Source organism: Schistocerca nitens, chromosome 6, assembly GCF_023898315.1.
Source record: "Schistocerca nitens isolate TAMUIC-IGC-003100 chromosome 6, iqSchNite1.1, whole genome shotgun sequence".
Classification (NCBI taxonomy): Eukaryota; Metazoa; Arthropoda; class Insecta; order Orthoptera; family Acrididae; genus Schistocerca; species Schistocerca nitens.
In genome coordinates, this window is record NC_064619.1 from 638,143,177 (window position 1) to 638,287,355 (window position 144,179).

Here is a 144,179-nt window from a genome sequence, read left to right on the forward strand (position 1 = left end):
AGAAAAACTTCCAGTTCCAAACCAGATGCCCTGCAGCATGCATGCCTCTGAGCCCAAACCGTCGTCATCTGCGACTTCAGTGGTGTCAAGTGAGAGCTCGTTGAAGTGCAGAATGGTGGTCTGTTGTGTTTCCTGTTGAAAGGTGGTTCCACCTTGGTGCCGGTTACCGCCGTGTATTGGTTACAAGAAGAACTTTTTGGGAGGGCCTACACTCATCCTGTTAACGTTCTACACACACTGGACCTGCATCTGGATTTGTGGTCTAGGGTGGGATTTCGTACAATAGAGGAGCACATTTGTGGTTATCCAACGCACTCTGATAGCAAATTTTTATGTCAGTCTGGTAATTCGACTATTTTGCTGTCATTGATGAACTGCATTCCAAACACTGTTTTCCAAGAAGATGACGCTCGCCCACGTACTCTTGTTGTAACCCAACATGCTCTACAATGTGTCCGACACGTTTTCCCCGGATGCTTGGTCACGAGATTTGCTTCCAATCGAGTAAATATCGGATATCATCGGATGACAACAGGAGCTTCATCCAGTAACAGCATTAACCGGCCCTGTACTGACGGACCAAGAGGAACATGCATGGAAATCTACCTCACAAACTCGATTGCGTGTTTCTGGTAAGCATGACGCAGCATGTTAACTGAGATGGAGAGTAATCAACAGCTTTAGGGATAACTTGAGGCATGTCCCGGACAAGTGTGTTGGGACTCTTCCGGTTGATATTATACATCAATGACCTTTGCGGAAATATTAACAGCAAAGTTTTGCTGATGATGCAGCTGGTTATAGTGAAATACTGTCTGCAAGAAGCAACACAAAAATTCAGACGTATCTTGAAAAGATTTCAGAGCGGTACAGCATAGCGACTGGCTTCATTGTTGTAGAATGTAAAACTGTGCACTTCACAAACCGAATAAGCATAGTATCCTTTGAATACAATGTCAGCGAGCCATTACTGTAATCTGTCAACTTACCCGGACACCTCGCTCTAACAGTCTGTAGGAATATGAAGTGGAAGGATGACATACAAGTGCAGTCTAATTACGAGGGTCGTTCAATAAGTAATGTCCCACATAAAAAAAAAAAAAAAAACGCTGTTAAAGTACATAGACAAACGTCCTTGTCGGTGTTTCACATTTGATGTTCGTTACGTGCGCCGGTAAGGTTTCGAGCCGTTCTGGTAGATATAAGAGCCGTAGTACAGCGTCAAAGTGGCGTCTACGTACGACTAGAGTAACAATCAGGTGCTGTTATTGAATTCTTGTGTGCAGAAAAAGAAATCATGGTGAACATCCATAAACGTTTGTGTGCGGTGTTTGGCGATGCGTGAAGACTCTGAATAAACTTAATAACCTTTACCGACGTGTTCGATCGGGCAATAATCCAGCACAAATCTTGCTCCAACACGATAATGCACGTCCACACACAGGTCTCAGAACCCGGGAACACATCGCCACACTGGGTGGATATCATTGTCTCATCCATCTTACAGTCCAGACCTGGCACCCTCCATCTATTTGGGCCACTTAAAGATTCTCTAAAGGGAATACACTTAGAAAATGACGAGAGTGTCAGTCATGCAATGAAAACATGGCTACGCTTATAGGACAAGAGCTTTTAGCAGCAGGGGATACATACTCCTCCACAACGTTGACGTACGGGTATAGATCATGATGGAGACTACATAGAAAAATGGGTCATGGACAAGACATGTTGATAATATTCTTGTCGGGTGTGCTGCCGGATCATAATGTCATCTGGACACAACATTTCCACGGTCCAGCCGGCCGAAGTGGCCGCGCGGTTCTGGCGCTGCAGTCTGGAACCGCGAGACCGCTACGGTCGCAGGTTCGAATCCTGCTTCGGGCATGGATGTGTGTGATGTCCTTAGGTTAGTTAGGTTTAACTAGTTCTAAGTTCTAGGGGACTAATGACCTCAGCAGTTGAGTCCCATAGTGCTCAGAGCCATTTGAACCATTCCACGGTCCAACTGGTCGCCATGTTCTGGTGAGAGTGCTGGTACACGATCTCGCCGGAACAGACTTCTCAGCGCAAGCGGCGGCCCCCATATAGGCCGCAGAAGGCCCACAACGCGTGCGCGAGAAGGTGCCGTAACTGCCCTCTACCGCAAGTAAACATACTGCGCCGCCAGTGATGGAAAAAAGCGAAATCGAGATATCGCTATCAAAAATTACAAATTATTCCGACGATCGAAACACAGGCCGTTGTTTTTTAATGTCTGATAACACCAAGTCTTACTTAAAAGATAACCCTGGTCTCTATTGATAAGATTATCAGATAAAAGAATCTCTATGCATTATTTTAAAATAGTCCCAATAGCGAGATGCATGGACAACCATTTGTGTCTCACCATACAGCATTCTATGTCCCTCGGTGAGACAGTGCTCCGCCACTGCAGATTTCTCAGGCTGAAGCAGCCGTGTGTGTCGCTGGTGCTCAACACGTCGGTCCTGAATGGTCCGGATTGTCTGACCAACATAAGACTTCCCACAGTGGCAAGGGATCTTCTACACACCGGGCTTCCTCAAACCCAAGTCAGCCTTAACTGAGCCAAGAATCTTGGTTGGCAGACTAAAAGTACTTTTGATATGATATCTTTTTAGAATTCTTCCTATTTTCGAGGAAATGCTCCCAGCAAAAGGTAGAAAAGCCACCGACTTGCAGGTATCTTCTGATGGTTCAGGCGAAGGTACAAACTGGAAAGCACGACGGATCAGTTTATCTGTATAGCCATTCTGCTGGAACACAAGCTTAAGGTGGTCCACTTCTTGTGTCAAGCTTTCTCCGTCTGAAATGGCATAAGCTCTTCTCGCCAACGTCCGCAGCACTCCCGTACGTTGGAACGGTGGATGACTGTTAGAAGCCTGAAGGTAACGGTCCGTGTGCGTAGACTTTCGATAAACACAATGTCCAATGCCCCATCATCCTTTCTGTACACTAGAACATCTAGAAACGGAAGCTTTCCATCACTTTCTACCTTCATGGTAAACTTGATGCTAGGATGCAGGGAATTAAATTGATCTGGGAGGTGGTCAAGAGCTTCTTTCCCATGGGGCCACACCATAAATGTATAGTCGACGTACCTCCAGAAACAGGTTGGTTTTAAAGACGCCTGTTGAAAGTTGGTTCCACCTTGGTGCTAGTTACCGCCGTGTATTAGTTGGTAGGAGGTGTTTTTGGGAGGGCCTGCACTCAGCTTGTTTACGTTCTAGACACACTGGAGCTACATCTGGAGTTGTGGTCTGGGGTGCGATTTCGTACAACAGAGGGAGAAAATTTGTGGTCATCCAACGCACTCTGATTGCAAATTTGTACGTCAGTCTGGTAATTCGACTATTGTTCTGCCATTCATGAACTGCATTCCAGTGATTGTTTTCCAAGAAGATGACTCTCGCCCACACACTCTTGTTCTAACTCAACTTTACAGAGTGTCGACACGTTGTCTTGGTGTGCTTGGTCACCAGATCTGTTTCTAATCGAGTGAATGTCGGATATCATCGGATGACAACTCCAGCTTCATCCAGAAACAGCATTAACCGGCCCTGTACTGACTGACCAATAGCAACAGGCATGGAACTCCATCCTACAAACTGGCTTCCTGTAACTGTACAACGCAATGCATGTAATGTGTCGGCAGAAGTGCCAACACCGTGTTGTTTGAGGAAGCCGAAATGCACGCTATAAGCTCACGCAGGATGGCGTGAGGTCTGAAACAGGATACTTAATGAATGGTATAAAGAAAAGTACGTAGCTGCTGGAATACTTAACTTTAATCAACAATTGGTGAACACTGGTCTTGTTACTGTACATGCTTCATTAGATACATAGCAAAGGATAAATGACGCCTTGCTAGGTCGTAGCAATTGACTAAGCTGAAGGCTATGCTATCGTCTCGGCTAATGAGAGCGTAATTCTCAGTGAACCTTTCCTAGCAACGTCGGCTGTACAACTGGGGCGAGTGCTAGTAAGTCTCTCTAGACCTGCCGTGTGGCGGCGCTCGGTCTGCAATTACTGACAGTGGCGACACGCGGGTCCGACGTATACTAATGGACCGCGGCCGATTTAAAAGCTACCACCTAGCAAGTGTGGTGTCTGGAGGTGAAACCACAGCATGCACGTCTGCATGCTTGCATCCATCATTCTGGTGGCTACACCTGTTATTAATGTACCAGCGTTTCACATTTGCATGGCTTATCTCGCTTTTACATTACCCTGTGATCTTGCAATGTTAATCATATAAATAAGATACCTAGATAAATGAATTATCGCAATTTCATTGCTGTACATGAATTATTATTTGGTCTTGCGTTTTTATCAATTTCGGAAAAGCGTTTTACTCAGCACCACATCTGCGCATACTGCAGAAAGATACTATAGTGAATCAAGCAAAATTTGTAACTCGATTGCGTGTTTTTGGTAAGCATGACGCAGCATGTTATCTGAGATGGAGAGTCATCAAGAGCTGCAGTGATAACTTGAGGGATGCATCGGACAAGTGTGTTGGGACTCTTCCTGTTGATATGATACATCAATGACCTTTGAGGAAATATTAACAGCAAAGTTTTGCTGGTGATGCAGCTGGTTGTAGTGAAATACTGTCTGCGAAAAGCTGCACAAAAATTCAGTCGGATCTTGAAAAGATTTCAGAGCGGTGCAGCATAGCGACTTGCTTCATTGTTGCAGAATGTAAAACTGTGCACTTCACAAACCGAATAAAAGTTGTATCCTTTGAGTACAGAGTCAGCGAGCCATTAATGTAATCGGTCAACTGACACGAACACAAGTTTGTAACAGTGTGTTGGAATATGAAGTAGAACAATGACGTATACGAGGGTCGTTCAATAAGTAATGGCCCATTTTATTTTAAAAGTCATTAATGTACATAGGCAAACGTCCTAGTTGGTGTTACACATTTGATGTTTGTTCTGTGCGCCGGTAAGGTTTCGAATCGTTCTGGCAGATTGCAGAGCCGTATTACAGCGTCAAAGTGGCGTCTACATACGACTCACGTAACAATAAGGTGCTGTTATTGAATTCTTGTGTGCAGAAAAAGAATCCGTAGTGAACAACCATTAATGTTTGAGTGTAGTGTATGGCGATGCTGCAGTTGATAGGGCGATGAGTAAAGTAAGTTACAGCCTCAGGAAATGCAGAAACAGGGCTCCACCATCAGCCACGCTCGGGGCGTCCTGTCACAGCCACTCTTCCAGACATTGTGAATAGTGTGGATGCCATTATTCGTGCAGCCCGGCGCATCAAAACTCGACAGTGGTCTCTACAGTTGTCGATGAGCATGTAAGTGCGTCTGCAATGGCTGAGACTCGAATAATCAAAGAGGTGCTCACGATGGGATCGACGAATGCTCACAGCGGCTCACAAGAGTCAAAGAAAGACCATTTCATCTGAACTGTTAGAGCATTTTGAGACCGAGGGGGAGGCCTTTCTGTCACGGATCGTTACGGGGGACGAAAGGCTGGTTCACCACTTTGCGCCGGAAAAGAAGGCAGTCCTTGGAGTGGCATCATCCTCATTAACAACAAAAGAAGAAATTCAAGGCAACTCCCTCTGCTGGAAAATTCATGGTGAGAATCTTCTGGGATAGTGATGGTGTCATTCTCGTTGATGTGATGCTAAGAGGGTCAACCATCAATTCAGACAAATACGTGAAGAGTCTGAATAAACTCAGTAACCGTTTACAATGTATTCGATCGGACAAGAATCCAGCACAACACTTGCTCCAACACAATAATGCACGGCCACACACAGGTCTGAGAACTCGAAAACACATCGTCAAATTGGGTGGAAATCATTGCCTCATCCATGTTACAGTCCAGACGTAGCACTTTAGGACTTCCATGTCTTTGGGCCACTTAAAGTTTATCTACAGGGAATACACTAAGAAAATGACGAGAGTGTCAGTCACGGAATAAAACATGGCTACGTCTATAGGACAAGAGCTTTTACCAGCAGGGAATACATGCTCCTCGACACAGTTGGCGTAAGGTCATAGATCGTGATGGCGACTACGTAGAAAAATAGGATATGGACAAGACATGTTGATGTATATTTTCACAAAATTCTGACTCTTAAAAACTGTTAAAAAATGTGGCGCATTATTTATTGAACGACCCTCGTATATGAATGCGTCTTGACACAGATGAAACCCATTCATATAAATACAATAAAGAAAATTTTGCCCAAGCCGGTTTCCAGAACTCCTGAAGACAGACGTTGACTGTAGTCTGTGTATTACAGACACAGTCCCTTTGACTGTTCAGAGACGTCACTAAAAGCACTCAAAAATGTAAATAACCGTCCATGAGCAGCGCCTATTAGACAGAGAGGGTCCAACAGCCGATCACTTCCAGTCATTCCATCAGGTAGGAAGTAAATACTGCGGTTCGACCGCGTACGCATTGTTACTTTGTGCCAGGAAGGGCTCTCAACAAGGGAAGTGGCCAGGCGTTTCAGAGTGAACCACATCGATGTTTTTCCGGACATGGAGGAGATACAGAGAGACAGGAACTGTCGATGTCATGCCTCGCTTAGGCAGCCCAAGGGCTACTACAGCAGTGGATTACCGCTACATAAGGATTATGGCTCGGAGGAACACTAACAGCAACGCCACCACGTTGAAGAACGCTTTTTGTGCAGCCACAGGGCATAGTGTTACGACCTAAACTGTGGGCAGTAGGCTGCATGATGCACAGCTTCACTCCTGACATCCATGGCGAGGTTCAATTTTTCAACCACGTCACCATGCAGCGTGGTATAGTTGGGCCCAACAACATGCCGAATGGACCGCAAAGGATTGGCATCACGTTCTCTTCACCGATAAGTTTCGAATATGCCTTCAGCCACATAATCGTCAGAGACGTGTTTGGAGGCACCCTGGTCAGAATGAACGATTTAGACACAATGTCGAGTGAGTGTAGCAAGATGGAGATTCCCTGCTGTTTTGGGGTGACATTATGTGCGGCCAACGTATGCCGCTGGTGGTCATGGAAGGAGACGTAACGGTTGTTCTTTTAGTGTTCAACCCTGAGGTTGGTTTGCAGCAGAGCGCCATTCCTCTCTTCTGACTGCCTTCCTCTTCACTTCCGTGTATGTGTTACATCCAACGTCATTCGTGACCTGTTGCATGTATGATACCCTTGGTCGCCCCCGCCGATTCCGTCCCTCAATAGCTCCTATTGTTCCAATGATGTTGTTTTGTCGTAGGATGTACCCTACAAGTTTGTCTCTTCTTCCAGAATGAGATTTTCACTCTGCAGCGGAGAGTGCGCTGATATAAAACTTCCTGGCACATTAAAACTGTGTGCCCGACCCAGACTCGAACTCGGGACCTTTGCCTTTCGCGGGCAAGTGCTCTACCAACTGAGCTACCGAAGCACGACTCACGCCCGGTACTCACAGCTTTACTTCTGCCAGTACCTCGTCTCCTACCTTCCAAACTTTACAGAAACTCTACTGCGAACCTAGCAGAACTAGCACTCCTGAAAGAAAGGATATTGCGGAGACATGTCTCTTCTTGTTTGGATGTGCCTCCTCAATCTGGTTTCCTGTACTCTTCTAAGCACCTCTTCAGTTGTTACTTTGTCTCTCCAACTGATCTTCATCATCCTTCTATAGCACCAAATCTCCAGGGCCTCTAGCCGTCTTCTCTCTTCTCTTCCTATTGTCCAAATTTCACATCCGTAGTGGGCCTCACTCCAAACGAAACATTTCATAATACGTTTCCTTATTTTCAGACTGATGTTGTTGCTGGTAAGTTCCTTCTACGATGAAATGGAATTTTGGCCTTTTGTATTGTGCTATTTCTTTCCGGCTTCTACCATCCCTTCTGATTTTGCTTACCAGGTACAGAGTTTCATATTCTGCTCCTGTACTGCATACCATCCCTTTAGTCTTTTTCTTGTTTATTCTCATTCCATACTGATTGCATAGACATTTTTTCCATTGTTCTGAGGGCTTCCTTTAGATCTTCTTTTGTCTCCGTGACTATAGCAATATCGTCTGCATAACGTAGCATGTCTATCTTGTGCCCATTAATTTTGATCCCCACCTCTGTAGTTTCTGGAACTTGGTCTATAGCTTCCTGGATGTAAGCATTGAATATAAGAGGAGAAAGAGCACATCCTTGTGTTACCCCTTTTATAATATTTGTTTCTTGTTCCTGGAGACAGTTCCTAATCACTGCGACCTCATTCTTATAGAAACTGAGTATCACCCGTATGTCCTTGTATTTTATTCCACTTTTCCTCAGCACTCTGAACATCTCTTGCCAGATAACTTTATCAAATGTCTTTTCCATGTCTATAAAGACAATATAAGTTGGTTTATTTTTCTGTAATTGCTTTTCGATAACGTGTCTCAGTGCCAGAATCGCCTCTCTTGTTCCCAATCCCTTCTAAAACTAACTGATCTTCACTCAGCATATCCTCCACCTTCTCTTCAATTCTCTTCAGAACTATTTTTATGAGGATTTTTGATGCATGTGATATTAGGCATAGACTTCGATACTGTTCACATTTTGTATCTGCTGCCTTTCTTTGTTATAGTAAAAATGATACGTTTCTGGAAGTCTGTCTGTATCTCTCCTGAGTTACAGATGGACCTAATAAGTTTAAGCAACATCATTTTCGTGCTGTCACCAGCATTATTTATTAGTTCTGCGGGCATTTCATCAATACCCGTTGCTTTGTTGTCCCGTAGTCCTTTTAGAGCTCTGTCAAATTCTTATTGCCGAATGTCATCTCCCAAATCATCTTCGTCTACTTGCTACTTCCTAAAGAGGTGTTCCGGCATACAACTCCTCTATGTACTCTTTCCATCTCTTCATGCTGTTCGATACCTGAATGCCATCCTCCGACTAACAGAGCAACCATAAAAGCAGCATATAGGCGAGGAATTCGTCTTCATGGACGACAATTCACGCCCCCATCGAGCACATCTTGTGAATGACTTCTTTCAGGATAACGACATCGCTCAACTAGAGTGGCCAGCATGTTCTCCAGACATGAACCCTATCGAACATGCCTGGGATAGACTGAAAAGGGCTGTTTGTGGACGAGGTGACCACCCAACCACTCTGAGGGATCTACTCCGAATCGCCGTTGAGGAGTGGGACAATCTGGACCAACAGTGCCTTGATGAACTTGTGGATACTATGCCACGACGAATACAGGCATGCGTCAATGCAAGAGGACGTGCTACTCGGTATTAGACGTAGCGTTATTTACAGCAATCTGGACCACCATCTCTGAATGTCTCGCTGCATGGCAGTACAACAAGCAATGTGTGGTTTCATGTGCAAAGAAACGGGTGGAAATGATGTTATGCTGATCTCTGTTCCATTTTTCTGTACGGTTTCCGGAACTCTCGGAAACGAGGTAATGAAAAACTTTTTTGGATGTGTGTAATTTGATACGCCCACCTGGGGGATGGATCACCTTCTTCACTGTGGGGGCACAAATGCGTTCAGTCTCCTGTGGGAATCTCAGAGTAGCGAACAGTCAGTCAATGGACAGGGACTGCGCATAGGTGGCGACCGGTAGGAATGTGGATCAGCCGTGAGGCATACCGATATAGACCCTGCAATTTCGATAACGCTGAATGGGGCAGTGCTCGCGTTCGAAGCCCAGTCTGGAACACATTTTCTCACGTTACCGCCGATTCCGTCTAATGTTCTGCTCCAGCTGACAGCAGTTATCCCCCCAAATTTACATATGACGTAGGGCCTGTTGTTCGTAAAACAATGGACAGCTTCGGTTTATTGTTAGAATAATGAAATGAAATGCAATCAGTTGACACGGTAGATTGGTTGGTTCAATTGTCTCTGAGCGCTATAGGACATAACTTCTGAGGTCATCAGTCCCCTAGAACTTAGAACTACTTAAACCTAACTAACCTAAGGACATCACACACATCCATGCCCGAGGCAGGATTCTAACCTGCGACCGAAGCGGTCGCGCAAAGTAGATTGCTTAGAAAAGACTCGTCCAAGCAATCCTAGAATATAGAGTAAATTTGTGGGTCCAGTACCAAACTGCGCTAACAGAGGACACTAAACGTATACAGTTACGAGTAGCACCGGCGGTCACAGATTTGTTTGACCCGTGGAATGGTGACACGGAGATGTTAGAGAACCCGAACGGATAGGCACTAGATGATAGACGCAAAGTATTGTGAGAAATCGTACTCAGGTTGAAGAACCAGTTTCATGTGATGCAGCTAGGCTTCATGTGATCAAGCTAACAATACGTTGTACTAATATTATAGTGCGCACACAGACGTTCTGCGCTCCATACGTGCGTTGAACTGGGGTGTAGACGTAAGAAATTTCTCAGTGGGGTTCACCCCCTGCGACGCACTTCTCAACGATTTGAACACTATGGATGCAGACGCAGTTGTAGAGTTATAGTAGCCAACAAAATTGGTTTTAAGGTTTTAAGTCAGTTATAGAGGACTTACTCATGTAGCTGTGTGACTGGCAGGACACGTTTTGTACAGCTCTTGTCACGAATTCACGTTTGTAACTGTTTTTCGGTTGGTACGGTGCGGAATCTTATGCATATTCCACCACATGTGCCATTTGCTGATCCACAGATATGGATCACAGTTTTCTTTATATTAATGTGCGCTTTGTCATGTACAAAGGATACGATAATTGAAAGACGAGGTTCGTAATTCTGTTCTTATGTTTTCTATTGTAGTTTCTGATGATGGCGTCGTAAGTAAAGCAAATTGTTACCTCATATGACAGAAAGTAAAATAAATTTCGAACACTTCTGATCGCAAAATTTTTACCATTATAAGTCTTGTCAGAGTGCTTTCAATTTTCTTCATCAGTACATCATGTAAGACCATCGTCTGTTTTAGCTGGCGAGGAAGTTGCAGATTTCGAATGAGGGTCCTTTCCTGGGAGCAAATTTCACTGGACACATTTTTCAGAATACCGTCTGCACCTAGTGTTCGATAAGGAGTTGCATAGGATTACCTGTTCCCTGATTTTTACATTTTGCTGACATTTAAGAACGACAGAAGGTCATATAAGACACTTATGTTTGATACATGTGCACGTGTAATTCCTAAGTGCTGTTGTGTGCGAAATCTTTTAATGGTTGAATTACGTTATTAGAAAAGATTTGCTTTAGGCTTCGTGAACAGCTCATATCTTTAGCAATAGATATAGATTCCATACTTGGAAACGTGAAAGTTTAGTTTGGTTACTTGTGACACTGATGAACAATCTTATGATCCCTTTACTCTCATCAAGTGCAGAACACCATCACACTACGAGAACTCTCTCCAAACACTCGTTAAAGAATGTCAAGTTGGTTTAGCCGTCTTTAACTACAGTATAATATACTGTAGAAAATTTGAACAAAAAACTGTACCCAACTGGAACAAATCACTGGTCACATACGACTACAATAGAGATGGCTGAAGTGATCCACAAAATTACCATCCGGTATATTTTATTTCCATCTCTTGCGAAATTTTAGAACATATTCTGAACTGATGAGGTATCACGGAGAGAACGACGTTGTCCATGACAATCGACATCTTGCAGCTCCCTATAGAGAAATATTTTACAGAAAAGGCCACACGTTCATCCAGTCACATCCAAAATAGAATGGCAGCTTCCTGTAAATGAACAGAAATGTAATATTATGTACTTTCCTAATCGAAAATGATAGCGTCGTATGAGTATTATATCATAAAGCCAAGTATGGAATCTGGCATATAAATACACACGTTCCCATTTATGTAACTATCACACAGGCAAAACTCCATGTAAAACTTGTTTGAGACTTCGTTTCTTTGATAAGGTACAGTGAAAATGCAATCAGTTTACAAAGCAGAAAGTTAACATATCATTCGGTTGAAACATCCTACAACATTGTTCATACTAAATAGACCGACACCGCTTTTTAAAAGTACATAATGAACGCCAGATGGTGGCAGGTTTATTATCATAAACGTTGAAACAATGACGATTTGGAAATGGAAAACGCCTGAAGTTTGACGGGAAGTATCCTGCAAAAGCCCATTCATGTAGTTTGAAGAAACAACTCTAAATAACGAATCTAGGAGTATACTACTGCTACTTACGCAATCGATCCTGTAGGCATTTAAATGATAAGATTATAAACTATTTGCAGAAAGCATAGAGGCATTTGAGCATTTTTCCCATTCTCTATACGCAGCGGGAACGGCGAGAACGGGAAGCAACCCTAATGTTAATATCTCAGAATGTACCTATTGCCGTGAACCTCAATGTGGTTTCGTGGAGTATCGACACATAAATTGCTTGCTTTGTACTTTGGCCGAATAACAGAAACATTTACAAACTAACTGAAGTGCTGTATGCCACTACGGATGTAGTGGAGGATATAAAATGTGAATAGCCGAAGATGTCCTTCGGCCTGCTAACGGAAAATATTACAAGGTATTGAGGAGGGTACATGAAATGAGTATACAGTATATAACTCAATATGGACTGGAAGTGTATGTATTAAATCTTATGGGACTTAACTGCTAAGGCCATCGGTCCCGAAGTTTACACACTACTTAACCTAAATTATCCTAAGGACAAACACACACACCTATGCCTGAGGGAGGACTCGAACCTCCGCCGGGACCAGCCGCACAGTCCATGACTGCAGCGCCCTAGACCGCCCGGCTTATCCCTCGCGGCATGGACTGGAAGTAAGACACTGCAGACAGTAAGGAAGAGATCGTCATAAGGAAAACTGACGAGACGTAGTTGAATATCTTATGCTTCTATGATGCGAAACTATCTACAAGAAGTGTAGCCAAAACGACCCATAAAACTACTGTCCATTATATTTGACCTCCATATGCCGTACAGTCTTCCAGCATACCTCATTGTTAATGGGACAGGATGATAATGATGTTTGGTTTGTGGGGCGCTCAACTTCGTGGTCATCAGCGCCTGTACAAAGTCCCAATCACTACACTGTCCAATGTTTTACTCAGTCTACATCTACATCTACATTTATACTCCACAAGCCACCCAACGGTGTTTGGCGGAGGGCACTTTACGTGCCACTGTCATTACCTCCCTTTTCTGTTCCAGTCGCGTATGGTTCGCGGAAAGAACGACTGTCTGAAAGCCTCCGTGCGCGCTCGAATCTCTCTAATTTTACATTCGTGATCTCTTCGGGAGGTATAAGTAGGGGGAAGCAATATATTCGATACCTCATCAAGAAACGCACCCTCTCGAAACCTGGCGAGCAAGCTACACCGCGATGCAGAGCGCCTCTCTTGCAGGGTCTGCACTTGAGTTTGCTAAACCTCTCCGTAACGCTATCACAGTTACCAAATAACCCTGTGACGAAACGCGCCGCTGTACTTTGGATCTTCTCTATCTCCTCCGTCAACCCGATCTGGTACGGATCCCACACTGTTGAGCAATACTTAAGTATAGGTCGAACGGGTGTTTTGTAAGCCACCTCCTTTGTTGATGGAGTAAATTTTCTAAGGACTCTCCCAATGAATCTCAACCTGGTACCCCCCTTACCAACAATTAATTTTATATGATGATTCCACTCCAAATCGTTCCGCACGCATACTCCCAGATATTTTACAGAAGTAACTGCTACAAGTGTTTGTTCCCCTATCATGTAATCATACAATAAAGGATCCTTCTTTCTATGTATTCGCAATACATTACATTTGTCTATGTTATGGGTCAGTTGCCACTCCCGGCACCAAGTGCCTATCCGCTGCACATCTTCCGGCATTTCGCTACAATTTTCTAATGCTGCAACTTCTCTGTATACTACAGCATCATCCGCGAAAAGCCGCATGGAACTTCCGACACTATCTACTAGGTCATTTATATATATTGTGAAAAGCAATGGTCCCATAACACTCCCCTGTCGCACGCCAGAGGTTACTTTAACGTCTGTAGACGTCTCTCCATTGATAACAACATGCTGTGTTCTGTTTGCTAAAAACTCTTCAATCCAGCCACACAGCAGGTCTGATATTCCGTAGGCTCTTACTTTGTTTACCAGGCGACAGAGCGGAACTGTATCGAAAGCCATCCGGAAGTCAAGGAAAATAGCGTCTATGTGGGAGCCTTTATCTAATATTTTCTGGGTCTCATGAACAAATAAAGCGAGTTGGGTCTCACACGATCGCTGTTTCCGGAATCCATGCTGATTCCTACAGAGTAGATTCTGGGTTTCCAAAAACAACATGATACCCGAGCAAAAAACATGTTCTAAAATTCTACAACAGATCGACGTCAGAGATATACGTCTATAGTTTTGCGCATCTGCTCGACGACCCTTCTTGAGGACTGGGACTATCTGTGCTCTTTTCCAATCATTTGGAACCTTCCTCTAGAGACTTGCGGTACACAGCTATCAGAAGGGGGGGAAGTTCTTTCGCATACTCTGTGTAGAAACGAATTGGTGTCCCGCCAGGTCCAGTGGATTTTCCTCTGTTGAGTGATTCCAGTTGCTTTTCTATTCCTTGGACACTTATTTCGATGTCAGCCATTTTTTCGTTTGTGCGAGGATTTAGAGAAGGAACTGCAATGCGGTCTTCCTCTGTGAAACAGCTTTGGAAAAAGGTGTTTAGTATTTCAGCATTACGCGTGTCATCCTCTGTTTCAATGCCATCATCATCCCGGAGTGTCTGGATATGATGTTTCGAGCCACTTACTGATTTAACGTAAGACCAGAACTTCCTAGGATTTTCTGTTAAGTCGGTACATAGAATTTTACTTTCTAATCCAGCCAATGCCACGAATGGTGATGATGATGAAATGAAGAGGACAACACAAACAACCAGTCCCCAGGCAGAGAAAATCCCCAACCCGGCCGGAAATCGAACCCAGGACCCCGTTATCCAGTGGCAGCAAATCTAGCCAGTAGACCAAGATCTGCAGACAATGGAACACGAAGAAATCTTGTTGTGGGATAGGATGCATCCATGGCTGTACACTTCATTGTGGTTTTGCAAAGTACAGATATAAATGTAGATGTATAATTTGTATTGCTTCATTATTACAATGGATAACAGAAATAGCAGCCTAATTTACACTGGGAACAAAGCGAATACTATTAAACTAAATCCTTGTTCAGGTTGAAAAACGTTATTTGTAAGGTGATTGGCACTGTCAACATCCATGATTCCATGTGATGTCATCTTGGGTTCACAGGTACTGATTTGCAGCAGGTAAGTAGGCATGTATGAACACATCGGCTGCCCTTAAAAATAACCATTGCCTAGCTGTCATAACTGCATGGCATTACATTAAATATTATTATCAGTTGCAGAATAGTAAGCCTAAATTTTGTGATGATTGTGTTTCAGGTGGATGGTCACGTGCCTGGTGCTTCGGGATATAGTCGCTTGGGTCAGCAATATGGTGGTCTGGGATTTCACAGTCAGGACTCTTTTAACCTGGGACACAGTGCTTTGGGGTACGATGGCCAGGACTATGTTAGTCCAGTATATGATGGCCTGGGATATGGTCAACAGCAGTTTGGTGGTCTAGGATATCGTAGTCCAGGATATGGTTCTCCAGGTTATGGTAGCCAGGACCATGTTAGTCCAGTATATGATGGCCTGGGATATGGTCAACAGCAGTTTGGTGGTGTAGGACACCGTAGTCCAGGATATGGTTCTCCAGGTTATGGTGGCATGGGCCTTTCTAATGATGTCGGGATCAACATTCCGGCATATGAGCCGTATGGGACTTTGCCTCTGCAGTATCGCCAGTTTGGTGATATCGGATTTGGTGGGGTAGGATATGGCGGCACGGGCCTTCCTGCTGTTAACGTCGAGATTAACGATCCAGCATATGACGCACGTGGGCAGTTGTTAACAGTGAACGAAGCTGCAGTTCCTCTGGAGTATGGCCAATATAACCTACCTTCCACATACGCTGCACCTCTTCCCACTTCATATCAAGGAGGTAAGAAAAGACATCAGAGTGTTTTTACTGTTAAAACTGTAACAAGGTAGCCATTAGAAAGTCCAACCCCTCCTTTGAAAACATTTTTTGGGTCAAAATTGCTTAGTAGTTTTATAAGTGTGATAAGGAACAACACAAAAACAGGTACATCTTATAAGACACTTTGTTTCTTTGACAGAATTTCCAATCATTTCCTGAAACACTTTAAAACAAGTATTTCTATAAATAACCACCTCCCCATTTCGTTTACTTTTGTTTCTGTCGAACCAAACACTCATTTAAATTTTGGAAGATATCATTTTGTACTCCATGTGGAAGAATATGAAGGGCAGCAACTCAATTGTGCAACATACCACTGTGTTTATTTTTATTTTTAATGCGTATCACACTGTGACCATGCTAAAGCTATAAAATGTGTGTTTCGCTGTGCACTCCACAATCACTAATCATTCCTTAAATAAACATCTTGTCCAATCATATATCGGCATACACATGACATAGAGAACGCATAACGGAAATACTGACTTTAATGCAGTTTATTTACTGTCCAGCTTCAGTATAGGGCCATTTTCACGGCACTGTACGAAAACAAACCAAAGAAGCATTAAGTTACTGTGAACAACATGTAATTACGATAACAACATTCATTAGACGATACGTGAAATATGCAGTTATGAAATCGACATTACATACCATCGATTTTTCGAAATTCTAGGTACATACTTGCATTCAAGCAGAACAGTTCTAAAAACAATAACTGTGTGAAATGCAGGTACTAATTACTACAAATGAAGACATTAAACCGGCTAAGGATAGTCAAAAAAGAGTAACATATGAACACAGTGCCATGGTCAAGATGTTTGGAGTACAAAGTTAACACAGCATGAAACATACACGGAGACATCACTGATCACAACATCAAATTGTAAAAGACATATGCATAAAAAACTATACAAAATACTATAATGTATCTTATGTAAAACATGTAATAGACTAAAACAGACTCCAGGATTTTTAGGAGTTAGGGGAGTGTGAGTTTGTGGATTGGGCAGTATACTGATAATTAAGAACATGGGTAAAGTAAGCTCAAAAGAGTACAGCGTGTGCGTCGTTCATCCCCATATATGGCGAGACAGTAGAAAATATGGTAAGAAAAGTGTTAAGTAAGGAAGAAAATGAGCTATAAAGCCAGCAACAATTTTATAACAATATCTAAAGAGTGTGATATGGTTGTAATTATTACACCAAAAATCAAGCACTGTATGTCATTGCACAACATGGCAAGCAGAAAATACGAGCTGTAATCTTCTAGAGATAAGAAGGTATGCCAATGAAACGCCCTGCCAAACCCGTAGGACTGGACAAGTTGTAGGAATTGTGGAAGGGAGCCAGATGGAGTGGCTGTCAGTTACACTCGAAACAAAACATTTTATTTAGTTGTCCAAACAAAACATTTTATTTAGTTGTCCAAACATTACAGCGTAACTACTAAGTTTGACTATCGACAGAAATGACTATTTCTAAAACAGCTGAAGGTCCTTTTGAGACAGATGGCTCTAAGCTTTAACCTTAAACAGTATTTCATGTCAAGCGATGTAAGACTTGACTAGTCAGATAGATTAAGTATCTTTAATGTGGCTAAAGGCCGATAAATTTAAAACAACATAACTACAATAACTTTTCAATAGGCAGAAGGCCGAAGCTATATGACCACTAAGAAACCTTACACCACAAAGGCTAAAGGCCTTTGTCAAAAAAAGCTGCAATAAATTTTCCAAGGCAGAAGGCCCAAAGCTTTTAACCTTAAATAGTATTTAAGCCCAAAATTATGTAAGACTTGATAAGTAAGAATCCAAAATTTTGAAGTGGCTGAAGGCCCATCATTTTAAGAAAAATACAGTGACGATAAATTTTCAACAGGCAGAAGGCCCACAGCTTTATCTTTAAATTATGTAATACCTGACAAGTAAGAACCTTAAAACTTAAAGCTGCTGAGGGCGCATGCTTTTAAAACACAATACAGCTACAATAAATTTTCAACGATCAGAAAGCCCACAGCTTTATCTTCCAAAAGGTAATACCTGATAAGTAAGATTCTTAAAACTTAAAGTGGCCGAAGACCGATGCTTTAAAATCATACAATAAATTTTCAACAGGCAGAGGGCCCAAGCTTTATCTTCAGACAACATAAGACTTCCCAATTTAGAAAAACCTACTTTTAAAACGGATGAAGGCCTTTGATTTTAAAATCACAATTACAAACATACAAATTCCAACCATAGACTATGAGCCACTAAAAAAACACAAACGCCAACAAGAAAGACAGTACAGGCAACGGCTCTCAGATGTTTCCAGGCGGCTCGGTCTGCCCTTGAAGTCTTAATACTGCTTAGGTGAGACAAAAAATCGGCTCAACTATACTCGATCTGCCAGCAACACAACCAAAAGACAGTCAGGGACCCACTGACAAGACAACTTGCTAACCACCAACCAGTATAAGAGAGTTCCAATGCAAAACGTTACAGACATAGCCACACACAACCAAAAATATATTTAGCTGTCAAAACCTACAGACTAAGTTGGACAGCGACAACAGGTGCGGAAAGGATACTGAATGAATTTATGTCAGCAACGAGGGCAGGTAACCGGAACACCAACGGCCATAAGGCAGAAAATTCCGCTGGTGCACGTGAATTTCAAACCGACAAATATACTTATTACCACCACATGGCGGCTAAATTTTAACCAACTCGAACACTCTCTGTCGCTCCCAGGAATACAACCAACAGCGAACCACAACCAACAGGACAACGGGGCTTCATTAATGAAATCAGCACTCAACTTCCATTTCCTGGGTCGGTGAGGCACGAACCTCACAGCGCTTTGAACAGCCCCCTCATGCTCTGACACTGCGTAGAGGCCGCCAGTGGGTCCGGCAGACTGCTCCACACAGAAACTTGCTTGCTGTTCCACTCCCACCGACCGACTCGCTGCCCACCGTCAAGCCGGCATTTCAAACACCAGACCAAGGATGGTAGACAGTGCTAAGATCTATGCACACCACTGCTTCCACACTTAGAAAGAGGAAGAACCGCTGCATAATGGCTGTAACCTCAGGAAACCAAATGCAGAGTAACAGCCAAGTTTTAAAGCAACGCTTAAACTGGGGTCATCACGACTCAATCTCCCCTCCTCAAACTTAACCCAAGGAGTGGGTAATCCAAACGCTGAGCTACTTGAACTTAACCTGACTAAGGTGAACCAGATATTGCTCACCTGAACTGTTCTCTTTGACCAACAGATTTATCAGGCCTAATATACACATGAAACGAGGAGTACCCAAGAGACGAGGAGTACATTTACCAAGATTCCCACCGTGCACCTGCCTCCCTTGTAAACTGCGGACTTTAACCTGGTACCCCGGCCTGCCCTTAGAGGTTTCCCGATTACGATGATAACGCTCCGTTGGCTGGAATAGGATATTGTATTCCCCACAAGTTCGAAAGAGGGTAATTAACTGGGTAGGAAAAGATCAAGAATTCAGGCGTAGCTCGCAAGGCTTCATGACTGGCGGTATTAAAGGCAAAACTAAGCCAGAGAAGACCCATTTACTGGACGTTTTCTGATGATAAATAATCAGAGAAGACGTAAGATTCCAATTAACTCTGTCCACAAAGGACCCCTGGGGATAATAGAGGATGGTGGTGACATGCTTGACACTGCTCTGAAAACAGAAGGCCTTGAAAGGGCCCGAAAGAAAGGCAGGACCGTTATCGCCAGCTGCTTGTGTAGCTGACAATCGCTGAAGATACTAGTTAAGTGATTGATGGTGGTGTTAGCGGTAACGCTACTTCTCGCAAGGAGTCAAGTAAATCTAAAGAACCCATCGATTACAAATAGTAAATATCAATGCCCTCTTTTAGTACGAGGTAAAGGCCCCAAGCCGGCCGAAGTGGCCGTGCGGTTAAAGGCGCTGCAGTCTGGAACCGCAAGACCGCTACGGTCGCAGGTTCGAATCCTGCTTCGGGCATGGATGTTTGTGGTGTCCTTAGGTTAGTGAGGTTTAACTAGTTCTAAGTTCTAGGGGACTAATGACCTCAGCAGTTGAGTCCCATAGTGCTCAGAGCCATTTGAACCATTTTTAAAGGCCCCAAATAATCAATATGGACCTTGTGCATGGGAGAGATATCTCGTTCAGAACGCAACCAACCTTGTTGAAGAGTATTGCTGGGTTTGGCTACATTACACAAGCGGCTTTGGGATACCATTTGTCTCACATCCTGCTCCATGGAGGGCCAAGTTAAAGGCTCCATGATTGTTCTGGAGAGTGTTAAAGTCCCTAAATGGCCACCCAGCAACGAATTATGAAAATAGCAAATGACCAGACGTACCAACGTTACAGGCAAACAGACTGCTTAGCATTGCCGACCTTCCTGCAAAGAATACCCCTCTTGACCTCATACTCGTCCTAGGGCTCTCCTACCAACACACGTTGCTTAATACCGGCCCAAACATTGTCCTGATTCTGATGCTAAGCAATGTCTTCGAACAAAAGGGGAATTTCACCCAACATCATGCAATTAAGATTGTCGCGCTCCACCTGCTCCCTTCTCTCACTAACCGTAGCTTCGGTAAACATCCAGCTGAGTACATCGGCAAGGACATTTTCAGCGCCTTTCACATGTTCGACTTCGAACTGAAATGCCGAAATACGCACTGCCCACCTGGCAATACGGCTAGTTTTATGCGGCCTGGCCAATACCCAGCTCAACGCTTCATTGTCAGTTTACAATTGGAAAACCCGATGTTCAAGGTGGAAGCGGTACTTCTCTAAGGCAAATAAAACAACCAAGGCCTCGCACTCATAGACAGAGCATTTACGCGCGGCATTTGTTAACCGACGAAACTTGTAAGCTAATGATTGTCTTTGCCCCTCAAACTCCTGGACTAGAACAGCTGAAATCCTCGCATTAGACGCGTCAGTCTGCACAATAAACCTTTTATTAAAATCGGGTACCACAAGAACCGGAGGGTTACCTATCGGTGTCTTAATGTGCTCACAGGCAGCTTCCTGGGCGGATCCCCATTCAAAACTCACACCCTTTCGGTGCAACTGATTTAAGGGTGCTGCCAACTGAGCAAAATTAGGAACAAAGCGTCTAAAGTAATTTCCCATGCCTATAAATTTAGCAGTTCCCCACTTGTCAGTAGGAGGAGGCAATGCCCGCAGGGCTTTCGTTTGCTCTTGGTCAATGCGAATACTCTGACGCGACACAATATGGCCTAAGAAAGTCACCTCCTGCTTATCTAGCGTGATTTTACTAGGTTTAACAGTTAGACCGGCTCCCTGTAACCTCTAGAGAACTTGCCGGATATGACTCAAATGATCCTCAAACGAACGACGTCCAAGTAATTATAGACACAGACTAACTTCAAGTCACCAAGGATATTATCCTACAAACGAGTGAGTACCGCCGCTTTGGTAGCTAGTCCAAAAGGAAATCTGTTAAACTCGAACAAGTTCCAATCGATACAAAAGGTAGTAACATGTTTACATTCCTGAGGCAAAGGAATTTGATAATGGGCCTGATTCAAATCAAGGACCATAAACCAATTAGCGCCGGGAAACCAAGTAAAAGAATAATGCTCATCTGGCAGGGGTACTAATTCAAGTAGAACCTTAGCGTTCAAATGGCGGTAGTGAACCACTGGTCTGTAACCGCGCCCCTGATCTTTATGTACCAAAAATATTGGATAAGCAAAAGCCAAAGTAGAGGGTCTAATCACTACTTGTAGGAGCATCTGAGTGATCTTAGCCCTGAGTATCTTCGCCTTCGGGGGTGAGTGGCGATATGGAGACTGCCTAACTAGAATATTATCGGAAAGACGGATATGCTATTTGAGAATGCTAGTGACACCAAGGTTATCCCTAAGGAGTTGGGGAGGTCTGATTGGGCAAGAGATGGGCCAAATCTAATTCATAAGCTGCAACCTCCAAGGCGAAGCCCTTGGCAGTCTGCCGTACACTAGGTTTAGCACACTCGCAAAGGCCAAACCTCTCGCTAGGAGAAAACTTAAAGGAAAAGGTGTGTCGGGAATAATCAAAGATCAACCCGGTTTTATGGATGAAATCACATCCCAATATTAGATTAACAGGCAGTTCTTTAACGAAGGCTAAAGATATAGGCCAGGAAAAATCGACAACCGATATACTCCCCGGACCCAACCCTGCAGAGGTAACCCCTGGTCTTTGGCCACCCGACATCACTGCACCGGTTAAGGGACCGAACGAGATTTGGTAAGATGCCCAAATTCCAAAAACCACTCAAAACTCAATAACGAAAAGAAACTACCAGAATTGAAGAGCGCGGAAACGGGTTCGCAACCTACCCCAGAACAAACACATGGCAAAAGGGGTGATGAGGATGTGACCACCCGGGTAGGCCTAGGCCTAAAGGTTCGAACCCGGCGTCATCTATTGGCTCTAGGAGCACGAGGCTGAATACAAGAGCGTACCAAATGAGCTGTACTGCCGCATTTGAAACAGTGCCGCAGTTTCCTTTTGATAACTTGAACGGATACAGATAATCCGGAATCGGCGCCTATGTCGCTCTCCTTACCCTCCTGAGGTACGTGGCTCTCAAGGGATAATGCGGATGCTGTTATAACCGCATCACGGAGCTCTACCCAGGTTTCAGGCTGCTTACAGAAAACAAAATGCGACCTATCCACCACACACATTCCCTTAAGAACGATAGAGACTAATTCTTGTTCAGGTAAATCAATCAATAAGGTTAAAGAGGCTGTCTGGACTCTATTGACTGCTCTTGACCCCGCTGCACTTCCCAAGTGTAACGACACTCGAGTTGTTTCCGAACCCCTGGGGTCAACCTTTGGCTAATTACAAGATCCATTAATTGCCGCAAGGAAAGCCCTATGCCATGGCACTTGAGAGGAGGTTCTGCAACTAGCCTCTAACTAACGGGTACAAAAATGACAAAATTACTTGGTGCGAAACGCGAAAGGCGGCCACGTGCTGGTATAGACGAATCAGCAACTACAACAATTTCTCCACCTGATCAAGTCGCTCTACAACCAATTCAGTAATATCCCGAAAGAAATAATCCAGAGAATTAGGCAACTTAGCAAACACAGCATCTAACTTAAAACGGAACAGTGCCACCGACGAACTGGCACTCATGCTCTCGCTGATAGCGCACATCGCTATCTACAAACTTCCTCTCATCCAACTCAAAACATGTAAGCTTAAACTGTAATGCACTTACCAGGTTCCCCAACTCAACGGTCAATTTTTTTCTGTTGATCCCCCAAATATAGCATACTTAAATCGGCTACCCGATTAGTTAAATACATCATCTTTGCCCGCACTCGATCCAGCTGACTGTCACTAGCATGGTTTCCCTCTAGGAGACAAATAGTGTCCTCAAGGTCCTTAATAGCCTCAAACACAAATTTAATCGCCGCTCCTGTCTCACTGACCACCGCCGACGTGACGTCAACTGGCTGCAGCACGGCAGCGCGCAAACGGCCACCAATTCCGGAACACTTCCCTCAATCGATTGGCACCTTATTGCCAACTAGTAGACAATGTGGTCTTTCCTGAACAGACCGATCCCCAGACACTGCCTGACTGCCATTTTGACAAGCACCTGAAACATGTCAAACCGAGAGTAATAGGGTACCATCAAATACAAACGGAAACAAGAGTGTAACTAACAGCAACTAGAATGGCAAGCACTAGCGCAACCACGCTCTGCTACCAGTGAAATGCCCTACCACTCTCGCAAAACAGGACAAGTAGTAGGAATTGTGGAATGGGGCCAGAAAGAGCGGCTGTCAGTTACACTCCAAACATTACATTTTATTTAGCTGTTCAAACATTACAGCGCAACCTCTAAGCTTAACTATTGACAGAAAGTCTGTAATTCTAAAACGGCTAACGGTCCATGAATTAAATACAACTGCTATAAATACCTTTTTTGAGACATGTAGCTCTAGGCATTAACCTTAAATAGTATTTAAGGCATAGCGATGTAAGATTTGACTAGTCAGATACATTAAGTTTTTTTAAAGCGGCTGAAGGCAGATAAATTTAAAACATAAAAAACTATAATAACCTTTCAATACGCAGAAGGCCCAAGCTCTGTGACCAATAAGAAACCTTAAACCAAAACTGCTGAAGGCCTTTGTTAAAAAAAACGAATCAATTTTCCAAGGCAGAAGGCCGAACGCTTTTAGCTATAATTATATTTAAGCCGAAGTGATGTAAGACTTGAAAAGTAAGAACGGAAATTTTAAAGTGGCTGAAGGCCCATCGTTTTATGAACAATACAAAGACAATAAATTTTCAACAGGCTGAAGACCCACAGCTTTATCTTGGAGGAATGTAATACTTGATAAGTAAGGAACTTAACACTTAAAGCAGGTGAGGGCCCATGCTTTTAAATAACAATACAGCTACAATAAATTTTCAGTGGGCAGTGAGCCCACAGGTTTATCTTCCAAAAGGTAATACCTAATAAGTAAGATCCTTAAAAATTAAACCGGCTGAATGTCGATGCTTCAAAACAATACAATAAATTTTCAACAGGCAGAGGGCCCAAGCTTTATCTTCAGACAATGTAAAACTTTCCCATTTTAGAAAAACTTACTTTTCAAAGAGCTGAAGGCCTTTGATTTTATAAACGCAATTACAAGCATACAAATTCCAACCATCGGCTATGAGCCATTAAAAATACACAATTAAATGCCAACAAAAAAGGCAGTAAAGGCAATGGCGCTCAGAAGTTTCCAGGGGGCTCGGTCTGCCCTTAGGTGAGACAAGAAATCGGCCGAACTATACTCGATCCGCTGGCAACACAACCAAGAGAGAGCCAGGGACCTACCGACAAGATGACTTGCTAACTACCGACCAGTATACGAGAATTCCAAAGCCAAAACTTTACAGACATATCCGCCCACAACCAAAAATACATTAAGCTGTCGAAACCTACAGACCATGTTGGACAGCAACAACAGGTGAGGAAAGGACACTGCCTGAATTTACGTCAGTGACCAGAGCAGGTAGCCACAACACTAACGGCCAAAAGGCAGATGAATTTCAAACTGACAAGTATAGTTAATTCCACCACATGGCGGCTAAATCTTAACCAACTCGAACACTCGCTGTTGCTCCCAGGAATACCACCAGCCTTGAACCACCAACCTAGGGGACAACGTGAACAGACTGGCTTCGGTAATTAAATCACCACTCAACTTTCATGTCCTGGGTCGGTGAGCCACGAACCTCACAGCACTCGGGACAGCCGCCACACACTCTGACACTGCGTAGAGACCGCCAGCGGGCCCGGCCCACTGTGCCACCAGGAGTCTTGCTTCCTGATCCTGTCCAACCGACCGACTCGCCGCACCGGCACTATAAAGACCAGACCAAAGATGATATACAGTGCTAATATCGATACACACCACTACTGCCACGTGTAGAAAGAGGAAGAACCACGGCATAACGGCAACAACCGCGGGAAGCTAAATGCGGAGTAACAGCCAAGTTTTAAAGCAATGCATAAGCCGGGGTCAGGACGGCTCAGCCAACAAGGCTCAATCATCATTCTACGTCAGAAGCAACAAAAGACAATAAAGGTATAGCGACATTTATATTAAACATTTACACCTGTGTGTCATTGCAAGAGCGAAGACAAGAAAGCAATACAGGTGGCAGAGTAGAAGACCCTGTGGTAGCATGAAAATACCATATAAATCTGACATCCTATATTTCCAATGAGATAACGAAGTTACTCTGGTTATTCATATTGCATTAGAATCACTTTGTACTTAATATCCCCGTTGGGTGTACAATCATCCTTGCGAATTATACAGTTTCTACCAGTACATCTGTGGTAAAATTAGAAATACAAAGGGTACAACTTGCCAGTCTTACTAGAGTCTGATTATGAATTTTCACATAAATGTGAGTGAAAGTAAATGTCATGAAAGGATAAAATATTAAGGAGGAAAAATCAGCTGTGAAACTCCGCAACATTTAGATAAAAAAGCCAAGACATAATCCTCAAATTACCAAATAGGAAGATATACCAACATAGTTAACATTATTAATCACATTCAGCATGAAACAACAACAATAAGAAGTTATACAAATGGTGGAACTTACCAATATCACTAGTCTCACATATTAAAATCTACAAAAATGTAAGGATGATTGTAAACCCAGAAAGGTTCAAAAATGGTTCAAATGGCTCTGAGTACTATGGCACTTAACATCTATGGTCATCAGTCCCCTAGAACTTAGAACTACTTAAACCTAACTAACCTAAGGACAGCACACAACACCCAGCCATCACGAGGCAGAGAAAATCCCTGACCCCGCCGGGAATCGAACCCGGGAACCCGGGCGTGGGAAGCGAGAATGCTACCGCACGACCACGAGATGCGGGCTAAACCCAGAAAGGATACCAGTTTTAATGAATTACCGTAATTGTAATGACTTTGAAAAATTAGGATGCTAGGGATTGATCTTGATAAATGTGCTTACACCTTCATTGTTTTGTCTTACTTCTGACGTAGACTGCTGATGTTACATATATGTGCATACCTTTATATTAGTCATAAACTTACATTTTCAACTTACCATATGATGTAATAACATATTGTGCCTAATATTAGCCATAATAATTACATATGTCACACATTTGGTTTATTTTGCTAGGGCAGTTATCGTTGGTTTTGTAGCTTATCCTCCCTCGCTTATCACTTTACTTACCATATTTTCCAGACACTCGGCAGTCACGAGAATAAACTGGCAGACAAGCTACACCGTTTTTTGACTTTTATTTTAGTCTTTTACATGTTTCACATAAGGTGCATTATATTATTTTGTACAGTATTTTATGAAAATGTGTTTTGACCCTGTAATCTTCAATGTTTTCGTCTACGATACATGTTGTGTCGTCTTCCTACACCATGGTCCTTGAACGTGATACTGTTTCCATATATAATTCTGTTGTTGACTGTCCTGAACCAACTTAATGCCTTTATTTTTTGCTGTGACTAGTGTCTGTATTTCATATAGTTATATTGTTCATAATTGTTCTGTTTGAGTTTAGTTATGTACTTTGTATTTAAAAAATGAGGGATATGTAGTGATGATTTCGTAATTGGTATTTGACGAAAGAATTTTCTTCTGAATATTGTTATCATAATTTCTGACCTTGCACGTGATATTGACCACAACAGTTTACTGCAACTCTTGTTTCGTTTTCGTAAAGTATCGTGAAAATGGTCCTGGACCGAAACTAGTCAGTAAATACATCCCATTAAAGGCAGCTTTTACGTTATGCGTTTCCTGCTTCATGAAAGAAATTCCTCACATTGGTATAACACGTTCTCGTATCACATGGTGCAACTTCTAAGCCTTCTGAAAGGTCTTTCTGCACTGTCTACACTACACAGTCTTCAAAATAAAAAGTTTGAAATTGAATCACAAAGCCAATAGAGAATCGTGTGACTACAATTCCGACGACGGACCACATTCTAGTGTATCAGACATTATTACAAAAAATATTGCTTCAAATCATTCGATGGCTATGGTGAGTTAACGAAATCCTCTGCGTTTGCTCCTCGGAAGCACATTAACCGTTTCTTTCAGCTTTTCAGCATTAGGAGGGATCTTCGTATGGTTTGGTATAATCTCACCAGTCACTGTCTGCTTGGTTACTGGGATACCTGAATGTGAGGACAGATCAACGTTTCATTCAGCGTCAAGACTGTGTACACAAAGTAGATGTAATTTATTGTGTTTATCCATTATTACATTCTGCAATGATACGTAACGTTTTCCGATGTGAATGTGCTACACACTGATTCGACTTACACGTGGAACCGAATGACGTGAATGTCACCACGTAGAGCCTCAGAGGCATGAGACCCTATTCTATGTAGGAGTGGAAATCAAGCTTGAAGTGAATTGTTTGTTAATAGAGATTTGCCATCAGAAGGCAGGTGAACAGGAAGCAACATCCGATAACCAAAACGCCCGAGAAGAGGCCAACATCCTTTACTGCATAGCCTGAGACCTTCGCTTTGTACGCGAGAGCTAAAGTCATTCGCCTTTACTGTGTTATTGTTATGCATTACAGTATCAAGCGACTCCTCAGAAGGAAGTGAGTACCGATGTTCCTGTATTCGCTAGTGAAGTACTCAGATGGCAGTTGTCATTTATGGACAATGAATTCAACCAAGCACAGGGTAGTGTGCCACCTTAATACAGTGAAGTTGCAAGGGCGGTCTGTTTGATCCAAAAAGAATGGATTTTCGCTCGTCTTGCTGCAGATGCCAATGTCTCTCCACCTGTCATCCATAGGTGTGGGATACACTAGAGGCTGACACAAGACCACTTGAACAACGTGGCCGACGCATTACAGCTTCACGCGAAGACTGATACGTCGCGACTTCGTACGGCTACCGCTGGAGTAGTGTGGTACGGCCTCTGAAGGGCCGCTGGATCAGCTGTGTCCCGTCATTTTGTAAAGAGCAGGTTCTTTTATTTATTTGGCCTTCCGAATAGCAACCCGATCTAGCCATCAATGTTACAATGTACATAGAATTTAATACAAGAATACAGAAATGCATATTTACAAGTAGAGAAAGCTCAAACCATCACAGTTGTGTCCACTACATTTTTGCTATAGTTATAAAAAGAACAGTTAAAATTGTGTTGAGTTACAGTTCACACCGTTCCTCAAATATCTTCGGAAGCAAGCCAGAAAAATAGAATATGTACACCATTAAGAACTGCAGATTGGGCCAGTAGTCGTAAGGAACATAACAATCAATTTATAAAGGCGAATGTCTTTGGTAAATGAAAGAGAACCTGTTCATTGAGAAAAGCGGTATTCCACACTCAGAAATGTCTTCAGAAAGTCTAATTGTTAACAGTCAAATTTGGGACGGATACACATGATGTGGTTGACATCATCTTGCGACTCAGTGTCACACGTACATGTCGGCGAAGCATTAACGTTGATCCGATGTTGGTGTTGAGGAAAGGAGACGTGATTGAAACGAAATTCTACGATAATGTAAATCGTGGATCGGTCCGAATGTGTCATCATGAAGCACGGCTGTGAAGGAATCCGTGGTTGGAGGATAGCATAATAGCTGCCTTTCGTCTGCTGTGAAGTGTTCCACATCTCTTGCCATTGTTAGTTTGCGTCTGTGTAAGGTAATTTCAGATCCAGGACAGCGACTTAAAATGTCGCTTGCTTGGCTGATGCATCAGTTCCCTCTTTATACTGGATTGTCCTCCCTAGCCGTGCGCTACGGATATATTGCGAAACTACATCCAAGGTATAGCGAGTAGGTGTTCTGTTCCATCTCAGGTGTTGAATATTTTGAAGAACGCTTTGAGAGTCAGAGACAATTAATATTTCGGGGAAGGAAGTGGAACAGACAAACTTTAGAGCTTCCAGAAGTGCCATTGTATTCTGCGTAAATATAAAAGTGCTTGGGGGCAGTTTGAAATTTTTCCGAACGTGAATCTGGGGGCTCAGAAATACACCAGTATACTCTTACAGTGTAATTTCGGTTCCATCCGTATATACACAGGGAAAACCAGGCCACTGAGCTGCAACAACTTGCTTAATCTGCTACTGACAATAACGCTTTACAAACAGTTTATATTAAAATAATGGACTGGAATATGAGAGCTGAGTATATGAAGATCGTAGTCAGAAAGAAGCAAATGCGATGAACATAGTATAGAACGTATGACAGGTGACCAAGTATGAAGCTGGTACAAACGGCCGGAGCTGTATTCCTCCTATGGGAGGCAATCCAAAGTCGGTAAACATAGTCTTTCCTTTGGTAGACAAAAATGTCCATGTAGGTCATACATTGAATGTAGAATTTATCCGATAACATTTGGCTTCCAATGCTCAAGGGCATTTCCCCTGTTTCCATTAAATGAGCCTTGGTGGTGGACTATCGCTCCAAGATAGGTACGAATGGCTCTGAAGTATCTAGTTTGATGAGATGAACTTCTGCCGCGTTGTGGTACAGTTGCAGCCACAGTCTGGCCGAGATCGAATACTCCCAGGGTACATGAAGAAGGGGTTACGAGACGTCCTGCTTGACTACCCCGTTTGACACGACAGCGTCTCAGAGCCGCCTTCAATTCTGACATTCCCATGTGAACTGGCAACTTCATCACTGGCGAAATGTGTTATTCGCAGACGAGTCCCGATTTCGTCTGACGAAAAGTGAGGACCGTGTTGTAGACGCCGTGATGAGTGGTACCTGACGAATATTGTCCATTTAATTAACAGATTCGGCGAAGGTTTTGCGACGTGTGGGGAGGCATCAGTTTTAACAGTCTCACAGATCTTCTCGTTGTCCATGGTCGCCTTACCGCCAGGCAGTACACCCAACATACACTGTTGGACAGTGTGGTGGATGCTGAGTAAGTTGTCGGCCCTGAATACCTTCTCATGCTCCATAATGCTAGGAGCCATAGGGCATCAGTAGGGATGTTTTGTGCCGCCGCGACACTGAAGTACTGTAAAGGCCAAACACCATCGAGCATGTGTGGGAGGCACCTGACAGACGGGTTCATGGTCGTGCTGTTCCACCAAAGACTGTCCCAGAACTCTCAAGGGCTCTCATTGGAATATGGGAACTGAAAACACTGGCTGACGTCTGTAGACTTTTACGGAGCATGCCAAGTAGATGTCTAGTGGTGAGAAACGCCCACGGAAGGCATATACATTACTATCAGTGTCCAATGAAAAGCATAGAGGATGAGGGGATGAATCATATCTCTTCTTTCTTTTCAGTGCCCCATTTGAGTATTGTTTTTGTGAGGAAACGATGATACTTTGTTGTTTACTTAATTTCTGGAAGGTAAAGGTATAATTCGGTAACATACCCAGTCCTCCATTATTAGTCAGTGGTGTATGGAAGACATCAAAAGCGTGTTCGTCTAGTTCTGTTGAACAGTATACATTGCCTGACAAATAAAGTGAAGCACTCGGAAGACACAGTCAGATGTCAATGTGACGTCGTACATGTACACAAGATCGGCGGGTATGTGATTAGACTGCCAATTCTCTGAGACTGGTTTCGCCTCCAGAGTGCATTAGTGTTGTTGGTGTCCATTGCCAGGTCTTGCATGCTATATAAGAGGGTTGAAAATCGTCAGATGTCGAGTGACTGTTGTAAAGGACATAGAGGTGAAGCATTCTTGTGACAGAAAGCGCTATCAGCACGTGAGAGAGCTTGAAAGGTGCCCCACTAGTAGGATAGCAGGGTTTGTATAGGACAAGATAGACACTGAGTATCAGATTACACCGATAAAGATATCCAGTGTCAGGCTACCTACTTGGGTTCTGTGGTAGCCCCACTGCCTCTCCCCTGGGGAACCACTGGGATTCGATCAAGGTCACCCAGGAGAATCGCCAGCTCCTCCCTTCTCCCACTATGTCCCTTTCCACATCTTCGCAGTCTACCAATGAGGATCATGCATCCCATCTTCACCTACCACATCATCATCTTGTATAACTAGAATACTTGTGTGGCTGGAGTTCAGTCAGGAGATCGGCAGCATAGGGACATATTGTGGACTGTATCTACTTGCTAATAACAAATGACTTTAAATCACGTCACTTGAGTTCTAGGCCAAGGATATTAGTTTGTAACAGTCTAATATTGCGTCATTCAAAGCACCAAAAGAGACTACACCCAGGCAGATATGTATGTACACTCATTCTTACACAGCAGAACGTATTTTTCAATTTTTTTTTTATTTTCGTCAATATTATGTATTTTTTTACCCATTTCGCATGTTTATCAGAGATTCCGTAGTTATACATACACTCCTTTAAATGGAAAAAAGAACACATTGACACCGGTGTGTCAGACCCACCATACTTGCTCCGGACACTGCGAGAGGGCTGTACAAGCAATGATCACACGCACGGCACAGCGGACACACCAGGAACCGCGGTGTTGGCCGTCGAATGGCGCTAGCTGCGCAGCATTTGTGCACCGCCGCCGTCAGTGCCAGCCAGTTTGCCGTGGCATACGGAGCTCCATCGCAGTCTTTAACACTGGTAGCATGCCGCGACAGCGTGGACGTGAACCGTATGTGCAGTTGACGGACTTTGAGCGAGGGCGTATAGTGGGCATGCGGGAGGCCGGGTGGACGTACCGCCGAATTGCTCAACACGTGGGGCGTGAGGTCTCCACAGTACATCGATGTTGTCGCCAGTGGTCGGCGGAAGGTGCACGTGCCCGTCGACCTGGGACCGGACCGCAGCGACGCACGGATGCACGCCAAGACCGTAGGATCCTACGCAGTGCCGTAGGGGACCGCACCGCCATTTCCCAGCAAATTAGGGACACTGTTGCTCCTGGGGTATCGGCGAGGACCATTCGCAACCGTCTCCATGAAGCTGGGCTACGGTCCCGCACACCGTTAGGCCGTCTTCCGCTCACGCCCCAACATCGTGCAGCCCGCCTCCAGTGGTGTCGCGACAGGCGTGAATGGAGGGACGAATGGAGACGTGTCGTCTTCAGCGATGAGAGTCGCTTCTGCCTTGGTGCCAATGATGGTCGTATGCGTGTTTGGCGCCGTGCAGGTGAGCGCCACAATCAGGACTGCATACGACCGAGGCACACAGGGCCAACACCCGGCATCATGGTGTGGGGAGCGATCTCCTACACTGGCCGTACACCACTGGTGATCGTCGAGGGGACACTGAAAAGTGCACGGTACATCCAAACCGTCATCAAACCCATCGTTGTATCATTCCTAGACCGGCAAGGGAACTTGCTGTTCCAACAGGACAATGCACGTCCGCATGTATCCCGTGCCACCCAACGTGCTCTAGAAGGTGTAAGTCAACTACCCTGGCCAGCAAGATCTCCGGATCTGTCCCCCATTGAGCATGTTTGGGACTGGATGAAGCGTCGTCTCACGCGGTCTGCACGTCCAGCACGAACGCTGGTCCAACTGGGGCGCCAGGTGGAAATGGCATGGCAAGCCGTTCCACAAGACTACATCCAGCATCTCTACGATCGTCTCTATGGGAGAATAGCAGCCTGCATTGCTGCGAAAGGTGGATATACACTGTACTAGTGCCGACATTGTGCATGCTCTGTTGCCTGTGTCTATGTGCCTGTGGTTCTGTCAGTGTGATCATGTGATGTATCTGACCCCAGGAATGTGTCAATAAAGTTTCCCCTTCCTGGGACAATGAATTCACGGTTTTCTTATTTCAATTTCCAGGAGTGTATTTTCCGAAATTTTTCGCATTTTACCAATTTACGCAATATCAACGCTACAGCTCCGATGATGTGTCGACGTCATGATGCTGTCAAGCAATCACAGTGCAGTGTGTGTCTGAAATAGCTATCATTGCTACTGAGCATCCCACTCACAATTTTCATCTTTTATAACTGAGACACTTGAGTGGGCCACGCCCGGGTTCCCGGGTTTGATTCCCGGCGGGGTCAGGGATTTTCTCTGCCTCGTGATGACTGGGTGTTGTGTGATGTCCTTAGGTTAGTTAGATTTAAGCAGTTCAAAGTTCTAGGGGACTGATGACCATAGATGTTTAGTCCCATAGTGCTCAGAGCCATTTGAACTTGAGTGGGCGCCATAGAGAGAGAGTTCTAAGCTGTGGCTGTTACGTCACTTGAGGCTTATGTGTTAATAGTAATAAAATCTTTCATCATTCAGGCAACACCAGACACCTCACTAAGGTAAATATGTAAGTGCTCTCATCTTTTTACATTTGCCACTATTTTACACATTTTAACCAATTACATGAAGAGGGTCTGGACATCATGTCTACAGCACATCGTTATGTGTTGCGTCACACCCTGTCACAATGTCTCTACAACGTTTCATGATGTCACGCCGACATCACTGATGCTCTCACCTGATCAGAGAGCAGCACGCTCGCGATTTAGGTTTCATCGCTAAGACACCACTCCATTACTATATTATATATTTTAATATAAACTGTTCGGTAATTGTTATTGTGAGTAGCGGATTCAGAAATTAGTTGCAGCTCAGTGGCCTGGTTTTCCCTTTGTATATACCAATAGATCCAAAATTTCACCGTAAGGGAATAATGGATGTGCATTTCTCTGCCTCAGATTCAGATCCGGAAAACCTTGAAACTACCCCCAATAGCTTCTATATTTAAGACGGAGACACTGGCACTTCTGGAAGTTCCTACATTTTTCAGTTCCACTCTCTTCTGCGAGGTCTTAATTGTGTCTGACTCTCAAAGCTTCCTTCCGAAACATTCAACACCCAAGATGGAACCAAACACCTAACCGCTACATCTTGGATGTGGTTTCGAAATACATCACTGTGTATGTGTTAGCAACGAAGACATTGGTAGAAATAATGGCGTCACCAGATATAGATGACATTAGCAAATTCTATTACCAAAGATTGTGTATGCATAAGAAATACCACACCATGATAGACAAACCCACTGCAACACTACATTGTGTGACTGTGTGACAACATAGCAAAAATTGTGATGATTATAACAAATAAGACACTGGGATATCAATAGAAAGCCACCTGCTAAGTTACCACAACACTACTAGATTATGTGACATCGTAGTGAATTTCTGATTATTCCAACCAAAGATACAGTGTGTGTAACATAGCGCTAAATCCTACACCAAGAGAAAGAACTGATCAATATGAGCAAATAACACATCTGAAGCATGGCGCCTGACGGACAACCCATCCCTCGTACCCTGAAACGTGGTGTATAGCTACGCCCATTGTCCACTGAAACCTCCAATCGCAGAGAAAGCTGCGGTGTAATCCTCTGCGGCCTGGTGGCTGATGCAATTGACACTGCTGCAGTATCATTTCCGACTGAGGGATCTCCCACTTGCAGTAATAACAGCAAACATATCCCAACACGTCGATGGATCTATCAAAGACGACTACAATATACACTCCTGGAAATTGAAATAAGAACACCGTGAATTCATTGTCCCAGGAAGGGGAAACTTTATTGACACATTCCTGGGGTCAGATACATCACATGATCACACTGACAGAACCACAGGCACATAGACACAGGCAACAGAGCATGCACAATGTCGGCACTAGTACAGTGTATATCCACCTTTCGCAGCAATGCAGGCTGCTATTCTCCCATGGAGACGATCGTAGAGATGCTGGATGTAGTCCTGTGGAACGGCTTGCCATGCCATTTCCACCTGGCACCTCAGCTGGACCAGCGTTTGTGCTGGACGTGCAGACCGCGTGAGACGACGCTTCATCCAGTCCCAAACATGCTCAATGGGGGACAGATCCGGAAATCTTGCTGGCCAGGGTAGTTGACTTACACCTTCTAGAGCACGTTGGGTGGCACGGGATACATGCGGACGTGCATTGTCCTGTTGGAACAGCAAGTTCCCTTGCCGGTCTAGGAATGGTAGAACGATGGGTTCGATGACGGTTTGGATGTACCGTGCACTATTCAGTGTCCCCTCGACGATCACCAGTGGTGTACGGCCAGTGTAGGAGATCACTCCCCACACCATGATGCCGGGTGTTGGCCCTGTGTGCCTCGGTCGTATGCAGTCCTGATTGTGGCGCTCACCTGCACGGCGCCAAACACGCATACGACCATCATTGGCACCAAGGCAGAAGCGACTCTCATCGCTGAAGACGACACGTCTCCATTCGTCCCTCCATTCACGCCTGTCGCGACACCACTGGAGGCGGGCTGCACGATGTTGGGGCGTGAGCGGAAGACGGCCTAACGGTGTGCGGGACCGTAGCCCAGCTTCATGGAGACGGTTGCGAATGGTCCTCGCCGATACCCCAGGAGCAACAGTGTCCCTAATTTGCTGGGAAATGGCGGTGCGGTCCCCTACGGCACTGCGTAGGATCCTACGGTCTTGGCGTGCATCCGTGCGTCGCTGCGGTCCGGTCCCAGGTCGACGGGCACGTGCACCTTCCGCCGACCACTGGCGACAACATCGATGTACTGTGGAGACCTCACGCCCCACGTGTTGAGCAATTCGGCGGTACGTCCACCCGGCCTCCCGCATGCCCACTATACGCCCTCGCTCAAAGTCCGTCAACTGCACATACGGTTCACGTCCACGCTGTCGCGGCATGCTACCAGTGTTAAAGACTGCGATGGAGCTCCGTATGCCACGGCAAACTGGCTGGCACTGACGGCGGCGGTGCACAAATGCTGCGCAGCTAGCGCCATTCGACGGCCAACACCGCGGTTCCTGGTGTGTCCGCTGTGCCGTGCGTGTGATCATTGCTTGTACAGCCCTCTCGCAGTGTCCGGAGCAAGTATGGTGGGTCTGACACACCGGTGTCAATGTCTTCTTTTTTCCATTTCCAGGAGTGTACATCTAGATTATGGGGAACTCTCTCCAGCATCCGCAGCTTGAGTAAGATAAGGAGAGACTAGTACGATATCAAATTCTAAGTGTGGGAGTGGCCACCATCAAATCTATGACTACGAAAGAGAGCCTCAACCTGTCTCCTCAACACTAGTCAGATCATTTCCCAAGGCACGGTAGAGACCTCTACAAGCTCACCAGAGCTGTTTATGCTCACAGCAGTCTCCTCCCCGCCGCCCTCTCTCTACAACAATCGAAGGAAGCTCTTCGGACTATCCATTATAATTTAAAACTTGCGTTGGTTCATGGGTGAACACAATTTCAGGGAGGCAGCATTCTTTGGAATAGTGGATGCACATAATTACAGTCAATGTATCTTACAAATAGTGAACCTTAGTTTGTGGCGATGCTGTAAGACTCATAAATACAGACCTCCAAGGAAGCTGACTGTGGGTAAGAAGTGGTAGAGCTCTCAGGCAGAATAAAAAGTCTTGCAATATTAGTGATGTGACGTCATTATAAATCTTATAGACAGATCTGGAAATAATCGGAAGTATATACGTCCTCGTCACGCACAAGTGAGGCTGGGCAATGGCCACAGTACCGCAAAAAAATAGCTTTTTCTACTCAAATCAAAGAATGGAAAATCCAGGTTGGATTGTAAAAATACGAGAGAAGGAAAGCTGCTACTCACCATATAGCGGAGATGCTGAGCCGCGATAGGCACAATAAAAGGCAGTGTAGTTTCAACTCTCTGAGACTGCGGATATGTGTGCAAGTTGCGCTTGAGTGAGTGAGTGTGTGAGTGTGTGAGTGTGTGTGTGCGTGTGTGTATGTGTGTCTACTGCTGACAAAGGCCTTAATGGCCGACAGCTATGATTGAATCTTTTTATTGTGCCTATCGCGGCTCAGCATCTTCGCTATGTGGTGAGCAGCAACTTTCCTTCTCTCGTATTATTTTTCTACACAAAGGTCAACGACCTACAGAGGCCACAGAGCCTCGGGCACAGTATCACAAAATGCTAAGTACGAGTATATAGATGACGTATCGCCTGCTGATACACCGATTCTCTAAAGCGTATTTACAACAATCCTACTGACATGTAGTTTGAAATTGCAACCAACACAAGCACATATACACACGCACACACATACTCACACTCATTGACTGCTGGGAGAGGACTGCACATACCTGAATACCTCGTAACATTATAAAAGCCTCCCCATTTGTGACGAGCAGTCGAGAAAATATGTCGGAGCTTCCACAGCAGCGGACTAGCGTTGCCATGGCACCGACGTAATGCCGTGAGCCCCGTGAACATAAAGACAACGGCCGTCCATCCCCTATCCGTATAGGCAGCCGCCTGTCCCAGGTCTCGTTAGCTCTGAGTAACTGTGAGGGAAACGACTTACGAGGTGCATTCAAGTTCTAAGGCCTCCGATTTTTTTCCTCCGGACTGGAAAGAGATAGAAACATGCGCATTGTTTTAAAATGAGGCCGCGTTCATTGTCAATACGTCCCAGAGATGGCAGCACCGTATGGCAGATGGAATTTTGCCGCCAGTGGCGAGAATGAGAACTGTTTTAAATACTTAAAATGGCGGCGTTTTCCTTACTTGAACAGCGTGCAATCATTCGTTTTTTGAATTTGCGTGGTGTGAAACCAATTGAAATTCATTGACAGTTGAAGGAGACATGTGGTGATGGAGTTATGGATGTGTCGAAAGTGCGTTCTTGGGTGCGACAGTTTAACGAAGGCAGAACATCGTGTGACAACAAACCGAAACAACCTCAGGCTCGCAGAAGCCGGTCTGACGACATGACCGAGAAAGTGGAGAGAATTGTTTTGGGGGATCGCTGAATGGCTGTTGAACAGATCGCCTCCAGAGTTGGCATTTCTGTGGGTTCTGTGCACACAATCCTGCATGACGACCTGAAAATGCGAAAAGTGTCATCCAAGTGGGTGCCACGAATGCTGACGGACGACCACACGGCTGCCCGTGTGGCACGTTGCCAAGGAATGTTTACGCGCAACAGCAGCGTGAATGGGACTTTCTTTTCGTCGGTTGTGACAATGGATGAGACGTGGATGCCATTTTTCAATCCAGAAACAAAGTGACAGTCAGCGCAATGGAAGCACATAGATTCACCGCCACCAAAAACATTTTGGGTGACTGCCAGTGCTGAAAAAATGATGGTGTCCATGTTCTGGGTCAGCGAGGGCGTAATCCTTACCCATTGCGTTCCAAAGGGCACTACAGTAACAGGTGCATCCTACTAAAATGTTTTGAAGAAGAAGCCGGCCGAGGTGGCCGTGCGGTTAAAGGCGCTGCAGTCTGGAACCGCAAGACCGCTACGGTCGCAGGTTCGAATCCTGCCTCGGGCATGGATGTTTGTGATGTCCTTAGGTTAGTTAGGTTTAACTAGTTCTAAGTTCTAGGGGACTAATGACCTCAGAAGTTGAGTCCCATAGTGCTCAGAGCCATTTGAACCATTTTTTTAAGAAGAAATTCCTTCCTGCACTGCAACAAAAACATCCGGGAAGGGCTGTGCATGTGCTGTTTCACCAAGACAACGCACCCGCACATCGAGCTAACGTTACGCAACAGTTTATTCGTGATAACAACTTTGAAGTGATTCCTCATGCTCCCTACTCACCTGACCTGGCTGCTAGTGACTTTTGGCTTTTTGCAACAATGAAAGACACTCTCCGTGGCCGCTCATTCACCAGCCATGCTGCTATTGCCTCAGCGATTTTCCAGTGGTCAAAACAGACTCCTAAAGAAGCCTTCGCCGCTGCCATGGAATCATTGCGTCAGCGTTGTGAAAAATGTGTACGTCTGCAGAGCGATTACGTCGAGAAGTAACGCCAGTTTCATCGATTTCGGGGGAGTAGTTAATTATAAAATAAATCGGAGGCCTTAGAACTTGGATACACCTCGTACACCAAGAGGTAAATGGAGGGGGATCCCTGGCCTGTGTGTGTTGCTAGCACTAATGGCCCGCAACAAGTGCAAACGCATCCTCCTGATAACTCGTGTCACCTCTTAAAGTGGTTAAACCAAGATGATTAAAAAGAATTAGGCACCGATAAGTAACCACGCACTGGCGGTACCCGATAGTGCCACTGTTGACAATATTGACAGTGAGAAACAGAGGAATTTGTGTGAATAAAAATCTTTCCAATATTATTTGTATTACACGTCTATGAGCTACTGGGTTTACACATACCATTTTAGTAACAAAATGTTACATTCGTAAGGAAGGGTCGGACTTATGAGTTACTAAATTTGATCAGGTTTTGCAATTACATTCTAAATTTTTTTTAAAAAAAGCCACGTGTTTCGGGTTTTTGCTGCATACGCCCTAGTTTCCACTTTAAAATTATAAGTATACGCAGATAACTCGAAACATTGTGACCACCGCACACCACTATGTTGGATGCCGCCTGGTTACGTTGCGACCACACGACGCGCCAACAAAAGTACGTAAGCAGAGTAGACGCGGAGGAAGATATGCGCTGCAAATGGGGAAATCTATTGCGGTAAGCGACTTTGACGAAGGGCAGATTGTTATTAGGCAGAGTATGTGAACGAGTATTTAAAAAACGGTGAAGCTGGTCGAATGTTCACGTGCGTCTGTCTGAGCATCTATGGCGAGAGGTAGAAGGACAGTGAAACCACCACTAGGTGCTAAGTGGTTGTATGTCTTCACAGAACGTGGAGTTCGGAAACTTTGTTTGGTAAAGTAGGATAGACGATGACCTGTGGCATCTCTGGCGAAAGAGAACAATGCCGATAAACGACAAGTGTGTCGGAGCACACTGCTCATCTTACGTTGTTGAACATGGAGCTCACCAGCTGACCACCCCTACGAGTTCATACGCTGAGCAGACGACACACTAAATTACGATTGCAGTGGTCACGGGACTATCGGCATCCCACTATCAATCATTGTAAGCCTGTCGGCACTTCGGGTGAATCACACCATTGAAGTGAACGGCAGCTCGAAATGATCAGCGTGCCACAGGCTGGTGGGAGCAGTATTGTGGTATGGGAGACACTCTCCTGCACTTGCATGAGACCTATAGTAGTAATCGACACGCTGACATCTGCGAACCACCTGCACCCCTTCAATCTTGTCTTCCGCGACAGCGATGTCGAGTAGTACAATTGTCCGTGCCTCGAAGCTAGAAATGTGTTGCAATGGTTTGAGGAGCATTATAGTGAACTCAAGTTGGTGTCTCCGGGATAAAATTCGCCTGCTGTAAATCCTGTAGAAACCATGTGGGTCGCTGTCGGGCGCCATAACCGCGTGCGCAAATTGTCACTGTGCACTTTGGGACTTGACTTCTAAGGTCATTAGTCCCCTAGAAATTAGAACTAATTAAACCTAGGTAACCTAAGGACATCACACACATCCATGCCAGAGGCAGGATTCGAACCTGCGACCGTAGCGGTGGCGTGGTTCCAGACTGTAGCGCCTAGAACCGCTTGGCCACTCTGGCTGGCGTGCGGAAATTAGCAGCTCTGTTATTTACCCGAAGTGCACGATATGTGCGTAGGCATTTCATGCCACATACCTCCTAAAACCTACCAACAAGCTGACGGATCTGTGATACGGAGAATCAGTGATGTATTTCGTTTCAAAGACGGACAAAGAAAACTGTTATGCAAATGGTCATAATGTTTTTATTTATTTATTGTTCCGTGGTACCAAATTAAGTTTGGAAGGTAGGAGACGAGATACTGGCAGAAGTGAAGCTGTGAGACCTGGTGTGAGTCGTGCTTCGGTAGCTCAGATGGTAGAGCACTTGCCCGCGAAAGGCAAAGGTCCCGAGTTCGAGTCTCGGTCGGGCACACAGTTTTAATCTGCCAGGAAGTTTCAAGTCTCCATGGTCATGGAAAGAGTCAATACATGAAATTATAACACGATATTAGAAACAGATAAAATGAAATATAAAAAAAAACATATTCAGGTGACATGTCGTAAGTTTAAATAAAGAAAATTAACAAATTACCACTGGAATTTGCTTAATTTTTTAGCTCTTCCAGGAGCTCCTCGACAGAATAGTAGGATTCAGCCATAAGGAAACTCTTCAGTTTAGACTTAAAAGAGTTTGGGTTACTGCTAAAATTTTTGAGTTCTTGTGGTAGCTTATTGAAAATGGCTGCAGCAGAATACTGCACTCCTTTCTGCACAAGAGTCAAGGAAGTGCATTCCACATGCAGATTTGATTTCTGCCTAGTATTAACTGAGTGAAAGCTGCTAGCTCTTGGGAATAGGCTAATATTGCTAACAACATTAAAGAAAATATATACTGTGAGGGCAATGTCAGAATTCCCATGCTATTGAATAGGGGTCGACAAGAGGTTCTCGAACTTACACCACATATAGCTCGAACAGCCCGTCTTTGAGCCAAAAATACCCTCTTTGAATCAGAAGAATTACCCCAAAAAATAATACCATACGACATAAGCGTATGAAAATATGCGAAGTAGACTACTTTTCGTGTTGAAGTGTCACTTATTGCAGATACTGTTCTAATGGTAAATAAAGCAGCATTTAGTTTCTGAACAAGATCCTGGACATGGGCTTTCCACAACAGCTTACTATCTATCCGAACGCCTAGGAACTTGAACTGTTCTTTCTCGCTTATAATATGCCCATTCTGTCTGATCAAAATATCGGTTCTGGTTGAATTGTGAGTTAGAAACTGTAAAAACTGAGTCTTACTGTGATTTAGCATCAAATTATTTTCCACAAGCCACGAACTTATTTCATGAACTACATTATTTGATACTGTTTCAGTATTACACACAAGATCCTTCACTATCAAGCTGGTGTCATCAGCAAACAGAAATATTTTTGAATCACCTGTAATACTAGAAGGCATATCATTTACATAAATAAGAAACAGCAGTGGCCCCAGCACCAACCCTTGGGGAAAGCCCCACTTAACAGTGCCCCATTGGGACTGAACATCACTACCACTCTCAATATTGCGCAGAATTACCTTCTGCTTTGTGTTCTTAAAGTAAGAGGGGAACCAATTGTAAGCTACTCCCCTTACTGCATAATGGTCCAACTTCTGCAGTAATATTTTGTGGTCAACACAGTCAAAAGCCTTCGTTAAATCAAAGAAAACACCTAGCGTTCGCAACCTTTTATTTAATCCGTCCAAAACCTCACAGAGAAAAGAGAATATAGCATTTTCAGTTGTTAAACCATTTCTAAAACCAAACTGAACATTTGACAGCAAATTATGTGAATTTAAATCCTCCAGTAACCATGTATATACAACGTTCTCGATAACTTTAACAAACACTGATGGCATAGAAATAGGTCTAAAATTTTCAACATTATCAATGTCTCCCTTTTTATAAAGTGGCTTCACTACCGAGTACTTTAAACGGTCAGGAAACCGACCACTCCTAAAGGAAAAGTTACAGATATGGCTAAGTACTGGGCTAACATACATAGAACAATACTTCAGTATTCTGCTAGATACCCCGTCATATCCATTAGAGTTCTTGGACTTTAGTGATTTAATTATTAACTCAATCTCCCTCTTGTCAGTATCATGAAGGAGCATTTCAGGTAACAGTCTCGGAACACTTTTTTCTAAGAGCGCCATATGATCCCCGTTGGGACTAGGTTTCTATTTAGTTCACCTGCTATATTCAGAAAGTGGTTATTAAATACTGTACATATATGCGACTTATCAGTAACACGGACATTCCCACTACGCACTGATTCTATATCCTCGACCTGTCTCTGCAGACCAGCCACTTCCTTTACGACTGACCATATGGTTTTAAATTTATCCTGAGACTTAGCTATTCTATCTGCATACCATATACTTTTTGCCTTCCTAATAACGTTTTTAAGCACCTTACAATACTGTTTGTAATGGGCTGCTGCATTTAGATTTTGACTGTTTCTAACGTTTTCATATAATTGCCACTTTGTTCTACAAGATATTCTTATCTCTCTAGTCAGCCACCCAGGCTGCCTGTTTGTGCTAGTACCCTGTTTTGAACGTTCTAACGGAAAGCAACATTCAAAGAGCATGAGAAAAGTCTTGAGAAAAGCATTATATTTATCGTCTACTGTATCAGCGCTATAAACATCTTGCCACTTGAAACGTCCCCTTAGAAGAATTATACATGACTGTGCTTAAACTGACACACAATATTTTTAGCGCAACGCAATCTGACTTTCAAAAATCCCTAAAAAAAAATGACCCTGACTAACATTAACCTATACGTTTCACAAATCGCTTACCTCACAAAAATCTTGGTTACTCGAACTACTGCAATACAGCGAGCGCCACTACTGCCAGCTAAATAAAAGATTCAAACTACAAAAGGCACTAACTACTGATAGGCATAGTTAGCAAATGAAAGATTTTGATAGAGATAAAACAATGTATTTATCTTAATAGTCAATATATATATATATATATATAGGAGTTCGTGACATCCAGTCTTACAAATTTCAAAACTCCGCCATTTCTCTCCCCACATCCACCACTGCTGGCGGCTCACCTCCAACTGCGCAACGCTACGCGCTGTTCACATCCAGTGGCCGCTGCCCAACACTATAGTGGCAGTCAACAATGCAAACTAGCCACAGACTGCACACAGCACAGCCAGTGATTTTCATACAGAGCGCTACGTAACGTTGCCAATAAGAAAATATAAACAGCATACTTACTTAGCCCCTATGCTCCCCACAAAATATTTTACAAATTATTTTGGGCAGTGGCCAATACAGATTTGAAAAAATTTTTCATAATTACAATAACAAAGAAATCAAATGCACACACTTATCGATACAATGTTGGTCAAAAGCTAAAATTTTTTCACAGTCCATAAAGACAGTCCTGATCGTTCATCACAGTAAAGTTGCAGTGTTTTACTCAAAGTCCGAGCAGTAAAAGAAAATGCACACAGAAGTAGTGGATTTCCATGCAGTCTTGAAGAAGTAGTATTGTCCTTCCAACGGAAAGACAGTGCTGACTCGACATGCAAACAGGTAATGGGCCACAACAGCGCAAACCCACCACAGAGTCAGTCGAAGTTTAGAAAAATATTGGTAGGTAGGACATCACAGAGCAGACCCACTGTAGTCCTAGTAGAGATTATGTTATTGGTGGGCCACCAGAGGTGCAGATCCAATGCCGTCCTTGTAGAAATAATGGTATTGGTGAGTCATCAAAGGTGTAGACCCACTGTAGTCCTTGTAGAAATAATGGTATTGGTGGGTCATCAAAGATGCAGACCCACTGTAGTCCTTGTAGAGATGGCCAGCAGCCATCTGTTTGACTGTGCAGGTGTACAATCACCATTGAAGAGTTTTGTGGATAATATAGCAAGTCCATGAACCATCACTTGTCCACTCACAAAAAATTTGTTTGAAATGTCCTTAGAACCAGCAATGCTGTTATCCAGTGCCATTCTGAATTATTAACACACGTGCAAACACTAACAGTCCTTATTTCTCACATATTGTCCATATACTATGACCAACAGAAACGTGTGCAGTGAAATGTAACTCACAAGTTACTTAATTTGATGAACTGGTGTCAATTACAATATTATAACATGAGAATACAATAACAAAGGTACAAAATACATCATTAAAGAACATAACAGTACAGATAGCATTTGTAGTAACACAGGCTTTACAAAAGAATAGAAATAAACATATACATCAGTGTTACAAGAATTATGACATAAGTACATACATAAAAGATCAGAATAACTTTTGAAACATCAACTTCACACATGAGCATTAAAACGAAACAGAATAAATAATGTCTAAACATCTTTACAAAGAAAATAACATATTATCAGAAAAATTCTACAACATAGCTCTTATTAGCTAAACACATTAAGACAGGAAAACCCAAATTCACATAGTGTAATAACACAAAAATACAGGACAGGATTTGTTTTCAGTGTGACATTTGGTACTGCAGTCCACCCCAAAACTTCATTCCATATATCTTTCCTCTTATTTCAACATTTGTTTCCACCAAAAAAATTCTATCCAAGCATGCTTTCTGTATTTATATGTTCACACATTTATTACCTCATTATTTATTTTCCATTATCTTACCTCATCATTTATTTCCAAGAAAATCCTACCTAAACCTGTTGCCCCTCAACCCTACTTTTTTTGGTTCATATCCTCCTTCAAAATACTTTTTTGGCCAAACCCTTTTCTTATAGCTTCTCAATGCATTTCTTCCAATTCATCACAAGTTGTTCTCTTATATGGCCTACCCCATATTAAGCTAACTTAAATCTACTGAGCTCAGATGCTAAACTAAGGGACGAGGTAATGCAGGAGCACAAAACAATTAACACAAACAGCAATGAAAAAGAAATGCAAATTGCAAAGCAAGCAGCATAAATTAGCAAAGCAATTGCAATATACAACTAATATAAGGCAATGCGCAGCAAACAAGAAAAATAAATCAGTAGTAAAACTGGCTTAACAGAGTAAAACAAAGTCAAATTCAGTAACATTATGCCTGGCAAACAGCAGCAGCAAATGCAATAACTTATATCTAAACATGACAAAGCTCAAGCAGAAAAAATATTACAGTAAAAATGGCCATGTTTAATACCTATGTCACATCTTAACACTAGAGTGATGCATCACGAGAACTTACACTGGCAGATAAGTTACGAAATCATAAAAAAAATTATTTATGCAGTTCCTGTGAAGGGAAATGTCTATTTGTGCTCTCTTTTCTAAGAAAGTGTATCATAAATTTCTTATTGACTGGATCTGTAGGCATAAAATAACTATATTAGTACATCTATTAAATTTTATTTTAACCAATGCTGCAGTGCAGCTAGAAACTAGATATTAAACAAAATGAGTAAATAAATACATAAAGCAAGCCATATGGCATTTATCTGAAGTAGCAAGACAATAGCTGTGAAATGTTTCTCATTGTCTCATTAGGCATTTTAGTAAATATCATAAATTAAGACATCCACAGTGTAATCATATGTTTTCAAGTTTGATCGTGTCGTATTTGCGATGCTTTCTACAAAGGAATGTTAATAGCGAGGATAATGGCCTCCCTTTTTTTTCTCCACCTGTGCCTCTGAAAGGCACACACTAATGGCTTTTTTCCAGGTGACTGTCGCCCAGCTGGGTGCCCACGATGCATTATGTGCAGGAGGTCACTTAACTTTCTTACTGAAATATTTACGACACCAGCTTGCACTGCAGTGAAAGTCTCATACAAAAAATTTCACAGGTCGAGAATTTGCGTTACAAATGTGTAGAAACAAAATCCTGTAATTATAACAGCGTCCAAAAAATTTTCGCCGGCATTGTGATACATTCACGCATATACACACATTTCATAACTCTTAAAGTACTATTCTCTGTTTCCAACATCCTTTTTTATAAGTCAGTCCCTAACGACTACTCATTAATCCTTACCTTATTACACATATGGCGTCCTCTTGGGTAAAATATTCCGGAGGTAAAATAGTCCCCCATTCGGATCTCCAGGCGGAGACTACTCAAGAGGATGTCGTAATCAGGAGAAAGAAAACTGACGTTCTACGGATCACAGTGTGGAATGTCAGATCCTTTATTCGGGCAGGTAGGTTAGAAAATTTAAAAAGGGAAATGGATAGGTTAAAGTTAGATATAGTGGGCATTAGTGAAGTTCGGTGGCAGGAGGAACAAGATTTTTGGTCAGGTGATTACAGGGTTATAAATACAAAATCAAACAGGGGTAATGCAGGAGTAGGTTTAATAATGAATAAAAAAATAGTGCGGGTTAGCTACTACAAACAGCATAGTGAACGCATTATTGTGGCCAAGATAGACACAAAGCCCATGCCTACTACAGTAGTACAAGTTTATATGCCATCTAGGCTCTGCAGATGATGAAGAAATTGATGAAATGTATGACGAGATAAAAGAAATTACTCAGGTAGTGAAGGGAGACATAAAATTTAATAGTCATGGGCGACTGGAATTCGTCAGTAGGAAAAGGGAGAGAAGGAAACATAGTAGGTGAATATGGATTGGGGGGAAGAAATAAAAGAGGAAGCCGCCTTGTAGAGTTTTGCACAGAGCATAACTTAATCATAGCTAACACTTGGTTCAAGAATCATAAAAGAAGGTTATATACCTGGAAGAATCCTGGAGATACTAATAGGTATCAGATAGATTATATAATGGTAAGACAGAGATTTAGGAACCAGGTTTTAAATTGTAAGACATTTCCAGGGGCAGATGTGGATTCTGACCACAATCTATTGGTTATGACCTGCAGATTGAAACTGAAGAAACTGCAAAAAGGTGGGAATTTAAGGAGATGGGACCTGGATAAACTGAAAGAACCAGAGGTTGTAGAGAGTTTCAGGGAGAGCATAAAGGGACAATCGACAGGAAAGGGGGAAAGAAATACAGTAGAAGAAGAATGGGTAGCTCTGAGGGACGAAATAGTGAAGGCAGCAGAGGATCAAGTAGATAAAAAGACGAGGGCTAATAGAAATCCTTGGGTAACAGAAGAAATATTGAATTTAATTGATGAAAGGAGAAAATATAAAAATGCAGTAAATGAAGCAGGCAAAAAGGAATACAAACGTCTCAAAAATGAGATCGACAGGAAGTGCAAAATGACTAAGCAGGGATGGCTAGAGGACAAATGTAAGGATGTAGAGGCTTGTCTCACTAGGGGTAAGATAGATACTGCCTACAGGAAAATTAAAGATACCTTTGGAGAAAAGAGAACCACTTGTATGAATATCAAGAGCTCAGATGGCAACCCAGTTCTAAGCAAAGAAGGGAAGGCAGAAAGGTGGAAGGAGTATATGGAGGGTTTATACAAGGGCGATGTACTTGAGGACAATATTATGGAAATGGAAGAGGATGTAGATGAAGATGAAATGGGAGATAAGATACGGCGTGAAGAGTTTGACAGAGCACTGAAAAACCTGAGTCGAAACAAGGCCCCGGGAGTAGACAACATTCCATTAGAACTACTGATGGCCTTGGGAGAGCCAGTCATGACAAAACTCTACCATCTGGTGAGCAACATGTATGAGACAGGCGAAATACCCTCATACTTCAAGAAGAATATAATAATTCCGAACCAAAGGAAAGCAGATGCTGACAGATGTGAAAATTACCGAACTATCCGTTTAATAAGTCACAGATGCAAAATACTAACGCGAATTCTTTACTGACAAATGGAAAATCTGGTAGAAGCCAACCTCGGGGAAGATCAGGTTGGATTCTGCAGAAATATTGGAACACGTGAGGCTATACTGACCTTACAACTTATCTTAGAAGAAAGATTAAGAAAAGGCAAACGAACGTTTCTAGCATTTGTAGACTTGGAGAAAGCTATTGACAATGTTGACTGGAATACTCTCTTTCAATTCCATCTGTATATTGAGCAAGCTGTAACGGAAACAAAAGAAAAATTCGGAGTCAGTATTAAAATCCATGGAGAAGAAATAAAAATTTTGAGGTTCACCGCTGACATTGTAATTCTGTCAGAGATAGCATAGGGCTTGGAAGAGCAGTTGAACGGAATGGACAGTGTCTTGAAAGGAGGATGTAAGACGAACATCAACAAAAGCAAAACGAGGATAATGGAATGTAGTCAAGATAACTCGGGTGATGCTGAGGGAATTAGATTAGGAAATGAGACACTTAAAGTAGTAAAGGAGTATTGCTATTTAGGGAGTAAAATAACTGATGATGGTCGAAGTAGAGAGGATATAAAATGTAGACTGGCAATGGCAAGGAAATCGTTTCTGAAGAAGAGAAATTTGTTAACATCGATTATAGATTTAAGTGTCAGGAAGTCGTTTCTGAAAGTATTTGTATGGAGTGTAGCCACGTATGGAAGTGAAACATGGACGATAACCAGTTTGGACAAGAAGAAAATAGAAGCTTTCGAAATGTGGTGCTACAGAAGAATGCTGAAGATAAGGTTTGTAGATCACGGTACTAATGAGAAGGTATTGAATAGGATTGGGGAGAAGAGAAGTTTGTGGCACAAGTGGACTAGAAGAAGGGATCGGTTGGTAGGACATGTTTTGAGGCATCAAGGGATCACAAATGTAGCATTGGAGGGCAGCGTTGAGGGTAAAAATCGTAGAGGGAGACCAAGAGATGAATACACTAAGCAGATTCAGAAGGATGTAGGTTGCAGTAGGTACTGGGAGATGAAGAAGCTTGCACAGGATAGAGTAGCATGGAGAGCTGCATCAAACCAGTCTCAGGACTGAAGACCACAACAACAACATTACACATATAAATATTCGTCGACACTTCTTCAATATTCCATCATAATAAATACGTAGCATAATCAAATTCCTCATATAGCATCAGCTTATTGATCATAAACGTACCTCGAAAGCATAATACACATCGTCGTCGTAATAATATCCTAACATCTCAGTCAATTCTCAAAATCGTCCAATAATTTCAAAACCTAAAAAAAATTCTCTGCTCATTTCAATAGTGTTATCTACCTCTAACGTACTTTAAAATCATGATCCCGTACCAAATGCATAATTCAAAGCTCTCATAGTATCACAATGGTTCCGAAAAAATATAAACATTTCACAAAGTACAGACAAAATACAATTTCATAAGTGTGAAGGTATCCAACTGTGTAATTACGTAAACATCTGTCACTGATGTACTAAAGAAATATTTGTGTCTCTCATTTAAATGATGAGATAGCTGTGTAATTTATGTGTTAGAGAAATATGATACCGATGTGTGAAGTTGTATAAGCAAATACCATATTAGCTAGGGCTCCTTGTGCTTGCCAAACACATGATACACAAAGTAAGAGTGTACCCCCCTGAGGATTAATGTAATTATACCCTCAGGTGTTACAGGTTACAGCAATGGAATTAAATGTATCACGGAAAACTTTCTTTGTAATTGAAAAATCTTGAAAAATAAATGGTTTAAGTACAAAATAAATCGTTTAAATGCGTGTCCTGTAGCGCAAAATATGTGTCTTGCTGTAATATAATTCTGTGGAACTGTTGTAGTTATCGTCCTCTGTAAGCAAAGTTCTGCTGAAGTCAATGTACTTACCTCATGATAAACAAAAGTGAAATGCTTTGCGTATAGATATCTTAGTTATTACGCTTATTGCCATGATGAACAAAGTACTGTGCTGTAACGTATTGTTGTGCTACGGAAAAGGCTGTCTCACTGTAGCTATACCACAAAAGTTACTACTAAAACATGTTTTACTTTCCAGAATAATACAGAAAAACTGTGCAGATATAAAACAGATACAGCGCAAAAGCAACCTTGTAAATTGTCACTCATTAGTAGCGTCGTGATAAAATCGTGTAGCTGTCACACAAACTAACCACTGTGTCATCTGGTATCTAACAGAAAGTACTTTAAATCCAGAATGTATCTTCAAGTAAACCAAAATGTTGCATTAAAATCTCATATGCAGTACCAGTATATGTCCTAAGTATGTAAGCCTGATAGTCGTTACGTAATCGTGCAACTAACAAGCAGGAATGTGGAAATACAACACTGTGTCGGCTGTTCACTATAACAATGCATTCGTAATTTCTGTTTAAAAATTTTCCATAGGTTCTATTTGGATATTTAACTTCAAACATTGTTGCATGTTAACAATTTCTTAAGTCTGACAAAGCATACTAGAAATGTGAAGTGAAAAGTTTTATGGCAAAGACAAAGTTAAAAAGCAGATTATCCTTCAATAAACGGTTTTACATGTGAAACGTGGTGTAAACCTTTACTCTTCCTAGTACGCAGAGTTTCAACTTCAACGCAATTATCATGTGGTATACGTCGGATTCTGTAAGGTCCATTGTAAACTAGAAAGAATTTGTGACTCAAGTGTTTCTTCTTATGTGACAATGAATGAGCTTTAATGAGAACTTTCTGACCAATATATAATATCTTTGCATTTGGTCTGTCGTGTAGTTTTCTCCTTTTGTCTGCTGCAGATTTTATATTTTTAATAGCTAAATCAATTATGTCTTTGTGTCGAAGTTTACGTGTATTCGGAAAAGGTACAAGCTCTCTGATTCTGTTCGGTGGTTCTTCATTCTTTAGTACAAGATTAGGTGGTAAAGCAGTGGAGTCATGTGGCATTTTATTCAGCACGTTTTGAAATAAGTGTAAATATCTGTCCCAATGCTGATGCTTTCTCTGACAATAACGTCTGCAAAGCTTATTGATTTCTTTCATAATCCTCTCAGACGGGTTACAATGTGGTGAGTACAATGAAATAAAAACAGGTTTGATTTTATGATTCCGAAGCATGCGTGACCAAACAGCAGATCTGAATTGTGGTCCGTTATCTGAAATGACTTTACTAACTTGTCCAACTTCACGTAAGAAATTTTTAACAAATGCGTTGGATACAGACCGTCCAGTGGCTTTACGTAACGGAGTGAAAGAAACAAATTTTAAAGTAAGTTCAACAGCGACTAGAACGTACGAAAATCCATTCGATGTTCTGACAAGGGGTCCAAAGAGATCAACAGCAGCAAATTCTTTTAATTTAGAAGGAATGATAGGAAACAACGGAGCGCGATGTGAGATAGTAGATGGTTTAGCCTTTTGACAAAGTTTACAAATAGACAAGACTCTTAGAATTCTCTTTCCATATTGTTAAAATAACAAGTCGTTCGAAGAATATGATAACACTTTCGTGAACCAAAATGTGTGTAGCTGAAATGAATGTACCAAATGAGCTTATTAACAAAATCGTCTGGCATGCAAAGTACCAATAGCTTGTCATCAACAGTGCAGCGTTTGAAGAGTATGTTGTTTCTAACCAGATAATAATGCCGAATCTGAGTGTGCGGCTTTTCATGCCATTTACTTTTGATGTCTTTCCAAATCGGATCTTTATCTTGTTCATGAGCAATGTCCTTTAAAGATGTGGTGATGAAGTTTTCAAAGGCGACGTTCTGAATGTAGAGAATACTGAAATTTTTCTCGAGGTTGCCTTCTGTGTTACTTTTCTCAAGCCCACCCGGTGCGCGTGACAATGCGTCCGCAATAATGTTCTCCTTGCCGCGAATGTAGACTATTGTGAAGTGGAATTCTTGCAGAAACAATGCCCAACATTTTAACCTGTCATGATTTAATTTTGAAGACATAAGAAATTGTAATGCACGATGATCACTGTATACTTTTACGTGCTTACCAGAAAGAAAGAAACGGAATTTGTTAAATGCCCAAACGATAGCTAAAGCTTCTAATTCAGTAACGGAATAATTTTTTTCTGATTTTGTTAGCACTCGGCTAGCAAAAGCAATGGTTTTCTGAACAGTAATGTCATTTTCTATGGCTTCTTGAAATAAATGGGCACCATTGCTAAGGCAAAAGTCTTGTGAGAGATCTGGATGAGCTAGTATTGGCGCGTTAAGTAGCGATTCTTTCAAAGAATTGAATTCCAACTGCGCTTGTTCGTCCCAGTTCCAAATAGTATTCTTTTCAGTGAGAGAACAAAGGTTTGGTGTAACTAGAATTTGCATATTCAGAAAACGACGGTAAAAATTGACGAGAAAAACTGCGGTCTTTTTGTGGATGGAACTGGAATGGTTCTGATTACTTCTAACTTTTCAGGATCCAGCTGAATGCCTTCAGAAGAAATAATATGTCCCAAAAACCTCACCTTTGACCTACCGAATTCAGACTTTTCCAAGTTAACTGTAATTCCAGATTCTGCAAAAATACGTAACAAACTGTTGAGGATGCGATTATGTTGTTCCCATGAGGCTTCTGCTATTAGAATATCATCCACATATAAGGTGATGTGACGTTTTAAGAAATCAGGTAATATGGAATTTAGCCAGCGAATGAACGCTGCCAAAGAAATGTTAAATGCAAAAGTAAGTTTTCGAAATTGATAACAAACGCCGAAACAAAGAAAAGCTGTTTATTTTCTACATTCTGGATGAAGTTCGATCTGATAAAAGCTGGATCTGACATCAATAGAAGACAACACTTTTACACCATTAAAATTTTGAAGAAGTTCTTCCATCGTCTGCGGCCTGTCTGTTTCAGGAATGATGATAGTATTGATTTGTCTCGAATCTAAGACAAGCCTGATCGATCCATTTTTCTTCTCAACAACATGTAATGGATTGTCGTATGAGCTTACTGCAGGCTCAATAATGCCCTCGTTAAGCATAGATTGTATTTCTGTTCTAACACGGTCCCTATAATGCGCCGAAATTACGTATGGTCTAACACAAAATTTAGTATGCTCACGAACACGAAATTGGTATTGAAATCCCTTGATTGTTCCTGTTTTGTGAGTAAAAACTGTGGATTGTGCTTGTAAAATCTCAAAAAGATCTTGCCTATCAGTGTCATTACAATTCTCAATTGTTCCAATTTTATTCTGAATTAACTCATTAGTATCAAATATGTCGTCTATATCATCCCTGTCAGTACTTGCAGAGTGATTGTTAGTGTCTATTTCCGTAGGAAATTCCGAACAGTTGTCTAACAAAAGGTAAAGCCGATTAATTTCCTCGTCATGGTTTGAGAGCCAATCTTCAAATTTCAAAGCTATTGACTTACCTTCTTTCTCTAAACTTATTTCAGCATCGGGAAAGTTTAAGATTGCTTTGTATTCATTCAAAAAGTCTACTCCCAATATAATTTCCGTCGACAATAATGGAACAATGAGAAAGTTCATAGAGAAGCTGTGGCTTTGACAAAAGAATTCTAAGTTGGGTTGATGGCGTACATCTACACTTTTTCCAATGATTGCACCTTGTAATTTAATCTTACGTAATGGAAGTGTGGGGCAATCGTTCGATTTGTTGCATTTGCTAAAGGCTGTTTCACTAATTACTGAAATGGGACTACTAGAGTCAAGTACTGCAGTAAATTTTACGTCATTTACTGTAATGTGAATCACAGGATATGCAATGTTGTTATGTTTTACGTCGTGTTCCTGGAGTAAGATGTCCATAATGTCTTCCATTTTTACGTAATTACTAGCTATGGCAGCTGCGTCATCAGTTTCATACGTACGTTTTGTGGCTGCCAGCGGTATGAGTCATTGCCTATTGTCTCTTTGTTGGCGCGCATCGTTATTGGGATTTGGAGACCTAACATCTACAAATTCACCTTGTCGAGAGGGCCCTGCTCTGTTTGAATCCCGCCAGTTCTGATGCAATTCAGGTCTGTCGTTACGATCATATCGTCTGTCGTCATGTCGGTAGATTCCATAGTTTCTTTCTTGTCGGTGACGTGGTGGAGAATTTCTCCCTGAATCGTAACTGCGCGCTGGACCGTTGCGTCTAAAGTTATTCTTTCTCCCCTGATAATATTTATTTTGGTTCCCATATTGTCTGTTCCTCTGTCTCTGTGATAGTCATTAGCACAGAGAGGTGATCTTTCCCTGTAATTATTATTACTCTGCCAGTGGTTGTCATATGGGTGGTGTCTGTTTTGGTCATGATTTGCGTTGTAAGAATAGACTTGTCGTGTCCAGTTATTGTTTCTGTCATCACGGAATTGTGACGGATGTGTCCTGTAGTGATTGTTTTCCTGTTTTCGCATCCCGCGACTGTCTGTCTCAGTTTCTAATTCTTGTAACAGTCCCTGAAAAGCTTCAATGTTATCTTTGCAACGCCCTGCCAAAATAATATGTCGTAAATGTTCAGGTAATTTGATTACGCAAATGCGGATGAGTTGTGAGGGGCTTTATGGGTTTGACAGGTACTGATTCTTGTGCAACATGTCTTCAAAATATTTCACAAGACTGGAGAATTCAGATTGATCGAAATGTTTCATCATTATGATGCTATGTTTTACTCAGTCTTGTGTAGCTTGAGACCAATATGCTGAGAGGAAGGCGTGATAAAATTCTCCTTCACTGTGACAATCGTGAATGACCGATCGCATTCTTACAGCTGGTTCAGTCTCTAAATAACCACACATAAATTCTAATCTGTGTTCTAATGACCAGTTGGGTGAAAAACAATGAGAGAATTGATGAAGCCACGCTTGTGGATGAATGTCGTTGCCAGAATTCTTAAATGTTTTGAATTTACGTGTAGTAATGAACAGCTTATAGTCAAAATCATCATGTCGGCGAGTCGCATGTCGGTCATTGTTACGTCGTTTCGGCGGTTCAATCTCAAAATTCGTTGTACCTTGCCAATTTCTTTCATAATTTCTGAAGTGCCCTGTGTTATTATTTTGTGGCTGTTCCGTATTTCTATGTCCCTCTTCCCATATTGGAGAGCGAGTGTCCTCTGAAATACGTAATTCTTGTATTACCTGTGTCAGCTGATCTTGTACTTCCCGGATTTCTCTTTGGTGTTGCGTATTAATTTGATTCAGATTTTGTTTGAATTTCCTAATTTGTTCGCACTCTTCTGTGTCATTAAAGACTACCGGTTTTGTGTTATTCAGATTATCATCTACCTTCGTAGATAAATTATTTAGCTGATCCGAAAGTACAACTACTTTCTCTGATAATGAACTAATTTCCTCCATGTGTCTTTCTGAACCAATTTTCAGAGTATCTACTGTGTCCTTTAAGTTTTCTTGAGTTTTTGCAAGTTGCGTAACCGTTTCGGTAGATGCAACTGAGTCAATTTTAGCTTGCAAGGTCTCATGATTTTGATGAACAATAGTTTGCAGTTCTTTTATGGCTGCTTCATGATTCTGTAATGCATTTTCATGCCACGAAAAAATAGGTTGAAAATGCTCACAAATCTGTGCTTTTACGTCATTACAGACTTTTGACATTTCGATTCAATGTTATGTAACTCAGTAGTCAAATTTTCACGTGTTTGTTCAAGTGTGGTGTCTAACTTTTGAAGCTTTTGCTGTCTTTGCCTCTGATTTTGTTCCATTGTGTCTAACTTTCGAAGATTTTATTCCATTGCGTCTAACTTTTGAAGCTTTTGCTGTGTTTGTCTCTGATTTTGTTCCATTGTTTCTAACTTTTGAAGATTTTGTTCCATTGTGTCTAACCTTTGAAGCTTTTGTCCCATTTGTTGCATTAATTGTAATAACAATGCACTGGTGTCTGAAACATGTTCCTCAGTGCTATTCGGCAATGCATTTGAACCGGCTATATTCGCAGTTTGAAAAGCAGAAAATGTGTCTTGACTTATTTGAGAAAACGGTGAGGACGCAAAACCTGAATCTACAGTATTTGCAAGATTGTGTCCTGTCATTTCGGATTCCTGAGGCAAGCTGTTGCCGACCGATCGATCGATAATGCTTCCCTGTTCACTAATTGTTTCACTGTCTACACCATTGTTTGCAGCCCACTCCGTTTCCCTATGTAAAATTACCAAATTACTACTTTGAACATTAGTTAATTCATTACTCGGTGGCGCTAACACATTGCTTTCGTCTTCACTGTCGTTTCTCAGTTTACTTTGGAGCCTAGTATTATGTTTTTCACATGCCATTATTGTCACAATATTTCACACGATAACACAGAAAAGCACAATTTGAAGAGCAAAAATAAGAGAACACATTAACGTAGCACTGAAAATAATATCTCGTTAATTGCAAGCGCAGCTGCGAAATACTTGCTGCAAATCTACATGCATGCCACAACTGTTTTACTGTACAACAATGATAAACAACAACTACAAAGGAAATTCTCTCTATAATTACGCGCTAGCAATAAACAAAAGCTACACTAATTACACAAACTACAAGAAAAATATCAGAAGATTCCAGTGAGGTATCCTCGGCTAAGGGTCGACATATGAAACGTCCCCTTAGAAGAATTATACATGACTGTGCTTAAACTGACGCACAACATTTTTAGCGCAACGCAATCTGACTTTCAAAAATCCCTACAAAAAAAATGGCCCTGCCTAACGTTCATCTATACCTTTCACAAATCGCTTACCTCACAAAAATCTTGGTTACTCGAACTACTGCAATACAGCGAGCGCCACTACTGCCAGCTAAATAAAAGATTCAAACTACAGAAGGCACTAAATACTGATAGGCATAGTGAGGAAATGAAAGATTTTTATAGAGAACAAACAATGTATTTACCTTAATAGTCAATATATATATAGGAGTTCATGACATCCAGTCTTACAAATTTCTAAACTCCGCCATTTCTCTCCCCACATCCACCACTGCTGGCGGCTCACCTCCAACTGCGCAACGCTACGCGTTGTTCACATCCAGCTGCCGCTGCCCAACACTATAGTGGCAGACAACAATGCAAACTAGCCACAGACTGCACACAGCACAGCCAGAGATTTTCATACAGAGCGCTACGTAACGTTGCCAATAAGAAAACATAAACAACCTACTTACACACTCTTGTTCCATGATAAGGTTTACAAAGGTCTCTACAGCAACTGGATCAGCTTTCTTAAACAGCTGATGACTATATTTAACACGTGTTTCAGCACAAAAACCTTTTAGAGTTAAAATTTGTGCATCTGAAAGGCCATTCACCTTTTTGCTAACAGAATGCCTTTCTAGTAATGAGGAATGAACAAAAATGTTGTCTATGGTTGTTCTACTGTTCCCTTGCACTCTCGTAGGAAAGAATACGGTTTGCATAAGTTTATATGAATTAAAGAGGTCTACCAGCATCCTCTTCCTTGCACAATCACTTATACAATTGATATTGAAGTCACCACATATAACTAACTTTTTGTATTTCCTATAAAGTGAACCAAGAACCTCCTCTAGCTTTAGCAAAAATGTTGTGAAATCGGAGTCTGGGGATCTATAAATAACAACAGTTAGAAGTTTAGCTCCGTTAAATTTAACCACACCTGCACAACATTCAAACACCTTTTCAGTGCAGTACTTTGAAACATCAATTGACTCAAATGGGATGCCGTTTTTCACATACATGGCTATTCCCCCACACCGCAAAGAGCTCCTCGAAAAGCTGCTAGCCAACCTGTATCCTCGTAAAGGAAGCCTCTGAATTATCTCCTTATTTAAGAAGTGTTCGGATATGCCAATAATTTCAGAGTCAACATCTAAAGCAGTTCACTAACTTTATCTCTAATACCTTGTATATTTTGATGAAATACTCATTACTCGGATACCTAAGCTTTGTCAAAAGTGGTTCCTTTGTCAGAGAGACTTCCCTTCAGCAGGAATGCCTATCAGCTGACTTCAGTCTAAAAAGGGTGCAGCTCTAACACCCACTACTGCAGGAATTTTCCCATGAGTGATCCCACCAACCCCACATATGCTGTCACCTATAAGCTTTGCCAACCTCCCCTTCCCATACCTGTTGAGGTGCAGGCCATGTCTAGTGAGACCTGATAGACTCCAACGACACCACTGAAATGTGACCCATGCTTTCTGTCATCAGCGCACCCCCAAGTCTCATGTTATTACGCCTGACAGCTGTATTAAGATGAGGCCGATCGTGACGCTGAAACAATTCCATGAAATGCACATTCGTGTTGCCAGTCTGAGTGGTTATCTTTTCCAGGTCACCATCTATGTTGTACTCCCCATCCCTATCAATACTATTACCAGCCCCACCCACAATCACTACCTGATCCTCTTTAGTAAAATCCCTACATAACCCCCCTATGTTAACAGTCTCCTGAGCCAATCCTGCATTAGGCTTCACAATGCTGGTGACCAGGTACTCACTCCCCAGCATTTCCTGCAACTGCTGGCCTACACCTCTGCCATGAGAACTACCTAACAGCAGATCCTTCTTCTTCCTCTTCGACTTTGCAAATGTTCTAGCCACAGTAACTACTGAGGTCTGCTGCACACTTCCTACATCTACAGCTACTAGAGATTCCTCTCCACTAGAGTCTGACAGTTGGTCATATCTATAGTAAACACCAATAGTAAAACTATCTGAAAATCTTCTTGTCCTAGCAGATATCTTGCCAACAGCCAGCTCCCATTCCCCAACCCCATTCTCCCTCCTCAACCTATCTAGCTCCTCCTGCGCGTTTTTCAACTGCACCTGAAGGGCACAGATCTTACGCTCCTGCTCCTCTATCAACTTACTCTTGCTACATAACCCGCAGTTCCAGGAGAGGATCTCACCAGAATGCCCACTGGCTTCCCCACTGCATTCCCCCCCCCCCCCCCCCCCCCCAGTGAAAATACTTCGAACAAGTCTCACACCGCAATCCACTACTCACAAACCTACAGCAAAGCCCACACTTCTCACTCATGGTAAAATTTAACTTTTTCTAAGTTCCGCTACTACAATAAGAAGATGTTAAAAACCTGACTAGAATAATCACAAACTTACTCTACAAGGGAAGTAACTACTATTATTAACAGTATTAATAAACAACAAATGTGAATATAACAAAAGACTAATACAGAAAGAGAATCAAACGTCTAATGACACAGTAACGAAGCTGAAAACAGTTCCCAAAAGGTTCTTCTGAAATTATTTCACCAGAAAACACCAACAACACCGGTTGAAGACTACTAAAGTTCCTAAATAAACCACTATACACAAACAATTAATTAGTAATTAGCTATCGATGCGCCGCTACAGCTGCAACTGGTCAGCACGGAATGTAAACACGGGCAAGAGGTTAAGTTGCTCGATACGAAACACTCACAAATATCAGGTCACAACTCAAGAAAGGCAGAGGTGAATGAAGAAACCACTAATACGTCACTTTTATAGTAAATATTATCACAAATCCGTTAAAATATGTATCTGAAAGCTAAAAATATATAAAAACTTGGAGAGCGATCTCAAACGCAGTCACTCGGTTATGACGTCACACCAGAGAGTGACTCGTTAGTGTACAGAACATGTTTCAACAATCCATTATAAATCCGGATTGTCTATTTTTTTCTTTCTTACAGTAGAGTGTCGACGTATTGCATCCTGTCATTGTCGAATAATCATTTAAAGCTACAGTTGTCCACCACATATAAACATGTAGCTAAAAATATAAAACTTATGTTTCTAATTTTGGCAGTCAGAACTAGGAAACATGTCATGATCAACAACACGTAATCTAGTATTACCTCCCCAAGAGATAAGTTCCAGGAAGATCTCAGCCATACATCAAAAACTTTAATAGGTAATGGTCCAACTCAGCTTGAAATATATTTCTTCTTTGAGCATCAGGAAGGCATACTTTGCTCTATATCGTTACCAGGAATTCAGCCAGGATTCATTGTGTTATCAGAATTCTGATTACGATCACTAGATTGGTTCAAATGGCTCTGAGCACTATGGGACTTAACTTCTGAGGTCATCAATCTCCTAGAACTTAGAACTACTTAAACCTAACTAACCTAATGACATCACACACATCCATGCCCGAGGCAGGATTTGAACCTGCGACCGTAGCGATCACTAGATTGTTTCAAATTCCTAACAACAGTAACAAAAATCTCAAGAGGATGCTGTGCGTTTCATAGCCTTAGTAACTGCAAATAACTAACATGTTGCTGACCCCACTAACGTGGCTGATGAAACGATTAGATGGACAGATAGTCACATTGCACAGCCATTAGCAAATCGTTATAGGTCCTGATTGTCTTTTTTTTTTAAAGTAATCGATGTATGGTAATGCATCCTTCATGTACACTTGTTCTGTGCACTCTGATATTAAGGATTACTACAATTTTCCAAATTGTTAATGTAAACCCCGTGGGAAGTATTGTATCCCATACTGGTGTGCTTACGACCAATCGACAGTCATCCAATGTTCGTGTAGTCCAGAGCAGAACAGTCTCAATCGCTGTTTGGTGGCTCATGTAAACGATTTTAAGGTTAAATAATTAAAAGTATAGGCACACAGGGCATAGCATGTTAATGAATTTTCGGACCTGATTAGATAGAATGTATGTTTGGACACACAAGACATTTAATTAGCTGGCTGATTCCCGTTACGCCTCAAATCATCGACATTAGCATTTGTAAAAGTGTAGGACAAATAATATCATGCATACGTAACTTGCTGCTTTCAAAACCAACAGCAAATGCTTTTTACTAATTTTTTTATTCACTGTAGTAGCAGAAAAGCATCGGATAAACACCATGATGACAACACTTCCAGTCACATGATATAAATCTGGTTCAACTTGCACTATACTATATTTTTTTGTGCCACAACCTGTGGGGTGGTATGCGTAGTCCACCAACGACAAGCAGCATGCGTAGTTTACTTTACGCACCGAAAAAACATACTTAGCGATGTATATTTATTAGAGTATCAGCCTCAACCAATACAAAGAAATGTGAGAGGTAGCTCCCAAACACTTCAGCTATATGAAAGAACGTGATGATTCACCCATGCTGTCCCCGTAATATATGCATTACTTTTATATCGTTTCAACTACAATTAACTGTGTATTTTGATAAAATACTTTGAGTTGTCTAGTTTTAAGGTGGAAATCGATTACACTGAGACATCGATATTGGCAACTGGTTTTTTTAGCTGATTCGGTGGTGGAATTCAAAATTACTTCACTGGATGTAAGACTGGGTAGTCACCTAAACTGGAAACTCCAGAGAATTAAAGTAAACACTGTCTACTTGTATGGCTGCACATATAATCAGGCCTGATAATTGGATATAATTCTTTACTGTGTATGTCTATAGTTTTAATTATTAAACGTTATTATTTAAATAACGTCTGGCCACATTACTTATTACAGAACCGAGATTGGAATCTTCCTTGATTGTGACACCAGTGCTACGAATGGTAGAAACACAATATTCCCAGACGTGTTACGCTTCCACCACACAGTGCTAGAACCAGTATGGTGTTCTAAATGAATAACTATCATTGAACTTCAAATATACAATTATTTACGACGTTCATAACGTGTTAAGGATTTTCGTTGCACGTTATGACAAAACACGGAAATTGATCAACAGTTTAATATACTTACGAAGCTCGATTAATGGATGTGGGCTACAATTATCTCCATAAATAGTTCAATAAAAGTCTTTTTTTACTGACAGTCCAGTGCTTACATAAGCACACACATCAAAAAACGTTTTGCATCACCACAGTTTCCAGAACTCCTGAAGACAGACGTCGACAGTGGATATTATATCAAAGACACAGTCCCTTTGACTGTTCAGAGATGTCATTAAATCAGCCGAAAGTTGTAAAGAACCAGCGCAGACGAAGCGGGTCCGACAGCCAATCATTTCTAGTCACTCCACGTGGAAGGAGGTACACGGCTCATTTTGTCTATAGTGCCGCCATGCCAGGAAGGCCTCTCAACAACGAATGTGCCCAGGCGTCTCGGAGTGAACCAAAGCGATGTTGTTCTGACATGGAGGAGATACAGAGAGACGGGAATTGTCGACGACATGCCTCGCTCAGGCCACACAAGGGCTACTACTGCAGTGGATGACTGCTACCTACGCATTAGGGCTCGGAGGAACACTGACAGCAACGCCACCGTGTTGAATAGTGATTTTTGTGCAGCCACAGGACGTCGTGTTACGACTCAAACTGTGCGCAATAGGCTGCATGATGCGCAACTTCATTCCCGGCGTCCGTGGCGAGGTCTATCTTTCTAACCATGACAGCGTGCAGCGCGGTAAGGATGGGCCCATGTCGAATGGACCGCTCACAATTGGCATCACGTTCTCTTCACCGATGAGTGTAGCAAGTGGCTTGAACCAGAGAATCGTCGGACACTTGTTTGGAGGCAACCTGGTCAGACTCAACGCTATACACACACCTTCCAGCGAGTGCAGCAAGGTGGAGGTTGGCTGACGTTTTGGGGTGGCATTATGTGGTGCCGACGTACGCCCCTGGTGGTCACGGAAGGCACCGTAACGGCTGTACGATACGTGAATGCCATCCTTCGACCGACAGTGCAACTATATCGACAGCATATTGGGGAGGCATTCGTCTTCATGGACGACAACTCGCTCCCCTATGGAACATGTCTGGGATATATTGAAAAGTGCTGTTTATAAACGACGGATCTACGCCGAATCGCCGTTGAGGAGTTGAACAATCTTGATCAACAGTGCCTTGATGAACTTGTGGATAGTATGCCATGACGCATATCGGTATGCATCAATGCAAGATGATGTGCTAATGGGCATTATAGGTACTGGTGTGTGCAGCTATCTGGACCACCACATCTGAAGGTCTCGCTGTATGGTGGTACAACATGCAATGTGGGGATTTCATGAGCATAAAAAGTGCCGACATTATGTTTATGTTTATCTCTATTCCGATTTTCTGTACGGGTTCCGGTACTCTCGGAACCGAGGTGATGCAAGGCTTTTTTCGATGTGTGTGTATTGTCGAAGAAATATTAGACATAGCTTCACTGTGTTGATTCAAATGCTTGTCCGAAGGGCGCTTATTGCTTACAAGGAGACCAATCAAACATGGTAATCCTCTTCCTAACACACACACACACACACACACACACACACACTGTATGGAGCTTTCTGTCATTCACAAAAGTGATGGTAGAAACGAACATGTTTACCGATCCATAATTTCATTTATCTGATGCGAAAATGTACGTTGTCTCCGTCTGTCACTCCTTAATAGTGTTTATACGAAAAAATACTTGTCCGATTTGAGTTCACCTGATACTGTCTTATTGATTGAACCTGCTGGTACAAAGTCTAGCTTTAAATTCTTGTTCTTTGGGTAAGGTGAGTGCTACAGTAAAGAAATATTCACTGGTGTAAAGTGTGGCCAGTAAGCTTAAAAAATCACACTACAGGATATGAGACATACAAGATTTTGGGTTAATAGAAGTAGAATGTAATTATTGTTTAACCTATTTTAAACACACAGTGCCTAAACAGACTGTCCAGCAGCAGAGTGCTATTAGAGGCTAACATCACATTCAGTGATTACAGGTATTTTTTCATCTAAGTACAATATGATAAAATGATTTATTCATATCCTTTCTATAGGCTTCCCTTCCCAAGTGTATCAGGCTGATTTATGTCGTGGATGGCACATCGTTGGAGTTCTAACCTATGTCTGAATCAGGGGAGAGGCACATTCGTATAAAAACATCTTAACCTACCTACGTATCTGATGGTATTACTGTAACGAGTACGAGTATTTCTTGCCACTAAACAATGCTTTCTTGTTAGTAATGCCGTATGGGTAAACCCAGTAGCTCACAAAAATTTAATAAAAACAACATTATAACGTTTTTTTATACTGCTTCTTCTCGTTGTCACTGGTCTTAGCTTGGCGGCACATATTGTCAGTGTCATCAAGCACCAGCTTTCTCTGATAACGGCAGCGTGTGAGCTCTACTCGGCTCTTCTTTCTTTTGAGTAGCCTTGGTTTAACCATCTTAATAGGGGGTACGAGTTATCGGGAGAAGGCGTCTGCACTTGTTGCTAGCCATTACTGCTAGCGACACACACAGGTGAGAGATCCCCTCCGTTTATCACTTCATGTATGCCGTTTCCTCCGGTACTTGGAACCAATGAGATAACTCGTCCCTGTGACTGGCGGCTGCATATACGGATATGTGATGGACGGCTACTTTGTTTCCAGGGTCCAATGTACGTGCATTTCCGTGGATCTTCCGTTCCTCCGCTGTGAAAGCGCTGACAGGAATGTGCAGCGCCTCGTCATAAATATGGCGGTGTTTGTGCTGTTGTCAGGTATGTGCATCTAGTTATTTTTCCAGCAGTCACTATGTGGGTTGGTGTGTATTTTTATCGTAGTTTGAAACCACAAGGTGGTAGGTTAGTTGTTAGTAAGTCTTCGGAGAATAGGTTCCGCGACCTCTACACTTCTCTAACTTCGTATTTTATCATAGAGTGAGCGACACTCTGTGGCCTCTGTGAGTCGTTGACCTTTGTGTAGGAGCAGTTTATTTTTACTGCACTGTGGCCATGCTTGGGGAAGCCGTACGAGTATATACTTCCCCTTATTTCCACATCTGTTTACAAGTTTTGTAGGGTCTTCACATCACTAATATTGTATGATCTTTTACTCTGCCTGAGAGCTCTGCCAGATCACATTCACAGTCATATTTCTTGCAGGATTGTATTTACGGATCTTATAACATTGCCACATACTAAAATCGTTGCAGGCTTTAGATATCGCAATTATCATTGCTTGTACTCACGACACCAGCGAGTGCTGCCGTGTTGGATATGGGTTCGCTCACGTATAAACGCAAACTTTAAAAGCATCATGGTAGGGTAGGATAATCTGCTAAGCCATCCACAGATTTCCTCTGCTGACTTAGGAGTGGTTTTCCTGAATGGCCTTTTCTGCGAAGATCCGAGCTAGCGTTCCTTCCACAAAAAATTATGCAACATCCTCCGCCATGCATGGGAAGATGAACTGACTTGTGCTGGGCAAACAAGTGGGGCTCTGTCTTTCACGATTATGGATTCGGAGGTGGGCGTAGATACTGGAGGAGATCCTTGCCTTATTAGCATTTCAGTTGTTTTGTTTGATCTGCGAATGATGTGGATAGTTCCTCATAATCTATGATGTGTATTTGTAACGATCTTTGATATTTCTACCGTCGTTTAGGGATTTATTTGTAGCTATTACCACAGATTGGAGTTCCATCTGCCAGAACTGATATAATAGCAGTGGTTTTGGGTTAGCAACCATGTTACAGAGGATTACACCGCAACTTTCTGAGTCATTGGTGGTTTATTGGAGTTGTGTTCATTGCAAAAATCCAGTCATAGTTTTTATATTTTTAGTAATGCCAATGCGAAGAATATCTCCCTCTGGAATTCCATACAAAAACCACAAAGTGTCATTAGAAATCAAAATATTTTTTTTCCTCAGGCAAAGTAAGGCGAAAATTTTAATGAAATTCAGCTGTATTCATACTAAATATTCAAGTTCATAAAATTCGTGATTATTATTTTTCATTTGTTCAGTCCGTTATATTTCAGTTTAACCTGTCAATGTTCAAATACTGAAAACCCAGATAGTTATTAAAATCCAATATCTGTCTAGTAAAAGAATCCTAAGTTCGTTATTAAGTTTCATAAAAATTTTCTTCCTGTATGTAGTATTCAAATATTCATATCCAGCAATGCTATGCAAAAGATTTACCTCCAGCAAACTAATTTTTTAAACAAATTAGAATTCCTTGTATCATTGAGCCTCTTGAGTCCAGCTCAGTTACGTATGTAGAGCAAATTTTTATAAATCAAATTTAAATTTAGTTTAAAAGAGAGAAATTCCGGGCCTATTGCTGGTGGTTTGACATTTTCTTCTGTGGCATTGATGCTGTCCCATTTTCTTCTGCTTGTAGATTGATGAAGTGCCAATGAGCTGTCAGAGTTCAGATGCCCTAAGAGAATGCACGACAGCAAATGATTTAGTACTGGCCAGCCAAACCATTAACTAAAACCCAATATTTGCCTTTATGGGCTACAAAAGTTACTTATGAACTGAAACATCCTGGCAGATTAAAACTGCGTATCGGACCGAGGCTTGAACTCGGTACCTTTGCATTGCGTGTGCAAGTGCTCTACCAACTGAGCCACCCAAGCATGACTCACGACCCGTCCTCACAGCTGTATTTCCGCCAGTACCAAGTCTCCTACTTTCCAAACTTCACAGAAGGTTTCCTGCGAAACTTGCAGAACTAGCACTCCTGGAAGAAATTGTATATATAGTTTGTATTGCGAGTGATAAAGCTGATTCATGAACAAAAAATGAGATATCTGTTAGCAATTTCCTGAACCAGTACAGCACAAGTTTATCCTTTCTGGAACAGAGAAAGAGGAAGTTGTGATTCCAATGCCTAGAGGCAGCACACAGCAGTATATGTCACACCCACTTCCTGAATCAGCCAACTGAATCAGTGTTGTCATGCCGGCAAGACCACTTCTGAGCTCGAAAAAACAGATCTATCCTTATTTATTTCTCAACCAAATATTAACCGATTTGCAAAATTCAAGAAGCTAGTGTTGTGTACATGAAAAAGGCTATCGATGGGAATAAAAGTAAATAAAATTGGATATTATCCTGCAATTGACATACTAAAGTTTTCCTCTATCTTTCTTAACATGAAGTTAACAAGTCTATAATGTTTTGTTTACTTGTATAATTCAAATTTTTTATGCAAAAATTAAACTCTGAGAAAGATATTTTAAATTTTTCTTAGCATACATGATTATGTAAGCAACTGAATAATTCGAAATTTTATCACTGAATGTGGTACACAGTTTCACTGTCGTGTGGACAATACATTAATTTATCTTGGCATATTCATGAGACAGATGGAATAATTTGTTTTTAAATTGTATGGATTTACATTAACATCATCATTCAGATGGTACTTCGCTTAAAATCTCTGAAAGCATCATATCCCTTGAGATAGCTATTTGGTACACCTAGTTTCCACATCTCTTGAGGAAAAATTTAATTTCTTCCATTCTTTATCTAGATAATCTGTAGATTCATGTCATCTGATAAGGATGAGTTAATCAGTTGTTTATTTTTTCAATTAGTTTAAAACATGACAGAAATAAGGCTTACCAGATTCTGCAGAATAATAGTAATTGGTGGTATCTAATTCAAAGTTGCTTTTCCCATTCACTCTAGCAATCTCTATGGTTTGCAGTTCGAAGAAAGATAGGGGACTGTACAAATTATTTGGTCTTTCTTGTTTATATCTAACTACAGTGATATGGTTTCCATTGATACTCATCAATTTTGTCTTCCTTAAGAAGTGTGTTCACATCTTCTACACCAGCCTGATTATGTTCAGCCCATCGAAGAAGGGCACTGGTTGCACTAGTATGCCAAGTAAAATTTACAGTAATATCCCCTTCCAAATCTCTTCCTTATAATCTTTAAATAAATCGATGGGACTAATCTAGTGGAAAAATGTACTTCATTTTTCTCCTTTTTTGTCTTTCCATTATCGTGGATATGACCTTCCATGGTTAACTCATTGGCTAGACATGAAGTCAATCAGATAAGGGCAGACGAAGAAATAAATGGGTGTTCCATTCTATATTGTGTCCTTTCTTTGTAGTGATAACATTAAAAAGCTTTGCCACATAATAATCAGTCAGCTATTTCTTGGATTTTTCATCATATGTTGCATAATTTGCACCATCAGTTCCCATAACACTGAATCTCATGTACAATCGAGTTTGATTGGGATAAAACCAATCATCTCCAATATTTATAGTAATGTTTGTATCCTTGTTGGGATAATTTAGGTTACTTTTAGTCTTCTCATTCACAGGGATCAAGTAAAATTTATAGCTGTCTTATTCTTGTATAAATGATAAAAATGTGTTAGTTATTTTCTAAAGTGATTGTTATCGTAGCATCACTGACACCAATCAAATTATTGTTTCCATCAGTTACAGTCATTTTCAAGTCATTAATTTTATCATGCGCTGGAACAAGTACCAGATAATGAAGTTCCTGAATTATAGGTCGACCAAACTCAGCACTAGACTTGAATGAAGCAATAATAGAAGTTTTTCAATGAAAGTGATCCTTAAAGCAGACTTCTTCCTACCAAGAACAGTGGCAACCTTTGTTTGCTTTCTCCATTTTCAATTTATATTCTGGCCTCACTGACCAACTTTTCTGCTTAAATGAGATTCCTGTCCCATTTTCATGCTCAGTTTGAAGTCATTCAGGAGCAAATTCCATCCTTCAGACTCCACAACGCACTCAAACGATCAAATGTGCCGTTGTGCCCTAAAGAGAGACTGACCGAGATGACGAAGTGGTTAGCACAATGGACTGGCATTTGGGAACACGACACTTCAAACCGGTATCCGTCCAAACTGATTTATGTTTTCCGTAATTCCCTTAAATCGCTTACGGCAATTGCTGGGATGATTCCTTTTAGAGAACATGACCAACTACCCATCCTTCCCTAATCTGATGGGACCGATGAAGTTGCTATTTGGTCTCCTCAATCCTAATTAATACTTGTTGTGCCGTTGTGCCCTAAAGAGAGACTGAGCGAGATGGCGAAGTGGTTGGCACACTGGACTTGCATTTGAGAACATGACACTTCAAACGTGTAACCGTGCAAACTGGTTTATGTTTTCCGTGATTTCCTTAAATCGCTTAAGGCAATTGATGGGATGATTCCTTTGAGGGGACATGACCAACTTCCCATCGTTCCCTAATCCGATTGGACCAATGAAGTCGCTATTTGGTCTCCTCAACCCTAAGTAATGCATACTGTTTTGGGACCTTATATGCGCGCTCTTTGGTACAGAAACAATGATTCCAAGCGAAGTCAACATATAGCTGCACACGTATAAGATGTGGGCACAGTATGGCAGATTGCAAGCCAATCATTCAAAATGAAGGCAAGACTTCAAGGCTACTGTTCATAACAACAGGGTACCAGAACTACATCAAGATACCTGACTCTTATCTGTTTCACTTTAGAAACACAGGATCTTGTCACACAACTTCTGTGACGTGTTCCTGATACAAGCCTGAACACATATATGTCAGTGGCGAGCTGATTAGTTTAGTTTACTGTCATGAACACAAGCTGTGCTCTCTGTGCAGTCATTGGTACATTTACACTACTCCTCAGAAGAAATCATAAATAAAAATGGCAAGCTCCTGTCCCATTCTACTTGATGTGTAATAATAGGACCAAGTAGACATGGAAAAACAACGTTAATGGTTGATAATTACATTTTAGCTCCAGGCTTGTTAAATCAGATGGATGTTATTATTAATATGTTTACTCTAAAAGTATGGATTAGCCAAAAGATCAAGAATTAAAAAGAATATGAAAGAGATTTGAAAACAAAAATCATAAGGAAATTCTAACATTTATTGATAATAATGAAGAATCATTAGATTAATGACAAGATAAATTGTTTGTTGTATTAGAAGATTTCATTCTCACACACAAAGATGAGTTTAGAGCTATTTAGAGGCAGACAAAGAGAGATAGTTCCTTTTTATTTAGCTTGGACATACTGAAAAATATCGAAACAGGCACTGAGAGATAACCTTAATTTTTTAATAATATGTAACAAGATGATACAAATTTCACAGATATTAACCATGTGTTTGTTGCTGTTTGAAAGTTTGATGATTTTAAGAAGGTTTAGTAAATGGTGGAATGAAGGTCTGAAATTTCTATGATAGAATCGGTAGGAAACCCATTGAGGATAAAGAAGATAACAATGAAGTGAATAGAAGATAATAACAAAAACTATAAGCCATCTAATGTTATATCTCATGATGAACCAAAGTTTGAAATAGACCATAAAGTTGTAATTAATAAACTTATAGAAATGTTTGACAAAGAATAGACAGCCAAATCGTCAAGACAAATTTCCGAAAATGGGAGAGTTATTCTTTCTAATCCAATCGCATACAAGTGAACCCATTTCATGGAGAGGAGGTAAACGTAAATTTCTATGAGCAAGAACAGCAAAAAACAAGGTATCCCGATACTTGCCCTGCTGAGAAAGTTTTGAGTAACGAAGTTGGTGATGTATGCATTAAATGCATAATTTTTATGAATGTTATATAAAATTTAATTATTAAAAAGTAACAGAATTTTCATTTGTATTTTGAAATTACCTAGTTTTGATATTAGCTCAATATGATGAAGAATAATTGTCATTAATTATGTGCATACCCATCAAAATATGGTAAAAATTGTAGTATCTAACTTTGCATAATTTTTTTTCTTATTCTTTGGTACAAATTTGTTGAGCTAGGATCATAATTAATTCTTAACTGATCTTTAAAATCTGAATGTTTACATATAATATTGTTCAGTTGTTTAAATACGCTTCTTCATTGTCCTTGGGTGACATAATAACAGTATTCATTGTCATAATTCAAAATCCCAGAAGAACGAAGGGTAGTCTAACAATTGACATTAATTGTTTGAAAAACAACAAGTGGAGCTATACCTTCAAGTATAGTATTTCTTTATGCTAACAATTTTATATCTAAATCAAATCTTCTATCTGATTGTTATTTAAATTATTTTATTTATGCCTCATAAATGATTTACTGGAATTTCACTCTTTTCATCTATATGACATGTTACACCATCATAGAGTTTCTTTAGAGCATATTTTATTTTGTATTCAATGTGTTTAGAAACTAAAACCCAAACTTCATATGTAACTCACTTCTCGAATTGTTTAGCTTCTCCCTTTCGTGATTTATGCCTAGTTCATTGATAACTATTCATGATTTATCATTACCTCTTTATGCTGGGATATTCTTGAGGATTAAACTATGAAATATTTTTTTATCATCTATATCAATATGTTTCCTTGCCATAGTCACTTCCTTTATATTCTAGTATTTCTGAAATACTCCTAGCTTTAAACCATGGAATTTATCTAATTAATTATCAATGAAACTTGTTTACCATCAAATTTGATCTTGATGTTACTGAGGTCTATGATTGCTTCCATTTAATGGAACACTTTCATTTAGAATAACTTTTTATTTTAATTAAATTTTAAATATTCATTTGCATTAATAGTTACACATGGTTTGTGGTGCCATTGTATTTTTTACCTAATCAAAACTGTTTCTGTTAAATGGATGTGATCAAGTCCAAAAAGTGTAATATTGTGAAATGGAGAATTTAATTAACAATTTTCCCTCACATAAATATACAAAGTATAACCCTTCACATATATGTAAAGCACATATTAGAAATTATCAAAAAATTGGTATAATAAAGACTCTTGTGTATGTCATAAACATATTATACCTAAATATTAAAAATCATTTAATGTGAATTTCAATTGTAGATTACTCTAAATTATTATTTTCGATTAAAAATGATGATAAACACCAAAGGGGAAATAAAACTGTATTCGTTATCAACAAATTAAGGGTTTTAGTTGTTTCTAATTAAATCCTGCGTCTAGGAACAAGCTCTTATGAAGATGCAGGATTTGTCAACAAGATGACAAAATGCAAATTATAGTTTAATATGCACAAGAAACGACTATTAAAGGTCTCAGAAACATGTTGTATAGAATTCCTTAAATTTACCCTTTTTTATTTTTCTCTTTGACAAACCTAATAATAATTTTTCTCTATTAAATGGAGAGCAAAGTGAGAGATTACACAGACACTTAACTTCATGATGTTTGCAGGAGAAATAATATAAGTAACTGCAGCAGGATAAGAAATAATGGTTTACTTAATTTAATTACATCACATAATTAGTCAAAATCTTGGCATTAGTTGCTACAGAATATTGAGGACACAAGATTAGTTATATTACATGAGTTTCCATTTCATGCTGAATTATACTGAAACACTAAACAAAGGCCCAATTGTGTATTTAATATAAATAATTTTTACAAATTTGATGACTATATTTTTGAGAAAACAGTGAGACTAGATCAGATATTTACATTTATTGGTAAGTTTCTGGAACAAGGAAAAGAGTATAAACCATTGGAAAAAGAGTTATTTGATATGAAACAAGGAAGACCAAGATTTGTGAAAAGTTGTGGGCATAGTCTACTGACTTCAGAATGGGTTGTAATGATGCAAATATTACTACTCATGATAACATCAATGAAAAAACGATTATGGACTTAAATCACTTGGTAGAAATAACTAAAAAGAGAACTAATTCCAGAAAAGCAGAACAGTAAAATGTGACAACTATAAATTAAAAAATTTTTATGCAGTTTCTATGGGATATAAGGCATTACGTAATACTAAATAATTTGTTCACGTTTTGTGCAACAAAATCAGATATATATTACCAACTGATGATGTGGTATAGTAGATACCACGTTTAATATTCAGATGTTAGCAATTCCTAGTGGCAATATAGCTGAGAAAGTAATAAATTTATATACTGACAAAAGACTGAAAGATGTATTACAAAACTTAATAATAAATGTAATCTGTGTGGAGATGTTATTCTATTTCATTTTAACTGTCAGTTACGGAATTCCATTATGCTATCTTCAGGCTCCATATGCATCTCTAAAAAACAGCAGGTATTGGCTTACAGTGACCAAATGTTCCTGGATGTGGTGAATTCTAAATTGTGTACCAAGGGCTTCCTTCAAAGATTTGATTTCAATCAAGTCTTCGAAGTAAGCAGTTTTAGTACAGTTCAGAATTCATGAAATCCTGGAACATATGGCCACAGTATGCCAATAACATCTACTGTTTGAGAGATGCATTTGTTGCCTGAAGATGGCTTAGTGGAATGCCAAAATTTGTAGTTAAAATAAAGTAGTATAACATCTCAGTTGCATACCTGTTGGCAAATTTCATGGTAAAATTGAGCCATTATAAGTGATCTAACTTATCACACAAATTATGTCCTGGATAGAGAACGAACTACAGCTGCAATTAAGAAATTTAGAGTAAGCGATAAATAAATAAATTACAAATAGTGTTAAGTAACATACTACATAAATAGTTAGTAGAATATAACGAAGAAGGTTTACTCTATATGATAATAAAAGTGCTGAGCAATTTCCTGATATCCAGGTAATTGTTTTATGTGCCTAGAATTTAAATTCAGCTATCTATAGTTGTCCTGAGGAAGAAACAAAAATATATCTGTATAAAAATTAAAACCATTTTTGAGTATTCAATAGTACATCAGCTTTCTTAGGATCTTAATATTTCTGTTATAAATGTAGGAAGGCATATAACAATAAGAACAAACATACATGTAAAGTAGAAAAGTCAGTAAATTATGCAAAACGGAAGAACATGATACTAAGGGAAATAAATTATGTTATGATCACTGCAATAGTATAATACAATGAAGAAACTGTAAACAATCACCAAGAAGTTAGTAAACAGTCTGTAAATGGGGAGAATGTAAGTGTATTTTTTGAATCTGGATGACAAAAATGTGGTTTTGGGAAATGTAGAAACTGTGACCTAATAGTAAAAATCAAAGTCATTAGTATTACATAAAATGCTCATATATGTCGAAAACAATTTGGTGAGGAAATTACCATAAAAGGATGCCAAAATTGTACGAAAATTGGTTGTTATGCTAATGGAGAATACCAAGATTATTATGTTTCCCAATGGTAGAAATATAAAAAAATAGTTAGAGGAAAACAGTTTTCTGTAAAAGGGGAGGGGAATACCCGTGACAACTAGTTGTAATTATACTGAGAGATTCATGCAGTCTCATTATGAACCTAACAAGGGACTGGTATACATTTTAAGGTTACCCTTGTATTTTAATTTTCGTTGATCTGTTCATAGATCACCGAATCTTTACACATGTACAGATTTGCTCTAGGTATTTAGGCACATTGTGTCCCACTGCTATGAACTGATCTTTCAACATTTCAGTTAATATGTGTGATGATTTATTTACAACCTTGGTCAGTGTGAACCATTAAGAAACCTTTAGAAATTGAGTAATGTATCAAAATATAGCAATGGATAACATAAAAGAAAGATTGACTGATAATGGCACAAGACGTATTATGTGAGAGCAAGTAACACTTCCTTTTACTGAACTTGCTATAAGAAGACTTTAATAGCATTTTCTCCTCGATTATTTCAACAGCATTAGGAAATATCAATTGTAATCTCAATAACTGGATAAAATTATTTTTCCTCAGACTAGTTGAACTGGAATCGCAATGAAAAAGGGATCTGTTTTAGATTTGTATTTATTTTCAGTTTTTCAAAGCAAGAAGAGCACTAAATTCACACACTGACAGTATCTACCACTGGGTGGAAGCCCAGGTAACAGTTATCAGAATGGTCTCCAAACGACTATCTGTTGTCACACATGAGTCCTTGCTAGGAGAATGGGCCTGAATTTGAAGATATCATCAGCAAACATAGCACTTCGCACATATATGCATGCAATTAATCCATGCTACCCTGTGTAACACAAACACGTGCAAGAAAGACGGTCAGCAGAGTATGTTATTTCGGTACGCCATGCTTGTAACAGTATTTTGCAAGATCGTAAAAAAATTGGTTCGCTTCGGGATGACGGGACAGGAAGGTCCATAACAGTGACAGTTCCGATATATTGGGATGCATGGCCACTGTAGATTCGAACCAAACGTTGTGTACCGTTCACAGTTCGGTTGCGGTCCGAAAAGCGAGCAATGACATCTGTGTTTCACTCCTGACGAAGTAAAGACGAATGTACCCCCTCCAGGCAAAAAAGGTAAAAAAAATGATAATTGAGTGGTTTTAATGCTTCAGGTGTTGTACATCTTCTCCCTCCATTTGAGTGCAACCAATAGAACGCCTATACAGCTATGTGAAACTGTCAGAAAAGACGTTCTCTTGTGATGTTCACTTCGCTTGCCACATTGGCTTGAACGTACCTACGCCGTCAAAATCGTTTGCCGCTCATGTAAATTGCTTCAGTTCCTCGTATTGTCGTATTTTCATAGATGATGAATTTTTTTTGAAAAAAAGAATTGTCAACGATTTGCTATTAAGTCGCGATAGGCGTCGTCGTGTCGTTATTTCTGTTTGGGAGTCAAGGTTTGTATGAATATTTTGTGCATACTTCCTCAACTTCAAAAAATTGTGGAAACTGTACTTCGATTTAGATATGTTGCTCCATTGCGATTTGTGACACAAAAACGTTGACGCGCTATAGCTGCACTTCCACAACTTAACAATGCAACTGATTGGCCAAATGCACATCCATTATTTCCTGTTGTTAGTTCAGGTTTCTGCAACTGTTAGCACGCTAACGTCGCTTATAAGCCAGGAATAATATCAGTCTTGGAACTTTTTGGATTGACGCCTTATTTAAGTTCGTCAGAAAATTTACCACACCTGAAAGACAGATTACGCAGGCGGATGCGTATAGAACGCATGTATGGTGCGCTAATCATCATCAATTTATTTGTAATCATTGGAGCCTTTACTTTTGATTGACATAAACATTACTTTTGAATGACATAATAAGTTTCACTTTTGTTACGTTTCTGCATCTATATTTGCTGAGTTATCTCAGATTATTCTCCTCCAAGAGTTCTACATAGTTACCTGTAGCACTGAAGTTTTGTAGTTGTGTTTTAGTTTAACGATTACTGAAAGAGAAGTTTTGAGGAAAGTCAAGCTATCTCTTAGGCTACATTATTAAAAATCCCATCATACTTTCATGTAAGCATACCTATTAGGCAGAAGGTTAATAACTGTCTCATTCACCACCTTGCCAGCTTGAATGAAGCTTTTGTTTTGCAACAATATACATGTGGTTCACTTTTCCCGTTCAGAAGACATAAATCCCAGTTACTTCATGCTCTTTCCCCCTGCTATGCTCTTCATCCTTCCTGCGTTTGTTCCTCTTGTGACATTGGTATTAAAACACAGTCCTTCGAAGATGTAAAAATCACTTTTATTCCAGTGATTAAGTTTAATTTGGATGCTTAAAAATACATGTTGCCCAAAGAAGGTAAAGTTGATGGTGTTGCTTGTCTGTAAGCTTGATAAATCCTGACACAAAGAAAGTTTGTATATTAACCACTATTTTATGCAAGGTGGAGTGAGCAAATGAGCTCTGAATTTGCTGTAGACACTATACGCTCAGCCACTTGACACCTTCAAATATTTTGTAACGTATCTGCCACCAGTGCACGAAGCTACAGTTACGTTTGTATCAGAACTGTTGTGTCCTACATACTCGTCAAACATGGGGTGCCTAGGATACCTACTTCCTTGAATCGCTAGACAACAATTCAGGCAAACTGCATTAATTATTTTTATTATAGTATCATAAATGACAATCCAGAATGAAATTCTCATTCTGGAAACGTCCCCCAGGCTGTGGCTAAGCCATGTCTCCGCAATATCCTTTCTTTCAGGAGTGCTAGTTCTGCAGATTCGCAGAAGAGCTTCTGTAAAGTTTGGAAGGTAGGAGACGAGGTACTGGCAGAAGTAAAGCTGTGAGTACCGGGCGTGAGTCGTGCTTCGGTAGCTCAGTTGGTAGAGCACTTGCCCGCGAAAGGCAAAGGTCCCGAGTTCGAGTCTCGGTCGGGCACACAGTTTTAATCTGCCAGGAAGTTTCATATCAGCGCACACGCCGCTGCAGAGTGGAAATTCTCATTCTGGAAACGTCCCCCAGGCTGTGGCGAAGCCATGTCTCCGCAATATCCTTTCTTTCAGGAGTGCTAGTTCTGCAGATTCGCAGAAGAGCTTCTGTAAAGTTTGGAAGGTAGGAGACGAGGTACTGGCAGAAGTAAAGCTGTGAGTACCGGGCGTGAGTCGTGCTTCGGTAGCTCAGTTGGTAGAGCACTTGCCCCCGAAAGGCAAAGGTCCCGAGTTCGAGTCTCGGTCGGGCACACAGTTTTAATATAAGTGAATCAATACAGTTCCTAAGCCGCTGCTGTGGAGCTCGTAGGACGGCTAGCCTTCAACTGGGCCGCTGTCAGGTGGCTCGGCGCTTATATTCTCTTCACCCAGAGGCCGCTGATGTCTCGGTGTCGTTCTAGGGGGAGGGGGGGTCAGCCTACTATTGGCTGATGTTTTCTCCAAAGCCCTCTCTGCTCTGCCGTTCCTGATCCTTCTGCCAGGGTTTGACGTTCACCCCGAAACAATAACATCCAACGACTTACTATTTTCGTGGCTGTAAATAACCTTGGTTTAAAAATTGTTACTAAGCTAGGAAAATACGTCACCTGTAACAATGCTGACTACTTACGTCCATTCATAAGCCTGTACGCAACTGATTATTAAAGGAAATCCTCTGTTTAGTTCCATATCGTAAGATTCAGATTCGGTCAATTTGCCTACCGCTCACATATCAACAGGAGAGCTTTTCACTGCGTACCTTCAACATCACTGGGATACTTAGCGATAGACTGAGAACCAACAGCGAGTGATCATCGACGGGATAAGAGATGAAGCTAGCTTACACTTAGCATACACTCCTGAAACAGCTACTAAATTAAAACTGTCCCCACACCTGATAGGACTCATTCTGAATATTCTTTCGGTGTGAATTTAATTTATTTCGTGCTTTTATGGCTACCTGGTTTAATTCACTCTAATTTTATAAGTTACTATACTGAGCAAGCAGTAAAAGAAATGAAAGAAAAATTTGAGTAGGAATTAAAATCCAAGGAAAAGAAATAAAATCTTTGAGGTTCGCCGATGACATTGTAATTCTGTCAGAGACAGAAAAGAACTTGGAAGAGCAGTTGAACGGAATGGACAGTCTCTTGAAATGAGGATATAAAGTGAACATCAACAAAAGCAAAACAAGGATAATGGAATGTAGTCGAATTATGTTGGGTGATGCTGAGGGAAATAGATTAGGAAATGAGACGATTAAAGTAGTTAAGGAGTTTTGCTATTTGGGGAGCCAAATAACTTATGATGGTCGAAGTAGAGAGGATATGAGATGTAGACTGGCAATGGCAAGGAAAGCGATTCTGAAGAAGAGAAATTTGTAAACAACGAGTATAGATTTAAGTGTCAGGAAGTCGTTTCTGAAAGTATTTGTGCAGAGTGTAGCCATGTATGGAAGTGAAACGTGGAAGATAGTTTAGACAACAAAACAATAAAAGCTTTCGGAATGTGGTGCTACAGAAGAATGCTGAAGATTAGATGCGTAGATCACATAACTAATGAAGAGGTACTGAACATAATTGCGGAAAAGAGAAATTTGTGGCACAACTTGACTAGAAAAAGGGATCGGTTGGTAGGGCATATTCTGGGGCCTCAAGGGATTGCCAATTTAGTATTGGAGGGCAGCGCGGAGGGTAAAAATCGTAGAGGGAGACCAAGAGATGAATACACTAAGTAGATTCAGAAGGAGGTATGTTGCAGTAAATACTGGGAGATGAAGAAGCTTGCACAGGATAGAGTAGCATGGAATGTTGCATCAAACCAGTCTCTGGACTGAAGACCACAACAACAACAACAATTTTATAATTTAAAATAACTGATGCTTCATATTACTATGACCACAAGTGGTTTTAAGTAAAGTAAGTTAAAACAGAAGGCGACAAGTTCTGTAGCAATGTTTTAATTAGTTGCGGTTTATTCGACTAACGATTTATCAAAATATGACTACAATTTGACACTGTTGATCCGTATTAATACGTTTTCTGAATACGTATTTTAGACACACATTAATTATTTTCTTAGTGACAAAAGTAAGAGGGAGCATGAATGTTCTTAAGGAACATTAAAATATAACTTTGATAAATGGAGTAGCTCCACTGTTTGAATGTCAATGCGCAGAACCACAACAGAGTTGTGAAGCATGTGAATGTTCGTGCCTTGAAGCAGATGAGCAGATATTGTTCGTGGTGGCTAATTCGTCATCCTGTTTCTTCACATACCGAATATTTCGGTTTAATAATGCTTGCCATGTTGCCAAATAGAGCCATTGTTCTCAAAGTTATTGTCCTGTAATTATTACCCCACCACACAAATTGCAAATTTATCCATCCATAACTATTAAATTCTTGAGACGACTTAAATTTGGGTTAAATGTTACCATCTCATTTTGTAAATGATTTGTTTTGGATCTCGTTGCACGTAAATTCACATTTCGCTAAACGCTCGAGAGCGTCATTGACACAGCTCCACTTTGTAACAAATAGCCTTGCTCAAAGTAAAAAAAACTTAAAAATATTTTCCGTCATTTTAACTTGTAACGGAAATGATATTGCAGCACTGTTGTAAACGTTTAATACAAAGTTCACTTTTGTTCCCAATATCAAATAGTACATGTCCTAGCGACGTGCCCTGCATGCTGGCTCAACCTCGAATCCGTTCCGCTGTTGTCGCTAAAAGCGCGCCAAGGTCGTCAGAACAAAAAAGGCAGTTTTTTTTTCAGCTTAGTCAGTTTACTATTAAAAACCGTAATTCAACTTAATAAACTTCATCAGAGATATGCATAGGCATTTTCTAGTGGTAAATACGTTATGTAAGGATTAACAACTATTATTTTTATACATATTCATAAAACTTTCAGATATTTAAAAGCTAAAATCGTAATACATCTTCTACAGCTTCATCTGTTACTCAGTGTCGATAATCACATAATCGCTATTTTAAAAGTACAATGCTTTCAAGAAAATACACTCCTGGAAATGGAAAAAAGAACACATTGACACCGGTGTGTCAGACCCACCATACTTGCTCCGGACACTGCGAGAGGGCTGTACAAGCAATGATCACACGCATGGCACAGCGGACACACCAGGAACCGCGGTGTTGGCCGTCGAATGGCGCTAGCTGCGCAGCATTTGTGCACCGCCGCCGTCAGTGTCAGCCAGTTTGCCGTGGCATACGGAGCTCCATCGCAGTCTTTAACACTGGTAGCATGCCGCGACAGCGTGGACGTGAACCGTATGTGCAGTTGACGGACTTTGAGCGAGGGCGTATAGTGGGCATGCGGGAGGCCGGGTGGACGTACCGCCGACTTGCTCAACACGTGGGGCGTGAGGTCTCCACAGTACATCGATGTTGTCGCCAGTGGTCGGCGGAAGGTGCACATGCCCGTCGACCTGGGACCGGACCACAGCGACGCACGGATGCACGCCAAGACCGTAGGATCCTACGCAGTGCCGTAGGGGACCGCATCGCCACTTCCCAGCAAATTAGGGACACTGTTGCTCCTGGGGTATCGGCGAGGACCATTCGCAACCGGTTCCATGAAGCTGGGCTACGGTCCCGCACACCGTTAGGCCGTCTTCCGCTCACGCCCCAACATCGTGCAGCCCGCCTCCAGTGGTGTCGCGACAGGCGTGAATGGAGGGACGAATGGAGACGTGTCGTCTTCAGCGATGAGAGTCGCTTCTGCCTTGGTGCCAATGATGGTCGTATGCGTGTTTGGCGCCGTGCAGGTGAGCGCCACAATCAGGACTGCATACGACTGAGGCACACAGGGCCAACACCCGGCATCATGGTGTGGGGAGCGATCTCCTACACTGGCCGTACACCACTGGTGATCGTCGAGTGGACACTGAATAGTGCACGGTACATCCAAACCGTCATCGAACCCATTGTTCTACCATTCCTAGACCGGCAAGGGAACTTGCTGTTCCAACAGGACAATGCACGTCCGCATGTATCCCGTGCCACCCAACGTGCTCTAGAAGGTGTAAGTCAACTACCCTGGCCAGCAAGATCTCCGGATCTGTCCCCCATTGAGCATGTTTGGGACTGGATGAAGCGTCGTCTCACGCGGTCTGCACGTCCAGCACGAACGCTGGTCCAACTGAGGCGCCAGATGGAAATGGCATGGCAAGCCGTTCCACAGGACTACATCCAGCATCTCTACGATCGTCTCCATGGGAGAATAGCAGCCTGCATTGCTGCGAAAGGTGGATATACACTGTACTAGTGCCGACATTGTGCATGCTCTGTTGCCTGTGTCTATGTGGTTGTGGTTCTGTCAGTGTGATCATGTGATGTATCTGACCCCAGGAATGTGTCAATAAAGTTTCCCCTTCCTGGGACAATGAATTCACGGTGTTCTTATTTCAATTTCCAGGAGTGTATTTTAATTTTGATTTTATAAATAGGTAATTTGTTTTTTTTTTACATCATATCACGTGGAAAAGAAGGACAAACAAGACTTAAGGACGATGAATATCAGATACTGAGACAAGTAACAGCATATCAGAAAAATCTGTCGACAGTCTGCATCAACGATGATATTCCGCAAGCCACGGTGGCGGAGGGTCGTCGCGTCCTGACATAAGTGGAAGCTGGTCAGTCTGCGTCCCCGAGAGATGCAGAGCAGAAGGCAGAAGGACAATTCACAATGAAGGCATTTGATTGTTTTCTTCTATCTGAGCCAACACTGGTAAAGGCATTTACTAGAAATGCAGGTGGTGAGACTCGGTAGGGAACTCGTTTAGGAGACTGCTGGACAAACAGGGTTTTGAAATAGTTGTGTATTCCAGGACTAACTAATACACTGGAGGCTAGTTGTAGGGTTAGAAGAAGCATGAATAACACTGTTACAACAGAAGCCAGTGGAGAAGTCCCAGGAGTGGATGCTAACCACAGTAGCAAACACTGGCAGCATCTTAAGGCTACAACTTAGTTGGAAAAAGAAACATACTGAATGTGACACTGTTCACTGAAGCACTCCAAGAGAGGCAGCAGACTTACACGGAGCTGGACCGAGGCTGGTGTCGTCGGACGTGGATTCGGCGCTCACAGCGTCTGACTGAGAACTCCACCAAAATGCGGAATCTAGGGGTTTTAAAAGGTCGCGCGAGGGCTCTGTTTTTCCCACTTAGAGCCACCCAGCCAATCCTGTAGCTCTCTTGCTGGTACCTGCCAATCATGGTTTAGTTAGGTCCCCTGTACAGCTCCTAAGGCAGGGATGTTAATGCAGTTGCACTAATTGCGTATTTGGTATCAACCTTGTTCAGCCGAAAGCTAAACGTAACTGTTCTGCCAAATACGAGTAAGGCTTGCACCATTATTGTGATACGACACTTAGCCCCGTCCCTCGGGCTCCCTGGAGTAGGGACTGCTAGGTCAACAGTTTCTGGCGTTTTCGCTCTCTTTCTAACCCTTGTGGGTCTACTGACGTTGCTGTTTTGGTATCAAGCTGGCTTTATACACTAGTACGTGCCTGTTGGTTACAAGGTTCTATGGTAAAAATAAAATAAATGTCGTGTGACTGGGTCCTCCCGTCGGGTAGACCGTTCGCCTGGTGCAAGTCTTTCAATTTGACGCCAGTTCGGTGACTTGCGCGTCGATGGGGATGAAATGATGATGATCAGGACAACACAACACCCAGCCCCTGAGCGGAGGAAATCTCCGACCCAGCCGGGAATCGAACCCGGGCCCTTAGGATTGATATTCTCTCGCGCTGAACACTCAGTTACCGGGGGCGGACAGTTCTACGGTGGCAACCTACTACAGCGTCTAGACGACATATGAAGTTACGTGTTAATTCCTTGAAGAGTGAGTAACGCCCTGGGACCGCGTCTGGGGGCGTCTGCATTTTCGCAAGGCTCTCCCCTTACTGTTTACTGCATGTAACCTTATCTCTCCTAGTTTCGGGCCGGCCAGTGTGGCCACGCGGTTAAAGGCGCTTCAGTCTGGAACCGCGCGACCGCTACGGTCGCAGGTTCGAATCCTGCCTCGGGCATGGATGTGTGTGATGTCCTTAGGTTAGTTAGGTTTAAGTAGTTCTAAGTTCTAGGGGACTCATGACCTCAGATGTTAAGTCCCATAGTGCTCAGAGCCATTTGAACCATTTTTTTCCTAGTTTCGTCTGCCCTCAGCATCGTCTCTGCTTCCACGCCTTGGAATGCCTGTCCTCCTTTCTCACAGCTTCAAGATAACACTACAGTAGCAAGGAATAATCACTATGTTACAGGGTACCCTGTATCACTACTTGTCATTTCCATTCTTTTTGCAGTCGCATATAGACTAAGGGAAGAACCACTATATGCCTCCATATGAGCCCTATTTTCACGAATGTTGTCTCCGTGGTCCTTACCCACAACGAATGTTGGCGGGAGTAGAGCCGTTCGGCAGTCAGTTTCAATCTGCGGTTGTCTAAATCTTCGCAGTAGTGTTTCTCGAGAAGAAAGTCGCCTTCCCTCTAGGGATCCCTATTTGAGTTCCCGAAGCGCCTCTGTAACATTTACGTGTTGTTCAAACCTACCGCTAACAAATACAGTAAGACCTATTGGAATTCCTTCCATAGCTTCCGTCAGTCCGATCTGGTACGGATCCCAAGCACTCGAGCTGTACTCAAGAATAGGTTACACCATCGTCTTACATGCGGTCTCCTTTACAGGTGAACCACTCTTTCCTAAAATTCTTTCAGTAAACCGAAGTCGACCATTCAGCTGCCCTACCACAGTACTCACATGCTTGTCGCATCTCTTATCGCTTTGCAGTGTTACGCCCAGATATTTAAATGACTTGACTGTGTCATTCAGGACATTACTAATACTGTATCCGAGGACTACAGGTCTGATGATCCTACTAATCCGCATCAACTTAAATTTTTCCACATGTACAGCTAGTTGCCATTTGTCACACCAACTGGAATTTTTTTTTGAGTCGTGTTGTATCTGCCTACAGTCATTCAACTTCGACACCTTATCGTACATCACAGCATCATCATCAAACAGCCACAGATTGCTGCCCACCGTGTCCGTCATATCATTTATTTACACAGAGAACAACAGCGCTCCTATCACACTTCCCTGGGGCACTCCCCACAATACCCTTGTCTCTGATGAACAATCACCGTGTCGACGACGATCTACTACGATAAGTTATGTAAGAAGTCTCTCATCCATTCACAGATCTGTGAACTTATTTTATATGTTCGCACCTTCGTTAACAGCATGCAGTGGGACGTGGTGTCAAATGGTTTCTTGAAATGTAGAAGATATGTGGATCCGTTGAGGTATTTGTAAGCGTATGTGTACCTTACTACACAGATTATTCGAAAGATCAGTGGCGACTCGTGAGTAGACATTTTGATGTTCAGAAATTTTTTGACTCACATAAACTTGGAAATGTGAAATAGCATCTTCTGCATAACAGTTACGATTCTCCAGGAATTTACACAACTGCAGCCTGTGAGTTAACGAGCATTTCGCTCTCTTTTAAGCATATGGCCGAAAGAGTCAGCCTTCAGGAATGGTGAAACTAACCCTGTCGTCGAGGACTGTATGCCACAAAGAGCACTGATTAGTCACGAGATAGGGAAACCGTCTATTGTGCTGAACGAGGCCTAAGCGCTGTAGTGTGCTAGTGAGGCATATGAAATCTACGCCATAGGGAAACCCAGTAAAACTAATCCTCTCGTCGAGGACTGTATGCCACAAAGAGCCCAGATTCGCCACGAGATGGGGAAACCGTCTAATGTGCTGAATGAGGCCTAAGCGCTGTAGTGTCCTAGTGAGACAGATGAGAACCTACGTCGTAGGGAAACCCCGTAGAAGGCTTTTGTGGCCAGGGATACGTAGCAGTGTTAAATATGGTGGACCTATGATCGGCCGCAAAGGAAACTATTTGATTCTGTAGCAATGGAGGGAATGAAGCCACAGTAATTTTAATCTGCGATCCTTCATAAATTTTCATGGTAAAAAATAAATAAATGTCGTGTGACTAGGGCCTCCCGTCGGGTACACCGTTCGCAGGGTGTAAGTCTTTCAACTTGACGCCACTTCATCGATGGGGATGAAATGATGATTAGGACAACACAACACCCAGTCCCTGAGGGGAGAAAATCTCCGAGCCAGCCGGGAATCGAAACAGTATTCACATTCCGTCGCGCTGACCACTCAGCATGGTGATCCCAATAGAACTTTAATATTTATCATATCTATAATAGTTTAGGAATTACTATTAAAGTGAAATTAACAAGTTTTGTAACAAAGACCTGAATGCTAACATATGAATGCTTTGGTCGATCTTAACGACCGACATTTCATATAGAAACATACAGTTAAAATTACAAATATTTGGCCACTACGGTCGCAGGTTCGAATCCTGCCTCGGGCATGGATGTGTGTGATGTCCTTAGGTTAGTTAGTTTTAAGTAGTTCTAAGTTCTAGGGGACTGATGACCTTAGAAGCTAAGTCCCATAGTGCTCAGAGCCATTTGATCCATTTTTTGACAAATATTGTAAACATCCACTCTGTAACCTTACTTGTTTAATAGATATAGTGAATTTAAATTATCAGTATTTTCAATTAAGCATTAGATCATCACTTCCTCCAAACAAAACACATTGAACAATGACAGCATGACACCTCATTGAATCATTAAGTAATTGAATATTTGTTGCATAGTCCATAATAGCTAATTTTGTTCTTTATTTATTTACCAGAAAGCACACTGGTGCAAGGATACTGGTCGTGACATTCAAAGTTAAGAAGAAAATTGTATTGGCTTTATGTAAAAGAATTTAACGTTTATTATGGATATTACAGATATTATTGTTACTTTATTTAGAACGTGAAAGTCGTCATACTTTGATTATTCCAATATGTTAACGTGTAATGTAATGTAGAATAAGCTGTAGCTAATCAGATGGACGGCTTGAGGAAAGGGAACTGCCCTAGTCAGTTGAGCGAAGATGTTCGGCGTGTCGGCGTGCGGGAAACGCGGTGGGAGACGGGCAGAGGACAATGCTGGTCGAGACACGAAAGGGGACAGTTCGGATGGAGACACGAAAACGGACAATTGTGTTCTAGACACCAAAGAGTTCGGTTTGGCTGTAAACACGAAAGCTATAATTCGGATGCAGACGCGAAAGCGGACGGGCGGTCCTTAGGCAGCTAGGAAGTGAAGCGACTTAGAAAATTTCGCGTTGTATGGTATCAAATGGCTCTGAGCACTATGGGACTCAACTGCTGTGGTCATAAGTCCCCTAGAACTTAGAACTACTTAAACCTAACTAACCTAAGGACAGCACACAACACCCAGCCATCACGAGGCAGAGAAAATCCCTGACCCCGCCGGGAATCGAACCCGGGAACCCGGGCGTGGGAAGCGAGAACGCTACTGCACGACCACGAGATGCGGGCTGTATGGTATCGCGGGAGTTAGTCTCTGGGCGGTCAGCAGCCACGCACCTGGTGTGTAACGTTTCGCCTAGTTAACGAAATGGACTTGTAATTCGCGATGAGATTGTGAATTATCTAACAGTGTCAAATGAATGTGCGCTCGAGTGTAACAGTAACTCTAAATACGATCACTTTCACTACTAGTTTGCTTCCTGAATAAAAATTATTCTTACCAAATAGCAACTGTGTGGCCTATATTATTTATGGGTCGTTAATTTAGCTCCCGAATATTATTATTACTGTTATTATATGTAATACTAACTCTGTATTTCGCAAACTTGCCATCAGCCAGACAATTTACCCAAAGGGTCACAAGTGTCTAATTTAGGGCGTGTGATGCGACACGTGGGGTTCAGCCCGTAGACGATTATGAGCCAAGACATTTCGACGAAGAGGAACCGCTTGTGAGCCCGAATATCTTTTTGATGTTAGCTCGCAAGCCGCTCCCACAATAATCATAATTATAATAGTAATAATGACGCAATAACGGCATCTGACTACAGTTTCCTCCACAGTGAGTGAATTAGTGTATCTTGAGAGTGTGCTATCAACTAACGGGATTCATGCCGATTGCGAAGCGAACAAAAATGAACGTCTACGCTAGTGTGCTACCAACTAGTAGTTTAGCAGTAAGGCCTAGCTGTACACGCCACAAACTGTGCAAGTTGCTTATCAAATCCGTATTTATATGACCCACAAGGTAATTACTTAATACCAGCTGCGCATGCGCGAAAACTATTTAAAATGTGTACAACAAAAGACATGCTTGCGACCCAGATGCCGAATATCGCAGAGTCTAGAGGAGCAGCAGTGTATCATATCACGGTACATTTAAGTACCGCGTGTTTCAGATTGCCGCATCTACACTCCTGGAAATGGAAAAAAGAACACATTGACACCGGTGTGTCAGACCCACCATACTTGCTCCGGACACTGCGAGAGGGCTGTACAAGCAATGATCACACGCACGGCACAGCGGACACACCAGGAACCGCGGTGTTGGCCGTCGAATGGCGCTAGCTGCGCAGCATTTGTGCACCGCCGCCGTCAGTGTCAGCCAGTTTGCCGTGGCATACGGAGCTCCATCGCAGTCTTTAACACTGGTAGCATGCCGCGACAGCGTGGACGTGAACCGTATGTGCAGTTGACGGACTTTGAGCGAGGGCGTATAGTGGGCATGCGGGAGGCCGGGTGGACGTACCGCCGAATTGCTCAACGCGTGGGGCGTGAGGTCTCCACAGTACATCGATGTTGTCGCCAGTGGTCGGCGGAAGGTGCACGTGCCCGTCGACCTGGGACCGGACCGCAGCGACGCACGGATGCACGCCAAGACTGTAGGATCCTACGCAGTGCCGTAGGGGACCGCACCGCCACTTCCCAGCAAATTAGGGACACTGTTGCTCCTGGGGTATCGGCGAGGACCATTCGCAACCGTCTCCATGAAGCTGGGCTACGGTCCCGCACACCGTTAGGCCGTCTTCCGCTCACGCCCCAACATCGTGCAGCCCGCCTCCAGTGGTGTCGCGACAGGCGTGAATGGAGGGACGAATGGAGACGTGTCGTCTTCAGCGATGAGAGTCGCTTCTGCCTTGGTGCCAATGATGGTCGTATGCGTGTTTGGCGCCGTGCAGGTGAGCGCCACAATCAGGACTGCATACGACCGAGGCACACAGGGCCAACACCCGGCATCATGGTGTGGGGAGCGATCTCCTACACTGGCCGTACACCATTGGTGATCGTCGAGGGGACACTGAATAGTGCACGGTACATCCAAACCGTCATCGAACCCATCGTTCTACCATTCCTAGACCGGCAAGGGAACTTGCTGTTCCAACAGGACAATGCACGTCCGCATGTATCCCGTGCCACCCAACGTGCTCTAGAAGGTGTAAGTCAACTACCCTGGCAAGCAAGATCTCCGGATCTGTCCCCCATTGAACATGTTTGGGACTGGATGAAGCGTCGTCTCACGCGGTCTGCACGTCCAGCACGAACGCTGGTCCAACTGAGGCGCCAGGTGGAAATGGCATGGCAAGCCGTTCCACAGGACTACATCCAGCATCTCTACGATCGTCTCCATGGGAGAATAGCAGCCTGCATTGCTGCGAAAGGTGGATATACACTGTACTAGTGCCGACATTGTGCATGCTCTGTTGCCTGTGTCTATGTGCCTGTGGTTCTGTCAGTGTGATCATGTGATGTATCTGACCCCAGGAATGTGTCAATAAAGTTTCCCCTTCCTGGGACAATGAATTCACGGTGTTCTTATTTCAATTTCCAGGAGTGTATGTTACGTTTGACAGCAGTCAGAGAAAAATGAGGAATAAAATCTCAAAGTGTCAAAATTGAGGGTGTTCACGTACCCTTGTGCTGTCACACAGCAGCCGTCTCAGCGGAGGATCTTGCTCTTCCACTAACAGCAGTTTATCATAGGTCGCTGGACAATGAGAAGTATCAAGCGTAGATCATTTTCGTTAGCAACAAAGTTGGACTTATACGTAAACATAACTAGAGACATATATCGATGACGTCAATCGGTTGTTGATGAATGAAAAACAGTTATTCTTCACGAAGTATGACCTTTGTGGAAAATCTCGTCTATAAATACCAGCATGAGAGCCAGAAGCTCCCGAGGCACAATGAGCCAGCACAACCGCTGGCTCACCATACATTCAAACAGCTTGCACAGAATGTTGGTGAAGCTGATGGGACAATAGTTGTCAACATCTAGTAGGTTCTACCCAGGCTTTAGCATTGAACTGAATACACTTTCCCGCCATTGAAATAGGAATTCGCCATCGCTCCAAATGAGATATAAGACAGCCAGAAGCGCTATTGGGAATCCGCTGACAGATTTGCAAATGGATGCGATCTGGGCCAGGGAATGTGTGAAGACAGTAGGATAGGGCACTGAGAAATTCCCACTCACTGAAGGGAGCATTATAAGACTCAGGGTGGCGTGGAACAAAACAGAAGTGCTGTCACTCCACCCTCTGAGGAGACGAAAGGTTGGGTTGTAATTCTCTGAAGCAGAGATGTGAGCATAATGCTTAGCAAGATGCTCTGCAATTACGTCTGAATAGACAGATATAGCTCCATTTTTGGAAATTCCAGGTACACCTGCTGAGTTCTAATAGCCGTAAAGTCAGCGAAGCTTGGTCCAAACTTGAAAGGAGGAGGTTCGTGTTCCAGCGGTGGAGACATTGCGGTTCCAACACTCCTGCTTACTTTGTTTGATGAGGAGGAGAACCTGTGCTCGGAGCCGTTTGAAAGCAATAAGGTTCTCAAGACATGTTGGACGGTTCGCCTACTGTGTCTAAGGGCTGCAGCGATTTCCGGCGACTACGAAGGCACTGACTTCCGCCAGAGGCAACCGGAGGAACGAGGGATTGCTGATTCAGCTGCGGCAACAATGATTTAATGACGACATGGTTTACTTCAGTGATGGTTGCATGCAACGGATACTCAATGTCGGTAGCAGATGTGAAAGTGCTCCTTCCGGTCAGCCTTGTGGCGAAACCATTTGGACAAGTGTCGAGATGAGGGACGCTGCGGTAGTCACAGGAAGAGTGGAAAATGGTCACTATTACACAAGATGTCATGTGCTCTCCAGTGGATAGCTGGAATAATGCCAGGATTGCTAACCAAGAGATCAGTGACAGAATATGTGCAATGTGCCACACCGAACTCCATAATTTTGAGCTCCTTTTATAGCATCAGGCAGTCTGGGGAGCATTGGGAGTGATGCTGTCGATAGTTCACACAGGTGGGAGGAGGTGCGCATGGAATATTCAGATGCAGCAAACGTCTGCAGTTTCTACATGTGTCACTGGAAGGGCACTAGGACGACATGTGCCCGAATTTCCAGCACTTAAAGCTCTGCATAGGGGGGAAGGACTTAGGGTTTGACGTCACATCGGTTGGTTGGTTGTTTCGGGGAAGGAGACCAGACAGCGAGGTCATCGGTCTCATCGGTTTAGGGAAGGACGGGGAAGGAAGTCGGCCGTGCCCTTTGAAAGGAACCATCCCGGCATTGACCTGGAGCGATTTAGGGAAATCACGGAAAACCTAAAACATAATGGCCGGACGCGGGATTGAACCGTCGTCCTCCCGAATGCGAGTCCAGTGTCTAACCACTGCGCCACCTCGCTCGGTCACATCGGTAAACCATCACCTTGACCTTTAACGAATCACCCTCAATGGCCAAGATGAAGGCACCAGTGGCAACCATATTGTCTCTGGGTTCCCTGTAAACGCACCAGACGAAATGAGCATCCCGCCGTTCTAAATTGGCACGTAGCTCGTCATGAGAGTGTAACAGGAGGTCTCAGGAAAAACAATTTCCTGGAACATATTGACGCTTTTGTGGAAAATGACGAAAACAGGAATATCACCCAGTTTGTTACAGGCGAGTAACGCCCTGGACTGGGCTGGGGGATGCAGGTGATCAGACAGGATGCTTACGTAAGTGTCATTTGTCAGTGTAGTATCTAGGTGTATCAGGTGTCCCATATCACTCCAACTGCACATGGCCCACACCATTACGGAAACTCCACCAGCTTTAATAGTCCACTGCTGAAATGTAGGGTCCATGGATCTATGAGGTTGTCTCCATACCAGTAAACGTCCATCCGCTCGACACAGTTTCAAACGAGACTCGTCCGACCAGGCAACAGGTTTACAATCATCAACAGTCCAATGCCACTGCTGATGGGTCCAATGAAGGCGTAAAGCTTTGTGTCGTGCAGTCATCAAGAGTACACGAGTGGGCCGTCTGCTCCGAAAGCCCATATCAGTGAGGTTTCGTTGAATGGTTCGCACCGTGACACTTGCTGATGGCCCAGCATTGAAATGTGCAGCAATTTTCCGAATGGTTGAACTTCTGTTGCGTCATCATTGGTCCCGTTCTTGCAAGATCCTTTTCCGGCCGCAGTGATGCCGGAGATCTGTGTTTTACCGAAGTCTTGACATTCATGCTACACTCGTGAAGTGGTCGTAAGGGAAAATCCCCACTTCCTCGCTGCCCGGGAGATGCTGTGCCCCCCGACTATAATACCACATTCAAACTCATTTAAATCTTGATTAGCAGTAGTAACCGATGTAACAACCGGATAAAGATATCGATTTGAAGTAAGGGTACCTGTACCAGAAAAGAACGAGGTATCAGAACTGTTTTCGCTTATAACTTTCGACTCGCTAGTTTTCGGAACTACGCTGTATATACGTGCGTTTACAGACGCCGGCGCCTGTAACTTCGAAGCTACCTATGTTTTTGGATGACTTTTCCGGAACTGGGCCCAATTCAGAATATTATGTACTCACTCCGCTCTAGAAGTCCTAGAATATTGCAAGGGAGCATCAGAACAACCTGAATTTAACAGACAGTATTCACATATGCCGCTGAATGTACCTACTTGAGAATATTATTTACAACACGTAGTTCATGAAATGCGACCTCAAAAAAACACTGAGATCTGTGAGAAAATGCCGTATACTGCACGATGTTTAACACATTTATTCTTCATTCCTAACACACTCCTACAGTCGCCGACCGCGGTCGTCTCGCGGTTCTAGGCGCTCAGTCCGGAACCGTGCGACTGCTACGGTCGCAGGTTCGAATCCTGCCTCGCGCATGGATATGTGTGATGTCCTTAGGTTAGTTATGTTTAAGTAGTTCTGAGTTCTAGGGGACTGATGACCTAAGATATTAAGTCCCATGGTGCTCGGAACCATTTGAACCATTTTCCTACAGTCGTGTACACTTGAAGAAATCCCTGAGACCTGATAGGGGTTTTGACAGCTTCCAGCTGCGAAGCACAAACGGCTGCATGCGGAAACAAAACGCTTCCATAGAGCTATGAGGAGGCGTTGCCATAGAGTCGTTTAGAAAATCGCGTTGTAGATAAGCGAAGCAGTTGCGCCCGGCGTACAGAAACTATTTCATAATATAAAAGAATATAAAAATTATTTCACGAGCACTGGAAACGAAATTTTTTCGATATTACGCTGCAAGCACAGTTCGCTTACCCTTTCCGTATCTAATAGAAAACTGGAGAAATGAGTATCCGGGAAATGTCGGATTTGTCAGCGAATTCTAGTATAAGCAAGAGGTACCCCTCATTCTGCTGCATTGCAAATTCATAAACACGTAAAAATCACACCAGTATACATAGGATGAAAATACAATACTTAAGTTCAGTGGTGCTTGTATAACATATATGAACATATAAATAAAAGAACATTCATTTGGAGATGCAGCTAAAACTATTCTCAAGGGTACTGAAGTAAAATAATACTTTCATATTTCATCATGTAGTAAGCCATCAATTTCATGATAGTTTGTGGCTTATCAGAATTCTGTTCCATCTAGTTCAGTTTTAAATGGATACTTTCAAATCATTGCAATGTATTCGATTACAGCATAAATTTTGTAACAAAAATTCCATGCGATATCGCTGTGTCGGTGCTGTTAAGAAGGACAATGCAATGTTCTTTCGAACTTGCTTGCAAGTCCGAAGTAAGACTTCATCATTCTTGTTAACGAAAAAGGCACTACAGTATCGTATTTATTAGCCTGTACGGGAGTTACATAATGTATCAGTACAGATTGTGACACAAGAACTATGACATGTGGAACTTGCATCTACCCATGGGTCGTGCGCGGATAGCCAAAGCGGTCATGCAAAGCGAGAATACCGTGACCGAGACCCGGTCTAGTACAGATTTTCATTATCGTCATTGCTTTATACAGCTGACGATTGTTTGTATTTTATGGTTTGAATAATGTACTAAATTCTGATCAGCTATAAACAATCAGGAAACTATTACTTTTTACAAGTTTAAATGTAAATATATTTCTTATACTTCCATACAACTGAGAATACTTTGAACTGTACCTCTAAAGCTGGCCGGTGTAGCCGAGCGGTTCTAGGCGCTTCAGTCTGGAACCGTGCGACTGCTACGGTCGAAGGTTCGAATCCTGCCTCGGGCATGGATGTGTATGATGTCCTTAGGTTAGTTAGGTTTAAGTATTTCTAAGTTCCAGGGGTCTGATGACCTCAGATGTTACGTCCCATAGTGCTCAGAGCCATTTGAACCATTTTGTACCTCTAAATGTTTTCTCTTGAATTACTTTCTATGGTTATCTGTGTGTTATGCGTGGATCAACGACCTCTAGGATAGCGTTTTCATCCTTTATTCACCGTTGAGCCCAAACATTACGATCGTCAGTTTAATAGCGGGTTGTTCCACATTTCAAACGCAGTACAACACAGATTAGACTTGGCATGGATTCCACAAGTCTTCTGACAGGATTCAAGAAGTATGTGGCACCAAATGTATACGCAAAGGTCACGTAATTTTAGCACTGTGTGTCCCAGTGGGTACAGATTAGGTACATGTACTGGCCAAGTCGGCTACAAGAGGTCACTATAATGCTCCTCAAAATACTGTAGCATTATTCTGATAACGCAACATGGAAGATGCCTTCGCCGAAAGGGAGACTTCAAGCATGAAGCAATCTAGGTGGTACACAATAATGTTCACCTAGATCGCTGCTGTCACGATGCCTTCGATTACCACCAAGGATCTCACGGAAGCACATCTTTTTGTATCCCATAGCTTATTACTGTACTGCCAGGTCTGCATCTCTGACGCGGTGGATGTTTCGTGGAGCCCTTAGGCTGGTTAGCGGCGTGTAAGGACCAAACCATCGAGCTGGTGTAACAGGAAATGCGATTCATTCGATAGGCGACATGTTTCTATCGACCCATGGTGAAAACTCTATAACTGACGTTATCGTTGGGTCAACACAGGAACACATAGCGATCTTGTGATGTGCAGTCCCATGTTCAACAATGGCCTTTGTACTACGAATCACTTGTTCCTGCACCAGCGTTGCACCCTGTTGTCGAGTCTGCCACGGATCGCTGCCTGTCTTGGATTACTCAGTGAAGAACCCTCCGACCTCTATATTTTGTGAACATATGTGGTCTTCTAATACCATACGACCTACTTGTTATTCCACCATACTTCAACTACTTCCCACAGGTGTTTACAACAGTAGTGCACGAACTTGCGACCAGTTTAGCCGTTTCAGAGATTCTCTTTTCCACCAGTAGCGCCACAAGACTGCGTCCCTTGTCGAAACCGCTTGTACCAGTGCACTTCCGCGTTTGGGACCAGTATCTTTGCTCTAATTACTGCCCATTGGTCTCTCTCTGGCTTACATTCTTCCGTTACTCCGTCACGTGCTCGGAACACCACCAGGAGGTTCAAGTGGCTCTGAGCACTATGGGGCTTAACATCTGAAGTCATCAGTCAATTAGAAATACTTAAACCTAACTAACCTAAGGACATCACACACATCCATGCCCGAGGCAGCATTCGAACCTGCGACCGTAGTAGCAGCGTGGTTCCATACCGACGCGCCTAGAACCCCTCGGCCACAGTGGCCGGCACCACCAGGAGGCGTTCAACCTCGAAATGGATCGTGGTAATAATATTTGCCTTATCAGTGTATACTAGTTAGACCTCGCACTGTAGCTTCGACTCATGTTAATTTTAGGTGCGTGTGATTTGTTGCAGTGCATCACAATGACTGGTACATCGTGTTTAGAACTTAATTTCTGTTTTGTTTTTAACGTCTTAATTTAATAGACAGTAGTAGTGTGTTGTTTTACTTCTGTTGTAGGTTCTGAAGATGGCTCTTGTATAGCCGAAACCACGAATTCTGTTAACATAAAAAAAATTGCGATCGAGATAGTTGTATTACAAATTTATATTTGTAATTTATTTACTAAAGTGATACACCTCATTCGCCATGTGCAATTTCTTGATTTATGTAGCTAATTAAAGTAATATTTTTGAGTAACGCTTCACTTTTACTAACTCTAAATATTACAAATTACATGTTTTCCTAAGTATCTGTACTGGAAAAATGCAGAAGAGAAAAAAAATTTTTTTTGTTGGCTGGAGGGAGAGTGAGTGAAGCTTTGGTCGTTCTGTCAAGGTCGCAGGATGACATCGGTACGGCACTGGAAGTAGCACAAGTAATTCGTAAGGTGGCTTGCGAAATTCAGAGGTGGGCCTGCAGCAAACGTGTACAAGAGTACAGTCTAGCCTAATCCTCGTTGATGTTTGCAGGCGTCGCAATGAGGTCTGCTGTGGCGCAGCCGGTGGCGGCCGCGGAAGCCGCAGTCGACGGCGCCGCCGCCGAGTAAGCGCTGTGGGGCGGGCAGCCGACACGACAGGGGCTGGGGATCGCCAGCCCCGACCAGCGCGGTCGTCCAGTAACGCGCTTCACGTCACGGCTACCCTGTTTACAAAAGAAAATCCCTAGGCAATAGCGATACACAAATGCACTTACAAAAAACATTCCACGCCGACTTCACTCTCTGTACAGTAATAAAGACTGCTTCATATACCTGTTGGCAGCTGTCTTTAGAATTTACCCCGCATCACAGGTGAATAAAAACTATATCTTGGAATTCTGCATCTTGAGCGCTGTTACCACCAATTCACACAGTGGCGTGACAGAGACACTACACTATTTCGAGTAGCCTCCATGTTAATGTACGAAGCTATGCACTCAGAGGGGGCGTGGCGGAGGAGCATCGTTTCGTTGTCTGCGTCACGTCCTTTTATAGCCACGCGTGCACATTGAAGTGGCGCGTGGCGGCGACGTTCACATGGATCGCTGCTCTTTTCATTAATTTAAAACGTCAATGTGCGAACTGATTTTGTGTCTGACGTAGAGTTTTGTGACATGAAAGTCTCATCAGTTATAGAATCACTATCAGAGTCACGATATTCAGAACAAACCAACGCAGAACGCCGCTGGTCAGTAGAACGACACAGTTTAGCCAATACATCTCATTGTTAATATTGTTGTACAAGATTATGCATAACTGAATCGTTCATCGGAACAACGTTGTTATTAAGAGGAAACAAAATATACGTGAGTACAACAAAAACAGTTTTATACTGATCTATTTGGGCTTCTTTTATGTAGACAGTGAATGTGGCGTAAGACGCTATTTTCCATATTTTTGTAACAATTATTACACAGTTACTATTGTTTTCTTTGAAAAAATAGCCACATTTTGTGCTTTTCCCGGAAAAACACCCCGGTATCTGTGCAGTTACGACGCTATGCTGGTGAGACATGCTAGACTTCTGAGTCACTTACTCTAGAAACAAAAGCTTTATTTCGAGGAAGCAACACAGGTCAAAAGACATAATGTTTATTGCAAACAGGACTCTTCACAAGCAGCACAGAAGATACGAAAAAATTTGTAAAAATGTTGCAACTACACTGAAATTCCTAGTGGCATTACATTTTTCTTCTCTTTAGTCCACGGTTTTAGACAAACAGAAGTGCAAAACGACTATTCTTTTGCTAGTTGATCAAAGAAATTCTGGTTTTCAGCTGGAATACATACTGACGAATGACAAGTAAGTCTTTCTTCTTCGGACTATACACTATCATAAGTTCTTCGTACAAAATAGGAAACCTGAATTGTTATACAGAATGTTTCAGTAAGAGCATGCAAAAGTGTAACAGGACATAGAGAATGCTCCACTGTACAAATTGAGGTACCAGGAGTTGGAGAAGCCAGATTTAGATCAAATGGTTCAAATGGCTCTGAGCACTATGGGACTTAACTACTGAGGTCATCAGTCCCCTAGAACTTAGAACTACTTAAACCTAAATAACCTAAGGACATCACACACATCCATGCCCGAGGCAGGATTCGAACCTGCGACCGTAGCGGTCACGCGGTTCCAAACTGACGCGCTTAGAACCGCACGGCCACACCGGCCGGCCCAGCTTTAGAAATATGCAAGTAAACTTGTCTACCCCTTTTGTCTAACATTACTGCCTGTGGTGTGATTCGAAACACACCAGGGATATTCGACAGGGTGCGTCAGAATCTTGTTCGCCGATGTCATCCTTGCGTTGAGGTGCATAGCCATGAGTTTCAGCACATTTTGTAAGATATAGTACAACTGGTACGTTCATTGTGTCAAAGATGGTATTTGCAATTAACCAATGTAAGTAAAATAGTACACAGTAATGTGATTTTATTCCTGCTATCTCCTTAAGATGGCTTGTGCGACTCCAGGTTCCCCTATCTAAAATTGTTGAGTGGGGCATCCTCTATGTCCCGTTAAATCTTTGCACGGTCCTACAGAAACAACCTGAATAGCGGAGATTTCTTTTCTGAATATCTCTCACCTTTGTTGCAATACTTTAACAAACCTACTCTTGCAGGATGTTGCACTTTTTCAGCCCGTTAGAGTTTCAAGGTCATCGCATGGCCGGCCGGTGTGGCTGAGCGGTTCTAGGCGCTACAGTCTGGAACCGCGAGATCGCTACGGTCACAGGTTCGAATCCTGAATCGGGCATGGATGTGTGTGATGCCCTTAGGTTAGTTAGGTTTAAGTAGTTCTAAGTTCTAGGGGACTGATGACCTCAGATGTTAAGTCCCATAGTGGCAGAGCCATTTGAACCATTTTTTGTCATCGCCTGAAACTTGTAGTCACACACCTTCAATTATTCTGAATGAGCCTCAGTGCAGCACTTGGTTTACACCACTAAGGCCGCTGACATCCTCTGGGTCCTTTGTCCTTGGCGTCAACAATAACTGGAAGCCGGGCGTCTGCATGGCATACGCGAAAGGCTCATTTTGTTCCTCTCCCCAGAGTGAAAATTTGGTAGGAAATTGTTTCGTCTACAACAGTTGATTATTTATGGACGATCAGATTTGGAAATAGAGTCCTAATATTTTGAACATCTTTCACGAAATCTGCGATATTTATTCTTACTTTCGATTCAAAATCATATAAAAATTAGGAATTATGACTAAAAGATGTTTGTTTCGAGTTTGTGTTACACTGCTACATTAGAATTCTTGGACATCTAACGTAGCAGCTACATCTTTCTGGCTACGCAAATCGTTATGAGCTGCAGCTACAACAATGTTTCTCTCACGTTCACGTGGACATCACACAGGAAGAGGACACTTTTCCCTCCATATCTAAGAGCATCCGCTATTCGTGAGTGGATTGCGTTTATTGTCCATCCACTCAAATTTTAATATTTCGTTTCCTTACCTGGCTCAAGAGATTTTGAATTCCACTTGTTCTCCGCAACAAAGAATTGTGTGATTCGACAATGGTAGCTCGACCATCACGCGTCTCTCTGACGCCGCCATGGCTGTTAAAGTGTAGTTGTGTGAGTGTGGTCACCAGATACCCTTGTAAATCGTGTCTTACCAACTACTACAGTGGAGCTTGGTTTCCAAGAAATGTGGGTTTAATGGGAAAGACACTATTCCAGATTCTGCAACCACATAAGCCTATTACACCAGATGGTCCGGATTTCAGGAGAGGAACAATAAGAACTTCTTTAAAAGTATCTCAAAAAACTGGAAAATTACTATCATTTCAAAATCCGAGTGTGATCCAGACTGTCTGACTGAACGGAAAATTCATTCTGTTTTATTCCATTTAGGCTTTATTGATAAATTGTCTTGTGGCGTTAAATAACCCCAAGAGGTTGAATACGATAGATCAGTCAGGGTATTAGCCAAGCAGTTCAGTACCCATAATTCCTAACATCTACTGCCGTCAACAACTGACCTCCCACTTGAACAAAGTTGACATTGTTTACTCAGACATACAACAGACTGCTGATAAAAATTATGAATAAATTAAGCAAGCTGACAAACTCCATGAAGGGCAGGAGTAATTGTAACTAGCCACATAAGTAGCCCCTCTGAAAGGGAGGTGATATCTGTCAGTAGCCACTCATTATTATCAGTGCACTACTAACGTAGAGTACTGACCTTAACCAACCACACATAACTGTCTACTACAGTTCCACTAGATAGCGAGAGGATCGTCGTGCAGTACATTAGCTGCGGCTTAACAACGTGAGCTGATATTTTATACACAGGCGGAGTTGTGGAGTATTTTTTCTATAGTGGTAAACGACTATTTTCGTTAATGAATTGTTTGTATTAATATGCTAACCTTCCATAAATCTAGTAGCAATACTACATTTTAATTCAAATAGGGCTTTTTATTCGTTACAGCATGTGTATTCAAAAAATAAAACAGAGGAAGAATCAGGCCATATATTACATGATGAAATTACTGCTAATGTTATCAGAGACAACAGCAATGACACTAACTTTGCTCTTACCACCAATAGAACAGATTCTAGTCCTGTTTCCAATCGTGTGTCAACCAGTAGTAATTCTGAGGATAACTGTTGAAATTAGAAGAGTAGAGAAAACAATGAGGTGAGAGGCGCTTTTCCATCTACAGTTACGATAAAGTGGAGCCAAGAAGGAATTGTTGATCAGTTTTCGTTAGTTACTGGACAAATTGGTGTAGTTGCAGTAATAAAAAAATTAACTGAATCTAAGACAAATTTACCTATTTCTGGTTTTTTGATGAGACACGAATTGCTTCAAAGTAATTTGAATGCCACACTGAGAGGAATATCTTTTTTTCCTTTCCAACCAACATGAAATAAAAGCATGCCTTGGGGTAAATCCATTAGCCTCAATCATTAAAAAAATACTTTAAAAGAGATCTGTACAGAAGTTTGTTGGTTCCAAAGACAACCTCAGTGGCTCCTCCAACATATTCTGTGCGCAAAAATTGTTTATCAGTTCACATCAAGGCATGGACACAAGTGAATACAAATTTGTTAGCTGTAAACGTACTTAACAGCAGCCCTTTTACTCAACTTGAAAGAAGCCTGTCTTTCATCTTAAATATCGCTATAGAGTTGTAAGACGCTAGCAAAGTGCAAGGCTTCGATATACTGTTCTCGTCTGCTATGGAAGTCACAACTCTGGCTGCGTAACAGAGTATACATGTGCACTTTATTTTAAGAAAGAGACGTAATACCTGACAGGTGCCGGGGTAGTTAGTATTTATCTTGTCGAAGAGGAATGTCGAAAGGTGCGTGGATTCTCTTCTGCTGACTGGAGGGCCCAGTTGTATAGTTCTCGTTATGTGAACGCTGTGTGCAGTCAGTATATTTAGTTTCATTATGTTCAGAAGGCTTTGTTTTGATTATGGTTGCCGGCCGAAGTGGCCGTGTGGTTCGAGGCGCTGCAGTCTGGAACGGCGAGACCACTACGGTCACAGGTTCGAATCCTGCCTCGGGCATGGATGTGTGTGATGTCCTTAGGTTAGTTAGGTCTAACTAGTTCTAAGTTCTAGGGGACTAATGACCTCAGAAGTTGAATCCCATAGTGCTCAGAGCCATTTGAACCATTTTGTTTATGGTTATTTCCAGACCACAACATTCAAGAATTCATGTTGAGATCGTTTGTTGGTGGTGTGTGTTGGCGTAGTATTCCATTCCATTACTTTGATCTCTGCAGTTTCTTTGTGACCAAAGTCAAATCTCTTCGTTCCGATCAGGATCATGTTACATGTACAGGGATTAACGTCGGCATCTAATTGAGTGGTGAGTGGATGCAAGTTACGGTTCATGTTTCCCTGCTATTTAATTCATCACGGGGATTTGACATCATATAGGACTTCCTTCTGTTCTGTTTCTGATAATATGTGGTATTTTACTACCACATAGTCTATTCTAGAAAGTCTGTAAAATTGTTACTGAATTTTCGTTCTTGCTTTTGAATAATATTCTAAACTTATTTACAATTTTCTATAGTAATTTTTCATCCACAAGTCACTTACAAATTATCTCATTTTTCATGCTCACTTATCCTACACTTTTGAAGCTGGCTCTGAGCCCATTTAACAGAATGCGCTGCACCCTCAAGGGACTTTCTATAATGATAAAACGACATCAGCACATACTTTTTTTTTATTTCCTTGCATACAGTTTACAGTGAATGGAAATCTGGTTTGAGCTGCTTTGGCATTGATATGATAATGACGAAACATCCAGCTAGAAGGAGTGAGTAAGCATATCCTCTGCATCGTCATTTTCTGCACACAACATGGTCCACTTACTGAAAAACTTCTCAAAGAGCGGAGCAATACCTCCAGTAATACGCCAAAATTCGAGAGGAAAATTTTGATGAATTTCGAAATCGCGAGTACTAATTTGATAGCATGATTCGTAGGAAGGGGAATCACTGCACTGGATTCTTTGTCCCTGCCACCCGTTATAAGCGTTTGAGTCTCCCAGTCTATATCTGGTAAATTAAAATCTCCACCCAAAACTATAACATGGTCGGGAAATCTACTCGAAATATTTTCCAAATTTTCCTTCAGGTGTTCTTTCACAATACCTGCTGAGCCAGGGGGACTATAGAGACATCCAGTTACCATCATTGAGCCTGCTTTAACTGTGACCTTTACCCAAATTATTTCACATTTCGGATTTCCTTCAATTTCCTTCGATACTATTGCACTTTTTATCGCTATGAACACGCTTGCCCCTTCACTGTCCAGACGGTCTCTGCGGTATACATTCCAAATCTGAGTTAAGAATTTCATTACTGCTTACATCTGGTTTCAGCCAACTTTCGCTCCCCAGTACTATGTGGGCATTGTGACCGTTTATTAATGAGAGCAGTTCTGGGACCTTTCTACAGACGCTCCTGCAGTTTACTATTACCATATTAATATTATTCCCTGTTACGTTTTGCCTACTGCTACCTTATCGCACCTCAGTAGGCGTCTTTTCGGGCCTAGGGAGGGAGTTCTCTAACCTAAAATATCCACATTTGCACTCCACACGTACTCCGCTACCTATGTAGCAGCTTCCTGCGTGTGATGCACGCCTGACCTATTCAGGGGGACCCTACATTTCTCTACCCGATAGTGGAGGTAGAGAAATTTGCACCCGAGATCTCCGCAGAATCGTCTGAGACTCTGGTTTGAGCCTTCCACTCGGCTCCGAACCAGAGGACCGCGATCGGTTCTGGGAACGAAACAACAAATAGTTAGCTCAGATTCCACCCCGCGAGCGAGGCTTTCCGCCTTCACCGACTCCGCCAACCGCCTGTATGAACTGAGGATGACCTCTGAACCCAGATGGCATGAGTCATTGGTGCTGACGTGAGCAACATTTTGCAGTCAGGTGCACCCAGTGCTCTCTATCGCCGCCTGCAGGGCCTCCTCCACATATCGGATGAGACCCCCAGGCAAGCAGACCGAGTGAACACTGGCCTTCTTCTCCGAAAAAAAGGGTTCAAATGGCTCTGACCATCTGTGGTAATCAGTCCCCTAGAACTTAGAACTACTTAAACCTAACTAACCTAAGGTCATCACACACATCCATGCCCGAGGCAGGATCCGAACCTGCGACCGTAGCAGTCGCGCGGTTCCGGACTTCTTCTCCGACCTTTCCTCTATTTCCCTAAGGGGCTCCATCACCCGCCTACCATTGGATCTCCCAATCACTAATAAAACCCTCCCCCCGTGTGCCTGCTTGGACCTTGCTGAAGGAGCGACGACATGTCCACTCACAGGCAGAGCGGGCGATGCAACACTGCCAACCTCCACATTCATCCTCCGTCTCGTGCGACGCGAACGCCGCTGAACCCGCCACCCCTTGGGGAGAGGTTGGACCAACCGCGCCCGATACCCGCGAAGATGTCTCTCCAGCAGGGACCGCGGGTGAAGCATGTAACACGTGGGGTGTACCATGCGACGCATCAGACTCCCCACTGCCGCTACACTCCAAGGCAGCAGCCTGAAGACTGCTGACCATGGCCATCAGTAAGTTCAGCAGTTCGCGACCAGTGGCCAGCTCCTCTTACGTCCGAACACAGCAGTCACGCATCCCATCCATCCTACGAAATCAACATTTTACTGCTGATTCACTAAAGGCGTCTGATAGCTGACTAAACTGTGGTTACTAGACACTTCTGTTGGGAAACAATGAAAATAAGCACTAACTGTCTCTGGACTGTGTTCAAAACAAACACGAAATCTATGGAACACTATTACTAGCACTCGAAAATTAAAGCTTACCAAAAAGCAAAAAAACACGGAAAAAGATGTGACAAGTAAGAAAAACACCGTTAATACTTAAATTTACGTAGCTTACTGCACAGGAGATGTGAAGCAGACGGCATGAGCCGTGTACCTCCTTCCTGGTTGAATCAGTGGAATTGATCGGCTATCGGACCCCATCCGTCTACTAAGCGCTGCTCATGCATGGTTGTTTACATCTTTGGGTGGGTTTAGTGAAATCTCTGAGTAGTCAAAGGGACTGTGTCTGTGATACAAGATCCACAGTCAACGTATACCTTCAGGAATTTTGGGAATCAGGGTGATACAAAACTTTTTTTTTTAATGTGTGTATTACTGTCCCTGTACACTATAACTTATCACCAGATGAAATACTGAATTGTAGTCTCACCTTAATCTACAATTCACTATGAATTTCCATTTACATTTCTAGCTTCTAATACAACTTGTACTGGGCGATATGTGGTAAGGTCTTGCTGTCCTCATAGGCGATGATTAGAGAGTGAGGCTGACTTGCGCTGCTGTCTGACTTAAGGGGCTCCGGAAAGGCTCAAAATCATGGAAAGTTCAATTTTTCCTTTTTTGCGTTTTCTGAATCTGCAGACTATTACCTTTTAATAGATATATAATTTATTCAATTCCGAAGAATACAATTATTTTAAATTTTTTTTTGGAATGTGTTCTACATGGGCGTGACCCACTGTGGCGCTGTTAAACTGCTGTCAAATGGTGTTATTATTAACGTCCGTGTTCATCAGGTACATTTTAGTGATGTGAGATAAAGTATGTGTTGTGGCTAACCTGTGATGGTTCAATATATATCGCTGGTGTGATTGTCGATTGTTTCATGTTTATTTACTCTGTCGTTATCTCGAAAATATTCGTAATTAATTGTGTTTCTTGAGTCTCTGTTTTGTTGAAGTATAATAATGAGTAAAAGTAAAGTTATTAGAAATCCTCTGAAGGCTTTTAAGAAAAGGAGAAATGTTGGAAAGCCAAAGGTATGTGTTATTACTGTAAACAATAAAGACGATGAAAATCCGCAACATAGCTTGTGTCCCAAAGAAGAAGACAGTTGGTGTAAATATAACAAAGGATTGCTAACTGGTGAAGTGTACACTCATAAGCATAGTCTGCCTCATGCAATAATGGAGGTGATAAAACCTATTTTCAGAGACTTAGCAGCACCTGAACTGTTGAAAAAGTGTATTCACGGAAAAACTCAAAACCCCAATTAAAGTGTAAAGAGTGTTATATGGTCGAGAATCCCCAAGACTGTATTTGTTGGAATAGAAACACTTCACTTTGGTGTGTATGATGCTGTTGCGACTTTCAATGATGGCAACATTGTAAGGTGCAAGGTATTTAGAAATATGGGAATGAAGATGGGTTCTAACATGGTACGAGCGATGCTTGCTTTAGACAAGGAACGCCTTCGGGCTGCAGACAGGGCTGTAAAGAGTCTAGAAATACAAGCAAGAGTAAACAGGAGGAGGAACAAGAGGAAGCTGGAGGAGGAGTTTGCAGAGGATGAAGATAATCCATCCTATGGACCTGGAATGCACTAAAAAGTTAATCCAATCTTTGTCGCTCGATTCCCAAAACTTTTATTTTCTCATACTAATTACATGTTTTCTAAGGATCTTCCAAACATATTTGTTTCAAACTTTCGGTAAATGTTACACAGTACCTTCTGCATAATTTAACACAGCCTTTTTGCAAAAAAAACTATATATTTTTGAATATATAAATAAAAAATTTCAAAAAAATGTTGTGAATTTTCATTACAATTGAAAAAAAATCTTCTTTAATAACTGAACTAAAATTTTGTAAAATCCCTGTGTTAAGTTGTAGCCCATATTCCAATAAATAATCTGTAAAAAGTTCAACTTCCTACCTCAAATACTTTGTGAGGAAAGATGTAATTTATAAGCGTTATTTTAACATTGCAAGTATAGGGCGTTCCGCAGCCCCTTAACTACACTGATGGCGGCATATGGAACTTCTTGTGGGCGTGTCTTCTCAGGACGTCTCTCATTCGAAGCCGAGTCAGACAGCGACTGTGCTTACTTGTGGTACCTCAGTGCGTTTCCAACTTCAACAATATACCTCCTCCTTTGGGCTACACCACAATACGTACATACAGTATATAGCGATATTATCATGTTGATATACCGATAACATAATTCCCCAATGTATCTATCCCCTATAATTACATTTTCCATGGGTTTTTACTTTGTATTACTAGTACGTAGTCACTGATCATTACGCTTTCTGTCAAACGAATTAAAGAAAACATTCTCATTAAGCTTTTTTGATATTACACTGACATATGACGCTTGAGTCAGAAGACTAGGGACATTGCTGGAGTCATGAAACGAACAGAAAATTTCATAGATGATTTGAGACAATAGCGATATATGAGAAGAACTTCACTATGAGCAGAAGCTTTGAAAATTTTACTGGACATGAGGACGCAGTTACAGTCCAGAATTTAGCAGAAGTAACGAGTATTTGGCATTTGCGTTCTTCTATACAGACACGAATCTCCACCCAGGCTGCCTGCTACGAAACAACAAAACGGTAATGAAGTGAAACAACGATAATTCCACTGCTCAGGTGCTTTCTGTAATCAGAAAATAAACATATTCAGAATTACGCTTACGCTGTTATTCACAGGAACTGTGACAAGAGTTTTAAGACCAGAAAAGAAATTAATTTAGTAGTTCTGCCCAAGGTTTTGAGTGAAGTATTCACAAACGTAAGCGTTAGTTTATAAATCATGACTAAGAGCTCTTAAATGAATTAAATAATATTACGGTGGTCAGAAAGGTATCATCTTTGAAGTTAAATACTGAAGTGGACACAGTAACAAGTGCTGAAGTTACATGGTCACATCACAGATAAGTCCACAACATATGACTGAGTATCACCCCTTTGAGAAAACAATGAATTGTGAGACTAACCAGAAAATTATGGTATACAAATGTTGCTGTCTCCCAAATTGTATATCGAATTTGGGTGATCGACTATCTCTCAGGTATATGTATTAATTTAACTTTAAGGTTCTATAAATTTTAGTTATTTTATAACAACTGAAAATTTTTCGGTATTGAAGCTGTGTGATGAGGAGGGACTATAACCTGAAACTTTTCTTTGGTGACAGCGCTCTTCCGGTGGAGCTATAGGGGCACATGCATTTTCTCGAAATGCCAGTTTCTGAGTTGTATTGAAAAGCCGACCCATGTAGGAAAATTTTATAATTTTCTGCCACATTACAATATTATTTACACAGAACAGGAATTTAACAATAATTTTGAACTGTGGTTGACTAAGTAGTCTCGTTGGCAGATAAACAGCGATCCTGAGTTATCTGCATTTTATCTGTAACCTTATTTTCATTCCTTGTCTAACAATAGAAACACTCACAAGATAGATTACGGAAGTAAATTTTACAATCGCAAAGGCTTCCGCCTTTTACAGCGTTAGTGTTTCATGGATAGCTGAGAAAGAGCCGCTTACTGAAAATACGTTCTCTGCACATACAGGAATTTGAAATTCCTACAAAAAATTGAGCTTCATCTCCGATATGCCTTATGTAAGCTCTCCCTGTAGAATGTTACATTTATCACTGTTAATACAGTTGCTCGGAAACAAGACTTTCAAAGCACATAACTTAACAACGGATCACGTTCGACACAGAATGAAACTGTCTACCTACTAGGCGTGATGTGTTTGTAAATAATCGCCTTCGACTTCGTGAATACACATTATCAGGGTCTGTTATAAATGGCATCACGCTTCAGATAAACTTAGTTTATTTGTTTCCAGTAATGAATGATCTTAACTACAGTTTCCACAACCACACTTTCGCAATAGACACTCATAATTTGTCATTCCAGAGACGTCACCATTTTATTGACCTTGATTATTTTATTGACTCCCGTTCCGGCTTTTACTGCAGTCTCCTTTAGGTCATTAAATCACGTAAATTCGAACCAGTAACTTCACTTGCACCAACACTGGCTCCTTTCTCTTGGAATAAAGCACTAAAGCAGGAAAGATACTGTCGCCCTGTGAGCATTTCGTCTAAAATGTACAATGTTTTCGCTAGGATTTTGGCTATCACCATTCCACTTTACCTGGATTAGCTCACTGAGGAAAATAGTTTTCACACAGAACTGAATGCACTTGACCATATCCTCAATCTACGGAAAACGGTTAATAGAACAAATGAGTTCCTGACATCTTTTTGCCTTGCGGAAATATATAAACTTGAAGTGTCAAAAAGTATTCCCATATGAGTCAGGTTCTAAATATGATGTAAACATGAAATATTCCGACTGATTAATTGATCTGGGCAGCGTGCCGAACACATTGTTCAATTTTCCGGTCAAGATGTCATCTGAGCTGAAGAAAACAGTTTTTGCTCAATACATACCAGCAGTGGCCATGAGATATGGTCATTAAATGAGTTCATTGGGAGAAAACTCATGGTTGCTCAAATATGGATGGCTAGATCAGTATTGGGCAACATAAATAAAGGCAGTAAGAAAGCAATAAATATAATTAACTTCTCATGGTTGAGATTCACAGTTATGTATAGAAAAGCGTGTAAACGACGTTTTATAACAAAAGACGTGGATACTTCAAAATTGTGTTAGTAATTGTGAAGTGTCACATCCGCTACCACTTGCAATGTATCTGTTCTCTTATTTTATGTATTTTAGAATCGCCAATTTTTATGTCATGCATCTGACCAGTTTTGTCTTACATCATAAGTAACAAATTTTATCTGTAATCCGGGTATATTTTACTGTAAAGAAAAGTTTATACACTATAACGAGGGAACAAAAGATGCTCCAGTGTATTTTAGTTTTGTGTTTCATAAACGAAATGTAGCCTCGACATTCTACCTCAGCAGTGATTCATAGAACTGTACAGTTATTTTGGACACTTATCTAAAACATTTTAAGCAATTTCGATGAAATAGTATACATATTTACTTAGCCTTGTTTGCTATAATGGAGCCTGGTTGAAGGACGCAACCTGTATTTGTGCGGAGGCATTGTGGTGTTTTGTTCCGATATGGGGCGCGTGACAGTGAACTGGATTGCTGGCGAGCGTTTTTCGCCATTCATATTCGTAAAATGTATTCCCACGCAAATTATTACATATCAGAGATCTGTCTCCATCTCATTTAAGAGCTATCCTACTGCCCCTTACAATCATAGCACTATGTAGAAAGGATGTCGACAGATGAAAAGACTTTACGATATAAATCTTATAAGTTGTATCCTCGGTGTGCCCTATCTTTGCTACGTGCACAGGCCGTATCTTTAGTAAATGTGTTTTCGCGCCAACAGACTTAGCTCCACATGTTTTCAGTGCACCTGAGCTTCATTTGTGATAGATTATTGGAACGATGGTAACATTGACAATTCAGCACATATTGAACAACATTTTACGATGTAAAAGATATCGTACTCATCGGACGTTTCGGACGCTCGCATTCAAAATGCTGCATTTTGAAGACAACATGTACTCATGTCAGATAGTCTTATATTCTAACAAAATGTAAGTTATGTAAATTTCACACCAGTTTTGGAAATTACGCCACTATCTTGATGATATGTTTGTTTAATTGTGTGTATACACCATGTGCTTCATTTTTGTATTTCTTGTGTTTAGCTAACTTTTACAGTGTTACTTGAAAATGGCCCTATGGCTGAAATTGCAATCGTAATAATAAATAATTTATACAGTCAACGGCGACTATGATGTCTTTTAAGCAATAAATATAAGACGTACAACTCGGGTCAGTGACATAATGGAAAGAATACATTGAAATGGCTGTGGGCTGGTCTTAATCGAAAATGGAGGCACATACAAATAATAAGCAACTGGAGCGAAATTTACTAAATAACAAAATATTTGAAGATAACACCAACAAGTGTTTTGTGAAATCGTTGAGATGAAGAGAATAAACTGATAATGAAAATCGTGTACAGAAAATGAAGTGTTGATTGAAAGTTTAAAATGTAATTACAATCTTGGATTTTTAAAGGGTAATCTTCCCTTTTTTAAATCTGTCCTGATTCCCCTACGTAACGCAGAGCTTACTGCTAGATCTTACAAGATGCGGACCAGCCAGTGTAAGAGGCAAGGGCTATTGTGTTATCAGTAGAGAAGCAGTGAGAGCGGAATGGGTCGGTCAGGAGAGCTCAGCGACCTCGGACGTGGACCAGTCAGTCAGTTTAAAAGGAGAAAGAAGTTTAAGGGGGACGTTTCAATCCCTTTGAAGCTACGGGAGTCGCCTGCTGGTGACGTGATTATAGAAGAGGAAGTGCAAATAAACAACCACAACCAAACCAAGGCCAGGCAGATCCCATTACTGGCCGACAGGGAGTGTGTGATTAGTAGCGAGTGTTTGGGAAATCGCCTGATGTCAGCGGAAGGAAACAAAGGGTTAACAGAAGCCCAGCTAGGACAATAGTTTTGTAGCTGGTTGAAAAAAATGGGGTACAATGGTGGAGTAGTTTCTTCTAAGGCACTCTATAGCCAGTGCTAAGCGAGGTTTTAGGTGTAGTAGAGACTGACGCCACAGGACAGTGGATGGCTGGAAACGATTTATATGGGTTGTTCAATCACGCTACACCCTGAAAACAATTTATATGGATCGTGAAATCATGCTACACTCTGTTGCTACAACACAAGGGAATGGGTTTGGAAAATGTTTGGAGAATGTTGTTTGCCATCAAGTGAAGTGTCAACAGTGAAGTATTTAAGAGACGACGATACGGTGTGGCTTTCTCGGGGTCAGAGCGCGGTCGCATTTTTGCGTTTAAAAAAACGCTAAACGACTTTGAACACATCCTACAGCATTCTGCGCTGCGCACAGAAGAGGCACATTCGGAGACGATGCATGACAATGCGCCCTGTAATAACGCAGCTTATGTGAGGCACTGGTTTATGGACAATAGCATTCCTGAAATAGACTGGTCTGCCCAGAGACCTTACTTGGATCCAGTGGAACACTTAGGGGAAGAGTTCAACGTCGACTTCACGCCAGACATCGCTGCCTTGTCTGATTTTCACTCTTGAGGAAGAACTTCCAGTTCATTCGTCCACAGATATTGATGTGTCTCACTGAAGGTACACTTGGCAGAGTTCAAGCTGTTATAAAGGCGAAATGTGTATCTACCCCCATTAATCTCCAGTAATATGTATTCGGATACTTTTGATCAGATGGTGAACACAAAATTTACGTATTTCAGTTCACATGAGAAATAAACACACGAAGAAACTTTTCGTCTGTAAAGTCGAGAAAATCAGAAATACAAAAAAAATGTAAAAAAAAAAACAAATTGTGAAGCTTGCGACAAGATTAACTCAAATGAAATCACAGAAACAATTCCAGTTTTTTCTCATATTTTCCAAAGACTCAATTTCCAGTCATCAGATCTCTCTTCTGTATGCAGTACACGTCCATTAGTCACTAGGGTTGTTGATAAAATAACGATATATCGACATGATGATAAAATCTTCTCGGTTTGACAGCCGAATGAATGCGTTGTTCTCCAGCAACGTTTCAGTGTGTTTCTTACTTGCCATCTTCAGGCGAATTAAGAAACTTGCTGAAACGTTGTTAAAGAACAACCAATTGACTCGGTTGTGAACCAGAGAATATTTTACCATTCAAAATCGCCAAGAAATTCTCATATATGATATAGCGACATGCCGATATAAATCTACAACAAATTCTCACCGACATATCGATGTTTCAGTATCGAAATGGTATGATCGAGTGCCGTTATTTTTGTTTTATATAGTATATTTTTGCAATTTTCCATATATGTTTTAAGCTCATCTTTCGAAATTATAGTAGAACATAATTTTACTTTCACTTTGTGAAGGAGGTCTTACTACTTTCTGAGCTTCCATCACGTCCATTCTTTCTCTTTGATTGTGTGGAGCAAGTATAGATGGTACAAAGAAGTAGTCTAGTTGGACTGATGTGTGGCGGTGTGAATGGAATAACAAGATATCCGACATGAAGAAATAGAACGTCAGTTGCGTTAAAAACATTTATAATGCAAGTAGGGTGCTCTTCCTTCACAACAGCGCTCTTCAAAAAGAGTTGCTCAAACTGATGAAGAAAAATCTAAATGACAAGATTGGTCTTTGCTGTGGGCGGAGACATGTGAGGGGAAAGGGAAGACGACACGCAGAATTCCAAACAAACGACGGACCCAGTGGACACCTTTTATTCTGCCACTTGCAGTTACCATTTTTAGCAAAGTGCTTATCGCCGAGCATGAACATAATAGGTTTCCTTTCAATTCACACTGGACTCGCATTCTGGAGGACGACCTCCATTGTGACTTAGATTTTGCGTTATTTCCCTAAATCGTTTCAGGCAAATGCCACGATCGTTCCTAGGAAACGGCGCAGCCGATTTCCTTCCCCATCCTTCCCTAATCCGAGCTTGTGCTCCTCTTTAATGACCTCGTTGTCCACGGGACGTTAAACATGAATCTCCTCCTCCTTCTCCTCCTTTCAATTGTTGCTCGAAGCGGGATAAGCAGGCTGCTAGATTGCTGATATGTAGACTGTCTAATAATAAATCAGTACTCTAAATTTGGAGGTGTATTTACAATGTGCCTGTGCTGTTCTAGGCGCTTCAGTCCGGAACCGCGCTGCTGCTACGGTCGCAGTTTCGAATCCTGCCTCGGTCATGGCTGTGTGTGATGTCCTTAGGTTAGTTAGGTTTAAGTAGTTCTAGTCTAGGGGACTCATAACCTCAGACATTAAGTCCCATTGTGCTTAGAGACATCAGAACCATTAAAACGTTCCACCGATGTTTTATTTTATTTTATTTATTTATTTTTATTTATTTTTTTTTTTTGCCGGTACGTTGACGTTTTTTCCATCCTTGTTTCTAACATAGGGTACCGTTAATGATATTTTCTTAAATAACAATACACGGATTCCCGATATTTTTAAAAATACCAGCACTGCTACTAGACACGTCCCAGCTGATCTCTGTTGTTGTATAGTCCATGTGTTTACCTCCATCCTCTCGTGAGGGCCGCGTAAAGCGCTGCTCGTGGCTAGAGACAGCAGGTTCTCGCCTAAGGACTCTATGGCGTAATTTCCGTAAAACTCTAATGAGTGTACTAAGTAGGTGTCAAATTTCCCAGCATAAACAGCCGATGACAGTTTGTGTAAACTGACGTACATCCTTTGAAGTATTAGATAAGAACAGCGTCGAGCTGTGGCATTTTCCAAATTAGTTGTGTTCCTCCTAATATAAATATAAATTTATAAATTAATCTAGGGATAATTCTCACAGTTATCCATGTGAGCGGATTCGCTCTACTCGTATTTCGTTGATGGTGTTTTCTGCAGATGTGGGCTTCTAGTACTTCTGCTCCCTGTCTACATCACTTAAACGTAATTACTGTAACCTGGCTCGAATTGCAGGTTGGCTAACTAATGGTTCCAGGGGGCAACAGAACTTCTATCTTCAGAAACTCATACACTTACTGGCGGAATTTAAATATTTAAAATGATATCCCAATATTTTAACACCTCAGGTTTAATAGTAACAAACTGTGTGTACACTGACGTTATGTCCAGTGCCCACCGCGACGTTGGATGCCCCCTGGTGGCGTTGCGGACACGTGACGCGTAACAAAGGTATGTAAGCGGAGCAGAGATTACGCTAGCAAAGATATGAGCTACAAATGGGGAAATTCATTGAGAAAAACGACTTTGAGAAAGTGCAGATTATTATTACACTGAACCTGAGAGCCAGTACGTAGAAAACGGCGAAGCTGGTTGAATGTTCGCGTGCTACTGTAGTGAGCATCTACGGAAAGAGATACAAGTACAGCGAAACTACCACTAGGCGCTAAACGGTTCGACGTCCACGACTCTTCTCAGAATGTGGGGTTCGAAAGCTTGTCTGCTCTGTAAAGTATAATAGATGGCGATCTGTTGCATCTCTGCCGAAAGAACGCAGTACTGGCGCAACCACAAGTGTTTCGGTGCACTTCATTCATCGTACATTGTTGAAAATGTATCACCGCAGCGGACCACCCCAGTGTAGACACATGTTGACCAACAGCAGCGTAGGTAAGATTGTAGTGGGCACACCAACGAGATTCGACCGTCAAGCAATGGAAACGTGCCGGCTCTTCGGGTGAACCACATTTTTGCTGCACTAGGTCGCTGGTCTTCTCCACAAATGCAGTCACCGAGGTGAACGGTGGCTCGAAACGTGAATCGCGCCACGGACGCAGGTTGGCGGGAGCAGTATTACGTCAGAGGAGACATTCTCCTGCGCTTGCATGGAACCTGTGGTAGTAATAGAACAGATTAACAGCTGCGAACCGCCTGCATCCCTTCATGCTAGACATCTTTACCGACGACGGTCATTTTTGAGCTGTGTAACTGTCGTGTATCGGAGCCACAACCGTGATACAATGGTTTGAGGAGCATTTTAGCAAAGGCGACCAAATTCACCTGATGCAAATCCTATGGAATCCGTCTGGGTCGCTATCGGGCGCCATCATCACCTACGCAAATCAGCGACCCGTTATTTACGCCAGTTACATGAAATGTGCACAAACATCTAATGCGACATGCTTCTAAAGATCGACAAAGAAGCTATTAATCAGGTGGTCATAATATTTGGTCTCAGCAGTGTATATTTTGAAGCAGCGTAACACAGACCACAGTGATGTTCCTGGCTGTGGCCGACAGTATTTCATTTTGCTAGAAGTTCACATTGATGCACGTGAAGTAACATATGGTACAAAAGTGGAGTAAGGTACGAGAGACAGGTGGCGCAGTATGTACCAGCCCAGTGAGAGAGTTCGCCCTTGTACTGAACTTGCTTCTGATTGGTTGGCACGTTCGGGTGCTAGGCACAAAACGCCTAACGTCTGTTATTAATTATTTACATTCTTTTCATTGTGTTCAACCCAGTTTTTTGTACGAAAATCTCTCATGGTTACCGTACGAGTATCGTCTTTGTTTATCACATTTCATTAGTTTTGAGAAACATAAGAGTTACGATATTGCAACCGACGTGCTTCGGACACCTTCGTGTCACTTCGGCTACGCTAGTCACTCTGTTTCGGGATTTGTGGAGGGCCGGACACGTACCTCAGTATCGTGCGTTACTTAGATGTAAATATGTAATACTCACCCTGTCTAGTTCGTATCGGAGAACCGGACGTATATATCATATTTCGGAAGTTGGATGGAAAAGTTACCGTTCAGTTACGAAAGCTAAGTCGAGTGTTGTAAAAGACAGTGTAAGTCTGTGAATATTTGAATAATAACCAAACAGGATACATTAAGGAGAAGTTTCGTTTACCATAATTGTCAGTACTACAGATCTTTCCCTCTGTAGATAGAGATACTACTACCCTTGGCAAGTGACATCCCGCAGAAAGTACAATCACAGGTTCGAACTGACAGCGTAGCGGTCTCCGCCGATGAAGACCCCACGACCGACGAGCTGTCTTCTGCGCTGGGGACACAACTTTAGCAGACGGCAGGTTGGTGGAAATCCAGATCTCTCCAGCTGCCAGATCTGACTTACAAAGGGACACAATATTTATACCGCGTAAATTGCTCAGACAATACTCATCCATTGTTTTGGAATGAGATCACTCAGTGATTTCCAACGACTTTCCGAAAAAAATTCTTACTGATGCCTCTTTGCAAAATAATGAAATGAAAGAAGTTTATCCCTTAGTACTGTTTCGTTGTTCGTGCAAGAGAACATCAGCGCCAGACATAAGCATTTAATTTCTCTCTTCTTTACTACTAACCCTATACGCAACAGAGTTTCCAGACTGTACCCACATGTACTACTTCATGTACATGTCGAATTATATCATTATACTACACATATCTCAAGAGATATGGGGTCATAAATTTTCCGAAACGTGATAGCGCTGTTTATACATGGGAGCTGTATTCTTTAGACTCTCCTCTGGTTTCACATGTCTGAAGGCTGTGATGCGAGTTGGGATGTATGAACTCGACGGCTAACGGACCGACACACCGAGATGTGATTACCGATACGGCTGCCATTTGGATCCAGATTAATATGCGCTCACTCTTACGAGAAGGCCCCATGTCAATAGAATTTCGGGGGACTTTTGTATTCGCTGTACTTGAACTGAAGAACTCAAAAAGCTGTCGCCCAAAGCTGTTCCACTGAATTCTAAGAAATTATCGAGATAATCGTCTTATGTTTTTCTTCGCGAAGTAAAAGATGAAGAGAAGCTATAGTGTCTCTGGATCACTGGGTCGAGTCTCGTTTCGGTTTTTACTTTTACCGCTGAATTAGATTCCTTCGTCATCTAAATATAAAATCCATGCAATATTTCCTAATTAATACACACCTAATTGTGACTTTTCTCTAAACTGCATGTAAATTAAGGAGAAACGATATACTGTAGCCGCTCGATATGGAGGAAGTTACGTGTAGTTGATATTTACGTGTGTTCAAATTACTATTAGCTGACGATGCTGACGATGGTTGCCATAAAATATGACGATTAAAATGTTCAAATGTCTGTGAATTCCTAAGGGATCAAAGTTCTGAGGTTATCGGTCCCTAGACTTACACACTACTTAAACTAACTTATGCTAAGAACAACACACACATCCATGCCCGAAGGAGGACTCAAATCTCCTCTGGGAGGGGGGGGGGGGGGGTAGAAGCAATCGGTGACATGGTATGACGACTAGATGTATGCCGTATTCATCAAATGCATGATGAATTTCATATTTTAATGATATAGGTATACTAACTGAACTAGAAATAAATATGAAAGGAGTAATGACTGGAAGGAGACTTGAACCAGCGATGCAGCTGTTACGTCGAAAGTGTTATCGATTTTTTTGTCAGGTTTAAGTATTTTAGCTTTCACCAAAAAGGCTCTTATAACCTTTGTTTAAAAATTTATATCAGCTGGAAATTGAAACTCAACCACCCAGATGGCAGTCAAGTGCTCTACAACAGGGCTATAATGCCTATTGAACTACCATTTTAACTTTAGTGAACTACATTCATCAGCCAGAACATTATGACCACGGACCTATTATCGATATAAGCCAGTCAAGGCGAATGCAGCGTCACCTGGCGAGGAGTGGCTGCTACTGAGACATGCGAATGGTGTATGTTGTATCAGTGCGCGCACTGTCAGTGTGTAGAATAGGGAAGGCGCGCGATCTATCTCGGTTTGACCGAGGGCACACTGTGTTGACCCAGAGACACGGAACGAGCATTTCGGAAACTGACGCCTTATCGGTTGTTTGAGGAGTGCTGCGTTTTCAGCACATGGCGAAACCAAGGTGTAACAAGGTACAGACGTCGTAGGCTGGGCAGACTGGGAAAACAGGACAGCCGGCGAACTGTGGCGGATATAACATCAGACTTTAATGCTGGCCAGAGTACTAATGCGTCTGAAGACACAGTACCCCGATCGTTCCTAACGAATGGATTGTGCAGGTGAGGACTCATGCATGTGCCAATGTTAACATAACGACATTGGCAACTATGACTGAAATGGACACGTGATCACGTCAGTAGACGTTGGTGCAGTGGCAGAGCGTTGGCTGGCCTGTTGAATCCCGACACCTTCTTCAGAAAGCCGGTGGAAGGACGCGAATCCCTCGCTTTCCAGGCGAACAGCTCCTTGACACCTGTACTCACCACTGGGACTAGCTGGTGGAGTCACCATTACGCTCTGGGAAATATTAACGTCGGCGTCCTTGGATCTAGTGGAGCTCGTGCAAAGCACCATGTGGCCAAGGAGTATTATACACTCCTGGAAATTGAAATAAGAACACCGTGAATTCATTGTCCCAGGAAGGGGAAACTTTATTGACACATTCCTGGGGTCAGATACATCACATGATCACACTGACAGAACCACAGGCACATAGACACAGGCAACAGAGCATGCACAATGTCGGCACTAGTACAGTGTATATCCACCTTTCGCAGCAACGCAGGCTGCTATTCTCCCATGGAGACGATCGTAGAGATGCTGGATGTAGTCCTGTGGAACGGCTTGCCATGCCATTTCCACCTGGCGCCTCAGTTGGACCAGCGTTCGTGCTGGACGTGCAGACCGCGTGAGACGACGCTTCATCCAGTCCCAAACATGCTCAATGGGGGACAGATCCGGAGATCTTGCTGGCCAGGGTAGTTGACTTACACCTTCTAGAGCACGTTGGGTGGCACGGGATACATGCGGACGTGCATTGTCCTGTTGGAACAGCAAGTTCCCTTGCCGGTCTAGGAATGGTAGAACGATGGGTTCGATGACGGTTTGGATGTACCGTGCACTATTCAGTGTCCCCTCGACGATCACCAGTGGTGTACGGCCAGTGTAGGAGATCGCTCCCCACACCATGATGCCGGGTGTTGGCCCTGTGTGCCTCGGTCGTATGCAGTCCTGATTGTGGCGCTCACCTGCACGGCGCCAAACACGCATACGACCATCATTGGCACCAAGGCAGAAGCGACTCTCATCGCTGAAGACGACACGTCTCCATTCGTCCCTCCATTCACGCCTGTCGCGACAACACTGGAGGCGGGCTGCACGATGTTGGGGCGTGAGCGGAAGACGGGACCGTAGCGCAGCTTCATGGAGACGGTTGCGAATGGTCCTCGCCGATACCCCAGGAGCAACAGTGTCCCTAATTTACTGGGAAGTGGCGGTGCGGTCCCCTACGGCACTGCGTAGGATCCTGCGGTCTTGGCGTGCATCCGTGCGTCGCTGCGGTCCGGTCCCAGGTCGACGGGCACGTGCACCTTCCGCCGACCACTGGCGACAACATCGATGTACTGTGGAGACCTCACGCCCCACGTGTTGAGCAATTCGGCGGTACGTCCACCCGGCCTCCCGCATGCCCACTATACGCCCTCGCTCAAAGTCCGTCAACTGCACATACGGTTCACGTCCACGCTGTCGCGGCATGCTACCAGTGTTAAAGACTGCGATGGAGCTCCGTATGCCACGGCAAACTGGCTGACACTGACGGCGGTGGTGCACAAATGCTGCGCAGCTAGCGCCATTCGACGGCCAACACCGCGGTTCCTGGTGTGTCCGCTGTGCCGTGCGTGTGATCATTGCTTGTACAGCCCTCTCGCAGTGTCCGGAGCAAGTATGGTGGGTCTGACACACCGGTGTCAATGTGTTCTTTTTTCCATTTCCAGGAGTGTACATCAGTTGCAGAACACGTGCACCACTTCACTACGATCATGTTTCCCGATGGCAGTGGCATTTCCAACATAATAATGCGCCATCCCACGATGCCAGGAGTGTTATGATGTGGCTCAAGGAACACAGTTGCGAGTTATAATTGATGTGATGGCCCTCCAACTAGTCAGCCGATGGAGCACATCTAGCATGTGATTGAACTAGGCGTCAGAGCCCATTGGACCCCTCGCCGGAATGCACGGCAATTAGCTGACATGAGTATGCAGACCCGGTACCAACTTGCTCCAGCGGACTACCAAGGCCTGATTGCTTCCATGCCATGACGCGTCGCCGCTGTTATCCATGCCAAAGGTGGTCATACTGACTGATTGATGCTCATAATATTCTGGCTGATCAGGGTAAAACTTCAAAGCCGATTTTATCGAAAATTTTTGAGAGTTGCATCAAACCGCTCGGGGAGCCTTATGTTTGGGCTCTGAAATTCACCTACCACTGTTGTCGTTGTTGTGGTCTTCAGTCCTGATACTGGTTTGATGTAGCTCTCCATGCTACTCTATCCTGTTCAAGCTTCTTCATGTCCCAGTACTTACTGCAACCCACATCCTTCTGAATCTGCTTGGTGTATTCATCTCTTGGTCTCCCTTTACGATTGTTACCCTCCACGCTGCCCTCCAATGCTAAATTTGTGATCCCTTGAAGCCTCAGAACATATCCTACCAACCGGTCCCTTCTTCTTGTCAAGTTGTGCCACAAACTCCTCTTCTCTCCAATTCTATTCAATACCTCCTCATTAGTTACGTGATCTACCCATCGAATCTTCAGCATTCTTCTGTAGCACCACATTTCGAAAGCTTCTATTCTCTTCTTGTCCAAACTATTTATCGTCCATGTTTCACTTCCATACGTGGCGCCGGCCGAAGTGGCCGTGCGGTTAAAGGCGCTGCAGTCTGAAACCGCAAGACCGCTACGGTCGCAGGTTCGAATCCTGCCTCGGGCATGGATGTTTGTGATGTCCTTAGGTTAGTTAGGTTTAACTAGTTCTAAGTTCTAGGGGACTAATGACCTCAGCAGTTGAGTCCCAAAGTGCTCAGAGCCATACGTGGCCACACTCCATACAAATACTTTCAGAAACGACTTCCTGACACTTAAATCTATACTCGATGTTAACAAATTTATCTTCTTCAGGAACACTTTCCTTGCCATTGCCAGTCTACATTTTATAACCTCTCTACTTCGACCATCAGAAGTTATTTTGCTCCCCAAATAGCAAAACTCATTTACTACTTTAAGTGTCTCATTTCCTAATCTAATTCCCTCAGCATCACCCGAGTTGACTATATTCCATTATCCTCGTTTTGCTTTTGTTGATGTTCATCTTACATCCTCCTTTCAAGACACTGTCCATTCCGTTCAACTGCTCTTCCAAGCCCTTTGCTGTCTCCGACAGTATTATAATGTCATCGGTGAACCTCAAAATTTTTATTTCTTCTCCATGGATTTTAATACCTACTCCGAATTTTTCTTTTGTTTCCGTTACAGCTTGCACAATATACAGATGGAATAACATCGGGGAGAGGCTACAACCTTGCCTCACTCCCTCCCAACCACTGCTTCCCTTTCATGCCCCTCGACTCTTATAACTGCCATCTGGTTTCTGTACAAATGGTAAATAGCCTTTCTCTCCCTGTATTTTACCCCTGCCACCTGTAGAATTTGAGAGTATTCCAGTCAACATTGTCAATAGCTTTCTCCAAGTCTACAAATGCTAGAAACGTAGGTTTGCCTTTCCTTAATCTTTCTTCTAAGATAAGTCGTAAGGTCAGTATTGCCTCACGTTCTCCAGTATTTCTGCAGAATCCAACCTGATCTTCCCCGCGGTCGGCTTCTACCAGATTTTCCATTTGTCAGTAAAGAATTCGCGTTAGTATTTTGCATCTGTGACTTATTAAACGGATAATTCGGTAATTTTCACATCTGTCAGCACCTGCTTTCTTTGGGTTCGGAATTATTATATTCTTCTTGAAGTCTGAGGGTATTTCGCCTGTCTCATACATCTTGCTCACCAGATGGTAGAGATTTGTCAGGACTGGCTCTCCCAAGGTCGTCAGTAGTTCTAATAGAAAGTTGTCTCCTCCGGGGCCTTGTTTTGACTCAGGTCTTTCAGTGCTCTGTCAAACTCTTCACGCAGTATCCTATGTCTCATTTCATCTTCATCTACATCCTGTTCCATTTCCATAATATTGTCCTCAAGTACATTGCCCTTGTATAGATCCTCTATATACTGCTTCCTCATGTCTGCTTTCCCTTCTTTGCTTAGAACTGGGTTTTCATCTGAGGTCTTGATATTGATATAAGTGGTTCTCTTTTCTCCAAAGGCCACTTTAATTTTCCTGTAGGCAGTATCTATCTTACCCTGTTGACACATCACGCTAGAGGACAACACGACATCGATCAAAGGAATCGGCATCATACAAACATTAGTCCTCTAGCCATCCTTGCTTAGCCATTTTGCACTTCCTGCTGATCGCATTTTTGAGACGTTTGTATTCCTTTTTGCCTGCTTCATTTACTGCATTTTTATATTTTCTCCTTTCATCAATTAAATTCAATATCTTTTCTGTTACCCAAGGATTTCTACTTGCCCTCGTCTTTTTACCTACTTGATCCTGTGCTGGCTTCACTACTTCATCCCTGAGAGCTACCCATTCTTCTTCTCCTGTATTTCTTTCCACCATTCGTGTCAATTGTTCCCTTATTCTCTCCCTGAAACTCTGTACAGCATCTGGTTTAGTCAGTTTATTCAGGTCCCATCTCCTTAAATTCCCACCTTTTTGCAGTTTCTTCAGTTTTAATCTACAATTCATCAACATAGATTCTGGTCAGAGTCCGCATCTGCCCCTGGAAATATCTTACAGTCTAAAACTTGGTTCCTAAATCTCGGTCTAACCATTATATAATCTATCTGATATCATCTAGTATCACCAGGATTCTTCCATGTATACAAACATCTCTTATGATTCGCCTACCATACATTTTAAAAATTGCGAAAATTTGATAGCTGAGTGGTCTCCTTGTTAGGCTACCAACAAAACCTTAATGAACTGATGACACATCACGCTAGAGGACAACACGACATCGATCAAAGGAATCGGCATCATACAAAATGGCACTTGCAGTCAAGGCCAGAATCGTAGGGCAGTTTCAATTTTCAGGTTTCTATTTTACCACATAGTACTGACACCCCTTATTTAGAGAATATACTGGTTGAACCCCGGCTCCTGGTAGATCGATTTTGGTTCAGGCGAGATGTGGGATGGCACAATGTAACACTGACACTTAACAGACAGTTTGAAGGAAGGTAAAGCTCCATTCACATAACTTGCAGGTTTAGAGAGACCTTTTGAGACTATCGCCGAACTGTACAGTTTAATATTTTGAAGGTTATGGGGATAGAATACAGAGAGTGAAAGGTCATTTACACCTTGTACTGAAATCAGACTGCAGTTGCAACAGTCGAAGAAAGGGAAAGCTGTGGTGGAAATGCGAAAGAGACAAGTTTCTATACTGTCTCCAATTAATGCGATCTATATGCTAACCAAGCAGCCTAGTAACAAGAAATAAAAGCTTCGACGTTAGCTGATTACATTCTAATGTTATGACAGACAGCAAAAGGCTTGGAAGAACAATTGAACGGAGTGGACAATATGTTGAAAATACATTATAAGATTAGCCCCAACAAAAGAACAATATGGAACTAGTGACTGTCCTCTTGAGTGCCAAGATGGTGCTTGTTCCTTCGGACCTTAAGGGGTATTGACCTTGCTGTTCACTCCACTCCAAGGAAACTACGGAAAGAATTACATGCAACTTCCAACAGTGTATAGAGGGAAGCAATGACCAGAAAGAAAACTATTCAACCCGAGCCCACTGACCAAGCGAATTAAGAAAATACCTGTCATCTTTGTAACAAACGGAAACCTCTGGCGATAAGAAAACGAGATGCAGAATGAGCCAAAATATACTCGTCCAGTGTGAGACAGTGACAGAAATCGGAAACGTGACTGACAACATAGACAAGGTGGATAACGAGATGTACTATAAATAGATCAATGATAAGAATAATTGAGAGAAGGGGTCGAATTCCTGGAAGTGGTTAAGGGGGGAGGGAAATAAGGAACGGACCACATGCCTACCTCTTGACAAGAAAGACTTAAAGTAGAACAGACTCTCAAATTCAAAAATACTGCAATGAATGCAAAGTATGATAGCACGTTGTAGCAGGAGAGTGTGAGCACACGACAGCTAATTGAGGGAGATTATGAAGGCAGGTAATATAACCCACATATTTCTACGGCAATTACGGAAGGAATGCAAACAGTCACGGACATGACACGAAAAATGGAAGAAATTTGTGGCCAGACCCGCGGCCTGTTTAAAAAATGTGTGAAAATGCAATGAGAATATCTGAACTGGAGGATATGCATGTTTATACCGCAGCAGCAGTAGGACACCTAGGCACATTCATCGAAAAGGCTGTACAATAAATTTTCGTGTCACTTGTGCTGGACTGCTGTTCAAATCGCTCGCCAATATTTTATAAATTTTAGACTTCAGCTACTTATTGTAACGAATATTTTCGTTAGTATTTGCTGTAAAAGTAGTCTGTAGTGGACTTTAATTCACCTCATTCTTTCTTTTTGTGTTATGGATTTGAGTCGTCCGTTACTCATGAGTGTGCTTTTGTCGTTCATTGAAAACTGAGCAGTGTGTTTATATTTCGTGGCACGCAGTTGCAGCTGTGGCAGTTCTAAATTTAAGTACTGACAAAGTTGTTTGTGTTCTGTATTCTCATATTAAATTTAGTAGTTCTCAGTCGTTGATCCAAATATTAGCAGTGTGTTTACATTTCGCGGAATGCAGTTGCAGCTGTAGCGGATCTTAAGTACTGACAAAGTTGTTCGTGCACTCTTACTCTGTTATTAGATTTAGAAGGTTTCAATGCTCTTTCGTGCTCTTTCTGGCGGAATAACGCTTTATTAAACTTTCGGAAACTTTCACTCTCTATGTTGTCTATAGTTGTTTGTGCGTTGTAGTCGTTTATCGAAATTAGTACGATAGTTCTCAGCCGGTGTTTCTTACTGTTTATAGCGAAGTACTTCAGTGAAAACTTTAGTTCACTGTGTTTAATTTCACTGAGTGTTCCAGTGGACGCTTGAATTTTGGTTTTAAGATAAGAAATTGTGTGAAGTTTCTGCAGAATTTACATTAGTTGTGGTTTACTAATATTAACAGAAGTAGTTGCTTTCTTAGTAGGGAGCGAAATTGGAGATCACTAGAGTCCTTTAAATCGTTCTACTATAGTAATTGAAATTAGGTAGCGTACACGTGTGGGCTTTGTCGTAGATTTGTGAAAAGTGGTTTAAGGTGTGAGATTTGTTCAACATACTTCATTGGGGGGAATGCAGTGGGAAAGCCAGTGGGCATCTAGCGAGATCTTCTCCTGGAAATGTAGAATTTATAGCATAAATAAGACAAGAGGGAAGAGGGAGCCAAAGGCCTGTGCCTTTCAGGTGCAGTTACAAAACGCAAAGGCGGAACTAGGTGGGATGAGGAGGGAGAAGGGCGCCGGGGAACGGGAACCGACAGTTGGTAAGAAGGCAGCTAGGAGGAGCTAGCTACTGAAACTGATGGCATAAGTGTGCACTTAGTGGAACTGTGTGTCATGATCGGCTTCATCTTAATGCTGCTCTTAGGCGTATTAACTTGAGATGGCCCTTATGACGCAGGGCACAGCTCACTTTTCAGTGGTGACGGTTGAGTCTATCAATAGATCTGTTTTCACTAGGCATGGCTTGTACCTCAATAGGTACGGGAAGGGGAGGTTGACAAATATTATAGGTGACAGTGTAATAGTATCTCTTGTGAGAAAACTCCTGTAGTAGCTGGTCTCAGAGCTGCACCTGTTTTAGATTGAAATCAGTCTTTAGGTACCTCTGCTTAATTGAAGTCTCTCTAACAAAGGAACCACTTTCAAAAAAAGGTCAGTTACGCAAGCAGTGAATGCATTAGCATACTTCATCAAAATATAAGAGGTAGTTGAGATAAATCTAGTGACCTGCTTATAGATGTTGACTCTGATGTTATTGTAATACCAGAGCACCACTTAAATAATTTGACAACTCAGACGCTTCCTTTACCAGGATACAGATTAGCTGGCTGTTTTCAAGGAGTTCTTTTCAGAGTGGGGGAGCGGTCACGTACGCAAAAAAAAAAAAAAAAACCAGTATTCAGTTTCAGTCTGTAGGTGTATCAAAGCACTGCACTTCAGAGCATTTCTGCTCAAGCTAGAGCGTTCTTCTTCACTTTATAGAAGTACCAAAACTTAGTTGTACTTGCAGACGTCAACATTAATTTTGTATATGATTGTGCAAGAAAAGGATGCTGGAAGATCTCCTAAATTCATATGACCTGATGCAGACTGTATTTTTTACAACAAGCGTTGTTCAGGAGAACAGCAGCATAGCCATAGAGAATATTTTTATTCATTCTTCATTGCTAGATAGACACTGTTAGTAAAAGGGTGAATGGCCTTTCAGACTACGACGTACAAATTTTAGCGCTAAACAGTTTTTGTATTCAAACAGAAGTTGTGTATGATTAGAAGCTATAAATAAAAGTTAATCTAATGGCAATAGAGAGTTTTTTAAACCCCGTCAAGGAACAAGAGTGGCACGATGCTTATAGTGCCAGTAACATAGACGACAAATATAATGCTTTCCCCAACACATTTATCATGCTCTTGAAAGTTGCTTTCCGTCAGCCCGACCTACCAGTGTATTATCAGCAAAACGCAGCCTGGGTGGCTATCTAGTGGGATAAGGAAGTCATGTAGAACAAAGTGGGAATTATATCAAAAAGTTAGTAGCCACCATAGAGCTACAGTAGCCCATTACAAAAAATACTGCAAGGAGCTGAAAAATGTTATTTGGAAGGCAAAGTGTAAGTAATGCGTAAACAGAACAGCAAAGTCACAGGGTAAAATTAAAACCATATGGTCATTCGTGAAGGAAGTGTCTGATCAACAGCCAAGGTGGAAGATACAAGGTCAGTACGTGGTAAAAATGTTTCTGTTACTGAGAACTCTTATATTTATAGCATTTAACAACCACTTTCTGATAATTGCTGCTGAATTAAATAAAAACTTACTTTCTGTGGGAAATCATACAACTATCTTGGAAAGGCATATCTTAAATACCCCTCTGTGATACTGACAAGGGGGAGAGTGAGTCAATAATTGAATCACTGATGACTAAGGGCTCTCATGAATATAATTCAATACCTAACAGAATATTAAAATACTGTGCTGGATATGTTAACCCTGTAGTTAGCCATATGTACAACATTTCCTTTAGGAATGTTCAGTTTCTTGAACGATTAATCTACTCAGTAGTAAAGCCGCTTTATAAAAAGTAAGAAAGGGATAATGTAGACAATTTTAGACCTATTTCTGTGACATCAGTGTTTTCTGACGTCATTTAAAAGGCTGTGACTGTATATATCATTAATCAAATAATTTGGTGTCAAATGTACTGTTTAGTTTTAGAAGTGGTTTAACAACTGAAAATGATATATTCGTTTTCATCTGTGAGGTACTGGATGGATTAAACAACAGATTTCGAGCGCTAGGCATGTATTTTGATTTAACTAGGGTGTAGGATTGTGTTGATCATAAAATACTGCTCCAGAAGTTGCACCATTATGTAATACGAGGAGTAGCTCACAAATGGTTCACCTCTTATGTTCAGAACAGACAGGAGACGGTCGTTCTCCACAGTATTGAGAATGACTGTGGTGGTGGTAGGGGGGGGGGGGGGAGGGAGGAGGTGCCCCAGGTGCTGGAGTCACTCCTGTTCCTTATTTATATAAATGATATGGCCTCTAGTATTACAGGTGTTGTGTGCAACTTCAGCACTGTTTCCAGTAGCGCAATTTAAGACAAGTTCACGGCTTGTAGAAAATATACTAACGATAAATCACAGTAAGACTCACTTGTTACAGTTTCTAACACACAGGTCAACAAAACTTGGCGGTTTAATTTCACAGAATGTGCATGTGATTAGAAAAAATGAAGAGTTCAGATTTCTAGGTGTTAAGAGATGGGAAGCCCTTCATCAGCATCTTGTTCAAAGACTCAATGCTGTCATTTTTACTATGAGAACAGTATCTGATGTAAGAGATAATTCGACATGAAAAGTAGTCTGCTTTGCTTCTCAAAGGGTACTTTTGGCACAGAAAAGGCCAATTCGGGAGTTCGCGAACGTCTTGTCGACCTCTGTTCATTTGTCTCGGTATTCCGACATTGGCCTCTCAATCTATGCATAGTATTTACTGTCGTTTCCTATTAACGATGCCCACTTGTCCTCAAGAATTAGCAGCTTTCACTCAGTTTGCTCTGGACAGAAATCGAATCTGCATATGAATCGAACTTCCTTGGCTCTTGTGCAGAAAGGTGTGCAGTTTTTTTCCTGCATCCGTTTTCTATAAGCTACTACAAGAATTCTAAAATCATAGTAGTAATCTATTAGCTTTCAAATCTAAACTGTAGAATTTCCTCGTGGGCTACTCCTTCTATTCTATCGGCGATTTGCTTCAAAAATTAAGTTGATTCCTGTGTTTTATTGTTTATTGCGTTTACGTAAGCTTATAGCCTGACATCTTTTTAGGATTAATAAACATTTTATTTTATCTGTTATTACTTTTCTGTTGTAATTTCACGTACTGACACGTTCCATCACTATGGAGATTTGCTCCTCAATTTGGTCTTACGAAACTAGACGTGTAAAATAAAATAAAATGAAACTGAAAAAGAGATCATTTTCAGCTCAGTGTCAGTAAGTTGCTTACAAAGGCACTGTAGACATTACCTGACTCGTCTTTAAGGGAAAACGGAGACACTTGATACTGAGTATATGTGCAGGCGATTAGTGATGTTACACTCCAAAATTTTATATGCTTATTACAGTTTAGACTAGTCCCATAGCTACGTGATCGATAGCTTTCACTTATAGTCAAATTGCACTGCAGTGCCAACGCAACGTAGACAAATGATAAAAATAGACCAGATAAATGCGATGCTGAGTGTCATGGCGATGTAAGGAGCACGAAAGTGTTAGAGGAGCTGGATCTACACACAATTCGTACACATGAGACATATTCCAATAATGGGGCAGTAGCTCACATTCCTGTTAGAGCACAGATCATAATATCAGGTCGTCATCCAATGGAGGCTGTTTGGTGCCAGAAAAAGACATAACACTGAAACAAATACAGCAGCTCTGAGACTAACACGCGGTGAAAATAAAAATAATGACTGCCTTAGGAAAATTAATATTTTCAATACGGTCAGGAGATACAACCACATACAGAAAACTTAAAAACAACAACAATAGCGGGTCGACACGACGGACACATTTTCGTAATTGTCGAACACGCGAAATCAACATTATGGCACAGCAGAGTAACGGATGAAAGAGGACTCTGCCTTCAGGACGGTATACAAGAACTTGGCCTTCATGCAATGAATAAGCCTCTCAGCACACCTGATTTCCAAAATCGCGCAGGCGCATCAACAGATATAGAAATCACCCTCGCAAACTCAAAATTCAGTGACCACATTTCCAACTTGAATTACTGTGATGGACTTACAAGTGACCTTAACCTCATTTACTTCACAACTTAAAACACAGATAATGACTTAGACGCTAACATCCAGCCCGAGAGACTATACAATCTACGCAAGGGAGACTGGGAACATTTAAAGGCAGAATTCAAGATAGAGCCACTGCAAGGAAGCGGATTTGATGTTGATTACAAAGCGGACGAATTGGTGCGAGCGTTACAGATGGCACTAGACAAGGCGATCCAAACATTTACTAGGATGTCAAAAGGGTTTTAAATTACCGGCAGTGTGGTCCTACTGTCCATAAGACGAGCTCTCAGGTGCTCAGCATTTGTTTGCTGAGCACGAGTTGGCGACTCCAGGGTTCTTGAGCTGGAGACTGGTAAGCGCCGCCAGTCCTCTGTCACCGGTAAGCTCTGGGCATGTTTCAGCGACCACCGTGCTGCACGGTGGTGGAACATAGTGAGTCACAGGGAATGGGGATCTTTACTTAACCGCCCAGATCGCGAGGATGGAGTAAACCCCTACAAAATAACTTAGCCTCAAGGTGTGCTGCTAGGTGATGAGATGCATGGCTGTTTAGATGGAACAGTCATTAGCGGGCAAGCTTTGGGGAACCTGAAGCACCTCAGATGCTTAAGGCTTACTGAGGCACGCTATTTTCCTAGCTGCTACGGGCACCGTGATGGAACCCTGGTATCGTCTTCTTCTCCTCCCACGGAAAGGTGTACTGCCTGGGTGTACTCTCACCCACTCATCGAAAAGAATGACGGAGGCTAGTACTCCTGATATTCAACTTCTTGTTATTTTGTAAGTAACGGGGCTCAAGAAGTCATCAATCAGAATGTCTTTGTAGTGATCAAGAGGGAGGAGGGACAATAAAAAATGTGTCCCCCTACTATATCTATAAACGCTCAGAAAGGCTTGCTGGTACCGTAAAGTCTATTAAGCTGTTGGGAACTGGTTTCTAGCTGCTAGAGACTAATAGTGCAAAGCAGGTGGAACTACTTAAGAAGTCACAAAAGTGAAATTGTTGTTGAATTGCATAGCTTCCTTGAGTCCAGCAGAGTTGTGGTAACCTGTCCTGATATTATGGACATAGACCCTGTCACACGCAGATAAGAATGGGCAGCACAGGGGATAACAGCCGTGGAGCAGAGGACACGTAGGAACAATTTTGACAGTGAGAAGATTGCCACCGTCACTGTGACCTTTAATTCTCTGAGGGCACCTGAACACACCATGGTGAGTTTCCTCTGACTTAGGGCTAGGATCTATGTACCTAACCTTATGCACTGCTTCAAATGACAACGTTTTGGCCACACAACACTTTCAGAGGCGAAGCGACCTGTGGCAAGCAAGGAAATGCAGTCAATGAAGCTGGTACTGACTGTCCGTCCCCAGCAATCTGCATTGACTGCTTCGGGAGCCACTCAGTTTGGAGCCACGACTGCTCTGGTTTTGCAGAGGAACGCAAAATTCAGGAAGTCGAAGCGACTAAGCGGGTCCCCTATGCAGAAGCCGAAAAGGACGATCAGGCGGTGAAACCCTCTGTCTTTGCCACGTATTATGCTTCCTTGGCGGGGAAACCTGTTCTTAAGGTCAACGCCTCGATGCAGATGACATGCAGTGTACCATTATCCACCAACAGCGCCTTTACTAGCACCTGCAAGTGCCAAAGCAAAGACATAGTGTTCCAGGCAGCTACGACAGATCAGTAATGCTTTCACAGTTCGCAACCAGAAGGCACCCCAAATGCAGAGTGCCTCTCAGTGTCCACTTCCTTCAATGAAAAGTCTCTCTCACTGCCCCCTTTCCCCTAATCTATGCTGGGAGAGGGTGCAGGGAAAGGATCTTAACATTCGGGTCGAAAGCTGACCCAGGTGCTATGAGATGTCATTGTGGCACGTCGGACTGATGATGAGGACATCATGAATTTTGATGCCTCATCACCAGTCAGCCCCTCCACCTCGCCTCGCTCTACAAGCTCCTCGCCGCCCTGGTGCGGGGTAAATAAAGACCACGCTGGTGCAAATGGTTCCCATACTCCAATGGAACATAAATGGATACAGAACTCATCTGGAGGAATTGGGACTCCTCGTCCAGGACACAGCCTTTTGCCTCTGTCTTCAAGAGACTCATTTTAAAATGTCTGACACACCTTTAGTTGGAAGCTATCACCTTTACAGACAAGACGACATTACTGGTGAGAGGGCAAAAGGTGGGGCTGTAGTGTTCATAAAAGGCACTTTTCACTCCTCACCTATACCTTTAACAGCAACACAATAAGTGGCTCCTGTTCTGATAGTGGTCCATGTTGACATCATGGTGTGCTCTGTGTACCTGACACCACATGAGTCTCTTGAGAGTGAAGTCCTCACTCATCTTGTTGATGAACTACCCCATCCCTTTCTCCTTTTGGGGGACTTAAATGCACACAGTGAACTATTGGATTCTAACACCATTTGTCCCAAGAGCGGGTATTTGAGGATCTGCTACTCGTAACAGCTACACATTTTAGAACCGTTATGCTTTCATCTACAACCATTGACCTCTCCTTCTGCAGGCCTGCTCTTGCAGACACTGTTCAGTGGTCAGTGGTCGGTGACCTTAACGGTAGCGACCATTTCCCTGCCAGGATCCATCTGCCTGATGGATCAGATCCCGAAAGAAAGCCTCTGACATGTTTGTTCAAAAAGGCTAACTAGATGCTTTACAGGCAGTTAGTTGTTTTCAAGCAATCTGACGGTGTCCAGGACTGTGTGAATCACATTACACCTCTAATTCACAATGCTGCTGACTCATCCATCCCAAAGTCAATGGAAACACCTAGGAGGGCAGCTATGCACAGAAGCAATCGACACCCCACTGATGGGAATCTTCCAAACTTTCGAATGGCACGTAAAAAGGCGAGGAGAGTGATTTGGGAGAGTAAGTAGAGGTCTCGGCAAGAGTTCAGCAATAGGTCTACATCTGCCAGTAAAGTATGGGAACCCATCATGAGGATCTTAAGGCACAACTCTCAACCGCCAATGGCAGCTGTACGAATACAGGGGGCTCTCGTAATATAGCCTGGGGACATAGTTCAGACAATGGCTGAATCATATAAATCCATTATAGCCGATTCTACCCATGAACCCATTTTCCGTCGCTATCAGGAGACACATGTCAAGGTTGATTTTGATTTTCGTTCCAGCTACATGGAGGAATACAACCAGCCTTCCTGCCCGTGGGAGCTAGATCCTGCATTGTCAGTAGCTTGTGACAGAACCTCTGAAAACAACCTTGGGTAGCTCAGTTGGTAGAGCACTTGCCCGCGAAAGGCAAAGGTACCGAGTTCGAGTCTCGGTCCGGCACACAGTTTTAATGTGTCAGGAAGTTTCATATCAGCGCACACTCCACTGTAGAGTGAAAATTTCATTCCAGAAACATCCCCCAGGCTGTAGCTAAGCCATGTCTCCACAATATCCTATCTTTCAGGAGTGCTAGTTCTGCAATGTTCGCAGGAGAGCTTCTGTAAAGTTTGGAAGGTAGGAGACGAGGTATTGGCAGAAGTAAAGCTGTGAGGACGGGGCGTGAGTCGTGCTTGAGTATCTCAGTTGGCAGAGCACTTGCCCGCGGAAGGCAAAGGTCCCGAGTTCCAGTCTCGGTCCGGCACACAGTTTTAATCTGCCAGGAAGTTTCATACCAGCGCACACTCCGCCGTAGAGTGAAAATTTCATTCTAGAAACATCCCCCAGGCTGTGGCTAAGCCATGTCTCCGCAATATCCTATCTAAGTACTAGTTCTGCAATGTTCGCAGGAGAGCTTCTGTAAAGTGTGGAAGGTAGGAGACGAGGTACTGGCAGAAGTAAAGCTGTGAGGACGGGGCATGAGTCGTGCTTGGGTAGCTCAGTTGGTAGAGCACTTGCCCGCGAAAGGCAAAGGTCCCGAGTTCGAGTCTCGGTCCGGCACACAGTTTTATTCTGCCAGAAAATTTCATATCAGCGCACACTCCGCTTTAGAGTGAAAATTTCATTCTAGATGCTGGATGCAGTTCACCATGGGGGTATTAGGCTGCCAACAGGCGCTTATCGCACGAACCCTATTGTTAGTTTCTGTGCGGAGCCAGGCGAGCCTCTGTCGCCTATTCCTATACAGGGCTTTGTCCGTTCCTACATCACCAACATCCAACTACGTTGTTCAGCCGCCACTGGAACGAATATTCGATCATCGACCATAAGCAACATGGCCGTTTGGGATCCTTGCATGGGAGATTCTTGAATAATTACACGTGAGGGGCAGGTTTGGGGTAGGGCATCACCGTGGCTACTACTAAGGCCCAGATGACTTTTAGAACTGACTCCTTACAAGAAGCATTGTACCCGTGACTCTGGTTTTAAAATTAAATTTAATATAATTTTACGTATTCACCCACATTTTATTACTGTCTACATGGATGGTTGTAAGCAGGGAGATTTTTTCGGTTGTTCTGCCGCGTTCCCTAAAATTGTCCTCAGGATAGGGCTGGCAGAGAAATTTTCAGTCTATTACGCAGAGCTTTTTGCTATCCTGAGGCCAGCGTCGTGGCAAAAAAATTATCATCTGCTCCGATTCTCAGTGACTTTCACTATTGGACAGATGTATACGTCAGGTCGGATAGAGCAACAGGTGCAGGGTGCTCTCCTTCTCTTGCAAAGGCAAAACAAGGGCACATAGGAATTCAGGGAAACTAACTCGCTGATGTGGCTGCCAAGGAGGATTGCTCGTTTCCTCCTTCTGCTCGCTGTTCAGTCCCTCATTTGTGAACATGAAGGCCACATGTTGGGGGGAGTCACAGTGGCTGGAAGTGAGGAATAAACTACGTTGCATGAGGACTTCAGTGTGACCATCGATTCCCTCCTTCATTGCCCATTGACACACCGCTTCCTCTTACGTCGGGAGGAGGGCCACGTATGTGAGAGACACAGCTCCCAGTACGACATACTTTAACTGACAGTGTTTTATATGGCGACCTGACTACTAATCTGGGTCTCTCACAGGATCTTCCCTCAATTTTATCTGATAAAGAGGTGGGTGTTCTTCGTGTCTTAAGATTTTGCGTGGTATTCGGAATTCTTCCCAAAATACTGCGTGTAACCTTAATGTCTTCCCCCATGAGCCATGGACCTTGCCGTTGGTGGGGAGGCTTGCGTGCCTCAGCGATACAGATGGCCGTACCGTAGGTGCAACCACAACGGAGGGGTATCTGTTGAGATGCCAGACAAACATGTGGTTCCTGAAGAGGGGCAGCAGCCTTTTCAGTAGTTGCAGGGGCAACAGTCTGGATGATTGACTGATCTGGCCTTGTAACATTAACCAAAACGGCCTTGCTGTACTGGTACTGCGAACGGCTGAAAGCAAGGGGAAACTACAGCCGTAATTTTTCCCGAGGACATGCAGCTTTACTGTATGATTACATGATGATCTTGGGTAAAATATTCCGGAGGTAAAATAGTCCCCCATTCGGATCTCCGGGCGGGGACTACTCAAGAGTACGTCGTTATCAGGAGAAAGAAATACGGATCGGAGCGTGGAATGTCAGATCCCTTAATCGGGCAGGTAGGTTAGAAAATTTAAAAAGGGAAATGGATAGGTTAAAGTTAGATATAGTGGGAATTAGTGAAGTTCGGTGGCAGGAGGAACAAGACTTTTGGTCAGGTGATTACAGGGTTATAAATACAAAATCAAATAGGGGTAATGCAGGAGTAGGTTTAATAATGAATAAAAAAATAGGAGTGCGGGTTAGCTACTACAAACAGCATAGTGAACGCATTATTTTGGCCAAGATAGACACAAAGCCCATGCCTACTACAGTAGTACAGGTTTATATGCCAACTAGCACTGCAGATGATGAAGAAATTGATGAAATGTATGACGAGATAAAAGAAATTATTCAGGTAGTGAAGGGAGACGAAAATTTAATAGTCATGGCTGACTGGAATTCGTCAGTAGGAAAAGGGAGAGATGGAAACATAATAGCTGAATATGGATTGGGGGGAAGAAATGAAAGAGGAAGCCGCCTTGTAGAATTTTGCACAGAGCATAACTTAATCATAGCTAACACTTGGTTCAAGAATCATAAGAGAAGGTTGTATACCTGGAAGAATCCTGGAGATACTAAAAGGTATCAGATAGATTATATAATGGTAAGACAGAGATTTAGGAAGCAGGTTTTAAATTGTAAGACATTTCCAGGCCAGATGTGGATTCTGACCACAATCTATTGGTTATGAACTGCAGATTGAAACTGAAGAAACTGCAAAAAGGTGGGAATTTAAGGAAATGGGACCTGGATAAACTGAAAGAACCAGAGGTTGTAGAGAGTTTCAGGGAGAGCATAAGGGAACAGTTGACAGGAATGGGGGAAAGAAATACAGTAGAAGAAGAATGGGTAGCTCTGAGGGATGAAGTGGTGACGGCAGCAGAGGATCAAGTAGGTAAAAAGACGAGGGCTAATAGAAATCCTTGGGTAACAGAAGAAATATTGAATTTAATTGATGAAAGGAGAAAATATAAAAATGCAGTAAATGAAGCAGGCAAAAAGGAATACATACGTCTCAAAAATGAGATCGACAGGAAGTGCAAAATGGCTAAGCAGGGATGGCTAGAGGACAAATGTAAGGATGTAGAGGCTTATCTCACTAGGGGTAAGATAGATACTGCCTACAGGAAAATTAAAGAGACCTTTGGAGATAAGAGAACCACTTGTATGAACATCAAGAGCTCAGATGGAAACCCAGTTCTAAGCAAAGAAGGGAAAGCAGAAAGGTGGAAGGAGTATATAGAGGGTCTATACAAGGGCGATGTACTTGAGGACAATATTATGGAAATGGAAGAGGATGTAGATGAAGATGAAATGGGAGATAAGATACTGCGTGAAGAGTTTGACAGAGCACTGAAAGACCTGAGTCGAAACAAGGCCCCGGAAGTAGACAACATTCCATTAGAAGTACTGATGGCCTTGGGAGAGCCAGTCATGACAATACTCTACCATCTGGTGAGCAAGATGTATGAGACAGGCGAAATACCCACAGACTTCAAGAAGAGTATAATAATTCCAGTCCCAAAGAAAGCAGGTGTCGACAGATGTGAAAATTACCGAACTATCAGTTTAATAAGTCACAGCTGCAAAATACTAACGCGAATTCTTTACAGACGAATGGAAAAACTGGTAGAAGTGGACCTCGGGGAAGATCAGTTTGGATTCCGTAGAAATGTTGGAACACGTGAGGCAATACTACCTTACGACTTATCTTAGAAGACAGATTAAAAAAAGGCAAACCTATGTTTCTAGCATTTGTAGACTTAGAGAAAACTTTTGACAACATTAACTGGAATACCCTCTTTCAAATTCTGAAGGTGGCAGGGGTAAAATACAAGGAGCGAAAGGCTATTTACAATTTGTACAGAAACCAGATGGCAGTTATAAGAGTCGAGAGGCATGAAAGGGAAGCAGTGGTTGGGAAAGGAGTGAGACAGGTTTGTAGCCTCTCCCCGATGTTATTGAATCTGTATGTTGAGCAAGCAGAAAAGGAAACAAAAAAAAATTCGGAGTAGGTATTAAAATTCATGGAGAAGAAGTAAAAACTTTGAGGTTCGCCGATGACATTGTAATTCTGTCAGAGACAGCAAAGGACTTGGAAGAGCAGTGGAACGGAATGGACAGTGTCTTGAAAGGAGGATATAAGATGAACATCAACAAAAGCAAAACGAGGATAATGGAATGTAGTAAAATTAAATCGGGTGATGCTGAGGGGATTAGATTAGGAAATGAGACACTTAAAGTAGTAAAGGAGTTTTGCTATTTAGGGAGTAAAATAACTGATGATGGTTGAAGTAGAGAGGATATAAAATGTAGACTGGCAATGTCAAGGAAATCGTTTCTGAAGAAGAGAAATTTGTTAACATCGAGTATAGACTTAAGTGTCAGGAAGTCGTTTCTGAAAGTATTTGTATGGAGTGTAGCCATGTATGGAAGTGAAACATGGACGATAAATAGTTTGGACAAGAAGAGAATAGAAGCTTTCGAAATGTGGTGCTACAGAAGAATGCTGAAGTTAAGGTGGGTAGATCACGTAACTAATGAGGAGGTATTGAATAGGATTGGGGAGAAGAGAAGTTTGTCGCACAACTTGACTAGAAGAAGGGATCGGTTGGTAGGACATGTTTTGAGGCATCAAGGGATCATAAATTTAGCATTTGAGGGCAGCGTGGAGGGTAACAATCGTAGAGGGAGACCAAGAGATCAATACACTAAGCAGATTCAGAAGGATGTAGGTTGCTGTAGGTACTGGGAGATGAAGAGGCTTGCACAGGATAGAGTGGCATGGAGAGCTACATCAAACCAGTATCAGGACTGAAGACCACAACACCAACAACAACCTTAATGTGTCACAGAGTGGCTGGGTCACGTTTTATTTCTGAGTCATCATGCAGCCACGGTTATCAGTCCCTTTTTAACAGCACCTTTACAGGTATTTTATCCATGATTTTACTTAGTTGTCCTGCTTGTCTCATTGGGAATTTTATTACGGGCTTTTCTGTTCACCTCCTTAGGGTTGCTTTAAGATTCTTATGGTGGGATGAAACTCCCAGTTTATCGATTCTTTTCTTCTCCCTTCTTCGGTATATCATTAATGCAAGGGCGCTGATGACGTTGCTGTTAGGCGCTCTCCGCCATAAATCATCATCATCATCATCAACCATATGACGCACAGTAAGGCAGGCGAGGAGACACTGCCAAAGATCCTTACGGTAAAGAGAACGACAAAGAAGGCTGAGCCTCTATCGAACAGTCCAACGACAATATATAGGACTAAAACACCATACAAGAGTGGAAAGCCCGCATCTCGTGGTCGTGCGGTAGCGTTCTCGCTTCCCCTGCCCGGGTTCCCGGGTTCGATTCCCGGCGGGGTCAGGGATTTTCTCTGCCTCGTGATGGCTGGGTGTTGTGTGCTGTCCTTAGGTTAGTTAGGTTTAAATAGTTCTAAGTTCTAGGGGACTTATGACCACAGCAGTTGAGTCCCATAATGCTTAGAGCCATTTGAACCATTTTTGAAGAGTGGAAAAATGGTACGCATACCTTAACGACCAAATGTGACAGCTGTTTGTGTATTTTCATTCATACCTGCAACAAACAAGGTTCGACCATCCAACGTATTAGCAGCCTTGAGGTGATCCGACGGTACGATGAAGACGTACTGGAAGGCATAAGTGCAGTATCTACTCAGAACTTTGTTGCCATTGTTGCCAGACGGTACAACACTCAGCATTTTCGATTAGAAAAATTATAGTAGCATGCGAATAACAGTGTTTTCTTTCAATTTGCGCAGGAGAATATGAGACTGGCAGCAATGAAGTTAAAGAAGAAGAAAGGACTAGGATTCCATAGAACATAGGCAGAAGTGTTGCATCAACTAATGGACCATATTGTGCCATATGTAATAGTGTTACTAAAAGAACGTCTTTTGCAGGGTACGGTGCCAAAATTTTGAAAATCTCGAATATCATTACACTAAAAAAAGGGGGAAGACAAATACCAAATAGAACCGAAATGTTACAGGCCGATTTGCTTGGTAAGTGCTTTAGGCGAAGTAAATGAAAAGATTCTGTGCCGCCGCCTGAGGGACCACAGACAGGTATTATGCACGAGGCCCCAGCAGTACGATTTCAGGAAACTAAAATCTACAGAGGATGTGATAAGCCACGGAATGCATATTGTGAACATCTCAGACGGCAAGGATGTTTTAGGCATAATGACTGACTTAGTTGTGTGGTTTTACAATTTTTGGTGGCCTACATGTTCAAAAGACTGAAACAGAAGGACTGTCCCAGGTTTCTCTATAAAAGTTCTTGAGATTACTTCACAAACAATCAGGCGCATTTAAATGTCCTGGGAAGATAATCGTGAAAGGCATCACAAAAGGCTCTGTACGTGGACCAGAGGACTGGGATGTTAACATGCAGCCATTACTGAACCAGCTTCAGGGTATAAGAAATACTAGAGGCTGCAAAGCCTATGCAGACTATCTGCTAACACAAGGGAAAGTTAGAGGAAAATAGAAGGGTGCGAAGAAAACAGGCTAACGATAGCAGTGCACAAAACAGATTATATGTTACTAAAAGGATAGCTATCATGAACGAGAAATCACAGAATTAGAATAAACGACCAATCTGTGTAACATAAAGTAGTATACAGGAACCTCAGAATTAACAGCGACAAAAAGCAAAAGATTCATGTAAAAACAGAAATCGTCCGCCAACGCAATCTTACCTTCTATTGTGGACTACTGGTCGAGCGTTTGGGCTCAGAGAGCCAGAAAGGTAAGGACAGCACAGGCTCATCGGCGAGCGCAGATATGTGTATTCCTGCGTCTGACGGGTGGATATAGAACAACACTGACTGTGGCACTACTGGTGATATAGACATAGCAGTAAGAAAGAGACGTGCACAACATTGGGTCAAAAAGCGCGAATATAATAAGGTACATGAGACACTGGGCACAAAAGCAGTATGAGATTGGGAAATAAAGGCATCCATCGATAGATGATGGTAAATAAATCTTGGCAGAAACAGGGAGTAGAACCTATCAGTTCCTTGCTTATATAAAAGAAAGAAAAAGAATGACATACTTCCTTCCAACCGAGGGAGCTATACACTATCTATCTGAGAGTGTGCCGTTAAACAAGATGTTACAGACCGAGACGGGAACGTATTAGGAAATGCAACCGTCTATAATATAATAAGGAATGAGGAACTGTGGCACAAGCTAAATTCGTTGACATATAAAATAACAACCTACGATCCGCAAGCCCGCATGGCTGGGAGACAACCAAGAATAGACCATACATCATGATAACGAGACGCGGTATGGCAGAACACTATCTGGAACAGTCTTCTGGAAACAGTAAGAAGCCGAGCCTCGGGGAGGACCGGGAAGAACTTCCTCAGACTATGCGCAGAGATAGCCATCTCCCGATATCCGCACCTTGGGTGAAACAGCAACGCAGCTACTGTGAATCCTGAGTTGTATCTCAGAGCATCAGGGGCTAACCATCGAAATAAAGAGAAATTAAGCTTCATACTTGTTGTGGTTGGCAGGGGAGCCAACACCGTGTTACTAGAGGAGGCCGAAATGCACGCGTTTTAGCTCACGCAGGCTGGCGTGAGGTCTGGAACAGGACAAGGAAATTAGAATTTAGAAAAACGGACGTAACTGGTGGAATACTTTACTTTAATCCATTAATGATGAACGTCGGTTTTGACAGTACATGATTCAGAGTATCAATAGTAACTGATAATGGCGCCTTGCTAGGTCGTAGCAAATGACGAAGCTGAAAGATATGCTAAACTATCGTCTCGGCAAATGAGAACGTAAGTAGGCAGTGAACCATCGCTAGAAAAGTCGGCTGTACAACTGGGGCGAGTGCTAGGAAGTCTCTCTAGACCTGCCGTGTGGCGGCGCTCGGTCTGCAATCACTGATAGTGGCGACACGCGGGTCCAACGTATACTAACGGACTGCGGCCGATTTAAAGGCTACCACCTAGCAAGTACAATAGTGTAATATTGCGTTGTGTAGTGCGTTGCTGTGTAGTGCAGTGGGTAAATAGTAGTTGGTCCAGAATAGTGTAACAGACCTGTAGCGTGTGCCTTCTCGGATTCTGGATGAACAGATATCTGTGCGCCAGATGAACAAATGGCAGTATGTAGACTTTTTTAAGTTATTATTATTTTTCTTGTACGTTGACATTTTACACAGGCTGTTCCCCTCTTAAATAGCGTAATGCTTAGTTATTGCTAACACATTTGAAATTATGTAACCAATTTATGTGCTACATTCATGCCAATTTACGTGCAACGTTCGGTCTGTTCTTTTATACAGTTTACAGACTAAAAGAAAATAGCAAATAAAAATATAGATTCTGGTACAAAACCATAATTCACTATGCCTTGGTGATTACGAAAAGTCCGCAGCTCGTGGTCGTGCGGTAGCGTTCCCGCTTCCCACGCCCGGGTTTCCGGGTTCGATTCCCGGCGGGGTCAGGGATTTTCTCTGCCTCGTGATGACTGGGTGTTGTGTGATGTCCTTAGGTTAGTTAGGTTTAAGTAGTTCTAAGTTCTAGGGGACTTATGGCCATAGATGTTGAGTCCCATAGTGCTCAGAGCCATTTGAACCATTTTTTGATTACGAAAATAGAGAAGTTAATATCCGATGCGCACTAGAATAGAATTTATTATAATTAGTAATTAGGTGGGAATGTGGAAGAGGGCAAGTGTAGGGATTATTTAATGACGGACAGTCGTTTGGCTGTCGTTAAATTGCCTTAAAGTTGACGTAAACTTTAAAAGGTTGCTAGTTCTGGTTTGGCTTAGGATCTGTCTTTCTTTTCGTTCATCATGAGAAATCAAAAAAACTTATCAATTTATATCATAAACCACATCAGAACCTAGAAATAGGACAGGGAGTGGATAGCAACAAAATTCTCTGAAAAACAAGCATTGTCATTTAAGTGATGTTATAGGCGGAGTGGGAAAGTGGCGGAATGAACGTTGGGAGAAGAATGAATATTGAGTTCCTTTCCTTAACTTTCAACATTTGTTCAGAAAGTAGCAGAAACGAGATAAAATTATTGTTATTGTTCCCTAAGAGGGACGGGGGAAGTGAACTTTCAACAAATATCAGCATTGGTAGTGGATTCTAACGTGGATGCACATAATAACGTAATTAGCTCCAAATATCTGCCAAATCCACACATTTACATCACGTAAACAAGAAAAACGACAAGAGAACAGAGGTCAAGCAATGGAGAATGGTACCACAGATGAAGAAAACAGGGCGAAGAGCCTAAATTCACCGTAGTGGCAGATATTCTAGCAATTACCACTCTTTCTCAAACTACTAACGTTTCCGCAGGCATGGCTGCTTTAATAAAGCTCAAAGATTGCCGTAGAAAACTGCGTAATGGCAGCATTATTACCGAGCCGACACCTTCAAAATCACTTTGGAAAAAAAACAAAAACAAAAAAACAGAGAACATTCAATGTCTTTGCACGCAAATTTAGTTATTTATCACGACAATGGACAATTTGGATGATAGTCGGCTGTCCCCATCTGCGGGACTGGCTGCATTCGAAAGCAGTGAGGTGGTAATTTCCCTGGGCATTTAAGAGGGTGTAAGGGCTGTGCCTCTATCGCCCAACAATCGTCGCTAGCGTAGCACGTAACTACGGCAGTGACCCCTAGGCGGGACGTTACGATTAACTGATGGCAACTCGTGTTTAACCAGAGCCAGAGTATCGAGGGTCAGGACATCCAGATGGGTATACGTCAAGGCAGCTAAGCAAAGCGAGCGTAACTATGCCACTATAGAAAAGGAAATGTTGGCAGCCATATATGGAATAGAATACATTTTTAACATTTATGTGGATGGAACTTTAAGTTTGGCCTGGACCACGCCGCATTAAAATGGCTGTTGGAGCTGAAAGACCCATGTGATTGCTTAACAAGAAGAACACTAACACCCGGCGAGTTTGATTACGAGATGGCTCATAAAGCAGGCAAAAAACACACAAACGGACGTCCTAATCTCCACAACCACTGAGACTCCTTGCCTAAATATGAGCATTCGTAAACTGATATAGATCGAACTCGAACCAAGTGAATTTAAATATAACATGGAAATGAAATTGGAGACGTGTCAGACCAGCAATAAAGGATGATGGGATGTAGAGGAATGAAGTCAAATAATGCTGAGAGTCTAGGAGTAGTAGAAAGGTATTGCTACTTGGACAGCTAAAAAAGTTGATTTGTCGAAATAGACAGGGTGTAAAATTCCAACTGGCCATAGAACGAAGGGCATTTTTGAAGTAGACACTGATAAAACCAAACATAAATTTATCTGTCAAGAACCTTTCCTGAAAGAACTGTTCTGGAGTGTGGTCATCTGAGGAAGAGAAACGTTAATGACAAGCAGTTCATACAAGAAGAGAAGAGCAAGCTATGAATGTGTTATAGTTGTTGTTGTTGTTGATGATGAGGTCTTCAGTCCAGAGACCCGTTTGATACAGCTCTCCATGCTACTCTATCCTGTGAAAGCTCCTTCATCTCTGAGTTACCGCAGTCTACAACCTTCTGCGTCTGTTTAGTATACTCATTCCTTGGTCTCCCTCTACGAATTTTACCCTTCGCGCTTCCCTCCAGTACTAAATTGATGATACCTTGATGCCTCAGCGCGTGTCCTATCAACCGATCCCTTCTTCTAGTCAAGTTGTGCCCCAAATGCCTCTTCTCCCCAATTCTATTCAGTACGTCCTTATTATTTACGTGATCTACCCACCTAATCTTCTGCATTCTTCTGTAGCGCCATATTTCGAAAGCTTCTATTCTCGTCTTGACTAAACTATTTATCGTCCATGTTTCACTCCGTACATGGCTACACTCCATACAAATAGAGTCAGAAAAGGCTTCCTTACACTTAAATCTATAAACGATATTAGCAAATTTCTCTTCTTCAGGAACTCTTACCTTGCTATTACCAGTCTGTATGTTACATCCTGTCTGCTTCGACCGTCGTCAGTTAATTTGATCCCCAGATAGCAAAACTCACCTACTACTTTAAGTATCACATTTCCTAATGTAATTTCCTCGGCATCACCTGATTTAATTATATTACATTCCCTTGCCCTCGTTTTGTTTTCGTTGATGTTCATCTTGTTTCCTCCTTTCCAGACATTGTCCACTCCGTTCGACTGCTCGTCTGGGCCTTTTACTGTCTCTGACAGAATTACAATGTCGTCAGCAAACCTAAAAGTTATTATTTCTTCTCCATGGATTTTAATTCCTTTTCCAAAGTTTTCTTTTGGTTCCCTTACTGCTTGCTCAGTATACCGATTGAATAACATAGGGGATAGGCTACAACCCTGTCTCACTCTGCTTCCCTTTCCTGCCCCCCGACACTTATAACCGCTATCTGGTTTCTGTAAAAATTGTAAACAGCCTTTCGTTCGCTGTGTTTGACCCCTGTCATTTTCAGAATATGAAAGAGAGTATTCCAGTCAACATTTTCAAAAGTCTACCAATGCTAGAAATTTAGGTTTGCCTTTCCTGAATCTATCATCTAAGGTAAGCCGTAGGGTCAGTATTGCCTAACGTGTTCCAACATTTCTACGGAATCCGAACTGATCTTTCCCAAGGCCGGCTTCTACCACTTTTTTCATTCATCTGTAAGGAATTCGTGCAAGTATTTTGCAGCTGTGACTTATTAAACTGATAATTCGGGAATTTTCACACCTGTCAACTCTTGCTTCCTT

The 144,179-nt window shown here is 42.2% G+C and overlaps 1 protein-coding gene and 1 non-coding gene across 2 annotated transcripts; both read left to right on the forward strand.

Annotated features, from left to right (window-relative positions):
• The first annotated feature begins 15,205 nt into the window (after positions 1-15,205).
• On the forward strand, positions 15,206-96,149 carry LOC126263549 (shematrin-like protein 2). Its single transcript, XM_049960642.1, has 3 exons — positions 15,206-15,238; positions 15,394-15,997; positions 96,073-96,149. Exons 1-3 carry the CDS (start codon positions 15,206-15,208, stop codon positions 96,147-96,149), a joined length of 714 nt encoding a protein of 237 aa, XP_049816599.1.
• Positions 77,617-77,691, forward strand: Trnas-cga (transfer RNA serine (anticodon CGA)). The gene has a single exon. It is a non-coding gene; the product is annotated as a tRNA-Ser (tRNA).
• Positions 96,150-144,179: the final 48,030 nt, after the last annotated feature.

What these genes read in the sequence shown, in the direction of transcription:
- LOC126263549 (XM_049960642.1), top strand. Translation starts at nt 15,206, where the DNA reads ATGATTCCATGTGATGTCATCTTGGGTTCACAG. An exon ending in ATGTCATCTTGGGTTCACAG is followed by an intron (nt 15,239 to 15,393) that starts GTACTGATTTGC and finishes ATTGTGTTTCAG; the next exon opens with GTGGATGGTCACGTGCCTGG. An exon ending in TCCCACTTCATATCAAGGAG is followed by an intron (nt 15,998 to 96,072) that starts GTAAGAAAAGAC and finishes TGATGTTTGCAG; the next exon opens with GCGTCGCAATGAGGTCTGCT.